At 33.8% G+C, this 144,179-nt stretch overlaps 2 pseudogenes; both read right to left on the bottom strand.

The window, feature by feature from the left end:
* Window positions 1–25,991: 25,991 nt before the first annotated feature.
* Window positions 25,992–87,232, bottom strand: LOC149564025 (potassium transporter 26-like; annotated as a pseudogene).
* Window positions 87,233–99,036: 11,804 nt separating this feature from the next.
* Window positions 99,037–143,965, bottom strand: LOC149564024 (potassium transporter 26-like; annotated as a pseudogene).
* Between the last annotated feature and the right edge of the window lie 214 nt (window positions 143,966–144,179).

Genomic DNA, 144,179 nt, shown 5'->3' with positions numbered 1-144,179 from the left:
ATGAAGAAGTTTGGACTGTGCAAGATAGTGAAAAGGCATGATTCTAGAAATTCTTATGAAGTGGAGTTTACTGCTAAATTGAATATTTCACCATTATTTAATACTTTAGATTTGATAAAGTATTGTGAAGGAGGTAATGGATATGAAGTTATAGAAGTGTAGTAGAGTGTTCCAACAACTAGTTCGGCTGCAAAGGAGATTGAGAAGATATTGGATAATCTTGTTGGAAAAAGTACAAGAAATTTTTATATGAGGAATATCTGGTCAAATGGAAAGGGAGGCTAGTAGATGATTCATCATGGCTAGCAAGGGAGGAGACTAGCTATCTTGATTTTCCTCTTAACACCTGAGACGTGACAGAGTCACTTCTCAAATTACCTCAAGTGTGTGATGCAAGAGCATCCTGGGTGTAAGAGCAATCTTGCATCACCCAAAAATTTTATTTTTTAGCCTTTTCTATTTTAATAAGGAATAGTAGATAGGGGGGTTGCTATTTCTGAGAGCTTACTATTTTTAGCAATTTTGTCATACGAGCTAAGAATGTTCTCATTTTCTACATGAAGGTTCATTTTAGAGTTATAAGCCTATCATAAAATCTCATTTCCCCAACTAAGTATTGGAGAAGTTATTGTAGATTTTCAGTGGAAAATTTAGGAGAAAAATATTTAGGCTTACCGTAGGAGGCCTTAAAGTGCCTAGATGAGGTCCAAAAACTCGAGGGAAGGGTGCTTGTGCCATTTTGAGCCTATAGATCAAGAACTGGTGTTTCCAAAATGGGGTTATAACAACCAATCAGAGAAAAAGTTTGAGAGTTATGGCCTTCCAAATTTGGGCTACCTAAAATATCTAAAATAATTGTCAAAGATGTATTTGGCCGACTCTATATCTATTGTTAGGGTCTGTTGGCCCTAGATAATAAGGTTTAATGTCTAGAACCTTCCTGAGTGACTCAAAATTACCTATTTAAGAAAGACTTGAACATTGTCTAGAATAGCTCTGGGTGGTAGCTTGCAGCTTAGTCTTGCAAATTACTATAATGAAGGTGCCCATGTGGGCTAGCATATATACTTGTGAATTCTGTAATTTTGCATTTGCGGTAATAATAAGAAGTCCATATTTTGTTCTCACATTTGTTGTTGTTTCTTTGTTTTTTATAATGGGTTTATGGTATTAAAGAGAACACCCTTCATCAGATATGTCCCTAAGGGTCCTAGGATACCTAAGCACCTAGTTCAATTGTTCATATGGGTGAAAAGGGATCATAGAAAATCCTATGACCCTTTTCAACATATTTTATGATGACATATGTCATTAGGGGTCCTACAATCCCTACCAACCTATTTAAATTGTTCATATGGGTCAAAAAGGTTCATAGGATAACTTATAAGACCCTTTCAACATATTTGATGATGACATATGTCACTAGGGGTCCTAGCACCCCTTGACACCTAATTCAATTATTCATATGAATTGAAAGGGATCATAGGAAAAACCTATGACCCATTTGAAAAAATTGAATAACAACATATGTCCCTAGGACTCTTAGGAACTCCAGGGACCTAGTTTAATTTTTCATATGGGTTGAACATGGTGACCACTTTTGACACATTTAATGACATCATATGTCCCAAGGTGTCCTTGGACCCCTAGGGACCTACTTCAATTGTTCATATGGGTTGAAAAGGGCCATTATCAAAAATATAAGAGGAGTAACTGAGAGGGGAGGGGTGAACCAATTACTACTAAAATAAATCTCAGATCCCTTAGATATCATTACAAATTACAATCTAAAAACTAAAAACTGCAGATGCTAGGTAAACACATATAAATGTTGAATGCTTGGTAAATGTTGAATGTACTTTGTAACTAATTAACTTTGTAGATCTCAAGATGTTGTCAGTGATTACTTAATCTTAATTGCAAGCATGAAAGGAATAACATGAACACATATGACACTAAGATTTAACATGGAAACCCAATTTGGGAAAAACCACTAATTGTAACTAGTTACTATTTTTCACTCTTTTGAAGTGAGCCCTCTTAGGAGCCAACCTTGTTAAAGGTTACAAAACACAGTATTAGGTGTGACCCTATTAAAGGATTTAATCACCCTATTAGGAGTGGCCTTGTTAGAGGTCTTGAAACAATTCAATAGAATTGCTACCTTGTTAGAGGATTTACAAATGGCTGTTAAACCAACTCTGTTAAGATATTTAGATCACTGCTATAATGGTTAGAGAGTAACAATGAAATGACTTGATTGATATGCAACTGAATTATTGATGTCAAATCTCTGTTCTGGCTTGTACTTAATCCTTCTTGATCAAATATAGCTTTTCTGCTCCACAAGGATATTCTGCTTATCCTTCAAATTTGCTTCCTTTCTTCATTTCTTGCAATTCATTCATTACAACTTGTACACACTTTGAAACCACACCTTGACCTTTTACTTATACCTTTCATATTGAGAAATCAACTCAAATACAATTTAGAATAACTAATATTCTTCACCATAGTCGGCTAGAACCAATAGACAAAACAATTGAGCTTCATATGCCAAAATAAGAAAATTCTTCGTTAGCTGACCCAGCTCGGTAGAAACTAACTCAAAAGTGATTTCTTGTGTTAACCAATAGAAGCTCAGTTAACACTGTGGGCTTGCAAAAGTCTTTTGGTAACTGAGTGAGCTTAGTCAACACTAATTACATGCTTCATTAACTGAGTGAGCTTGGTTAACATTATTTTTCTACATGAATTCCTTTGATGCTCGAGTGAAATTGGTAAACACTATCTTCTACATAGGAATGCTTGGTAGACATGGAAAACTATCTTCACTACTCGAGTGAGCTTAGCATCCACTAACTAAAAATGATATGGCATTTGTGCAACATCAAAGACAACACACAATTGATTGATTGTATCCAATAATCTCCCTCTTTGGCATTGATGGCAACACAACATGTCATAGCACAATGAAATTTTGAGAAGAAGACTCCCTCTGTTAGTAAACTTCTATTTGCAACAATCTTCTACCAAGTTCATTCTCTTTTGATGTTTCTTTATAGAACTTTTCCCTCTTTTTCAAAATTATCCCTCTTTGAATTTTCTTCATAGAGCTTCTTTCTCTATGAAATAACAAAAATTTCAAAGAGATATGAAAGTAAACTTCTCCCTTGTTGAGAACGCATGCCAAAGACCACAATCTTGTTTAGTATCAATGTACCTTAAGTACTGATTCATTTGCAATATGCCCTTGTCAATATTTCATCAACTGATTGATCTTCAACTTAGTTCTTGTTGATGCATCAGTAAACTTTATTTAGTGAGCTTCAAATAGGGGAGTGACCCCTAGCTTACCTCTTAGATACAAGAATGCATCCTTAGATAATGGCTTGGTGAGTATGTTTGCAATCTATTTTTTTGTATTCACATATTCTAATCTGTCTTCTTTATCCTACACTAATTATCTTAAGAAGTGATATTTTATAGCAATGTGCTTTGTTTTGGAATGCATCATTGGATTTTTTGATATGTTGATTGCACTAGTTTTATCACAATATATGACTACTGGATCTTTGATTTCTACCTTCATTCCTTCCAACAATTATTTGAACCAAACAATGTTAGAAAATTCACTGCTACTGCCACATATTCTACTTCTGTTGTGGATTGAGATATGCAATTTTGCTTCTTACTTGTCCAAGATATACACCAATCTTTTACCAAGAAAGAATGTTCCACCCTTAGTACTTTTTCTGTCATCAAGACTTCCTTACTAATCAACATCAGTGAACACCTTTAAGTCTATATTGCCTCCAAGTTTGTACCATAAGTCATAATCTTCAGTACCTTTCAGATATCTCATGATTTTTTTTATCACCATCATGTGGTTTTCTCTAGGATTTGTTGAGAATCTTGTCACTATTCCAACTATTAGGGCAATGTCAGACCTTGTATATACTACATACTATAATTTCCCAATCATTGATCTATATAAGGTCTGATCTACTTCTTTGGAGTCATCATTTTTGGTAAGCTTATGTCTAGTAGACATGGGAGTTCCAACTGGTCTTGAATCTTCCATTTCAAAATTATTTAGTATCTCCTTGATATACTTAGATTGAGTGATGTAGATATCATTTTTTTTTTGGTTGAATCTACAATCCAACAAAGAATTTTATCTCACCAAACATGGACATCTCAAATTCTTTACTCATTTCTTCTAAAAATGCTTTGCATAAGTCATCATTTCCTGTAAATAGGTTATCATCAACAAATATTTCTGCTAACACAATCTTCTTACCTGGTCATTCCTTGATATACAAAATACTGTTATCATTTGTTCTTTGAAAACCAATTTGTATTAAATAGTTATGTAGTCTTTAATACTAGGCTCTAGGAGCTTGTTTGAGACCATATAGTGCTTTGTGCTTTGTGTAACTTGTAGACCATGTCCCTTTTGTTAGGATCTACAAAACCTTCTAGCTATTCAATGTAGACTTCCTCATCAAGAATTCCATTCAAAAATGCAAATTTAACATCCATTTGATATACTTTGAATTCTCTATGAGCTGCATATGCAAGTAGAGTCCTAACACCTTCTAATCTTGCAATAGGGGTAAAGGTTTCACCATAATCAATACCTTCTTCTTAAGAATAGCCTTTACATACCAGTCTTGCTTTGTTTCTATATACTTTTCCATCTTCGTTCAACTTATTTTTGAATACCGATTTTGTGCCAATTACATTTTTATTCTTAGGCATAGGAACAAGAGTCTAAGTATTATTCTTCTCTATCTATTCTATCTCTTCATTCATAACCTCAATCCAAATTTCATTTTCCAAAGCATCTTTGACATTTCTAGGTTCAAATTCAGCAAGTAAACATATACCTTTTAATTTGATTCTTGTCATTGTTCCATATAATTTGTCTCCAATGATCTAATCTAGTGCATGATGCCTTCTAACATATTTTTCCAATACAAGGTATTTGGGCTTTGAATGAATTCCACTTTCTTTATTCTAAACTTCAACTTCAAGCTCAGGTCCTTCTATCTATGGCTCGGGTCCATCAGACTTGGTTTGAACTAGATCAGTAGCCTTTGAATGTGACTTGGGTCCCTGTGATTCCATTTGCACTTCCTGCAACTCGATAACCATTGGAGATTTGGGGAGCTCAGGAGATGAAGTCTCCTTTCTCTCAAATAGATTTGGAAAGGTATTAGGTTCATAGTAGATGATCTTCTATAATCCTCTGGTTCCTTTTTGCTTTCTTCTTCACTCCTTTTTGCAAACTCATCAATTCTTACACGTGCAATTTCTTTTATCTTATGCATGGTCAAATTCAAACATTTGTATGCTTTAATTCTATAGGAGTATCCTATAAATATGCCTTCATCACCTTTTACATCAAATTTTCCTTTCCTAGATTCTTTGAAGATATAACACTTGCTTCCAAATACTTTTAGGTAACTTACATTGGGTTTATAACCATACCATAGTTCATAGGGAGTTTGGTTAGAGTCTTTCTTCAACTGAACTTTGTTCAAGGTATAAACTGTAGTGTTGATCACTTCCTTTTAGTATTTGATAGCAACATTATTTTCAATCATTAGTGTTCTTGCATAATCCATGATGGATCTATTTCTTCTTTTAGCAATTCCATTCTACTGAGGTGTACCAGGGGCTGATACTTGTCTTTTGATTCCTCTTTCAATGCAAAAGTTAATGAATTCATTGGAGATGAATTCATCACCTTTGTCTAATCTTAAAAACTTCAATCTCTTTCCAGTTTCTTTTTCCACTCTTTTTAGATACCATTTGAATTTCTCAAAGGCTTCTAATTTTTCTTTTAGATACATCACAGTCATCATTCTAGAATGGTCATCACCAAAAATAATGAATAATTTTTCTCCACTATAACTTTCTATTCCAATGGGTCCACATAAGTTAGTATGCACAATTTCCAAAACTTTTTCTGACTAATAGTTTTTGCTCTTAAAATTAGTCTTTCCCATTTTACCAATTTGGCAACTTTTGCACAATCCAACATTAGGTTTCTTTAAACTAGAAATACCTCTTACTCTTTTATGTTTTCTTATCTTGACCATATTATCAAAGTTTACATGACATAGTCTTCTATTTCATAACCAACTTTCTTCTACTTGAGCAATAAAACACGAGCATTCACCAAGTTCAAGATAAAATAGATTACCTTTTGTTTGCTTGCCTGATCCAACTAGATTTCCTTTATCATCTAGTAGTTTTGCCTTTCCATTCATGAATTCTACCTTGAATCCAATGTTGTTCAACTATGCCACACTTAGTAGATTATGCTTTAGTCCTTCAACCCAATAGGCATTATCACATACAAGTTCATTGGTTAATGAAATACAACATTTTCCTTTTATGCGACAAGGTTCATTGTTTGCAAACCTTACACTACCTCCATCATAGTATTCAAAATGTTCAAATTTTGTTTTATCATTACTCATATGGTGTCAACATCCACTATCAATAATCCATGTATTATTTATGCTAACATTAGAAATAAGTGTCTATTGGAATTTGGTAACCCAGAAACCCTCCAGAAATAAGAAGGTAAAACTGGGGTGGGGATGATGCCCACAAAAATTACTGCAGCAATATTGTTTAACCACTTCTGATGGTCTGCCCTGTTAAAGGCCTGCCCTGTTAAAGGCTTTACACTATATCAATAGTGACCTGGTTAGAGGATTTACAAACACTTAACATGAAGTGTCACCCTGTTAAAGAATTTAATCACCTATTTAAAGGATCTACGAAATAGTTGTTAAGCTAACCTATCACCATAGGATTTTCATTCTAATACAATGGCTAGAAAGTATTAGGTATAATGAACCTAATAGTTTACAATCCTTGATTGCTGAATGCAGGGACCTGTTCCACTTTGTTTGATCTTGATCCTTTGTGATCTGATAACCTTCACTTCTGAAAAATAGATTTTCTCTTATACCCTCATCCATCCACTCATATATTTACAATGAAATTTCATCTTCCTTATAAAGACATTTGAGGATTTAGGGTTAGGTATGGATCTATGATCCATATTCAATCTCCATTTTTTGCTTATTTTTTGCACTTCTTCTATTGGTTGCATGCCTTTATCAATTTTATTATTGGCTGCATGTAGATTGCATAGGAAAGATAAAAGATTTGATCTTATCATTAAATCCTTTGAGATTTACCTTATGTCGGTTGTAAAAATGGTTTGCATCATAATATGTGCAAGTACAAATTCTTATGCTGATATCCTGAGTTACTCGGCTCCTAAAGCATTCTTGATGCTTGACACATGCTATTTCCTGGATAACTCGGCACCTAGATAAAACTGTATCACTCGGTACTTTATGCTACTCGATACTTATTAACACTCAATATTTGTTCTTAACTCGGCACCTGAAAGTTTCTCGGCACTTGAAGGTTGCTTGGCACCTGAATATCTTCCTGACTCGGCTCATGTTGTGGCTTGGCTTACATGGTGTACTCGGCTTCAATGTGGAATGTGATTAAGTGTGTTGGCACTCAAGTGTCAAGAACCATTATGAGGGTAACAATCTCCCCCTTTGACATGAGTGACAAAAACACTTAACTAACCTTATGAGTACATTAACTAATCTATTTGGCATACACAGAGTTTTAAAGAAAACTTGATCAAAATTTGTAACTTACAATATATACCTCAAAAATTTTGTAACTCCCCCTGAGTTGATTGTGTCTTATCTGTATATCATGCTCCTTGTAACTCCCCCTGAGTTGATTGTGCCTTATCTGTATATCATGCTCCTCCTCTTATCTTTTCTCCCCCATTCCATATTTGTATCTCCCCCTGTTATATCTCTTTTCTCCCCCTTTTTGACACTTATGTCAAAGAATGTTTTAAGGTTTAAGACCATATTTAGCCAAAAATGTGTTGTTTACTTCCATAATCATTCTTAGAGCTACATCCCAATTGTTCAAAGCAATTTCAAGTGACTTATGTTGGATGGCAGTCTCGATAGCAAGATGAATAAGTCCATCTGATGTAGAAAGATTTGGGTCTTTCTTGAGAATAGTTTCAGCATATACTTGCTCTTTATGGAGTATTTCTAAATGTGGGGTAATGGAGGATTGGAGCTGTATTAATTTGGATTTGATATTAGCCTCATCTACTATTAGTACAGCTATTTCTTTGTGAGTGTGAAGCGATTGAGCAAAATGCTTCTCACTTTGAGTTGGATCATTAGGTAGTTGCATGCTTGAAATGTTTAAATTTATTTCCAAGCTTAGTATCTTTTGGCTTGTTTCTTGTGTGAAGTATGAAAAATCACACAACTTTTTGTACAATGAGAATATATTTGCAAGTACCTTTTTCACTTTGTCAATGAGCTTTGCCAATTCAACCTGTGAAAGTGCAATTTGACCTAATATTTTCTCATTCACTTTCCCTTGAAATTTTCTTTCTGACCATTCCATAAGTTTTGCATTTGTTTCTAGGTCTTCATTTGTCACTTGGTCAACAATATCTGTTAATTGCTCTGTGATAAGCTTTGATTCATCTGGTGATTGCAAACTGAAGGCATCCATAAAGATGTCCTTAATCTCATATAGTGTTTGCTTTTGTTTATACTCCTTCCTGAGTATCTCCTGCCTTTTCCTCCTATTCAGTGCTTCCTACAACTCATTGATTTGATCAATGGTTATAGTTTTCGAGTCATAGCCTGGTATGACTATCTCCTCATCTAATTCAGGGCCTCCATAGTGAAGTACCCTTGCAACTCTGGTAGTACTTGATGTTGGTACAGATATCTGCAATGGCTGGTGCGAAGGAGTTCTCGAGGTAGGCAAATTTATTAAGGTTTGTATTGCCTCTTGTTCTTTAGGGGTTTCCACTATTTCCTCCTCCTGATGTCTACCATGATCAATTATTGTAATTTGTGGAGGTGCACCTTGTGTTTGTGATGTAGGATCAGATGTAATAGTCTATCCTATTTTTTTCTGTTTGTTCTTTTTGTCCTGTTCCTTTTTCTACAATTGCACTTGGCTTCTATTTTGCAACATCAACTATGCTTGTTGGCATTTGAAGTTGACTACTAGTAGTTGTAGAGATGATAGAAGGTAGTTCTTGTGGATTCACCTTATCTCTGACTGTACTTTCTACTAGTTTTTGCAATTCATCCATACTGACCAATACTGGATCTGCACATAATATAGCTTGTTGTGTAGATTGGTCAAGAATTCTTTTAAGATCTTCTGTAGTTAATGGATTGATATTCTGACTAGAAGTATCAGAAACATCATCAATAGTTACAATGTCTGCAGGTGAGATGAATGCTTGAGGAGGGCTAGGGGGTGGAAATTGTGTGTCTTGCACACTCTGATCTGGTTGCATGTAGATTGCATAGGAAAGATAAAAGATTTGATCTTATCATTAAATCCTTCAAGATTTACCTTATGTCAGCTGTAAAAATGGTTTGCATCATAATATGTGCAAGTACAAATTCTTATGCTGATATCCTGAGTTACTCAGCTCTTGAAGCATTCCTGATGCTCGACACATGCTGTTTCCTAGATAACTTGACACTTAGATAAAATTGTATCACTCGACACTTTATGCTACTCAGCACTTATTAACACTCAACATCTATTCTTCACTTGGCACCTAAAATTTTCTCGGCACTTGAAGGTTGCTTGACACCTAAATATCTTCCTGACTTGGCTCATATTGTGGCTCGGCTTACATGGTGTACTTAGCTTCAATGTGGAATGTGATTAAGTGTGTTGGCACTCAAGTGTTAAGAACCATTATGAGGGTAATAGTGTCATCTTATGTTCTTCATCATTAAATTCATCTTTCACAAAATTGTATACCATTTCATCTTCACTATTATCAGAATCTTTAGCCATAACACAATTTTTCATACCTTTTTCCTTGTAGGATTTGTGACTTTTGAATTCCTTCTTTCCTTTTTATTTGTGGGATTTCTTCTCATCCTTGCTTTCTCTATTTGGACACCTGGCAACAATATGACCAATTTATTCACATGAAAAATAGATTAGAGGGATTTTACCTTTGTACTTTCCTCTGCCTTTGGATTATTTCTTTGCAAGTAGGGCTTCAACAATTTCAAGATCAAGTGTCAGAACTTTCTTCAATTTCTTCCTCACTTCTTGATTGATTTTCCTTTGATTTCTTGCTCTTTTCTTTGAGTGAGAGTTTGGCTTCAAATGCAAACTCAATATTCTTGGAAATAGGAACATAGTTATCATAGTTATCTAGTTCAAAAGCTGTCAATCTTCCAACTAGAGCATCCAAGTTCAATTTTTTATTTGGATCACATCTCATTTCTTGAATAGCAGATACTCTACTTGCATAGATAGGAAGAAGAGTTTTGACTACCTTACTCACAATAGTTTCATCTTTAATGTCTCTTCCAGATGCTTTGATTGCACTTACACTGGCTTTGATTCTTTTCACATGTTTTGCTATGTTTTCATCTTCTCTCATTCTCATTTGGTCAAATTTTCCTCTGAGACTTTTTGCCTTGGCTCTTCTTACATTTTCATCTCCTCCATATATATATTTTAGTTTGTTCTACATTTCATAAGTAGTTTTACAGTCTTTTACATCATCAAATTTATCATAACTGAGAGTAGATGCAATATCAATCATCACGATGTTATGATTCATTTTCTTAGTAATATCTTCAATTGATAGTGTTCTAGTGGGAGTTTGTATTCAACATCAAGATACTTACAACCTAAATCATTGATTATAGCTAGATGTAACCTCATGAGTCCTTTCCATGCTGAAAAATTGGCTTTGTTGAGCTTTGGAATCTCTCTTTTATAAGACATCTTGATCTTTAGCTTAGGTCCTTGAAACCTTCTCTACAAGCACCAAAAGCTCTGATACCAATTGTTGGAAATATAAGAGGAATAACTGAGAGGGGAGGGGTGAATCAGTTACCACTAAAATAAATCCTAGATCCCTTAGATGTCATTATAAATTACTATCTGAAAACTAAATACTATAGATGCTTGGTAAACACATATAAATGTTGAATGCTTGGTAAATGTTGAATGTATTTTGTAACTAATTAACTTTTCATATCTCAAGATATTGCCAGTGATTACTTAATCTTAATTGCAAGCATGAAAGAAATAACATGGACACATATGACACCAAGATTTAACATGGAAACCTAATTTGGGAAAAACCACCAATTGTAACTAGTTACTATTTTTCACTCTTTTGAAGTGAGCCCTATTAGGAGCCAACCCTGTTAAAGGTTACAAGACACATTGTTAGGTGTGACCCTATTAAAAGATTTAATCACCTTGTTAGGAGTGGCCTTGTTAGAGGTCTTGAAATACTTCAATAGAATTGCCACCTTGTTAGAAGATTTTGAAATGGCTATTAAACCAACTCTGTTAAGAGATTTAGATCACTGCTATAATGGTTAGAGAGTAACAATGAAATGACTTGATTGATATGAAACTAAATTATTGATTTTAGATCTCTATTCTAGCTTGTACTTAATCCTTCCTGATCAAATATAGCTTTTTGGCTCCACAAGGATATTCTGCTTATCCTTCAAATTTGCTTCCTTTCTTCATTTCTTGCAATTCATTCATTACAACTTGCACACACACTTTGAAACCACAACTTGACCTTTTACTTATACCTTTCATATTGTTAAGTTGGCTCAAATACTATTTATAATAACTAATATTCATCACTATAGTTGGCTAGAACCAATAAACAAAACAATTGAGCTTCATATGCCAAAATAAGAAAATTCTTCGTTAGCCAACCCAATTTGGTAGAAACCAACTCAAAAGCGATTTCCTATGTTAACCAACAAAATTTTGATTAACACTGCGAAATTGAAAAGATCCTTTGGTAATCGAATGATCTTGGTCAACACTGATTCCATCCTTCATTAATCGAGTGAGCTTGGCTAACACTCTTTTTCTGCATGAATTCCTTTGCTACCCGAGTGAACTTGATAGACACTGTGTTCTGCATAGGAATGCTCGGTAGACATGGAAAACTATCTTTACTACCCAAGTGAGCTCAACATTCACTAACTAACAATGATATGGCATTTGTGTAACATCAAAGGCAACACACAAATGATTAATTGTATCCAAAAAAATATGATAATGTATAACTCCTATCAACATATTTAATGATGACATATGCCCCTAGGACCCCTATGGACCTACTTCACTTGTTCATATGGGTGGAAAGGGGTCATGGGATAACCTATGACCATTTTTGATACATTAAATGATGTCATATGTCCTAGGGGTCCTATGACCATTAAGGACTTATTTTAGTTGTTCATATGGGTCAAAAGGAGTCATAGTAGAACCTATGACCCTTTTAACACATTTCATGATGACATATGTCCCTAGGGATACTAAGACCTTTATGGACCTAATTCAATTTTTCATGTGTCAAAAGGGGTCACAGGACAACCTATAACCCCTTTCAACACATTTCATGATGACATATGTCTCCATTGGTCCTAGGACCCCTACATACCTACTTCAATTGTTCATATGGGTTGAAAGATGTTGTAGGACAACTTATGACCCCTTTCTATACATTACATGACAAAGTATGTCACAAGGGGTCCTAGGACCTCTAGGGACCTAGTCCAATTGTTCATATAGATCAAAAGGGGTCATAGGATAACCTATGACCCCTTTTGGGACATTTCAAGATGAAATATGTCTATAGGGATCCTAGGACCCCTAAAGGCCTAGATAAATTGTTCATATAAGTCAAAAGGGGTCATAGCATAACCTATGACCCCTTTCGACATATTTTATGATGATATATGTCTCTACAGGTCCTATGACTCCTATAGACCTATTTCACTAGTTCATATGGGTCAAAAGAGGTCATAGGGAAACCTTTGACCCCTTTTAGCATATTTCATGATGACATGTCTTTAGGGATCCTAGGACCCTTGTAGAGATACTTTAATTGCACATATGGGTTGAAAGGGTTTATAGGACAATCTATGATCCTTTTAGACACATTTGATGATGACATATGTCCCTAGGGGTCCTACAAACCCTAAGGACCTAGTTGAATTGTTCACATGGTCTGAAAGGGGTCATAGGACAATATATGACCCCGTTTAACACATTTTATGATGAAATATGTTCCTAGGGGTCCTGAGACCCCTATAGACCTAGTTTAATCACATGAGTAGAAAGGGGTTACAAGACAACCTATAATCCCTTTTGACACATTGCATGGAAATATTTATCCCTATGAGTCCTAAGACCCCTAGAGACATGGTCCAATGTTCATGTGGGTTCAAAGGGGTCATATGACAACCAATGTTCTCCTCTAATACATTTCATGATGATATATGTCCATAGAGATCCAAGGATCACTAGGAACCTTTTTTAAGTCTTCTTTATAAAGTCTTAAATCCCACATCCAAATGATTCTATTTGATCATTTCCCTTTGAAATCACTCACAATGGTTTTGTCAATTTTAGTAACCATTTGGTGTTCTAGAATGTCTTGAATTTGAATATTTCCCCCCTTCAATGTAAGGGACTCCATTTTGATTATAACTAGGAGATTTGTAACATTTTTATAAAACATTATCATTTTTAATTTATTTGTATTCATTCCTCAATTCTACATATTTCCAAGTGAATATTTTCATATTCAATCCATGCAATGTGATCCTCAATTGCTACATTTTCAACTTATAACCCTATATTTTCATTTTTCAACCATACATCTTCATTTTGAATCGATATATTGCCAGCCTCAACATTTTCAAATTCAACACTGTCTTAATTAGAAACTATTGTTATAGGGGCAACTTCAATCACATTTAACATACCTCATGTCTTCTTCCAATGATTATCTTTATCCTCTTCCCTATAAGCCTTGATTCATTCACTTGTCTTCATGTATTCTTTCAAAGAAAACTATGTTTCATGGTGACATCAATTTTAAGTCAACAAAAAAACTATTATAACTATTTTTCAAAAAAATGGGAATCCAAAGTTGTCTTTTTTCTACGAAATAGTAAAAAATTCACATAAAATTATAGGAAAAAGTTGTGGTTATTGGGTTTTGGGGCCCACACAATCATTTTTTGTATGTTATCAGTAAACATAATTGGCTGCTCAATTTAATATTGGTTAAACGATATATTGGGTAAGCAATATCTTCCACCAAATTTTAAAAACAAGTCAATTGTAAAAGTTTGACATGTATTAATGTAAATGTTTCATAGGTATATTTATTGTCTAATTTTATATACATTTTTACATATATTATTGTGATTTATATGCTTCAATTATATTTTATATATGTTTAATATCAAATGTTCATTTTGTTGGACTAACCTCCAACATTTCCCTTTGAGATTCATGACATGGTTTAACCACATCCTATGTTCTATAAGTCTAGTAGTTGTATCAGGCATTAACAGGTCAATCTTTTGGTGCAATGACAACTCTAGCTTGTAGCAAGTGGTATCAGAGCTTGGTCATAGGTTTGAATCTCATCGAGTAACACTAAGGGGGGGGGGGGGGGGGGGGGGTTTGTTGGACTAACCACCAATGTTCCCTTTTGAGATTCGTGACATGGTTTAACCACCTCTTATGTTCTATAAGTCTAGTAGTTGTATTGGGAATTAATAGGTCAATCTTTTGGTGCAATGACAACTCTATCTTGTAACAGATTTAACATGTGTTTAATCACATATATTTAATAACATATTTCATTAAACATATGAATGTTATTATTTTCACATATGCTATTAAAAACATATGTATAATAATTTAACATTTTCTATGAACATAGATGTTTAATAAAATAATATAAAGTATATTAAATATGTTATATATGTTTAATATCTTCCGGTGACAAATTATATTAATGATTCAATAGGGGTCATAGGACAACCTATGAACCCTTTAGACAAATTTCACGATGACATATGTACTGAGCAGTCCTATGACCCCTGGGGACCTAGTTCAATTGTTCATATGGGTTAAAAGGGGTTATAGGACAACCTATCACTCCTTTCAACAAATTTCATGATGACATATATCCCTAGGGGTCCTAGTACCCACAGGGACCTATTTCAATTATTCATAAGGGTTGAAAGGGGTCATGGGACAACCAATGACCCCTTTCAGCATATATCATAATGACATATGTCCCAAGGGTCCTAGGACCCCTAGGGACCTAGTTAAATTGTTCATATAAGTTGAAAAGGGTCATAAGAAAACTTATAGCCCGTTTTGATATATTTCATGAAAACATATGTCCCTAGGGGTTCTAAAACCCTAAGGACTTATTACAATTGTTTATATAGGTCAAAAGGCATCATAGGATAACCTATGACCCCGTTTAACATATTCAATGGTGACTTATATCCATAGGGGTCTAGAGATCTAGTTCAATTATTCATATTGGTTGAAAGATAACATAGGATAAATGACAACCACTTCCATGATGGCATATGTCCCTAGAGATCACCTAGGGACATATGTCATCATCAAATGTGTCAAAACAATTCATAAATTATCCTATGACCCTTTCAACTAATTTTATGATAATATGTGTTTGTAGGGGTCCTAGGACTCTTAGGTACCTAGTATAATTGTCCACATGAGTTAAGAGGTGTCATAGGGAAACCTATCACCCCTTTCAACACATTTCATGATGACATATGTCCCAAGGAGTCCTACAAACCCTTGGTACCTAGCTCAATTATTCATATGGGTTGAAAGGGGTCATATGGCACCTTATGACCCCTTTCGATACATTTAATAATGACATATGTCCCTAGTAGTCCTAGGACTCCTAGGGATTTAATTTAGTTGTTCATATGAGTAAAAAAAGGTCATTAGACAACCTATGACCCTTTTTGACACATTTAATGATAACATATATCTCTATGGGTCTTGGGATCCCTAGGGACCTAGTTCAATTATTGATATCGGTTGAAAGGGGTCATAAGAAAACCTATGACTGCCATCAACATATTTAATGACAACATATGTTCAGAGGGGACCTATAAAAAATATTTATATGGATCAAAAGGGGACATATCATAACCAATTATTGCTTCTAACATATTTAATGATGACATATGTCCCTAGGGGTTTTAGGACCGCTAGGGACCTATTTCAATTGTTCATATGAGTTAAAATGGGTCATAGGATAATTTATGACCCTTTAAATACATTTTATGATGGTATATGTCCTAGGGGTCCTATGATACCTTGTGACCTATCTTAATTGTTTTATATGGGTTAGAAGGGGTCATAGGACAACCTATCACCCCATTTGACACATTTCATGATGGCATAAGTCCCTAGATATTTTACGAGCCCTAGTGACCTACTTTAATTGTTCATAGGGGTAAAAAGTTGCCATATGATGATAGATTGCCCGTTCCAACTCATTTCATGATGACGTATGTTCTTAGGGTTCAAAGATCCCTAGGGACCTAGTTAACTTGTTGATATGGGTTGAAAATAGTCATAGAACAACCTTTGACCCCTTTTGACACATTTAATGACAATATATCTCCCTATGGTTCCTGAGACTCCTATGGACCCACTTCAAATGTTCATATGGGTAAAAAGAGGTCATAAGATAACCTATCCCCTATTCACATTATTTGATGAATACATATGTTCCTAGGTGTCATAGGTCCCTTAGGACCCTATATCAATTAATCATATGTGTTGAAAGCGGTCATAGGAAAATTAATGACCCCTTTCAATGCATTTAATGATGACATATGTCCCTAGCAGCCCTAGGACCATTAACAACTTATTTCAATTATTCATATGAATCAAAATGAGGTCATAAGATAACCTATGACTCCTTTCAACACATTTTATGATGATATATGTCCATAGGGGTCCTACAATTTATACTGACCTATTTAAATTATTCATATGGGTCAAAAGGGGTCATTGAATAACCCATGAATCCTTTGAACACATTTCATGATGACAAATGTCCCTAGGGATCCTATGACCCCTATGGATCTACTTCAATTGTTCATATTATATGAAAGGTATCATAGGACAACCAATGACCTATTTTGACACATTACATGATGATATATGTCCCTACGGACCTAATTTACTTGTTCATATGGATTGAAAGGGTTCATAGGATAATCTATGACTGCTTCCAAAATATTTCATGAAGAAACCTATCCCTAGGGGTCCTTGAACCTCTAGGGACCTTGCTTAATTATTCATAATTGTCAAAAGGGGCCATCAAATAGCCTATGACCTCTTTTAACATATTTCATGATGACATATATCCCTAGGGGTCCTAGGACCTCTAAGGACTTATTTTAATTGTTCATATGAGTCAAAATTGGTCATAGGATAACCTTTGAAAACTTTTGACACACTTCATGATGACATATGTCCCTAGGGGTCCTAAGACACCTAGGGACCTAGTTCAATTGTTCATATAGGTCAGAAGGGGTCATAGGTCGTCCTATGACCCATTTCAACATATTTTGTGATGACATATGTCCATATGAGTTGTAAGATCCCAACAAACCAATTTCAATTATTCATATGGGTTGAAAGGCTTTATAGGATGCCCTATGATCCCTTTCAACACATTTGGTGGTGACATATGTCCCTATGGGTCCTATGACCCCTAGAGACCTAGTTCAATTATTTATATGGGTTGAAAGGGATCATAAAACAACCTATGACCTCTTTTGACACATTTCATGATGATATATTTTCCTAGGGGTTCTAGGACCCCTAAGGACCTAGTTCAATTGTTCAAATGAGTCGAAAGAAGTCATAGGAGAACCTATGACATCTTTCAACATATTTCATGATGATATATGTCCCTAAGGTTCCTAAGACCCCTATCATCCTAGTTAAATTGTTCATATGGGTCAAAATGAGTAATAGGACAACCTATTACCCTTTTTGACACATTTGATTATGACATATATCCCTATGGGTTGTAGGATCCATAAGGATAGTTCAATTATTTATATGGGTCAAAAGGGGTCATAGGACAACCTATGACCCCTTTTGACACATTTTATGATGACATATTTCCCTTGGGGTCTTAGGACCTGTAGAGACCTATTTCAATTATTTGTATGGGTCAAAAGGGGTTATACAATAACATATGATCCCTTTCAACACATTTCATGATGATATGTTAATAGGAGTCCTAAGACCCCTAGGGACCTAGTTAAATTATTCATATGAGTTGAATAGGGTCATCAGACAACCTGTGACCCCTTTCAAATCATTTTACAATGACATGTGTCCTTATGGTCTTAGAACCCCTAGGGGCCTAGTTTATTTAATCATATGTCTTGAAAGGGGTCATAGGACAACATATAACCTCTTTTTTCATATTGTATGGTGACATATGTTCCTAGGGGTTCTATATTCCTTGGACACCTCATTTAGTTGTTGATATGGGTCAAAATGGAACATAGACTAGCCTATGAACTCTTTTGATACATTTTACAATGACATGTTCTTAGGGTTCCTAGTACCACTACAGACCTAGTTTAATTGTAATGCAGTGCAAGATAGGAGAATCCCCAAAGGAGATGTCTTAGACCCCAACAAATAACCACACAACAAAAGACAAACAATAATGCAAGATCTTATATGAAATAACAACTCTTTATTCATAAAATAACTGATTACATGCAATGTGGCAAGTTGTAAGGCCTTCCTGATTATGACCAAATACAAAGAAAGTAATAGTTCTACAAGATCCCTCAAGATCCCATCCAAACCCTAGCTAGTCTAGATCCACATTGTGGTAGAAACCTCCAAGGAAGATCCAATTAGTACTTGCAAGCCCACCAAGCAACCTCTTTGTTTCCCAAGCCTTAGCTACTAGCCCTTCACAAAATTTTCTCCTCTACCACCTCCTCTTCTCCAAGATGGATGAATAATCACAATCCTACTATAAAATGCCTCACATTTGATGCTCTGTCTATAAAGTCAAGAAAAACTCGCCCTTCATCCACTCTCTAGACTCTCTCTACTCCTCTGAATGAATAATGACTAAAGACTTCACCACAACCCTTACTTATACCCAACTAACCCACAACTCATCCCAGTAAGCTACAAATTAAATATCCCTTACATTAACTACTTGAAGAGACACAAGTCAACCTCCAATAGAAATTAAATACCAAATACCTTTAAAAGCTTACAATACTTATTAAATATATCAAAATTAATTAGCCAAGACCCAAATAGGTCAGCTCAACTCCACTAAAATCCCTTAATCATGCAAGATAGCCAACTACCACAGGATGCTCCTGCAACAGACTCCCCAATTGCAAAAAGAAAAGTGTGTCCCACACTTTGATGCCCAATGAAAAAATCCACAACCATCTTCATCTTCACCAAAGGCTTCCACTCCAATAGGGACAAGAAAAATAACATGAAAATCATCCACATCTGTATCACTCTGTCAAACACCGGAATCTCAACCATCCAATCTGCATGCTCACTCCTAGGAACAAACTGAACATAATGTTTCATCAGAAAACCCTCCTCCACATCAACAAATAGTGAATCCACACCAATAAAAAAAAACTCCATATCAACAACAATATGAAGATCTCCATAAATGCATGTCAAACTCACAACACTAGCAATATCATTGCTCACAACAAAATGCTCTAGAACACACAATTCACCAACAAAAATCGGCTCATCCACAACCAAGTTGTCTACAATCTGAATGTTAGACACAACCAACTGATCATTAAAACCAATCTCCATCCCAACATCAACAAGGTTAGGAATATACTCAGCCACAACCTCTAGTTTCTCTATAGGTTTTGTATTAGACTCCACAAACTGATCAACAAAACTAGCCTCTTCCACCTTGACCTTGCTATGCCATCTTATCGAGCTCAAAAAAATCTTCTAATTGGCTAGAGGACTCTCTTCTAGATTAGTAGACTCTAGCTCTGCAAATCTCTATGAAACTCAACCATCCCTTCCTAACTTGATCCACCAAACTAGCTTCAAATCAAGCAGGTATATCTAAAAACCTCTTCTGCACCACATCACGAAGATTCAAAATCACCTAAGGGTCCAATCCTCTTAGATCAATCTTCCAAGATCTTCACAATCCCTCTACAAAAAATCACTAATAGATCAATCTTACTGAACAAGATCAACCTTCCAACTTCACGACCATAGATCCATTTCCATGTCCTCCCAAGGTCCTGGTGCAAACTACCTCAACTTCTATGATCTGTCTACACGCTTAGCAACAACCTAGCTTTGATACCACTTGATGCAGTGAAAGGTAGGAGAATCCACAAAGGAGATGTCCTAGCCTCGAAAAAATAACCACACAATGGAAGATAAAAAAATGCACGATCTAATACCAAATCACAACTCTTTATTCATAAAATAACTAATTATATGTGATGTGCTAGATTGTAAGGCCTTCTTGGTTATGGCCAAATACAAAGCAAGTAATAGTTGTGCAAGATCCCATCCAAACCCTATCTAGTCCAGATCCACACTTTGGTAGAAACCTCCAAGGAAGATCCAATTGGTACTCCCAAGCCCACCAAAAAATGTCCTTGTTCCCAAGCCTCGGCTACTAGCCCTTCTCAAAATTCATTCCTCTATCACCTCCTCTTGTCCAAGATGGATGAATAATCACAATCCTACTATAAATTACCTCACATTTGATGCTCTATCCATAGAATCAAGAAATTTTTTCCCTTTAGCCACTCTCCAGACTCACTCCTCCTTTGAATGAATAATGACTAAAAACTTCAACACAACTGCTACTTATACCAAAATAAGCAACAAGTCAGCCCAATAAGCTACAAATTAAATACCCCTTGCATTGACTACTTGAAGAGGCACAAGTCAGCCTTCAACATAAATTAAATACCAAATACCTTTAAAGAATTACAATACTTATTGAATACATCAAAATTAATTACCTAAGACCCAAATAGATCCACTCAACTATGCTAAAATACCTTAATCATGCTGGATAGCCAACTACCCCAGGATGCTCCTACATCAACTGGAAGAGGTCATAGGTTATCCTATATTCTCTTTCCACACATTGCATGATAATATATGTCTCTAGGGGTTCTAGGACCCCTAGGGACCTACTTCAATTGTTCATATGGGTTGAAATGGGTTAGAGGATATCCTCTAACCAATATTGACACACTAAAGATGACATATGTTCATATGGGTCTTAAGATCCCTAGGGATTTGGTTCAAATGTTCATATGGGTTCAAAGGGGTCATATGACAACCCATGACCAATTTCAACACATTTCACGAGGACCTTTAATGTTAGGGGTCTTAGGACCTTTAAGGACCTTGTTCAATTATTTATATGGGTTGAAAGGGGTGATAGGATACCCTATGAAACCTTTTGACACATTTCATGATGACATATGTTCCTATGGGTCCTATAGCGACCTAGTTCAATTATTGATATGGATGGAAAGAAGTTTTCAACACATTTTGTGATGACATATGTCCCTAGGGCTCTAGGACCTCTATGGATCTAGTTCAATTTTTTTTATGTGAGTCAAAAGGGGTTATAAGACAAGCTATGACCTGGTTCAACACATTTTATGATGAAATGTCTGTTGGAAATACAATAGCGAAAGTAAACTCTAAGAGTTGGGGGGAGGTAAATCAATGCTTCAAAAGTTTAACCGTAAATTCATTCACCACACATCCATCTCATAATTTTCATGTAAACTGAAATAACTAGCTTGACATATTCATCCATAGAATGAAAGATAATAACATTCAACACATATATGAAACGAGATATTTGGTTACCCAGAAACTCTCCAATGAGAAAATAAAATTGGGGTAGGGATGTTGTAGTAATAAAGTGTATCTAATGAAGGCTACAGTGTTTGATCATAAACCATGATCCACCCTATGAAAGGTCTATCCTATTAGACATTTACAAGATTGTTAGATCTTACCCTGTTAAAGGATTTCAACACCCTATTAGAATTGTGCCTAATTAAAGGACTTAAAACTTACAACGAAGTAAGAACCAAGATTTACAATAGCTTGTTAGGACTACTCTGTTAAGAGATTTAATTGATTCACCTACTAGAATGTCTCAACATTGATCCTGTAGTTAGCACTTTGATGCTAGATAACAAATCACCTCTTTCCTGATCTGTACTTGATGCTTTCTGATTAGATGTATCACTTCTGTCCTCTAACTCCTTTCCCTATTCTCCTCTAACTAATTCTAAAATGTATTTCAATTTACAACTCATTAGCCACCATGAATGCTCTGCTTGTGCATGCAAACTTCTCTCTTCACACATTCCAAACTTACATCCTTTTAGGGTTTGTCCTCCTTATGAAGACTTAGGTGACTTAGGGTTAGCTATGAATCAACAATCATGATTCACCCATTTTTCCACTTAAAACATCCATTCAACTAATTGGCTGCATGTACTGTATAGGGATCCTCAATATAGATTCATCCTTATCATCTAGAATTGTAAAATAATCCTTAAGTTAGTTCAAAAATGGTTTACATAGAAGTTTGTGCCATTACAAATAATTATTTCCAAATTTGTTTACTCAACACATGAAGTGTTTGATGCTCGACATCCACTATATCTTCAATGTTGTAACTCAACCTCTAAGTGAGTTGACATCCATTGATCACTCAGCATCTTAATTAGTAGGCATATACTATCTTCTCGACACTTGAGTGACTTGAAACTTACTAGTTACTCAGCACATACTATATATGTGACAACTTACACTCAATATACATTACTTGTTCGGCATGAACTAAGAAAATGACTTAAGTGTATTGTCACTCACATGTCAAAACCAATCTGAGATTAACAATGTTGCCCTAGTGGTCTTAGGACTTGTAAAGACATATGTCATCGTGAAATGTTCTGAAAGGAGTCATAGATTGTCTTGTGACCCTTGTCGATCCATTTGAACAATTAAAGTAGGTCCCTAGGGGTCATAGGACCCATAGGAACCTAATTAAATTGTTCATATAGGTCGAAAGGGGTCATAGGATAACCTAGGACCCCTTTTGACACATTTCATGATGACATATATTTGTAGGGGTCCTAGGTCTCCTACAGACATATTTTAATTGTTCATATGGGTCAAAAGGAGTCATAGGATACCCTATGATACCTTTGAACACATTTGACAATGACATATGTCTCTAGGGGTCTTAATATCCCTAGTAACCTATTTTAATATTTCATAAGGGTTGAAATGGGTTATAGGATAACCTAAGGCCCCTTTCAACACATTGAATGATGACTTATGTTTCTAGGGGACCTAGGACCCCTAGGGACCTATTTCAATTATTTATATGGGTTGAAAGGTTTCATAAGATAACCTATGACTATTTTTGACACATTTCATGATGACATATGTACCTAGGAGTCTTATAACCCCTAGGAACTAAAATACATAAAATAAAATAACATATAATATAATATAATATAATATAATATAAAATATTATATTATATTATAATATACTATATTATATTACAATATACTATATTATTGTATAATAATATCACACATATTATTTATATATCTATATAAAATTTACCTATTATTACCCTAAAGAGATACCACTTCCTCATGATATTATATTATAGTATATAATAAAATATATCATATTATTATATATTATAGTATATTTTAATATATTATAAATTATAACATATGATATTATATTGTAATATATAATAATATACTATATTGTAATATGTCATATATAGTATATAGAAATATAATATCTTATAATATGTAGTATTTAAGTATACTTTGCATAAGTTATGAAATGTTTTACAAGTCATTTAGTTTGAAACATTTAATATATTCCAAATTTCAAATGAGATTTGGTTTGGCGTGCATTTCTTGGTACCCGAAATATCTTGTATCTAAATAGACTTGGTAAAAACCAAGCCTAAATGGTCAACACCCAAAAAACAACAAAAAGGTGTCTTTGCCCTCTTTCTCTAATTCTCACACCATTAGCCTGGTGTACCCAATGACTTTTTTCTACCTGATTGTGGTGAATCGAAAAGGGTTTCTTAAGAATGTTATCATATTTCCATCGATATAATTGTTGTGAAAATACAAATTCACTAAGTAATTATTAATTATCTTATAATGGAGTTATCTATAAATTGTTGAGTGATATAATCACTAAAAAACATATACAAGTATCAAATGCTACAATTTTTTTTATTATATGAAATATGCATTTCATTCTATATTTTGCCTACTAGAGGAAAATAAACAATTTTAACTTTTTTAGGTTTTGAATGAGTTAAGGCAGGCATACACATAAGTTTTTTTATTTTGTAAATATTGTGGTAGAAAATTCATAATTAATTATTTATTTGGAAAAAAATTACTCAAAAAAATGTATTGCACCCAGGCATGCATCTACTTGTTATATGTAGAGTCTTACAATAAATTATTATTATTTGATTTTGATTAAGGTGGTCAGACATACACCTACTCCTTACTTTTCTCCTAAAAAAATCGTACCACTGCATTGAAATTTAAAAACTTGACAAAATATTTTTTTTCTTCAGAAAAGGGCTAGTAGTTTAAAAAATACATTCAGTTTCCTATATATTGTATTCTTACAACTTTTTGATATATGATTCATAACTACTTCCAAATTTCACATCAAATTGACTAACTGTGATCTTGCACATACCCATCTCACCTACCATACTTACAAGTACACATGATTGATACACATGTCTCATTTAGTGACCTCCATTCATTCTTGCCTTACCTATAAATGCTCCTAAACATTGTGCTATCATTAATAAAAATAAGTGATATTAATTGTATTGTACAAGTCAAACCCAATGTTTGTGTTCCTACTTCCACAATATTGATCATGATGAAATAAAGATGATTTCTACAAAGATAAATATTTAAAATGACAAGATCATCTTAGATATGAAACTCTTATAAGGATTTTCACATTAAACTCCAAATTAATGCTCTTTGAAAGTCTTGTAAATGTTAATACAATAACATGATAATCATAAATCCATACGTATGTGCAAAATGGTTGTTATCGATTATTCCTTGTATGATGTCTTTGGAATGGATTGGGTTATGATTCTCTTTCTAGATAGTCCACTAGGCCTTATGAATGATAGATAATGTTTTTGATATAAGGTCAACAAATTATTATTTTTTGAAATGCAAGTCATTAAATAATGATTGAAAATGTGAAGATTGAGACTAGATCATGAATACTGAGGTATCACAATATTTAAACATTAGATGTCTTTTGGAAGAACTAAGGTACTCAATGACCATGTCTACTTAAAAAGAAGCTCTAAAAGGAGGAGACGTGTTAGAGCCCTAAAAATTAAATCTATTGTTAACTATTTTTATTAAAGTAAATTAAACTATAAGAATAAATCGGTAATATTATAGTATAGATAAAAAATAGACTTATTATAAATAAAAAACAAATAAGAATAAGGAATGAAATTTCAATCGGGAACAAGAATAAAAGGAAAAATTGCATGTAGCAATAGCGAATAGCTTATAATTTTTTCTCTCCTTATAAAGTAGGGAATAACAATTACTTCCATAAAATTTGATAAATGTAGATAAAACATAGCAGGGCCTACTAATTAGGTGTTTCTCCCTAGGCTTATTATTATTGGATGCAACTAGCTTCCATCTAAACTGTATAGTTGACCAATTTTCAAAAGATGGAAAACATCATAGATTTTTCTGAAAATTTCAACATTTGATCTTCATGATCTGCATAGTTGAATTGGAAAAATAAAAGTTTGACTTTATTTTATCTTTAGTATATTTGAAATGGAGATTAGCTTGTCCCTATTATTGGTGGGGTGCTCCTGCCCATGAACGTTATATTTCATAGACCATTCCAACTTGAAGGAGCCGTGCAGGCGGTACATGCAAGGTAGACATGGAGGATCTGCAATTCTTTTGAAGACGATTATAAAAATTGTCAATCACGAGTCTCTCAAAAGCATTGGTCTTCATGCTGGTTTTCAGTGTAGTTTTCCCTACTACAAAAATTGCCCCCACATTCTTTGCCGATTCAAGCTGTTGCACTTCCTCACATGGAGAGAGATTAGTTTCTGCTATTAAAGTTCTTCCTTCATTTTGAGTAACACTTGAACCATTCATGCCCTGGTCCCCTAAGCTGTGTTGGCCTTCTCTGGCAGTGTTTTTGATATATTCTTTTATGTTTTCAAAAACCTGTTTTATAAATTCATGGACTTCCAAACTCGGGTCATCCATATAACCATATTGAGCTATGCATCTGTATAAACCCTTTGGTCCAAGTCGATGAACTTGGTATCTCTCTCCTAACATCACACTCTTGACTGGAAGCACTCTTATTGTAAGAAAAATAAGTATTTCATGAAGAGAACCGACAGTATTCACATAGTGCCTAAGGATTGGTGGCAAACTGTAAAGGAGGTCACTACACATGAAAGAGACTCCTGGGACTCTACAGCCCACATTGGCAACCATTTCATTCACATCTTGCAGACTTAACTTTTTCTCCATTGCATATTCATACTTTTTATTCTGCCCATAACTCCAAGAGAACATTATAGTCAGAAAGAATATGGAAATTAGAAAGGGAACCCAGCCACCTTGGGGTACCTTATTCAATAGAGATGTCAGGTAAATACTTTCTATGAGGAAAAATGATGTAAAGAAGAAAAGTGTAAGTGATATATGCAAGTTCCAAATAACAAGCATGACCACAGCCACCAAGCATGTTGTAATAAGCATCACCATAATCACAGCAACTCCTGCATCACAAAATTCAAAGATTAAAATTACAAAAATTTAATAACATGTAATATATATCCATGCAAAGGAGATAATCAGCTTGGGAAGCATGAATTTGGGAAAATTTTCTAAGAATAAATGTTTTTATGCAAGAATAAATTAAGATCTTGAAAATGCTGATTACAGTTCTTTTGGCTGTTTGACATTAGCAAATGCTACATTTGTCTTATATCTGAAATTTGTCAAATACTGAAATTGTTAATTTGGAATTTAGATTCAAATGAAAATGAAAATCTGATTTAATTACAATTCCAATTTCAATAGGCAATCCCAATTCTACCTCTTGAAGTGGAATTAACAAATTCTCATTTCAAAACAAAATAAAAATTCCAAACTCATATTTCAATCCACTGAACAAAATTTTCTACCCATTCCAGTTTAATCCCAACAAACAAACGGTTGTTAAAAATATTGTAACACTACGATCAAATGTATAACTTTATATCGAAAATAAGGATCTTTGATATAAGTCTTTGATCTTCTTACCATAGGCATTTGCAATTGAAGCACTATCTTGGAAACCTAAGAGTATAGCAAGGCAGATAGCCATAACTATGTAGTTAATCTCTGGAATGTAGATCCGACCCGCCTTGTCCTTTTGATGTTTAAATAATCTTCACCCGAGGGAAACAACCTAGTGCCATAGATTGCTTTATGATTGAGAAGGTTGCCGAAATCAATGATTGACTGGCAACAATGGCCGCTAATGTGGCAACAATAAACATTGCCCAATACACTCCATTGTTTTTTGGTAATGAGCTGTAGAATGTATCTCCTATGTCCTCTTTATGCTTCATTAAGTAACCTGCTTGCCCAGAATATGTCAGAATCAAGGAAAGGTAGACCAGAATGGAGAAAGCAATTTGCAATGTAAAATACCAATTCTGTCATCAAAATGCAAACTGAATAAGAAAATGAAACCGTAATAGTTTAGGTCCCATTTGGTTGGGGAAGATGAATTTTTGTCATAACTAGGTTATCTCATAACCAGGTTTTCGAAAATTCGGTTATGCATTTTAGGAAGATAGTTGGACCGTTTGGTTGACATGGAAGATGAATATACAAATTCATATTCTGTGTTTGGTTGCCAATTTAGAAATTGGAATTGGAACGGAATATGATTGGGAATATCTTTTTCTTGCGTTTGGTTGTTCATTTTCGAATTGGAATTGGAATTTGAAGTAAATTTTTGTAATCTTATTTTATTAGTGAAACACAAGTATTATAATGAGTAAAGTATTAATATTTAATTTAATATTTATGATTACAAATTTATTTATAATTAGACTACATTATTATTATTTTTAATTCTTGAATATTCATAGTTTTATTTTGTTAGTAAATAATAAATAAAATGATTATTATTTTTTATTTTAATTCCATTTATTAACAAAGAAAAGTAAAAAAAATCATACTTGCAATCATTTGTAAAAAATTATTTTTTGTCCCATAGTTGGAAATTGTGATCATATATATTATATATTTTTAAAAAATTATATAAGACAAATTTATTGTCGAATTCATCCAAAATTCAAAATTGTCGAACTTGAACTTGAACTTTGTGACTTAGCCGTTAAATATGAGAACACTAGGAAATCCACGCTCTATACCATTATGCCCCACATTTGACGAGAAACCCTCTCATGCTACTCATTCTTCCCATTATTGTTAGTATTGTTAGATGGTCAATCTTGCATATATAAACTAGCAATCTCACCTTGGTGTGCAATGGATATGCCAAATTTATTTTGGAGATAAATTATAGAAAAAACATGTATTTATGTATACATTTGTGTTGCATGTGATAGTCTAAAATAAACTATGCATCTACCTAAAAGGATCCAAAAATGTCTTAAACCAAACCTCAAAATAACTTGAAGATAATTAGGCTCCTTACTCCATTAGAAATAGCTTCATGTTTGAGATCTCCATCTTTCTATGTCCTTCTGCCTCTCTTGCTTCCTTTATCCCTCTCTCCCCCCCTTCCTTTGTATATGTGTGTGTTTGTGTCCTCCCTCTGTCTCTCTCTCAACCTAGCCCACTCTTCTCTCCTCCCTCTACGTATATATCTCTTGAGGACATCTTTCCATAGATGTAGGAACACAGAAGCTCCTCTCTCTCTCTCTCTCTCTCTCTCTCTCTCTCTCTCTCTCTCTCCCCTTCCTATCCCGCACTCTTTGCCCCTCTATGGATCTCTCCCTTTCATTAAATTTATTAAATTAGTTAATTATTCAACAAAATATGCAACTAAATTTTTACATGAAATATTCTATTAGAAAAAATATACTATTTTACATTCACACACATTAAACATTTGATGATAACTTTAACAAGAAAAATGATGCTTTGTTAATAATTGTTCTTAAAAAATGTGGAAATTTGGCTACATAGATTTTACATGCAATTTAAGAAAAAAGAAAATTGTCTATATAAATGTCTACCCAAATCTTCAGCCATATCTGTTCACTCAAATCACACTTTAGCATGTCTAATGTTCAATCCACTTTGGTACATGTGCAAATAGACTTTACATCATTTCCCATCAAAAGAAGTTCCAACCTAGATAAAAACCAATTGACCAGGTTATTTTTGTACAACCATTACATCTATAACAATAATTAAACATAAAAAAGCCATAGTTTTATTTCTTAAATACTTAAATATCAAAATCTCATTGACTATTTTTTTTAATGTTATTTTATTGTTAAAGGGAACTCTATAAAATAAACTTCCCTCTATGATCATATAAATCATATTTTAACATCATGAAATTTTGATAATGAATTTCACATAATTGCTACAATATGAAAACTTGCTAACTAGGTCACATTATACAACCATTAGAAAATTTTACCCATCATTTAAACAAGATTAACAAATTTGAAAATAATTAATAAATAATCCTTTTCAATAATGGTCGTCCAAGCCCTTCCAGACATTCTAAATCATTGATCATCATAATCAACACTCACACTTCATATAGGAAATGCCTTTGGCATAACTATGTATAGATCAAACAGATACCAACATTCAAATAACAATGTCATCAAAATATGTTCAAATTATGAATGTGATCCAAATATGTTTAAATTAGGTATGTGATCAATAATTCAATGTTACATATGTAGCATAAGATAGAAGATAGAAAAACAATATCCATGAACTGATGAGAAAGAACAATATCCATAATTTGAATGGTGGTGTGAAAACACACCATTAAATACGAAAACACTAGAAAATCCATGATGTATGCCCTTATGCCCCATATTTGGTGAGAAACCCTCTCATGCTGCTCAATCTTCCCATTACTGTCTATATTGTTAGATGGTCAATCCTACATAAATGAACTAAACATGCTTGAAAATTAAAACCTGATTATTTTTTAATGGAATACACCAAGGAGTGGCATCAGAAATATTGACCCTTTACAAACATGCACAGTAAAAAAACATTAGATAGCTCATTTTTTATCAGCATGTGTGGTCTTGCAATATCAGAAAATTAGGAGCAATAAAAAAATACAAAAGAAAGACACTTTGTCAATATCGTTGACAATCTTGTCAGGAAGCACATACATAGGAAACCAAATTGTGGAAAAAAGATAAGAAATTTAAAAAATATCCAAGAAAATTAGGAATATACATATAACATGGGACATAATCATGAACTGTACAATCATCTACCAGAAATCCTCAATACTTTTGATAATCTTGTTAGCGAGAACATACATAGGAAATCAAATAGGGACAAAAAGACAAGAAATAAAAACATATGCAAGAAAATTAGGACTATAGATATAACATAGGAAAAAATCATGAACTATACAATCATCTACCAAATCACATTTCGATCAGCATATGCTCTAAAGTTCTACAATTGAGCATTCATCATTTACCACTCCTCGTGTATTCCATGTATGTATGGTTCAAATATAGCTCTAATTAACAATGCAATGAACAACTATGCCAAACGTTTACGAGATCATAAACTATGTATAGATCAGGTATGTATACATCAAGTATGCTTAGCAAAATAGTAAAAATGTGCTCAGTAATGAGTTCTAGTATAGTGTTGTGAGAGATCAATGCAATACCATTAAAAAAAGCCAACTAACCATCTGGAATTACTTCACATGCCAATCGTGTGAACGCCAATGAAATGAACAACTAAATTGTGTATTGACCAATGCCAATCATGCCAATGAAATGGATGACTAAACTATGCATAGATCAAGAATGTATACATACGTACATACATGTGTACAACTTACATACATACATACATATGTACATACATGTGTGTACATACATACGCACATACATACATACGTACGTACATATATGTGTGTACATACATACACACATACATACATACATACATACAGTTTGTTTCAAATCTGTTTAGCAAAATAGTCAATATGTGCTCACTAATGAATTCTGGTATAGTGCTATGAGAGATCAATACCAGTGAAATGAACAACTAAACTTTGTAACAGTTTTTTGCCAGTAATGAGTTCTAGTATAGTGCTGTGAGAGATGAATGCAATACCATTGAATAGAGCCAAATCATAAACTATGTATGGATCAACTATGTATAGATCAATGGCAATCACGACTTTTATCTATACATAATCAATATGTGCTCAATAATGAATTCTAGTATGTGCTCATGTGATTACCTATATATATCATAGTGCCAATCATAATAGCCATATCATGGTTCTATTTCTATCTACTATCTGCTTAGCAAAATAGTCAATATATGCTATAACTATTTGTTTCGAATCTATTTAGCAAAATAGTCAATATATGCTGTAATAGTTTGTTTAGAATCTATTTAGCAAAATAGTCAATATGTGCTCACTAATAAGTTCCAATATAGTGTTGTGAAAGATCAATGCAATACCATTAATCAAAATGAATCATGCCAATGAAATGAACAACTAAACTATGGATATATCAAGTATGTATTGATCCATGCGAAATCATTCAACATACTTATGAGGTCATAAACTATGTAGAGATCAATGCAATACCATTAAATGCAGCCAACTCATAAACTGTGTATGGATGTCCATCCTATATTTATATAGTATACATGGAAGATCAATGACAATCATGGCTTTTATCTATACATAGTTGACCTATACATAGTTTATCATGGTTCAAATCTGTTTAGCAAAATAGTCCAATATAGAGATCAATGCAATACCATTAAATGCATCCAACTCATAAACTATGTATGGATGTCTGTCCTATATTTATGTAGTATACATGAAAGATCAATGGAAATCATGGCTTTTATCTATACATATTCTATCATGGTTCAAATCTATTTAGCAAAACAATCCAATATAGAGATCAATGCAATACCATTAAACACAACCAACTCGTAAACTATGTATGGATGTCCGTCCTATATTTATGTAGTATACATGGAAGATCAATGGAAATCATGGCTTTTATCTATACATAGTTGACCTATACATAGTTTAGCAAGGTTCAAATCTGTTTAGCAAAACAATCCAATATAGAGATCAATGCAATACCATTAAACACAACCAACTCATAAACTATGTATGGATGTTCATCCTATATCTATGTAGTATACATGGAAGATCAATGGAAATCATGGCTTTTATCTATACATAGTTGACCTATACATTGTTTATCATGGTTCAAATCTATTTAGCAAAACAGTCCAATATATGTTGTAACAGTTTGTTTAGAATCTATTTAACAAAATAGTCAATATATGCTCACTAATGAGTTCCAATATAGTGTTGTGAGAGATCAAAGCAATACCATTAATCAAAGTGAATCATGCCAATAAAATGAACAACTAAACTATGGATATATCAAGTATGTATAGATCCATGCAAAATCATTCAACATACTTATGAGGTCATAAACTATTTAGAGATCAATGCAATACCATTAAATGTAGCCAACTCATAAACTATGTATGGATGTCCATCCTATATTTATGTAGTATACATGGCAGATCAATGGCAATCATGGCTTTTATCTATAAATAGTTGACCTATACATAGTTGATCATGGTTGTATTTCTATATACTATCTACTTAGCAAAACAGTCAATATATGTTGTAACTATTTGTTTCAAATCTATTTAGCAAAATAGTCCAATATATGTTGTAATAGTTTGTTTAGAATCTGTTTAGCAAAATAGTCAATATGTGCTCACTAATGAGTTCCAGTATTGTGCTATGAGAGATCAATGCAATACCATTAATCAAAGCTAATCATGCCAATGAAATGAACAAAAAAATGATGTAGTGATCAATGCCAATCATGCTAATTAAATGAACAACTAAACTATGTATTGATCAATGCCAAACATTAAATAGAGGCAACTCATAAACTGATCCATGCAAAACAATTAAATAGAGGTAGCTCATAAACAGGAATTACTTTAGATGCCAATTAAATAGTCAAAATGTGCTCAATAATGAGTTCCAATATAGTGATGTGAGATCAATATAGTTTCAGTTTAGTGCTACTAGAGATTAATGCAAAACCATTGAACAGAGTAATCATGCAGCATATGTCATTGCAATCCAGTCAATAGTTGAAATAGCTAAATCATACCAAATGTCATTGCAATCTAGTCCACTCTCTCCGCCTCATCCATCATCAAGAACCCTTTGGCTCTTTCACATTGAATCACGAAGGTATCATGTGCTTTCATGAAAAATGCTCGACTCAGTTTAGAGATAGCTTTGAGAGCAGTATATGCGGTACTGAAAACATTATCCTCTTCAAATTTATCCACTTTTACAATCTGAGGCTTATTGAGGCCATCTTTAAGTTCCTTCATAGTTTCGCATATCACATCCAATGATGTAGACAAAGATGTCTGCTTCCTCTTTCCCCTCCTTGATGATGATGGTGGAGGAATCCCTCTAGCACTTGCACTCGACTGATTGGAATGATATAACTCTTTATCAAAATATGGTTGGCTGTCAAGAGGTGCACCACAATTGGTATCATCCTCATCAAGCATGTGAAATGCATCCTTCATAGGGTGCCCTTCTTCAGCATCAAGGGGCATTGTAGTTGTGAACCCTTCAACAATGTCATTGCTGACAATTACAGCCAACTCATTGAAATATTGGAAAGATGACCTCTTATACATTTTTGCATTTTTGAATTCTCTCCTCTACATGTAAGCATTAATAGATGGATTAGGTTGTAAGTTTTTCATTATTAAAATAAGAAGGGAAAATTTCTTCAATGAAAAGAGTATAAAGATCATCCTACCTTCAAAAGCTCATCCCACACTGAATCGTTAGCATCCACAGTTTGAGTTTCTTCATTCCAAGCTAAACCACTTGTATTTTTCAAGTCCTTCATTACTCTATATCCTACTTTCCATGTTTTCAACTTATTCTTAAAATGATCTCGTGATAGATTCAAGTTCATCCCTACATTGAATGTCCTCTCTATCATAGTCCATGCTTCTTTTTTAAAACCACCTTCACCTTTTTGTTTGAGGAGCAAGTCTAGAAACTTGCGTTCCATCGGTTTTGTCCATATTTTCTTCTTTGAAGAAGATTTGTTGCTCGTAGTGAGGGATCCATCTATATCACTCAAAGGAATGGGAGAACACATCTTGTTCACATGATCAGATCCGTCCATGCTCATAATGAGCTCGGTATATGCCATTGTGTACTCCTTCCTGTATTTCATTTAAATTTGAAGGTGATAAACTTTAAATATTAATTTGTAATACATCATAATGGAACGAGGCTTACATATTGAATAGGTAAACGTATTACGATTTAAAGTAATCATACGATTGAAATTGAAAGTTATTGCTCTTTAAATTTAAATGGAATGCAACAAGGAGTAACATCATAAAAATAGGATTTTCAGCGAATTCATTGTTCTCTTGTTACTAGTGGGTATGTGCAAGATCATGGTGTGCCAAAAAGTGGCGATGTGAAAATAATAGAGTTTGAAGACGTCTAAAAGTGCTTCAAAATCCGCTCTTACGTTTTTCCACCTATCCAGGTACCAAACCTGGTAGGAAAGGCGGAGCCTTATCGGATATTCGATTTGATATCGGATATCTGATAATCAATGGCTTATAACATTATTATTATTATATTATAATAATATAAAAATATTATATTATAATAGTATAATATATTATTTAATATTATATAATATAATATTATAATAATAATAATTATTATAATATAATATAATAATAATATTATTATATTATAATCCTATAATATTATACTATAATAATAATATAATATTTAATATTATAATATATAGTAATGTAATATTATATATATAATATACTATAATAATATTATTATATTATAATAATATAATAATATAATATTATAATATTATAATAATAAAATATAATATTTTATATTATAATATATATTAATGTAATATAATAAAAAAAAATAAAAAATAAAAATATATAAAATATAATATAATATAATAAAATATAATAATAAAAAAGTAATATATTATAATATAATATATAATAAAAAAGTATAATATATTATAAATTATAATAATATTATATTATATTATAATAATATAATATAATATAAAATATCATATAAAATATAAGATATATGTTATATGTTATATATGTTATATCTTATATAAAATATAATATGCCGTATCGGATATTCAATATTATATCGAATATCTAATATTGAATCAGATATTCGATATAATATCAGATATCTGATATCTGTGACATTACATATAAAAAAAATCAGACCCACGAGCCCTTATTTCGCATATTTGGGGGCCAGTATTGTGCACTGCGGTCGGATATCAGATCTACAATCGGATATTAGATATTAAAGTATTTTTTTTTTGTTTTTTTAACTCATTTTTAATCTAAATTCAATATATTTTAGCATGCTTTTATTTGTTTTAGTTGAATCTAGGGTTTTTTTGGAAAAAATGGTTAAAATTAAGGTTTTTTTTAATATATATTACATTTTGCAATTCAATAGGAATGGCTGATCAGAATGATGACACTAAGGCAGGGAATAATATTCCTCGTAACCCCCCACCAAATGATCTAGTACCCCCACAAAACTGTCCACCAAATGATCCTCTACCCCCTCAAAACCCTCCTCGAATCGAGGATTTGATAAATGAAAATCTCACTGAGTTGAGAGGTTTGCAAAGAACATATAATAATGTACCTGCATTGGCTCCTATGTTATCCATGTTAAACATCATAGTGGATAACATTGAAACCCTTATGAACCAACAAAATGCCGCTCTTCATTGGCGTGATGAAATGCACAAGATGTTTGATGATGGTTTGGACTATGATGAGGTTGCGGCCCTCAACATAACCAAAGACGATTTGGCTAGCCTTTTTGCGAACCCAAAAATGGGTTTACTAGTCGACCCAAAAAATCCAAACTATCAATTAAATGGTGCCCAAATGATGCCATATGTGCAAAATTTTGAGATCGTTGGTGGATGGTCTTTGATATCCCTCCACATGGCAATTTAGACATACCATTTTATTTCTTTAAAGAATTATATGCAGAATTTGTGTTGAAACTTATAGTGAACTATTGGAGCATGAAGCCCAACATGGGCTGAGGACTAGGAGCTCCTCAGGATAGACCCTCTTCCCAGCAGAAGAAAGCTGACACTTCCCCCCCCCCACTGATATCTCCCCTCCTCCTTGAGTGCAACATCCAGATATTATGACAGAGGCTAGCTCTCAGACCATCAGAGCCATTCATAGGCTGAGTAGCCTAATGATATCTCAGGGTAGGTTAGTCCTGCCTCCTCATGTTGATGATGCTAGTGCTAGTTCATCACACATTTGTGTGCCTCACAGTTGCATTACATGCAAGAATATTTTCCTAGGTCCCATAGGTGATCTTCTTGAGTATCATTTTGTATTAGACGAGGATACACCAGACACACACGCAGAGGCTACAAACCCTAATGCACGAGAGGAGGGGAATGCAGAGGCATGGACTCCTTCAGTGTTGATAAGTGTATACATTTTTTTGTTATGACATATGTGATTTAAAGTTAATTTTTATAATAGAGTAATTTTAATTTTTAAGCCATATTGACTTTTATATGTATGTGATCTTCATTCATATTTAGTTGATGACTGAGGAGGAGCTCAGACAAATTGATGATGCCATGCTCTCAGCCATTTCATTTGGCCTTGAGACATCTATGATACATTATGTTGTGTTCGCATTTATTTTTTCTATTTGATATTGTAGCATGTATGGTTGCTAATATTTCTTTTATCTTGCAGGTAGCACCTGTCCCAGGGGGGCAAAGTGTGGGGGGGTGAGCCAGCACACATTGACAAAGGAAAGGTAATTAGGCATTTTCTATTTGATTAAATATCAATGCATACTCGTAAAATGTTTGTGGTAATCCCATTTAATTACATTCTTTATTGTATATAGGGTGTGGCTACTGGTAATGAGCCTGTGCAGATTCCACATCGTAGACCATCAGGGATTTCCATTCGCACTGAGAGCCCCATTGTATGTATAATTTTCATTTTTTTTTAATCCTTATCTTCATAAATAAATTCAAAACTAATTTCCGTGATATTAACAACTACTATTTTGTATCTCATAGGAGACTCCTAGTGCACATGAGGTCTGACAGGAGAGTTATGTAGATTTGATGACGCAGCCACTCACTCCTGAGGAGGAGCCTACAATAGTAAGTTGTAGTTTGAATTCATGATTAAATATGTTATAAAATTAGCATGCTATGAATTATAATGTTATAGCTTAAATTGTAGATTCATCTGACAAAGGTATTTGAACATATACAACCCACAATTAGAGATGTACCAACATTGCCGAGGGCATACGAGAGGACTCCTGACCAATGCAGGAGGTCGACGAGAGAGGTATTTATTATGAAAATTTGATAGTATAAATCTCCATTACAAAAAAGATCATTATGCATTTGAGTAATTCAATGTTAGATACGTAGAATCATATAAATTTAGTAGTCTAACTTTGGGTTTTCCTTTTTTTTTATGTAGGAGGCATCCGATCCACCTAGTGCAACGCAGAGGCTGCATTTTGATCATCCACCAGCACCCTAGGATAGTATAGTTGTCGTAGGATGCATCATGAGACATTTTGAGATGGCATATGCCACATTGTATAAACAAACATTGATATTATACACATTTTGATGGCATGATTAGCCACATTTTGTATATGGATCTATGTATTTTGATATATATTTAAGTACTTTGTCTATGGATACATGATATTTGATATACATTTGTATAAAATTTTGTCTATGGATACATGTATTTTGATATATATTTTTGTCATTTATGTGCACAATGATATACATATTAATTTAGTATCTAGTATTGTTTAATTTATCATGGATCAGGTGTATTGTTCATGTTTATGGAATATCATCAATTTTGATTATGTTTGTTATATTCAATTCAAATGAAATAATTTTTAAATAAAATTTTAACAACCTTTATTATCAAATTTGGATGCAATGTATAATTTGAAGTGCTATCATGACATAAACACACTTGTTAATCTCCTACACAAGGTTTAGATTACCCCAAATCTAATTTTAAACTCCACCTTCAACCTTGAAACTAACTCTTGGCTTCAAATCTAATCTCAATACAGTTAAGGACTCCACTCCTCAACCATGGATTCTATTCCCAACCACCAAGTCATTCGTAGATTCATAATCTTTGATAACTAGCACTTCACTTTGTTACTATCCTCATACTACAACTTTTCAATTTCAACATAACTTCAAAATATTTCAACTTAAGAGACTTGTTTGGACAGTTCATCGATAGCCCTCATTAGCTCCGAGTTATTTTAGGCCTTAGCATCACTATCCTGTAGCATTCAACGGTTCATTGATAGCCCTCATGAGCTCTGAGTTATGACCCTCGAAATATCGACCTCAAAATGCACTTAGAACACCTTTGGTCTTAGCATTAGCATCAGCATTAGCAATAGTAAAAAGTTCTTTTACTTTTGGTCTTCCTTGATGCTTTAACAACTTTACATTTGTTGCTATAATAAGATGCGAATATATGAGAATTATTTTGTGCTTCTGATAGTCTTCGAATGTAGGAATTCCGTTCCTTATAAGCATGTATGTCTGCAGCCATGTTCTAGCGACAACCATTGAACTAGTAGGATATGTGAATCCATCATCATCTGTGATAGATTGTGCAAATTTTTGTTTACCTCTTACACAACCTGCTAACCAATAATCAAATTTCTCATCATTCCCCTATGGTACAACCAATGCAAAGACATGTCTTGGCTGAAGTAGATCTCATAGATGGTTATGCTCAAGTGAACTTTCCATGTCATCATTTCTGATAGAGGGTATGATAGACAATGGAGTAAGATAATGTGGAGCCCATGTGTTTACCCACTCACTTGACTCACAGTGATCCCAATCACACTGAAAAAAATTAGGACAAAAGCAAGCTAGCTGTCGTGTCCAAATGGTCCATGTACTAGAATTAGAGCTCCAGAATGAATGCATTTTTGATGAGTCTCTCATTGTAGCACAATCTGATCTATCAGCTACGGACCCTTCCTTAACAAACCAAAAGAACCTGCATACCACTAAATCAAGAGTCCCCCCTGTGATAATGCTAAACTATACCAATCAACAATGCTACAAGCATCAAGAAGCTCTGCTGCTGAAATCTTCAGTTGCTCCTTAACTAGAGCTCTCTTCACACATGCCTCTGCTCCATCATGTTCCCCTTTTCCATGGCCAGGCTCAAAAAAACTCCAAATATGAGGCACCCCTCTCTCTACGTGTATCCTACACAACCAATAAAACATGCAAGCATTCTTGAATTGACCTGTATAGTTATTTGACCAAATGATATGCCTATCCATAGCAATTGCATGCTCATGTAAGAAATTAAAATAATTCTCGAAAAAATGTTGCACAAAATCGTGAGAGTGAGATCTATCATCACTCATATAAAAATGATACTCTCTAATAATCTTCCAATTATCTTCCACACTATTAGGGGCATGTCTATATGTTATGTGAACAAAAATAGCAATCTAAATAGAGTTGTAATACTAAGATTGTGTCTCATTTTGAGGTTGCAATGTGTATTTCTCAGCAAAATCAACAACTGATATAATAGTGCCAATGGGAAAAGTCTCCTTGCACATTCTAAATTGTTCATCCAACCATTGAGACCTGTGACTATGTCTTGCATAATTGTAAAATAGATTTGCCTTGAAATCTGAAATAAAACTAGCCACACTGATATCTTTTCCAACCAATTCACATCTAGAGCTCTCACCTCCACTCTTCAATGTGTATTTCACCGTTTCGTATACCTTTTTTTTCACTATTTTCTTTCCAAGATCTTGTTCACACCCCTCATGGAAACATGTGTCAAACTTGGATAAGCCACCACATTCTGAACACTTCTCATTTAAGCAAGCATTTCTATAAAAGAAACAACCATCAACTCTATGACATAAAAGTTGATCTAGCAAGTCTCTTGATGATTTTGGAAGCCCACTAGCATTTCATCTTCAAAATTTGTATTCTCTAATTTTTCAATTTTGGCATTATCGTTTTCAATAGGTACATTTTCATTTCCCAACTGTACATATTCATTATCTGACTCTATGATTTCACCTTCGACTAATTCATCATCAACTTGACTGATATTTAGCATACCTTGTATTTTTTTTCGGTGTTCCATTTTGTCCCTTTCCCTATATGCCACAATGTCTTCATTGGATATCTTCCTTTTGAATTTAGCCTTTCGACGACTACTGCTCCCCATTCAGATGACAATATCAGACACCTAGGGTTATATTATCAAACTGCTTTTGATTGGTTGGGCCCCAAAACACAACCTTTTGTAAAACCCGAAAAAAAACTAAAAAAATGATGTTATCAAGTCTGGAGGGACAAGGAATATGTTGAAAATTGATGCCAGTAATATTCGATATTTGATTTCAAATCGGATATCCAATATGCCCCCAGGGACATCTTGGAGGGAAAACCAAGTTTGTGAGCTAATAGTTTATAATTTATCAATTATTCCACTTATATATATATATATATAATACAGTAACGTAAAGATACGACATATAATCTATTAATATATTATGTTATTCTTATTATAATCTAAAAATATAATATATATTATTAAATTAAATTATTAATATTTTTCTTATATTTTTATTAAATATAATACGTAATATATATATATATATACATATATAATTATAATCTATAATATATTATTATTATTATGAGCTATGTTATTAATATATAATAATATATATATATATATATATGTCCCTAGGGGTCCTAGGACCCCTAGGGACATATTAGAATTGTTCTTATGGGTCAAAGGGGGTCATAGGTTGACCAATGACCCCCTTCGACCCATTAAATGATGACATATGTCCCTAGGGGTCCAAGGACCAGACCCCTAGGGACATATTAGAATCGTTCTTGTGGATCAAAGGGGGTCATAAGGTGACCTATGAACCCTTCGACCCATTAGAATGATTCTAATATGTCCCTATTCTAATATGTCATCATTTAATGGGTCAAAGGGGGTCATAGCATGACCTATGACCCCCTTCGACCCATTACATGATGACATATGTCCCCAGGGGTCCTAGGACCCCTCGAGACATATTAGAATTGTTCTTATTGGTAAAAGGGGGTCATAGGTTGACCTATGACCCCCTTCAACCCATTACATGACGACATATATCCCTAGGGGTCCTAGGACCCCTAGGGACATATTAGAATCATTCTTGTGGGTCAAAGTGGGTCATAGGTTGATCTATGACTCCCTTCGACACATTACATGACGACATATGTCCCTAGGGGTCCTAGGACCCCTAGGGACATATTATAATCATTCTTGTGGGTCAAAGGGGGTCATAGGTTGACCTATGACCCCCTTTGACCCATTAAATGATGACATATGTCCCTAGGGGTCCTAGGACCCCTAGGGACATATTAGAATCATTGTTATGGGTCAAAGGGGGTCATAGGTTGACCTATGACCCCCTTCGACCTATCACATGACGACATATGTCCCTAGGGGTTCTAGGACACCTAAGGACATATTAGAATGGTTCAGATGGGTCAAAGGGATTCATAGGTTGACCTATGACCCTCTTCGATCCATTAAATGATGACATATGTCCCTAGGGGTCCTAGGACTCGTAGGGACATATTAGAATCATTCTTATGGGTCAAAGGGGTGATAGGGTGACCTATGACCCCTTTTGACCCATTAGATGATGACATGTGTCCTTAGGGGTCCTAGGACCCCTAGGGACATATTATAATCGTTCTTATGGGTCAAAGGGAGGTCCCTTTGACCCATTACATAATGCCATATGTCTGTAGGGGTCCTAGGAAACCTAGGGACATATTAGAATTGTTCTTATGGGTAAAATGGGGTCATAGGTTGACCTATGACCCCCTTCGACCCATTACATGATGACATATGTCCCTAGGGGTCCTTGGACCCCTAGGGACATATTAGAATGCTTCATATGGGTAAAAGGGGGTCACAGGTTGACCTATGACCTCCTTCGACCCATTACATGATGACATATGTCCCTAGGGGTCCTAGGACCCCTAGACACATATTAGAATGCTTCATATGGGTCAAAGGGGGTCATAGGTTTCGACCAATTAAATGATGACATATGTCCCTAGGGGTCTTAGGACCCCTAGGGACATATTAGAATCATTTTTGTGGGTCAAAGGGGGTCATAGGTTGACATATGACCCCTTTCGACCCATTAAATAATGACATATGTCCCTAGGGGTCCTAGGACCCCTAGGGACATATTAGAATCGATCTAATGGGTCAAAGGGGGTTATAGGGTGATCTATGACCCCCTTCGACCCATTACATGACGACATAAGTCCCCAGGGGTCCTAGGACCCCTTGGAACATATTAGAATCATTCTTATTGGTGAAGGGAGGTCATAGGTTGACCTATGACCCCCTTCGACCCATTACATGATGACATATGTCCCTAGGGGTCCTAGGACCCTTAGGGACATTCTTGTGGCTCAAAGGCTTCGACCTATTACATGATGACATATGACCCCTACAGACATATTAGACTCGTTCTTGTGGGTCAAAGGGGGTCATAGGTTGACCTATGACCCCTTTTGACCCATTAAATGATGACATATGTCCCTAGGGGTTGTAAGACCCCTAGGGACATATTAGAATTGTTGTAATGGGTCACAGTGGGTCATAGGTTGACCTATGAGCCCCTTCAACCCATTACATGATGACATATGTCCCTAGGGATCCTAAGACCCCTAGGGACATATTAGAATGCTTCATATGGTTCAAAGAAGGTCATAGGTTGACCTATGACCCCCTTTGACCCATTAAATGATGACATATGTCCCTAGGGGTCCTAGGATCCCTACAAACATATTAGAATCGTTCTTATGGGTCAAAGGGGTCATAAGGTTATCTATGACCCCTTTCAACACATTACATGACGACATATGTCCCTAGGGGTCCTAGGACCCTTAGGGATATTTTATAATCGTTCTTATGGGTCAAAGGGGGTCATAGGTCCCTTCGACCCATTACATGATGACATATGTCCGTAGGGGTCCTAGGACCCCTAAGGACATATTAGAATCATTGTTATGGGTCAAAGGGGGCATAGGTTGACCTATGACCCCCTTCGACCCATTACATGATGACATATGTCCCTAGGGGTTCTAGGACCCATAGGGACATATTAGAATTGTTCTTGTGGGTCAAAGGGGGTCATATGTTGACCTATGACCTCCTTCAACCTATTAAATGATGACATATGTCCCTAAGGGTCCTAGGACCCCTAGGGACATATTAGAATCATTCTAATGGGTAAAAGGGGGTCATAGGGTGACCTATGAACCCCTTCAACCCATTACATGACAACATATGTCCCTAGGGGTCCTAGGACCCCTAAGGACATATTAGAATCTTTCTTATAGGTCAAAGGGGGTCATAGGTTGACCTATGACCCCGTTCAACCCATTACATGACAACATATGTCCCTAGGGGTCCTAGGACCCCTAAGGAAATATGAGAATTGTTCTTGTGGGTCAAAGGGACCTATGACCCCTTCCGGCCCATTAAATGATGACATATGTCCCTAGGAGTCCTAGGACCCCTAGGGACATATTAGAATCGTTCTTGTGGGTCAAAGGGGGTCATAGGTTGACCTATGACCCCCTTTGACCCATTAAATGATGACATATGTCCTTAGAGGTCCTAGGACCACTAGGGACATATTAGAATTGTTCTAATGGGTCAAAGGGGGTCATAGGGTGACCTATGACCCCCTTTGACCCATTACATGAGGACATATGTCCCCAGGGGTTCAACCCCTCAGGACATATTGAAATTGTTCTTATTGGTCAAAGGGGGTCATAGGTTGACCTATGACACCCTTCAACCCATTACATGATGACATATGTGCCTATGGGTCCTAGAATCTCTTTCTTGTGGGTCAAAGAAGGTCATAGGTTGACCTATGATCCCTTTCGACCCATTAAATGACGGCATATGTCTCTAGGGGTCCTAGGACCCCTAGGGACATATTAGAATTGTTCTAATGGGTCAAAGGGGATCATAGGGTGACCTATGACCCCTTTCGACCCATTACATGACGACATATGTCCCCAAGGGTCCTAGGACCCCTAGTGGCATATTAGAATCATTCTTATGGGTCAAAGGGGGTCATAGGTTAACCTATGATCCCGTTTTACCCATTACATGACAACATATGTCCATAGGGGTCCTAGGACCCCTAGGGACATATTAGAATTGTTCTTGTGGGTCAAAGGGGCTCATAGGTTGACTTATTACCCGCTTCAACCCATTAAATGATAACATATATCCCTAGGGGTCCTAGGACCCCTAGGGACGTATTAGAATCATTCTAATGGATCAAAGGGGGTCATAGGTCCCTTTGACCCATTACATGACGACATATGTCCCTAGGGGTGCTAGGACCCCTAGGGACATATTAGAATCGTTCTTATGGGTCAAAGGGCATTATAGGTTGACCTATGACCCCCTTCGACCCATTACATGACGACATATGTCCCTAGGGGCACTAGTAAATTTGATGTGAGAAGACCCTAAAACTAGGAGTATTTTTCGACCAAAATTTTTGACCATCTAATAAAATGTTTTAGATTGGTCAAAATATGGGAGGAAAAACATCTTTTTTAAAAAAATCTGTTCCCGTGTTGGTCAAAATTTTGACCAACACGGGCTTCATAATGTTAAACTGAGAAAAGGATTTCGCTATTTCATTGTTATGCATTTTCCCGCGTGTAGGAGCTGCATGCAAAAATGATTTTCCGCTCTTCTGAACGCCTCATAAAGATCTATCCTCGCTGCAAAATGCCAGTAGATGCTCTTTTTAAGTTTCTCTTGTCTTCATTCATCCATTTTCGTTTTGATCTGAGATCGATTGGTGGAGTATTGAGGAAGAATGACTTGCTGTAACAGTGGAAGTCATGGGCGTGCCCTAGTTTGTCATTTTTTAAGCTTCAAACTTCTGTTTCTTCCAATGAACCGATAGATGCCTTTAAATTTCGGGGAGGAAGAATGTAACATTATATTTTTCAAAGTTTTTTTTCTTTTTGTTAACTCTTGTTTGAATATTGGTGCTCGAAGACCACAATTTGGGTTCAAAAGATTTACCTCGAATCAAATCCATCATGGCCATGTAGGAGCCAAGTCTAAGACACCTTACTGCACACCCTTGGATATTAAAATCCCACTAAATGTAAGAGACCATGGACAAGAGAGTCTGCAAGTCCGATCGGGTATATACTTCCAGAATTACCTGTATATATTTATATTTATCAAAGAAATACAAAATATATAGTAAATAAAATTTGGGTAAATTAAATACACTGCATTGCAAATGATAACAGAGCACATTTATTTTTCCATTAGTAATGGATACTATGTGTTTACTTGCAAAATGACAACTAAGAAACTCAACAAAAGAAGGAAAATATTGGATGCAAAAGATGAATAATTGTAGAAGTAATATATCCTATGAAGTGCACTATGATGAGACATGTCTATTCAGACACCCCACCCTTTTTGAAACTGTTGCAGTTGCACCTCTCTGTTCTTATTGAAAACCATAACATCATTAAAATATGAACCAAGGTAAGGACCAAAAATATCATTTATGTAGTTCATTTATATTCTTAAATTTAAAATGATACCATAACACATATAATTAATATCAGCCATATTGTGTGGTCAATTTGCTTCCTTCACATTCTGTTCATGAATTGTGTGTTTGCAAACATTCTCTTCTAAGACTCTGTTGAAGAAAATATTAACCATTTTGATGGAATGCAAAACAACCTTATTTCTCAGAAGATGGCACTTAACCTCAATGGTTAGCTTAGCAAGTGTTGACAAATCCATTAAGAATAATCATAAGCAATACTCATATATTGACAACATCCCACACTCAAAGTCAAGTTCAATTTCTTAAAAAAATGAAAACAACTTCAATTCTTAGAAGATGCCTTTTAACCTTTATGTTTAGCTTATCAAGTGTTAGCGAATCCATTAAGAATAACTATAAGCAATGGTTATATATTCGCAACATTTTACACACAAAGGCTATCACATTTTCTTTAAAAAAATCAAATCTTCTTATTTTATTATATCTGAAGAAAGATTATACACACTCAGGTGCAATAGGAACTCTTCGGGAGAAATACATTACCTGTGATAGTAATCAATCACTCAGATTTACACATGATCATGTATAAATAAGCCTATATGCAGTTATCTTGTAGTTAGAACAACAATAACTACATCCAACTGTCTTTATGAGCATCATCATTTGTAACATTTTATCATTTGAACACTCATTTTACTGCTTAGTCATTTGAAAATTTTGTCTGTGGATCAGTTTCAATACATTAGACAGAACGAGTGCATTAATTGATTTAGTAAAGAAGCTGGTCCTAAGCAATTGGAAGTGAAATTATTCACTAGTACATTTGAGGCCATTTTTCGACCAAAATTTTTGACCACTAACTAAATAAGTTTAAGTTGGTCAGAATATTAAGGCAAAAAAATTCTTTTTTTTACATGTAAGGCCCGTGTTGGTCAAAATTTCGACCAACACCCCCATGTTGGTCAAAATTTTGACCAATACGGGGCTTATACATCAAAAAAACAAAAAAACATTTCTCACTTTCACTTTCACTTTGTCTTTCGCGGGCGCGGGTTTTCTGTGTTGCAACAGATCGATTCACATTGCTGGATGCTAGGAGATAAAAAGAAAGCCTATCGAGATAGGCATTTCGCTTGATAAAATGCTCTTTAAACTTTCCACAGCACTAGGCTTGAGCTCTTGAATCCATCTGGTTCACACCCATTTCATTTTTCACTTTTTTCCAAGCTCTTGAATCGCTTTGGAGTAACCCATTTTCAAATTGCTTAAGCTTTTGAATCCGTTTGCTGCAAACCCATTTCATATCTTCAAGATTCTAAATCCTTTGGGATCATACTGTTATCATAATATTCAAATTTCTAAATCCTTTGTGATTTTGAGTGATACCCATTTCAATTTTAAGCCTTTCGAATTCTGTTGGCACAATTTCCTCCAGCTTTGTAGTCGATCTCGGGAAAGCCCATTTTGTTTTTCGAGAATCGATTTGAAAAATTGATCAATTGAAATTAAAGGATCAAGTATTCATGGTGTGAGCAATTAGGGTTTGAATTAGACGCTATGATTTGGGGGTTCTATTTTGGTAGCATGTGAATTCTTTTGAGGCCCAAAACATGACATTTGGAGGGTTTAATATCAGTTGTGTTGTGTTTTTAGTATACTTTCTAGTCTGGGTTGATGCAATAGGAAGTGTTTCTAGAGTTATAGTGAAGGATAGGTGCAATGGAATTTATTTGAATTACCAGGGGCAGACTCCAAGGATAACTTATCCCCTTACAAAAAATGCAAAAGATTAGCCTTATGTCTTTAATTCCATGGAAACTATGCTTAACACTGGAAAAGAAGAAGTTAAAGGGTGGCAGATTTATGTTGGGTTTCAGCAAGGGGAGATGTTGGTGGGCGTGAGCAATGTTGTGCTTGAAGATGGCTCCAGTTTTCCTGCCAATGTTAGCAATGGCACCATTTTGTCAGGATTCCCATAGATAGATCTCAAGACTGCTATTGAGACTGTTGGGGATTTGAACCAGATTCAGGTGTAGATTCAAATGAGTGGTGTTGAGTTTGGGGTTGATGAAATGGAAATCCCTATGCCCTCACACTTCAACTTGACTAATGAAGGCTACAAATGCAATACCCCCAATGTTATTGGTAAGTAATTGTTTTGGTCCTCTCATAGTTCTTTCGTGGCAAATGGGGAAATTATTAAGGCATGGACTTTTATGTGTACTATTGTAGAATACATTTTCCCTAGCTTTCCATTTTGAAAATCTATAACTAAGGCATATGATATGATTAGATGTTTGATGACATTTGCTTAAGTAGTCGTTAATTGTTGTGTACATTTTATATAAAAATTGAGAAAGCATTTGCTAATTTACCACTCTATATTTGTGAAACTTTATTTTGATTTTGATCTGGCTATTTGTTATATAATTTATGTAGAAAATGAACCCAATTAGTAGTCTTAAAGGTTCATAGGATGTAATAGCAGTGTTAGTAAGAGTGAAAATTCTAGATATTAAATGCATTATTTTGAAGTGGTATTCTTTTTCGAATTATATTCGACATTGATTCAACAGCTGAGGGGCATCTCTTCTTTAAATTGATCCACGAGTTTTGTGACTGATCTTGTCTAGTGGGTCACACGTCACATCCAGCAAGTTGAATGTTATATTTTAATAGTTTATCTCAATTTTAACACTTTATCACTTCTCATGGGGATTTGAACTTGAGGTTCCTCTTCGAAAGTCCAACAATTTAATCATTTGAGTGCATCTCGTCGGAAACCAAAATTGTACTACACTTTTCTACTATATTATGTTAAGAGGAGATTTCTGGTGTTAATTGGGCATGCCATAGTAAACATGATGCTGAAAACAAAAAAAATTCTCCATTTTATTCAATCATTAGTTCAACAGGTTCATGGTTAATACTTGTACTACAAGCAAGAGAGAGATTTTTAAATTTGACTCCTCTTCTTAATTAACAAGATCATATTTCCACAATCCATGATAGTTATGGTTATTAGCTTCTGGATTAGTTTGTGTAGAGGATTTTACCATCAACATTTCGAATCACACTATGTGATCCATCATTAGGATAGAATCACACTACTTTTACTATTACATCTCTTGCTCTCTCATCTTGATGATGGATCACGTAGTGTTATTTGAAATGTTGACAATAAAAATCTCTACACAATATAATCTAGAATCTAAGCACCATAAACCTCTTTTTAATACTCGTGTTATAGTGTATCAGTAAATGTTGATTGTCTTTGGCAGTGTTGCCTACGGAAAACAAACCCAATTCTTTTTTGTTTTTATTAATTGCCATCGCAGGGTCATGGTTAATAATAATACTAAAAATAAGAGCAAGGAATTAAAAACTAGCTGCTCATTTTTATTGTTGTGGAGGAGAATTTTTGTCCCTAGTCGAGGCTGCTAAGTTAATGATATGTTGATAGTAAATTACTTCAATAGTATCATCATAAGTGGTAGCATTGCTAACAAGAAAGGGTAAGAGATTTTAATCTTGATTGTCGGGCTTTACATTTATGCTGGAAGAGATTTAAAACTCTAACTTAGGTCCTTTTAGAAACTTGAGTTTAAAATTAAAATTGTCTAGTAAGTGATAGCATGCAACAAAAAATGAGGAGTTTGGAAGGTTGCCTTTTCCTTTTGCACACTTATGTTGTGACAGGATTTTTTATCTTGATCTGGTAGTTCGTAGCAAACAATAGGTGGAAAAAATAGTTACCACTAAATGTGATTATTTATTCAATAGTGTCTAATGATTTTAACTAGCGCTGCTTGGGCCCTTTCACACTTTCTACATTTATTTAGAGGCTATATTTTTCCTAATTTAGTCTCTTTAATTAGTTAACTTTAGTAGGGTCATAATAAGCACCAACTCTACAAATAACAGCAAGGAGTACAAAAACTGATTGCACTTTTTAGTATGTATGTTTTGGGACATATTTTATCCTGATATGGTCCCATGTAGTAAGCAATTTTTTAACTAATCCTAATTCATTATTAGTTAGTTCTTAGTTTAACAGTATTGCATTGGATTCCCAGCAGGCAAATCAGAATAATGAATTTGATGATCAAATTCTCTTTTGGACATTTATGCTAGAGAAGAAGTTTTCTATTGGAAACACTTAAATGAGCTTTATATTTGAAGCATTATATAAAAAAATGTACACAAAACAAGTAATAGAATAAAAAGTGACTGTTTGGCATTCACAACCCATATATCCAAGTGAGAAACTAGAAATGATAAACACATAAAACAAAATCACCAAGAACACACAGCCACACCAAGAGGAGGGGGAACAGTCATCTCATTGGGGAATCAACCAAGGGGAAGGCTTTAGGAGGGAGGATCAGGGAACCCTTAGCCATCTTGAATCTTGGATTTCAGGCTGGATTGACACTCCCTAGCAATGCATGTTGGTCAACATAGTTGCAAAACTTAAATCAAGATTTATGTTGATAACTATGTTACATTCCTTATTTCAATCATATTTTTGGTTAAAAGGAAATTAAAAAGGGGACATTTTAGTTGGTAGGAGAACATTGTTCTTGTTAGCTTGAGGGATGAATGATTGTGGATGCAACCTAGCCAAAGAGTTCAAAGGGCCTTGGGAGAGAAAAGAAGAAACTTGTATCCATTCATAACACCATTCAAAACAATACATGCCTTGGAAAGAGAAAGAAGAAAATTGTATTTTTCCATAACACCATTTAAAATAATACAATGGGCAGACAAATGACAAACAAATTGAGGGTTCTCGTGGAGTGCCATGAAAAAAAACTCAAGCTCTCATGAATCAAAATAAAAGAATGACAACTACTTCTCCAAGCCATCCAAAATACGGACAACAATAATCCTAGATCCAACCAAACCAATCGGAGGGTTTCCAGCTCTAATTATTTTGAAAACAATAGGTCGTCACTGAGGTCAACTCAAGGATGTGTAGACCCTCCTTTATAACATTAAATGGGCTAGATAGAGAAGAAGAAGAAAATAATGAATGAAATCATTAATTAGAAGAACTCTTTGAATTGTATTCAAGATTTGACCTTGAAATGAGGAGAAACATTCCATTTAGAGAGTTTTGTTAGGCCAGATCAAGAATTAACCATTGAAGGGAATAGGTCAACTTAATAAAATCCTAGATCATAAAGTAAGAAAAATAACTCTTCCTGATTTTGATGGGCTAGGGAATGTCACTACTCATTCATGGGTCCAAAAATTGGATACTACCCCACAATGGAAGAAGATGCATACATTTGGAGGGGGTTACTCGCAACTGGTGGCACCATGGTTTTCTTATGCAAGGGCATTAAAACATAGCATTGTCTGATGACTTTACCTACAAAATCATTGACATATTTCATCAAAAGCATTTGGAGAGTCATTCCAAAAATTAACCTAATTAAGGCAAGAACGGACCACAGAGGACTGTGTGATAGAATCACAAAGGCTTTTTGTCTTGGTTACCAGAATAAGTGAAAAAGAGACTCACATACCTACTGTAGAGGGACTATTGGAATTGATCAAGGGCCTTGTATTTGCCTTTGATCTTACCACTCTCCAAGGTGCAATCCTAAGAGCCCTACAACTTGATACTGCTAAAACAAGGGCTAAAGGTTACTCTAAAAATACATCATCAAGAGATAAACCCTTCTATAAGGAAGACAAGCACCTAAAGACAACCATGAAAGTTTTTGGACAAAAAATTTATGTTACAAGTGCAAGGAAAATTGGGAGAATGGATATGCTTTCAAGTGATAAGAACCTAAAAAGAAAGGCTTTTGCTTCAAGAAAAAACACAAATTGAAGTTGGAACATATATGAGAAAAAAGAAGACAAGTACACAAGCTAGAGATGAAGAAAAAGGAAAAAAAGAGAAAATCCAAGAAAAAGAAAAATGTGTGATGAAGAAGATCTTGAAAGCATCCCGTCAAAGAAACAAGGATAGTAAACAAATGGTGACAATCATTTGGAAATCCAAATTGCGGTGGGTTAATAAGGAGCTTTGGTGTGGAGAAAATCTAGGTGGCGATGCCCTTAATCCTCAAGATCTAGAAGCAAATTCCAACCATTCTCAACAAGTAATTTTTTTTTCAATATCTCAACAATCATATGTGGGTGAGAATGGAGATGCATTTGGGAGAACCAATATAGGTCTCTCCTCTAAGCACACTTCTGAGTTGGATGGAATTGTCTTGGCTGGATGTTCCTACCACTTGTGGCCCAAAGGTTCAAGTTGTCTTTGTTGGATGTTTTACATCCTTTGGCTTAGTGGTGTACAGCCTTTGGCACCCCTGTGTTATCCTCTCCAATCTCCATGATGGTTGGTTTTGGGAAGTGAACAAACAATCAAAGGAATGGAAAGAAATCTATTAGTGAGAGGTGGTAGACATAAGTTCCTTGGAATTATTTAGGCTATCCTAAGGGATGAAATCATCATGGTTGATGTTCTTGTCACTTGTGGGCTAAGAGGTGAGTTGTCTTGGTCAAGTGCGGGCTAAATATAATTTCTGTATGACTTGGGTTGCCTTGAATTAAGTAGACCACCCTAAGGGATGGAATCATCATGGAATGTTCCTAGTGCTTGTGGGCCAAGGGACAAGTTGTCTTGGTTAGGCACTGCATGCTTTTCAGCTTAATTAGGGTGAATAATAACTTATCACACTTTGTGGATTTCCTCTACAAATCCAAAATATGATTAATTGTGGGAATTGAAATGATTGGTTATTGCATAACTTATCTAGAATAAGATGATTATTGTTAGGTATGTATAGGTTAAGATAATTATGGACATATATGTATACATATCTATATTTGTTGATTAGATCCTAACCCTAAATAGAAATAATTTGTCTTATGAAATATACTTCAAATATAATCTAACATCATTGCTAGACCTAAACTAGGATTTATCTTTATAAATATATTACATTCCTCATTTCAATTAAATTTGTGGTTTTAGGGCAATTTCAAAAAGGGGATATTAAAATTACTATTTTAGTAGATGCTTTCTAACTTTACCCATTTAGAGGCTTGTTTAGTACAATTCCTTCCTAGGGTATGTGCTATATCTGCTTTGAATTATGGCCTAAGGAAGTTTTGCAAGTTATTGCAAAGTCTCTTCAAGATATCATATTTGTTGATTTAAGTGTATCTTTTTGTACGAGACTTTTTGTTCGTAGCTTAAACTTTGAGGAAAAATGTTCAGTAATAGGTATCTGAAATTTAGGAAAAGACAGGAAAATATTTTTTAGAAGTGTCGGCCTTTAATCAAAATGAAGATAATGTCACCAATTCGTTCCTTTGGAAGCATAAGTTTGCGAGGGTCGTTTAGTATTGTGAACTTGACTAAGCAATTTGGCAACTTTTCTAAAATATCTACAGATAGGGGTTATGCAAAGAGATGAATATGAGATATATGTGTCCATAGTAAAAGTATGTGCACTATCTTTGCTTATAAATGTGGTCAAAATAACAAGTTTCATTCATTATATCTACAAGCCTCTCTCAAAGCTAGTGTAATATTATGTCAGGATTTTGCATGTGTATATCAAAGTGTGTTACAACTGACATTTTTGTAAATTTTAGGGGATGTAGGCATTTTAGAAAGAAAAAAATAAATTATATTAACATCTGCAGATGACCAAGAATAGGTCAATGAGAATCATGAGACGAAAGGATACTATAGCGAGTTCTTGGAAGAGAAGAAAGGTACCACCAGGGGGAAGAACACAGGTAGGGAAGCAAAAAACTTCAAAATATAAAACAACAGGGAACTCCTAAAGCAAGTGAGGTCAAGACCGAGGAACAAAAATCTGAAGATCATTGATTATCACTATCTGGACTAGAAATGGCAAAGTTGTCTGTGCCACTATTGATCAGTGTGAAGGGACTAGTACAAGATCTGATAATTTTTTGAGGACTGAAATAGGCACCCTGTAGTGAAAGCTCATAGTGTACATTTGGCCATGAATTGAGAGGTGGCCAAAGGGGAGATGATCTAAGGAAACAAGAGGAAGCAGCGCTCTGCTGTTGAGAAGAAATAGGAGCAATATGCTCTTGAGAAGTCTTATAGTTTATTATAAGTTAATACTAGTGTTTATGACTGTTAATAGGAGGGAGTTAATAGTTATGATTTTATTTTCTCAAAGTATTTTAAAAAGTTAAATGTAGCTTTCTAAAAAAAATGTTAAGAAAGAGTAATGAATAAATTAACAATGTTAGCTATTTACCATGCAGTTATAATATGATTTTTGATTGGAATTATTTTTCCACTGTAGGTGAAAACTTCCATGGACATCACAACAATCCTATTTATGTGGTTTGTAATAGATTGAACATATCACATGGCACACTAATTAATATAAGCAATTTTATCAGTGATAATCATCTGGATAATTTTTAGTTAAACACTGAAAAAAGTTCAAATTGTTTCATTTAATTGCACCTTTTAATAGATTGAATTAAATACATATTAAACATCTGCATGTGTTTAAGAATGAAGTCTTTAGGTGTTTTGATATTTGTAGATGAGTTTTGAGATATCGTAACTATATTTTCCCTCTTCTCTCTGATGATTGGTGATGGAGCTTATCTAAAGTATGATTCAAAAATTGTAATTAGTGCTTTCAAAATATCAGCTACAAAATTTTCAATACGTTTGCAAGGATAACGAGTTCATGTTTGTAGCTTATGCATGAACATGATAATTATTCTACCCAAAGTTTTAGGGACCAAAGACTTTTTTAATCTCTTCTATTGTCATTGTTTTTGTAACAGATTCACTCTTGTTTGCAGGCAACTGTAGGACCTTGTAATATTTCTAAACCTCGTAGCTAGAATCCAATTGAGCATAGCAAATGGACAAGGTGAATACTTTTCTTTCTTATTTGATTTCAAATTTTAGTAAATTTGCAAATTGCAATTACTATGTACGTTGTCAAGTTATGAACACATTGCATCCTAGTTATCAAGATGTAATGCTTTTGAATTTCCCCTTGTGAGATAAATATATTAAATTGATATTATTGATATGGTATTGGCTAATAAGTTTCATTTGGAAAGATTCGGTTTACTACCAAACTTTTTACAAGGGTATTTTCAAGAATAAAAGTTTTGAATGGTAAATAAGTTGAATGACAAGAAGTCACTTCATTTGAATATGCTTTTGTAAGATGAATATATTAAAATGATATTATTGATATGACTTTGGTTAATAAGTTTCATCTGCAAAGATTTGGTTTACTTCCAAACTTTTCATAGAGTTTGGAATCAAGATTAGAAGTTTTGAATAATGTATAAGTTAAATGGGAAGAATTGGCTTTGCAAGCTTCCAAAGGGGAATTTCATGCCAAATTGATGTGATGTGGCTGTGAATCTTGTCAACTAATTGACCTTTTTATAAGCAACTGAACTAATGAATAGTTCATTTATGTAGATACACTCCTGTTCTACCAGAATCACACCATTTTGTCATGTAAAGAATATAATCGTCTCTTGGTTTATTATTGTGTGGGAAAAAGTAAAGTCTTACCAAATAATATAGTGCTAATTGTAACTGAAAGGTATATTAATAAGAATGATTTTGTTTTAGCATACGCTTGCTTTTTACATTCAAGTTGGAATTTTGACTTCAAGTTTTTTCTGTCCACCAAAAAAGCTCTCCGTGCTTATATCCTCTCAGAATTCCAAGAATGACTTCTGGAATGACTTTCCTTAGTATCACATTGATATGAGCATGACACAGTTTAAAGTTTGGGTAAAATGGGTGCTTCTCTTATTCTTATTTTCATGACAAATATTTGACCATGGAACATTTATAAATATATAAAAAATGGAGCAATGACTTTAATTGTGTTGTATTTAAATATCTCCCTTTTGTCATGTTAAGAATCTAGTTGTCTCTACGTCAATCATGGTATATTTATTGAATATAGTCCCTCTTTGGCTTTTTAAAATCTTGCGACTTCTTTTGTAGTGTGTTGGGGAGGAAATTGAAGACTTGGAATACACCAAAGCCAAAATTCGAAGGGATTTTCAAAGTGACAAATGTACCAAATGAGGTAGTTTAGGCTATTTCCTTTTCTATCATAAACTCTATGCCTCTGAAACTTATTCTGATTCCTTTGAAATTTGATATATATGCAGAGAGAGCTTATTAAGCGGTGGTTTGATCATATGCATGAAGTCAAACTTGGGATTTATGTGACATACAATGGTGATTTTTTTGATTGGCCTTTCTTGGAGCAATGGGCTAATCATTATGGAATGAGAATGAGTGATGTAAGTGATTTTCTGTATCAAGTATGAAAATTGCTTAAATTAGCAAACTATTGGGGATTTTGAATTACTTTCTATTCAGGAGAAATTTCACAATTCATGATGGTTCAATGAATCTGCATTGCCATTTAAAGTCTTAATGTGCAGAGTACTTGCTCCAGATGCCTAAGTAATTTATTCTGATCTTGTCTTAGTTATATTGAATCAAACCATTATTTTATTTTGTCTTTTCTAATAAGTAATACATTTTGATTGTGTTCTCTGGGCATTATATCTAGCATGGAAGACTAATTTTTACCCTAACATAAGTGTGTATTTCACAGATAGAAAGTATATGACTAGAATGTTTCATTCGTGATGCTGTGAATTTAAAGTGTTCTGTACTCTCGCTTTATATATTAGTTTTGTCTTTTTATTGATGAAAGCCCTTGCTAGGTTATGTTTAATTTAGATTGGATGGTGATGGATATTTTACATTAAAGTCACTTGGGATTTGTACATGGGTGTGCCCAATTGGATATGCTGCACCAGGGACCAAAGTTGGTTGCAATATGTTTTTGATTTTAGCACTTTAACATGTCTCTTGGTGATTTGAACTGATGGCTCTATCATGTGTCCGAGATCATTTATGACTCATACTTATCCCATTTGACCTTAGGACAAGCATGTGACAAAATATTATTCATACTTTTTTTTATAAAAAACCCTTTGTTGCTGACATACTGAAATATAAAATATGAAATGCACAGCCAAGATAACTTAAATTAATAAATGAAGTAAAATATGAAAGATTAATTACACTAAGTTGCCAATTGTGTTTGGAAATGAAGTGAAAAATAGTGTTTTTCTTAAAAACTATAGGAAGAAAAAGGTTTTAATGTGGATTTGGACAAGTATTAGCACAAAAATTGTGTTTTTCCCTACTGCCAAATCAGTTTTATAGGGAAGAATCACCATGAATTTAATAACAACTCACGTAGCAATCTCGCTTGTGAGTACTAAACAAGTTTTGCAATTATGGTTAGAATGTTTTACTCTTTTCTTACCTCATTTTTCCAGGTCTGAATGCATTGATGCTTCTTAGGCTTCAGTCTCACGACCCCATTAATTAAGTCTATTTTACAAAAAATATTTTTAGTTGGGACTTGTGCGAGCTTTAGAATTAACTTTTCCTATGTTTGGATAGAATTAAAATTAAAATTAAAATTAAAATTAAAACTTAAATTTTTGTATGTATATTTCTCTCTTTTGATTTATTTTATTCTCTTGCTCTAGGAACAACTCTTCCTATATCATTTCTAGTTGATTGCTATTTGAGATTGGCACTCTAATGCTGTTTACCTAGACCCCTTATTCATGAAAACTAATATAGTTTAAAATTCAAGTTTAACTTATGTTTTCAAATAGGAGAAGGTTTTGCAATTTCTCACCTAGACCCTATCAAAGTGATTTGTTAATTTGTGTTTGGCTGCTTATAAGTTTTCATCTCCAATAAATCGTTATCCTAAAGTTGTTTGCATTATGTGAAGATACTGTATAATTCTAATATTAGTGTTGGTTGACTGCAGGAACTTGGCTTCCATTGTGATAAAATTCAAGGTGAATGCTGTGCTAAATTTTCATGCCACCTAGATTGTTTTGCTTGGGTCAAGCATGATAGTTATCTACCACAAGGTAGCCAGGGCCTGAAGGTGCTAGTTCTGTCTATCAAAACACTGTAACTTCTAATAGTTAAATAGCTTTTTGTTAGAGTTTCTATATTATGTTTAGAAGGAGCTTAACTTTAGAGAAATAGATCAAGACTTTCTCCAAATATTATTTAATCATTTGTACTTGGTGAATGCATTTTATGCCCAGCCTGAAATTAAAATGGAATTTATCCTTGGCTTAGACTATGCAAGTTTTCCTTTTTCACATATATACCAAAATGATTTTTTTCGTTAATTGTAATTTTAATTCTATGAACCTCCTCTTCTTTTCCCTTCAAGATCTCGTGTCTTACTATCTTGATGCTTCTAAATAGTGGGCATATTCTTATGTATCTTTCCTATGTTTGTGGCAGCAGTAACACTATAAACAGAAAAATTGTCATTGATTTTGGAGCTGTAGTTTTATTTTAGACTTGCAAAACCTCTTCATCTAGAAGTAGAACATCCATGATCCAAACTTGGCAGAAAGTGTACATTTCATTTTACACGTGTTCTGGAAGGTTACTTTTCAAACAATTCTATATCAAGTTGCACTTTGCTTAATGGATAGAATGCACTATGAACCTTTTAAATTGGTAGTTTCATGAATCTTGATTTTGTTTTAAGATAGGATAACAATTCAGTGGATGTCTTTTTTGAGATTAAAATGGTGGATATATGTTTAATCTAGTCCTGTACCGTATTGCCTACCAACTTTCTTCAGCACACTGAAAAAGTTCTTTAAATTGCATTTCTACTTTTTGTTTTCTACATGTTTTTTGTTTTTTGTTTTTGGTGAATTGCTGTGAAAGGAGATTCCTCCCATTATATTGAAAGAAATTAATTTGATTACAATGAATTCCTGTAATTTGGCTAAGATCATGATGCGAATGCCTTGAGTGATGTCTTGCAGTCTTTTGATCTGATCAGGAGAAAATAGATTTCATTGAAGTTTATAAAATAAGCATATGTTTGCATGTTATTCATTTCCAGTCTTTTCATTAGAGTGATGCATGCATCATGTCTTTGCTCTTGCTTGCTGTTGAAATGCATCCTCAACCAGGCCTCCTTTTGAATCTCTTCTCAAACCAACAAGTGCCATCAATGCCACAAACCTATAGACTCGATTCACTATGTTGTTGATCACTCTTCTACCATATTCAAATTTTTTGAGTGATTTGTATTTTTTTTAGTAGATGTATTCTTGTTTTAAGCTGTAGACAATGAATCAGAAATATGCAAGTATTATGTCAGTGCTTAACAATTCAGTTAATTGTCCTAGGACAAGTTTTCCTAGTTCGCTTGTATTATATCTTATGTACGTTCCAGCCTGTTGACTTATTCGTGGTCATTCATGGTTATGATCCATTGGAAGTAAATCTTGAGGATATGGTCTACTTTGCAATGGAAGAGCTAGATGTCAGTCATAATGATACACTTGAATATTGATGCTGATTTCTTGATTCACTCATTTTGTATTTCACTAGTAGGAGTAAAAGATAATATTGCATTGCTATTTACATTGCTTGTTTAAATTATTTGTTAGTGTACTGGTTTCACTGTTCTCCATTTTTGAGTGCCATGATATGTTCTTTTGATACTTATTTTGTGCAGACAATGGCTTCCTATTTAGTATTTGATGCAGTTGCAACATATTACCATTACATGACATATGTACACCCTTTTATCTTTTCTTTAGCAACAATAATCCCTATGCCCCCTTATGAAGTTTTATGCAAAGGTAGTGGAACTCTTTGTGAAATGTTGCTAATAGTTCAAGTGACTAATCTTTCAATGGCTTGAAATCTTTTATAAATTGTTCCAATCTAATTTAGGGTCACTTAAATCTATCAAGGTTTTGGAATATTCACACATTTAGAAAACTGAAATTCAATAATGTATACTTTTAAAGATTTTTTGTAAATGAAATGGCTATTGAAATAATTACATTCCTGGTTGTTCCCTACTATTTTGGTACAACATTGGTTAAATCCAAGCTAGATATTATTAAGTGCTATAATGCTTAAATGCTTTCTTAAAGTCCCGAATTTTCATTCTAGAAAAATCTGTTTATTTTCTTTAGCGATTTCATCCTTTTTGTTCATAGGTTTTTTGAAAGGTGCTTTGAGGCTTAAACATGATTATTAGTGCTTTGGTGATTATAATATAGGGTTTTGATGATATTATTGTTGGAATTTTATTAATGTATGAACCTTTGCAGGCATTCAAGGCAAACATCATTTGTTCCAACAAGCATCAATCTGAACTAGAAATTTTTTACAATGGGCATCTACTTTAGAGTGAAACATATATTGGAGGCCATGTTGAATGTCTTGAAAGTGGTGTCTTCTGCTCTGATCTTCCTACAAAATTTTGTCTTGAACCTTCAGCTTATCAGGTGCCTTTCTGGTCAAAATTTCTTTTGAAAGAATATATTTTGTAGGAATTTTTCGTTGAGTACTATGTTATCAAATTCTTCATTGGCAAGCCCAAAGTCTGGTCCCATTCTTGCAAAAGTCTAGTCCTTATCATATTCTTGCTAAAGTCTTTCCAAATTCTATTAAACGAACCCAACACAAATTTTGTAGATAATGCTTTGTCATATAAGACTTAGCTCTGTAATGTGTTTGTAACATCTGGCTCTGAATTTGCTGGTTCTTTGGTGTCTGTTGATTGGTGTAGGTATTGTTAAATGAGCATTTTGGAAGCAAGTACAGTATTTTAGGGAATATACATCTCGAGTAACAACTGTTGTTGGGGAAAAGTGTGCTTCAAGTATTGTAAGCAATGCGCTTTACTACTTGGTTGCAGGGAATGTTGATTGGGGTGTTAGTTATTTCTTCAATATAGGAAATGTTAATAGTAACTGTGCTAGGATCTGTACAATGCTGGAGCCAGAAAGTTCATAGTAGCAGGGCTGTCGATCTTGGGATGTTCACCTTAAAATAGAACATTTCTTGCTATGGTAGGGAGGCCATGCAATGTAAGAATAAATGATGCATCACCCTACTTCAACAGAAACTGGGCACTTGCTCTCTCCAACTTGGTGAGCTCACTGCTAGGATCAGTTATTGTTTACTCAGACATCTATGACATTGCAGTGGATGTTGTTGCTTATCTATGACATCTATACAAGTTTTTCACCATATGGCTTGGATGGACCAAAAGATTCATCACTAGAACCTTGTAATTCTGATTTTGTTTGTGGATGTTCTCAAGAAAATCAAAATTCTACTTCTTACCAGAGTAATTCATTCCAGACTTTGAAATTTCATATCAAACCAAACATTGAATTGATTAAAAATCCAACCTTGCTGATTGTGTGAATGTGTTCCATAAAGATAGAGGTTTCACACATCACATATCCTTTTGTTATTCATTGATTACATGATCAATAAACAAGTTAACTAAAATCTCTACATTTCATGTTATATCCATTTGCAGCATGTGCCTCATGGCTATGTTTTTGTGATGGGCGATAACCGGAACAACAACTATGACTCTCATGTTTGGTAAGTAGAGTGCAAGCTTAAGTTTCTAATAGACTGTGTGCCACCTATATTTGTATATCTGACTTTTAAATGGACTGACTCTGATTTGTCTTATTTTAAAATAGGGGATCTCTTCCTGTCAAGAACATTCTAGGAAGATATGTAATGTGTTATTTGTGACCGTCACAATTGGGATCCAACAAATACAGACATCATTAGAAATTTAGAGGCACGAGATTTGCCAGGATGTTACTAGACAATAGCTTTTATGACAACATGAATTTCTTTTTGTGGAGAAAATCCTAGTAGTAGTCATGCATCATATGCAACCTTTGAATATTGGCAGGGACCCTGGTGGACAGAAAACTAGTGGTTGTGAGTATGTGTCATTGGAGTATCAATTCCTGACTAGGGTAAAGCTTCTTAGGAAAATGTTGTCTATAGTAAAATGAGCAATTGCAGACTCTGCAGACTCACTTCTTAGTCACATAATTTGGTGGTTGTAATTTCCTTATGTCTCTGATTATGAGATACTACTTGAATTCTTCACAATTCAATGAATATAGAAATAGTTTCTTGTATTAAAGTAATATTTGAATGATTCTTAATTCCAAACGCATATATAGTATGGTTCAGATCAAAATAATTAAGATTGCATAACAATCAAGATGATATATATTTGCTATTTCTGATATACAGGAAATTACATGCAATGACTGAGGAAATTCTCAGTACCTTGTACTATTCATTGTGTCTGATATACAAGTAAGAATTTGCAAATATGCAGGCCGTCTCTGATATAACTTTATATTTATGCTCTAAATATTGTGATAAGTTGTCTGATATGAAAATATAAATATACTCAAAGATGATGCTATTTCTGATGGTAGACTTTATATGCCTACACTGAATGGGTGCCAAAGGCAATATGCTCTCTTACAGAGTGATCATTGTGAGATACAAAATATAATAAGTTCTTCCAATCATCCTGAGTTGAATGATAGAACTACCTTTTTATAGCTTTCATTAGAAATGATTAGTCATGTTGTAAATGACGTGAGTTATATCTCTTTTCAGTCACACCCTTTCATTATAATCTCTAATCACTTCTCTTATGATCCAGATTGGTTTGTTCACAATAAGCACTAGGTGGCGGTGAATTGGTGAGCTGACCTATGGGGTGGACTTGGTGAGCAAACATAAAGAGTCCACTTGGTGAGCGTACTTGAATTGTTGGCTTGGCGAGCTGACTTGGGGACTTGGTGGGACATGTGGGCGAGCCGACTTGGTGAGGCAACTTGGTGAGGCAACTTGGTGACATGAATTGGTGGGCTAGCTTAGCGAGCCGACCTTAAAGAGTCAACTTTTTGAGTGTACTCGAACAATCGACTTGGTGACATGACTTGGTGGGCTTGGCGAACTGACCTAGCATGCGTACTTGAATAGTAGACTTGGTGAGCTGACTTAAAGAGTCAACTCGTTGAGGTGACTTGGTGGGCTAACTTGGAGAGTTGACTTAGGGGGCGAACTTGGTGAGCGAACTTAAAGAGTTGACTTGGTGAGCATACTTGAATTGTCAGCTTGGCGAGCTGACTATGGGAGTCGGCCTGGCAAGCTGATATGGCAAGTCGACTTAAAGTGGCGACTTGGTGGTGCAAGTTGGTGAGCTAACTTATCGAGGCCACTTGGTGAGGCGACTTCGCGAAGCGACTTGGTGAGATGACCTACTAAGTGTACTTAAAGACTGACCTTGATGAGGTGCTTTGGTTGGGTGACTCGAAGAGAAAACTTAAAGTGTCAACTTGGCGTGCCAACCAAGTGAGTTTACATGGTGAGCGAGCTTAGAGAAGCAACTCTATGGGGCAACTTCGTAAGCACACTGAGTGAGCCCACTTGCTAGGGAAAGGTGGTAAAACCACTAGGTGAGTCGACTTTTTGAGCTGACTTAATGAGTTAACTTGTTGAGGTGACTGGGTGGGGGTGACTTGGTGAGCTGACCTGGAGAGTTGACCTAGGGGGCAGACTTGGTGAGTGAACTTAGAGAGTCGACTTGGTGAGCGTACTTCAATTGTTAGCTTGGCTAACTAAATTGGGGAGTCGGCCTGGCGATCTAACATGGTGAGTGGGCTTAAAGTGGTAACTTGGTGGGGCAAGTTGGCGAGCCGACTTAGCAAGGCCACTTAGAGACATGACATGGCGAGCTGACTTGGTGAGCAAGCTTGATGAGCGGACCTAAAGAATGACCTTGATGAGGCACTTTGGTGGGGTGACTTGATGACCAAACTCAAAGAGTCAACTTGGCGAGCATACTTGCACTAATGCATTTAGGTTCATTTTTTGACCTTCATTGATCAAATTTTCAACCAAATTTGACCAACCCATTAGTCAAAATTTATCTAGTCAAAAATTTGACCAACTCACTGGTACATGATTTGTCTCAATCATATAACTAATTATATATTTTTCATATTAGTTACTCTCAGTGTTTTTCAGGCATTCTATAAAACAATTCACATGCCTTGTGTATGATATGACATTTTGCATGCATCCTGCACTCTCTCTCATTCGACTAATGATGGATTACGTAGAGTGATCTGAAACCATGATGCTAAAAAACACACAATCAAATCCAAAATGAACTTGCACTACAAATGGATTGTGGAAATATGATATTGGTAAAATTGCATGCATGTCTACCAGGACAATCACAACTTAAACATATATTTGTCCTAGTAGACATGCATGCAAAATTAACAATATCAGATTTCCACAATCCATTTGTAATGCAAGTTCATTTTGGATTTGATTGTGTGTATTTTTTAGCATCATGGTTTCAGATCACTCTCTGTAATCCATCATCAGCCGAATGAGAGAGTCCAAGATGCATGCAAAATGTCATATCATATGCAAGGCATGTGACTGTTTTATAGAATGCCTGAAAAAAAATTTTCACCTACTTGTTGGTAGAAATTTCTACCTTCATTGGTCAAAATTTTTGACCTTCATTGGTCGAAATTTCTACCTTCATTGGTCGAAATTTTTGACCTTCATTGGTCAAAATTTCTACCTTTATTGGTCAAAATTTTGGACCTTCATTGGTCGAAATTTCTACCTTTATTGGTCAAATTTTTTTCCTTCATTGGTCGAAATTTCTACCTTTATTGGTCGAAATTTTCTACCTTCATTGGTCGAAATTTTGACCAATTCCTGGCAGAACTTGCACCATGGCTATGGAGGTTTTTCGACCAACGTATTGGTCAAAATTTTGACCAACCAAAAGGTTGGTCAAAATTTTGACCGAAATTTTTTTGACCAATGGGTTGGTCAAAGTTGGTTGAAGTTTGGTCAAAAATTGGGTCAAAATTTTGACCAATAATGGTCAAAAAATGGTCTCAAATGTACTAGTGGGGTCCTTGAACCCCTAGGGACATATTAGAATCGTTCTTATTTGTCAAAGGGGGTCATAGGTTGACGTATGACCCCCTTCGACACTTTAAATGATGACATATGTCCCTAGGGGTCCTAAGACCCCTAGGGACATATTAGAATTGTTCTTGTGGGTCAAAGGGGGTCATAGGTTGACCTATGAGCCCCTTTGACCCATTACATGATGACATATGTTGCTAGGGGTCCTAGGACCCCTAGGGACATATTAGAATCATTCTTGTGGGTCAAAGGGGGTCATAGGTTGACCTATGACTCCCTTCGACTCATTAAATGATGATATATGTCCCTAGGGGTCCTACGACCCCTAGGGACATATTAGAATCGTTCTTGTGGGTCAAAGGGGGTCATAGGTTGACCTATGACCCCCTTCGACCCATTAAATGATGAAATATGTCCCTAGGGATCCTAGGACCCCTAGGGACATATTAGAATCATTATAATGGGTCAAAGGGGGTCATAGGGTGATCTATGACCCCCTTCGATCCATTACATGATGACATATGTCCATATGGGTCCTAAGACCCTTAGGGACATATTATAATCGTTCTTATGGGTCAAAGGGGGTCAAAGGGTGACCTATGACCCCTTTTGACCCATTAAATGATGACATATGTCCGTAGAGGTCCTAGGACCCCTAGGGACATATTATAATCATTCTTATGGGTCAAAGGGGGTCATAGGTTGACCTATGACCCCCTTCGACCCATTACATGATGACATATGTCCGTAGGGGTCCTAGGACCCCTAGGGACATATTAGAATTGTTCTTATGGGTCAAAGGAGGTCATAGGTTGACCTATGACCCCGTTCGACCCTTTACATGATGACATATGTCCCCAGGGGTTCTAGGACCTCTAGGGACATATTAGAATCATTCTTGAGGGTCAAAAGGGGTCATAGGTTGACCTATGACCCCCTTTGACCCATTAAATGACAACATATGTCCCTAGGGGTCCTAGGACCCCTAGGGACATATTAGAATCATTCTAATGGGTCAAAGGGCATCATAGGATGACCTATGACCCCCTCGTCGATCCATTACATATGACATATGTTAGAATCATTCTTATGGGTCAAAGGTCACCCTATGACCCCCTTTGACCTATTACATGATGACATATGTCCCTAGGGGTCCTAGGACCCCTAGGGACATATTACAATCGTTCTTATGGGTCAAAAGTGGTAATAGGTTGACCTATGACCCCCTTTGACGCATTACATGACGACATATGTCCCTATGGGTCGTAGGACCCCTAGGGACATATTAGAATGCTTCATATGGGTCAAAGGCGGTCATAGGTTGATGTATGATGCCCTTCAACCCATTACATGATGACATATGTCCCTAGGAGTCCTAGGACCCCTATGAACATATTAGAATGCTTCATATGGGTCAAAGGACCTATGACCCCCTTCGACCCATTACATGATGACATATGTCCCTAGGGGTTGTAGGACTAGTAGGGACATGTTAGAATCATTCTTATGGGTCAAAGAGGGTCAAAGGGTGACCTATGACCCCCTTCAACCCATTACATATCAATATTATATTTAATAATTATATTATATTGTATATTTTAATATAATAATAATATATTATTAGATTATATAACAATAATAATCATATATGTTACTAGATTATAGATTTACTAATAATAATATATATTATATATATCACTATATTATTTTTAAAACTATATTATTTTTAATAATAATAATTATATATTAGTATAATGTAATAATAATTATAATATTAATGTTCACACAGTCACGAAATATATAATTTATTCTAAAATTGTCTAAAGTTATTGTTTTATGTTCATTTCCATTTAAATTTGTTTTCCTCCATATTTAAAATTGAAAAAAATTACCTTTTGAAATTTCCCACCAAATAGGCATTGGAAGTCACCGAGCCTAATCGGATATCCGATTTGAGATCGGATATCTAATTAGGCCTGGTATTTACCAACCCTGCGCGGTCAGCCCAAAAAATGTGTTTGAGAAGGGTTTTAGTGACACTCAGACTTCGGGTAGCCATCTGACAATGTTATTTTGATGGAAATTGAATGAAACGAAAAGGGTTTTTTAATATCACTCTCAAGATTCAATTGATATTATTTCTTTCAAATTCTAAGTTCGATAAGTATTTATCAATTAATTATCAATGAAGATTATTGTAAAGTGTTGATTGACATACTGATTGAAAAATAGCTATAACTTTCAAACGATATAACATTTTTTAAATCTAAAAGTTGCCTCACATTCTATGCTTCGCCTAGTATAAGAAAAATTTTTAAAAATAAAATTGGTAAAATTTTCTATTAGTTAAGGTGGTCAGACATGGGAGTTTGTTTTTTCTGAAAATGTTGTGGTAGAAAATTCATATTTAATTATTTATTTGGAATAAAAATACCAAAAAATATGCGTCACATCTAGGCATGAGTCTACTTTTTATATCTATAATTATATTAAAAAAATATTATCATTTGATTTTGATTAAGGTGGTCAAACATACACCTACTTTTTATTTTCGCCCTAAAATTTTTGTAGTACTGCATTAAATCCAAACTTTTGACCAATCAATTATTTTTTTCTCCTGATAAGGCCTAGTAGTTTAGAAAATAAATTCAATTTTCTACAGATTATTTTCTTACAACTTTTTGATATAAAGTCCATAACCACTTTAAAATTATGTGTCAAGTTGACATAACCCTGATTTGCTGATTTTTCACTACCACTTAAGGCCATAGTTTGGTACACCATGATCCTGCACATAACCTAGTGGACTTATGATCTTCATCATTTGGTACTCCTTGCTGTATTTCATTTAAAATTGAAGATAATAAACTTTAAATATCATTTTTTAATACATCCTAATGCAACGAGGCTAACATTTAATAAGCTTGAAAGCATTTAACTGAAGATGATAAACATTATTCAACTACAACATGTGACAGTTTGAGTGGTTTTGAGGTAGCAGATAGGAGGAATAGTTGGGAGACATTTAAGCTACACCTATCAAATGATACACATATAAGCAATAATTGATGATAACACATCAACATAAAAAAAACTACCAGCAAGACAAAATGGTGATAGCAATGGCAAGTAAATAGTCATGAGCCCCATTATGAAGCATGTTATTGTACTTTCTCAATGCAAAGATGTATAACAATTGTGCTTTCTTACATTTAAAACAATGTAATCTACATTTCATGTTGGATTGTGTATTGCAGATATGATCAACAATTTTTGTACATAAAGTAGGTGTGAAATTGAAAGTTAATGCTCTTTTTATTTAATTAGAATGTAGCAAGGACTGATATCAGAATAACAAAATCACACACCATCATTGTATATGCGGGTATGTGCAAGATCATGGTCAACCAAACTATGCTCTTAAGTGGCAATAAAAAACTTAGAAAATCAGGGTTAAGTCAACTTGACGCACAATTTTTTACTTGTTATTAGCTTTATATTAAAAACTTGAGAGAAAAGAATCTCAAGGAAATTGAATCTAGTTTCTAAACTACTAGGACTTATCTCAAAAAAATAAAAATTGATTGGTCAAAATTTTGAATTTTAATGCAATATTAGAAAAATTTTAGAACAAAAGTAAGAAGTAGATGTATGTTTGACCACCTTAATCAAAATCAAAAGATAACATTTTTTAATAATATTCTAGATATAAGTGGTGGACTCATGCCTAGATGTGACACATATTTTTGGATATTTTCATTCTAAATAAATAATAATTAATTAATTTTTGACTTTATTATTTTTGGAATAAAAAAACTCTCGTGTCTAACCACCTTAACTAATTCAAAACTTTACAAAACTTAATTTTTCATTTTTTTCCCCTTATAGTGGAAGAAACATAGAATGTGATGCATCTTTTGGATTTAAAAAATGTTTTACCATTTGAAAGTTATAGATGTTTTTCAAGTAGTGTGTCAGTCAACACTTTATATGTAAGTTCATTAGAAAATAAGTAATAATTACTTACTAAACTCATAATTTGACAAACCTTACATTTATGGAAAGATAAGAACATTCTTAAGAAACCCTTTTCATTTAATCAAATTTAGGCAAAAAAAAGTCGTCAGCTACATGTTTGAACTAAAAATCACATAAAAACAGGCCAAAAACACATTTTTAGGTTGTTTTTAAAGTTTATCACATAGGTTTGGTATCAAAAGATATAGTAGACCTTATAAAGATATTAATTGTTTTCATTTAGTATCAAGGTGGGTGGGAAAAAAGTTGGAATAGATTTTGAAATGGTTTGAGGCATTTCAGAACTACATATTTTTTAGATCACCACTTTTTGGCACACCATGATCCTACACATAACCATGCATACATCAATTTAATCATATAAAGCACATTGCCTTTTAATAAATCATTTATTCTCAGGATCTATAATCTTCCCACATCCTACTTGCTATATCTTCTCAAAATTAAGCCCACTCATTTCTATCCTCCTAAGACAACCCATATGTCTCAAGCAGTGGTACCTCTATCCCATTACGATCATCTTCCTCTTCAATAACTACTTCCAATGGAAGGCCATCCTCTATTGTAATGAAATTGTGAAGTATGCAACATGCTAAAACAATATAGGATTGTGTCATGATATCATAAGATGTTGGATGTCTTAAGATTGGAAAACACTACTTCAGAATACCAAACGTACCTTCTATTGCATTTCTAAGAGAGGAGTGTCGATGGTTGAACAACTCATGTGTAGAGTTTATTGGATTCTCTGTTGACCACTCTTTCAAGTGGTAGCATGTAAACTAATAAGGAGAGAGAAATCTAGGTGCATTTGGATATCCAACATCCATTAGATAATATTTTCCTACATAAAGAAAGTATATTGTCAATACTTGAACCATTTAGCATAACCTTAAGTATATTAAAATGTGATTTGGCTTACCAGGGGGAACTACAAGTGGATCTGATCTAGATAGAGCCGAGGCTAGAACACGACTATTTGCAGCAGAGCCTTCCCAACCAGCAAGGAAGTACTGAAACTTACAATCAAAGGAGCAGACACCTATAACATTTTGCGATAGGTTCCCTTTTCTATCACGATATTTACCCTGTATGTCGACATCGACTCGCACTAGAATATGGGTTTTGTCAATGGCTCCAATGCGGTCCTATGGGATATGATACATTGATCAAATATAAGCTCAAGTAATAATAAGATAAGGACAAAAATCTAGACAATAAACTTGTAACAATGTGTGATTTACCTTGAAGAATGGTTCAAAATGATCCTTCCCACTAATTTTAGGAGGAGTGCCTGGACCAGGTGGTATGAAGTAATCTCTGTGAAGGGCTAAGACAATCGTCAAAACCTTGTGGAAGTACCGACTAACTCTCTCTCTCGAGTGCGCAAAGTTATGGGCAATCTTGCGGTTCCTTAGATTGTGCCCAAGGGTGTGGAGGAACATCACTAGTTGTTCCTCTAACTTCAAGTGGATCGTATCTCTCAAGCTTCCTTTCAGATTGAGAATACGAGCTAGAGAAAAGAAAGTTTCCCTACTCATCTGAATCTGATCATGACAATCCACCTCATTTGAATGAATAATGTCTCTACAAAAGGAATTTACTTTTCTTATTCATTTACCCATTTGACTACCTTCTTGGGCTACCAGTACTTTGACTATGCCAACAAAAGAAAAAAGAATTGTGAGAATGCAGGTGTATGTGGTCTTCCTACCTATGCTTCCTTGAACCTCTATAGTCTCCATAGGATCCATCAATGGCTTGAAACATGAACAATTTAAACACTATCAGTTATGAGATATCAACTATCACCTATCGAGATACAACATGATTATTTGATAGCCTCATTGCATTAAGAAGTCAATTATTTATTCAAATACAACAAGGAGTACCAACTACTAAGGATCATAAGCCCATAATGAAAAAATTACAATAATGTGTCATTCTACTCCATGCAATCTATCTATACCAATGAAAGCATAATACTGATTCCATTTGTCTATATGTATATACACATGTATGTGTATATGTATGTGCACACACATGTATGTATGCATGTACGCACACACACACACACATGTATGCATGTATGTACATACACACATGTATGTATGTATGTACGTACACTCATTTATGTATGTATGTATGTATGTATGTATGCATGTACACACATGTATAAATGCATAGACACATATGTATGTATGTACAAATACACATGTACAAACTATAAACTGAATTTGGGTTTTTATGAATGTATTTTAATAAACTATTGGGTCCGTTGAAACTAAGGCTCATCTTTTAGAAGATGAAAAAGAGCATTGTTGGTAGTGGGAATAGGGTTTCTTTCTGCATTGATCTATACATAGTTTATGACCTCATTAACTATGTATAGTTGATGTATACATAGTTTAGTTACTCATTTCATTGGAATGATTTGCATTGATCTCATTACTGAGCACATATTTACTATTTTCCTAAGTAGATTCAAAACAAACTGTTACAATATATATTGATTATTTTGCTAAGTAGATAGCAGATACAAACAAAAACTATGTATAGGTCAACTATGTATAGATAAAAGCTATGATTGTCATTGATCTACCATGTATACAATATACTACATAAATATAGGATGGATTTAGTATCCACCCTTTCCCAATGCAAAGCTGAAACATGTGAATAAGGTCATAGGCATAAACACTTATAGTTAAGTACATCCATACATAGTTTATGACTGGGCTGTGTTTAAAGGATTTGCAATGATCTATACATAGTTTATGATTTGGCTATTTTTAATGGAATTGCAATGATCTATACATAGTTTATGACCTCATAAATTGTCTATGCATGAACTATGTATAGATCAGAGCCAAGATTGGCATTGATCTATACATAGTTTATGATGTCATAAATGATGTATAGATAAAGGCCCTGATTGCCATTGATCTATACATAGTTGATCCATACATAGTTTATGACTTGGCTCTATTTAATGGTATTGCATTCATCTCTCACAACACTATACTAGAACTCATTACTGGCAAGAAATTGTTACAAAGTTTAGTTTTTCATATCACTGGTATTGATCTCTCACAACACTATACTAGAATTCATTAGTGAGCACATATTGACTATTTTGCTAAATAGATTTGAAACAAATAGTTACAACATATATTGACTAAATTGCTAAGCAAATAGCAGATAGAAATAGAACCATTATAAACTATGTATAGGTCAACTATGTATAGATAAAATCTATTGATATGCTTGTAAATTTCATTGCTATGGGTATAGAAAATTAGAGCTTTAACTATGATATATACAGGTAATCAAAGGTAATGGCGTGAGCACATACTAGAACTCATTCCTGAGCATATATTAACTATTTTTCTAAGTAGACCTACAACAAACTATTACCGTTTGAATGAACAAAAAAAAAACCCAAAAAAAAACCCAATATGCAAATGTGGGTGGGAGAAGAGAACCATGCGTGCGAGAAGAGAGCTGTGTTCAAAGCCATCGCCGTCGTTCAAAGCGGAGAAACCCTAGCCACAACCACAACCAAGACAAATGAGCTGTGTTCAAAGCCACCACTATTGTCATCCAAAGCAGAGAAACCCTAGCCCCAACCATAACCATGAAAAACACCACAACCCAGTAAATGCCACGACCACAACAAATGCCACAACAAACACCACAATAGTCATAGAAACCCTCATCTTCCACATCACAACAACGAGTAAACAACAATGCACTTTTGCTCTTCCAAAAACCTAAGGCGGATTCTACGGACCCGATGGTTTATTCAAACCCATTCATAAAAACCCAAATTTGGGTTTTCATTTCAACTTCCACCTATTTGTTGGAAGATATTTCTTCCATTTTTGGAGAAAAATTGGCAAAAGAAAGTAGAAACTGAGTTCTGCGTTTGATGATCCAAATGCCCCTTTTGTCCTCCATAACCAGATTTTGGCCCACAAAACCCTATTTTACCCCACTTCTTCCTGTAATCAAATGGGGCCTTAGTCTTTAAGAATCAGTTGAACCTGGATGAAACCCTTGTTGAAGTGGCCCAAGTCTTCAAACATGGCCTTAGAACCTGGTTTAAATATAGATACAAGAAGCTTCCTTTAGTTTCTCTTTGTAATTCTATGAAACATATAAGACATACGGAGTATTAAGGAATCTTCTTATTTTCAAAAAAAATTGTTCCAAAGTCTGGCTTTCCACCCCCTCTAATATCTATTCAATATTTCTTATAATTATTTTTCCTATATAAATTTTCATCATAGAAAAACACCTTCTCATATTTAGGTAATATATATTACCTCTCTTTTTTCTTATTTTAAATTTCTCAACATAATTGTACAAGTGAGTATTTATTGCCTCTTTAGTAAAGACTTATTGATTAGACACTTATATCTTATTGCTTGAGCCAAAATGTTTTATACAATATTTATGAGTAAATGGATGTCTTTTACAAACCTATTAGAGCTAAGACGGCTCCTCCAAGTAATACCCATCCATGTTTCCCATTATTTTGAAAGAACCAGAATATGTAGTAAGGGCTCACTACCTTAAATACCCTCGGATAGTATTTAATAACATTATATAAGCCAATAATGGCATTGGAAACAAACCACACAACTGCTACACAAGAGAACAGAAAACTCACTTTACCTGTACCAAATCTTTGAACAAGAAAGAGTAGAACAAATATCACAGCTGAAATGCCCACAACACCTGCATAAGATATAGTACTCAGTAATCTGTCTTAGTTCATGTCATACAACCTAATGTTGGTGAATCGAAAAGGGTTTCTTAAGAGTGTTGTCATATTTCCATTGATATAATTGTTGTGAAAATACGAATTCATTAAGTAATTATTAATTATCTTATAATGGAGTTACCTATAAACTGTTGAGTGATATAATCACTTAACAACATATACAACTGTCAAATGCTACAATTTTTTTTTATTATATGAAAGATGCATTTCATTCTATATTTTGCCTACTAGAGGAAAATAAGCAATTTTAACTTTTGCAGGTTTTGAATGAGTTAAGGCGGGCATACACAGAAGTTTTTTTATTTTGTAAATATTGTGGTAGAAAATTCATAATTAATTATTTATTTAGAAAAAAATTACTCAAAAATATGTGTTGCACCTAGGAATGAGTCTACTTGTTATATGTAGAGTCTTACAAAAAATATATTATTTGATTTTGATTGAGGTGGTTAGACATATACCTACTCCTTACTTTTCTCCTAAAAAATTTATACCATTGTATTGAAATTTAAAAACTTGATAAACTATTTTTTTTCTTCAGAAAAGGGCTAGTAGTTTAAAAGCTACATTCAATTTCCTATATATTATATTCTTACAACTTTTTGATATAAGATTCATAACTACTTCCAAATTTCACATCAAATTGACTAACTGTGATCTTGCACATACACATTTCACCTACCATGCGTACAAGTACACATGATTGAGACACATGTCTCATTTAGTGAACTCCATTAATTCTTGCCTTACCTATAAGAGAATGCTCCTAAACATTGTGCTATCATTAATAAAAATAAGTGATATTGATTGTATTGCACAAGTCAAACCCAATGTTTGTGTTCCTACTTTCACAATATTGATCATGATGAAATAAAGATGATTTTTGCAAAGAAAAAGATTTAAAATGACAAGATCATCTTAGATATGAAACTCTTATGAGGATTTTCACATTAAACTACCCAATTAATGCTCTGTGAAAGTCTTGTAAATGTTAATACAATAACATGATAGTCATAAATGAAAAAGATAAATCCATACTTATGTGCGAAATGGTTGTTATTGATTATTCTTTGTATGATGTCTTTGGAATAGATTGGGTTGTGATTTTCTTTCTAGATAGTCCAGTAGGCCTTATGAATGATAGATAATGCTTTTTATATAAGGTCAACAAATTACTATTTTTTGAAATGCAAGTCATTAAATTATGATTGAAAATGTGAAGACTGAGACTAGATCATGAATACTGAGGTATCACAATATTTAAACATTAGACCTCTTTTGGAAGGACTAGGGTACTCAATGACCATGTCTACTTAAAAAGAAGCTCTAAAAGGAGGAGACAAGTGTTAGAGCCCTAAAAATTAGATCTATTGTTACCTATTTTTATTAAAGTAAAGTACACTATAAGAATAAATCGGTAATATTATAGTATAGAAATAAAATAGACTTATTATAAATAAAAAATAAATAAGAATAAGGAATAAAATTTCAATCGGGAACAAAATTGCATGTAGTAATAGCGAATACATTATAATTTATTCTCTCCTTATAAAGCAGGGAATAAAAATTAGTCCTATAAAATTTAATAAATGTAGATAAAAGATAGCAGGGCCTACTAATTAGGTGTTTCTCCCTAGGCTTATTATTATTAGACGCAACTATCCTCCATCCAAATTGTATAGTTGACCAATTCTCAAAAGATGGAAAGCATCATGAATTTTTTTGGAAATTTCAACATTTGATCTTCATGATCTGCATAGTTGAATTTGGAAAATAAAAGTTTGACTTTATTTTTTCTTTAAGACATTTTAGATGGAGATTAGCTTGTCCCCCTTATTATTATTGGGGTGCTCCTGCCCATCAACATTATATTTAATATACCATTCCAACTTGAAGGAGCCATGCAGGTGGTACATGCAAGGTAGACATGGAGGATCTGCAATTCTTTTGAAGATGATTATAAAGACTGTCAATCACGAATCTCTCAAAAGCATTAGTCTTGTTGTTGGTTTTCAGTGTAGTTTTCCCTACTACAAAAATTGCCCCCAAATTCTCTGCCGATTCAAGCTGTTGCACTTCCTCACATGGAGAGAGATTAGTTTCTGCTATTAAAGTTCTTTCCCCTTTTTTAATAACAACTGAACCATTCATGTTCTGATCCCCTAAGCTATGTTGGCCTTCTCTGGCAGTGTTTCTAATGTATTCTTTTATGTTTCCAAAAACTTGGTTCATAAATTCATGTCCTTCCAAACTCGAGTCATCCATATAACCATATTGAGCTATGCATCTGTATATCCCCTTTGGTCCAAGTCGATGAACTTGGTATCTCTCTCCTAACATCACACTCTTAACTGGAAGCACTCTTATTGTAAGAAAAATAAGTATTTCATGAAGAGAACCCACAGTATTCACATAGTGCCTAAGGATTGGTGGCAAACTATAAAGGAGGTCACTACACAAAAAGGAGACTCCTGGGACTCTACAGCCCACATTGCATATTCATACTTTTTATTCTGCCCATAACTCCAAGAGAACATTATTGTTAGAAAGAATATGGAAATTAGAAAGGGAACCCAACCACCTTGGGGTACCTTATTCAATAGAGATGTAATGTCCCCATTTTAGTAGTTGACCAAGTGTGTGTGCGTTAGCCTTGTTCTACATGGTCCTGAGGGCTAACGAAGGGTTTAATGGGATCCTGGAGTGTTTTGACCTAGTCATTTCCAGTTTGGGCCAAAACAAAGTTGATTTACTCAGTTTCAGGCATACTTACTATTTTTAGTAAGTCGGCAGGACACAGTGCAGGTCAATTTTGGCGATTGGATTCAATACTCCTTGGTGAGAGCTTTTCGATGAGCTATCACTCGCATTATTCAGAGTCCGATTGCTAATACATTTTAATGCTTGAAGTTTTATTAAAGTAACGTCTAATTTAATTGTAAAATATTAAAGTGTTACTTTAATATTTATTTTTTGGTGATGTGTACCCAAGGGAGACATAAGGGGTGTTTTAATATATGTTTTATATATTACACATCTTTTATCCCACATTGCCCATATGAGTTGAGCGGACCCTTGGAAATAGAATAAAAGGAAGCATTTGTGGCTTCATTAGGCAGGTTGAATATGAGAAGAAATTGGTGTGTGAGTTGCAGCTCCATTCTTGGCATTTGAGGACGTTTATCCTCTCTTGTAACATTCTAGATGTCATTCCCTTGGGGTTTGGCCTTTGGAATTATTTGTTATTGGCTTCATTATCAGGCAGTTTAGTTGCATTTCCGGCTACAGGCGGATTTGGTATTTTGCTCATATCTTCTTCATTACTTGCCCGACGTTTATGCCGCTTTGAGGGAATGATATTACGAAGGTAGTGGGCTGATTGAAGGAAAAAGTACTATAGCAACAAGTTCAAAAGCATGGGCTGGAGTATTATGTCAATAATTCTGAAATAATTAGTGAGTTGATAAATCTACCATGTATTTGGTTTTATGAATTCTGAAAATAACATTTTATTGGCAACAGTTCATTTCCACTTTGCATATTATTGTAGTTTCTTTCTTGTTTATGTTGTATGATACCAATTCCATGCACAAAACACAACAAACAAATAAACGTTTGATTTCTGGAGTTATAAGGTGTTTAAAACATTAAACGGAGAAATTAGAGGTTGAATGCAAACTGTTTGACATAATTCCTTTCAGCAATTTGGTTTAGTTTTTGGGACATTTAGGGGTGCCCATTGTTGGAAATGAGAATGAAGTAACTGAGAGGGGGAGGGGGTGAATCAATTACTACAAAAACATTTCACAGTCCCTTAGATGTCTAAAAGTTTGATCTATTTTACAGATTTCTGAAACTTGATATTGCAACAAATAATAACAATCATTAAGAACTGATATCAAAACAATTCAGCAAACTCAAACACTAGAGACACCAGATTTAACGTGGAAACCCAATATGAGAAAAACCACCAATGTAACTAATTATTGTTTTTCACTCTTCTGAAGTGAGCCCTGTTAGGAGCCAACCCTGTCAAAGGTTACAAAAACACACTGTTAGGTGTGACCCTGTTAGAGGATTTAAGCACTCTGTTAGAAGTGGCCTTGCTAGAGGTCTTTAGAACAATTCAACTGAATTGTCAACTTGTTAGAGGATTTACAAAATGGATGTTAAACCAACTCTGTTAAGAGATTTGGATTCACTGCTGCAAAGGTTATAACGCAACAATGAAGTGACCTGAATAATATGCAACTTATCTTTTTCTGATTATAGATCTCTGTTCGGCTTGATTGGATCCTTACTGATCAAATACAACTTTACAGCTCCTTTATTCCTTCATTAGGATTTTCTCAGTCTCCTCTTATCCAAGTATTTGCTTTTGCATCCTTGCTTCTCTTGTTCTTCACTTGTTTTTCCACCTTTTTTCTCACACACTTTTACAACTTGAATAACTCTATATATATATATATATATATATATATATATATATATATATATATATATATATATATATATTAGATTATCAAGTCGGCTCAAATAACTTGGAAAACAATTATTCCAATAGTCGGCTGAATTGCAAGATTTAACAAATCCCTTTACTGGCTGACCCAGCACGGTAAACTCTGTTCAAAAATAATTCTTGTGTTAACTGACTGAGCCCAGTTAATACAGAGAATTCCGTGAAATCCTGCAGTCACCGAGTGAACTCAGTAAGCACTGAGTTCCCTGTGATGACTGAGTGAGCTCGGTGAAACCGACTCCACTTTGATGACCGAGTGAGCTCGGTGAAAATTGACTTCTCCATCTTTTCTTCGATGATCGAGTGAGCTCGGTGAAAACTGACTTCTCCATCTTTCCTTCGATGACCAAGTGAGCTCGATGAAAATTGACTTCTCCATCTTTCCTTCGATGACCGAGTGAGCTCGGTGAAAACTGGCTTCTCCATCTTTCCTTCGATGACCGAGTGAGCTCGATTATCATTGTCTGAACTTGGTTAACTGAGATTAAAGACTGATATGACATTTTGTGTGACATCAAGGACAACACTATCCAACACCCATTACAGTGGTATTAGAGCTATAAGTCCTGCCATCCTGTGGAGGTCTTATAGGGAATTTGGAACAACCGGATAGAGGAAAAGTGTTTAACAAAATGTCAAAACACTAAAATCAGAAATAAGAAAAAAAATACAGGCTAAGCATTGAGCATGCGATTAGGGCCTTATAATTTTCGCGATCCCAGAGCAAGACAAAATAGGATTTCAGACTTGCAAGGAAAATAGTCTAGTACATCTGTGCAGGGGGACATTGAATCTAACCATACAGACACAGAGGAGATATTCTTTGATCTGGGCAACAATATGGGTGATCAAGATGACAAGAATACAGGATTAGGCGGAGGCGGGAATGCCGGTCCAAATCAGGGGGATGTAATGTTCAGACAATTGCTGGATACATTAGAGCAGGGGCAGCGTATGCAGCAGGAGCAGAATAGGTGAATGGACATGATGTTGCAGCTCATGGCTAGACAGATGGGTGTCTATATTAATCCAGGTGATGCCAACAACAGAAACAATAATAATGGGGGAAACAATAACCATGGAGGCCAAGGCAACAACAATGGTCCTGAGAATAACATTAATGGTAATAATGGACATGGCAACAATGGGAATGAGGCTGATAACTTTAGACACGTTGCACGCCCAGCGCGGACTGCGAGTTCGAGACCTCTTCTACCCACTTTCCCACCCAGAGATCCGGTTCAACCAGTAAATGAACCACAGATTACCGAGTTACAGGATCAGTTCAGGAGGGACTGGGAGGCTAGTGGATCGGAGTTTCAGGTGGATATTTCTCGTAGAGATTATATGGACTTGAGGATGAGACACATGCCTAAAGCAGGATGGAGGAATCAAAACTTTGAGTTGAGGAAGAAAGTTGGAAAATTTTCTTTACCTTATTATGATGCTTTAGGGAAGATGACTACACGAGCTTGGGTGTAGAAGGTAGATACATACTTGCAGCTAAATCGTATGCCTGAGGAGGAGGCTATCAAGTATGCGGCTATGCACTTGGATGGCGTTGCACATGAATGGTGGCATCATGGCATGGTGACTTTGGGGCATAATCAGATTACATCCTATGAGGAATTCACCAAAACATTGATTGAGAGATTTGACACTAAGGATCCCGAGTTACATTTCAAGGAGCTAGCACAGTTAAAATAGTCAGGTTCTGTGGATGCTTACATTGCCGAGTTTTAGCGCTTGTCTGTACTTGTTACTAATATCTCTCCTAGGAGATTGGTGGTGTTATTTTGTGATGGTCTTGCTGATCCATTACGAGGTTGGGTGAAGGGACATGATCAACTCACCTTAGCTGAAGCAACTAAAAATGCTTGAGATTTAGCCCCTTCGGTGTACAAAGGAAAAAACCATTCAACAGATTCTTCCTACCGCAAGGACAAAGACAAAAAACTGTTTCAGAAAGAGTATAGCAAACCCAAAGAAGGATCAAAAGGACTAGACAATGAAACCTTGAATGAACTTCGAAAGAAGAAGCTGTGCTTCCATTGTAGAGAGCCTTGGGACTTATCTCATAAATGTTCTCTCAAGGCTAAGGCAAATCAAATGGAGTATTTTTCAGCAGAAGAGTCAGAGTCAGAAGGGCAGGATTAGCACTCCGATTCAGATGAGGGTAACACTATAGAGGAGAGCAACATTCCTAAGGATGATAGATCGTTGGCACGCTTGACAGGGGCCCAAAAGGCAATCACATTTAAGGTCAGGGGTACTATCGAGGGGCAGAAAGTGATATCTCTTATTGACACTGGGGCTACACATAACTTCATAGATGCACAGTTGGTAGCCAGGAGAGGGTTATAGACAGAGGAGCATGATGGGTTTAGAGTCATGGTGGCTAACGGTGATAAGCTATTATGCACTCGGAAGATATCTATCTTCGCATCAGGTTTGGAGATGGCTACGAGTTGGAGGATGAGTTCTATGTTGTGGACATGGGAGATTATGATATCATCCTCGACATGACATGGATGGCTTCACTAGTTGAGTTCACACTCAATCTAGCAAAATTGGAGATGAGATTCCAGCATGAGGGCAACAATTTGGTACTTAGAGGACTTTCAGATGGAGGTTGCAGAGTAGTGTCCTTGAGGAGAATGCAGAGACTTTTTCGTCATGATGACATAGAGTGGGTGGAAGAGTGCTACATTATGCCAACTTCACCAGAGCCACAAGAAAAGAGTCATCCACCAGATATCCAGAAGATACTTGATAGACACGCTAAAGTATTTAGCAATATTCCTCATGGGGTTCCTCCTGACAGAGGGATGGAACATGTTATTGAGCTCGAGGAGGGAGCCAAACCAGTTATGATTACTCCCTATCGTCATCCTAAGAAACACAAGGATGAGATAGAGAAGGCAATTAAGGATTTGTTGGAGATGGGGCATATCAGGCCCAGTAAGAGCCCCTTTGCTTCAGCAGTAGTATTGGTAAAGAAGAAGGATGGGACGATGCACATGTGCATTGATTACAGGGAACTGAATAAGAAAACAATTAAAAACAGGTATCCCATTCCTAGGATTGATGAGCTGATTGATGAGTTGCATGGGGCATGCTTCTTCACCAAAATTGATTTGCGATTCGGATACCATCAGATCAGGATGAGAGAAAAGGACATTGAGAAAACAACCTTCCGATGTCACTATGGCTACTTTGAGTTCATGGTTATGCCATTTGGTCTAACCAATGCACCTGCTACATTACAAAGTTGTATGAACCAGGTATTTAGGAAGCAGCTGAGGAGATTTGTCTTGATCTTCTTTGATGACATCTTGGTCTTCAGTAAGACTTGGGAGGAGCACTTACATCATCTGGAGGAGGTGTTATCTATTCTAGAGAGAGAGTCATTGTATTCCAAGGAATCTAAATGTGAGTTTGGCATGACTGAGCTCCTTTACCTTGGGCATATCATTAGTGCAGATGGCGTTCGGGTTGATCCTGAAAAGATTAGAGCTATTGTAGAGTGGCTTACTCCCACAAACCTTACACAGATTAAGGGATTCTTTGGTTTATGTAGTTTTTATAGGAGGTTTGTTAAGGGATTCTCACAGATTGCTACACCCTTGACAGATCTTACCAGGAAAGGAGCCTTCGTGTGGACAGGGGCAGCACAGAGGTGTTTTGAGCATTTCAAGCAAGTAATGTCTTCATGTCCAGTTCTAGCTCTATCGGATTTCACGAAGCCTTTTGAGCTTCATTTTGATGCATCAAGTGATGGGATTGGAGTAGTATTGATGCAGGAGAAGCATCCCATTGCATTCGAGAGTAGGAAGCTTCGAGGAGTTGAGAAAAGTTATTCTGTCTATGACCAGGAGATGTTGGCCATAATGCATGCATTGGCCAAATTTTGATCATATTTGGTAGGTGGACGTTTTGTGATCAAGAATGATCACAACAGTATTAAATACTTCATGAGCCAGCGTGATCTTAATGACCGGCAACAAAAATGGGTGACTAAATTGCAGGCTTATGACTTTGACATAGAGTTTGTCAAAGGTAAGAAAAATTTGGTGGCTGATGCCTTATCTCGGAGACCTCACTTATGTGCTCTGGTAGAGATTTTAGGAGATTGGAGAGATCGGATTATAGCAGAGTATGTCGGAGATAATTGGGCTTCTAGATTGATTTCAGGTACCATACAGGATGATCATTATGAGGTGATAGATGGATTGATTAGAGTTCAGGATAGGGTTTATTTGATTTCGTCATCACATTTGAGAGAGGCGATACTGAAGGCATTTCATGATGCACCCACAGCTAGACATCCGGGGGTCTTCAAGACCTACAGGCAGATTTGAGAGAAGTTTTCATGGAAAGGGCTCAAGGATGATGTTCAGAGGTATGTCAGGGAGTGTGTGGTTTTTCAATAGAATAAGGGAGAGCACACATTTCCTGCAGGTTTATTACAGCCCTTGCCCATTCCTGATAGGAAATGGGAAAGTATTTCGATGGACTTCATCACTGGTTTACCATGAGTGTAGGGAAGGGATTGCATCTATGTGGTGGTGGACCTCTTGAGGAAGTTTGCTCACTTCTTTGCTATTCCATCCACTTACACAGCAACACAGGTGGTAGATCTTTTCTTTAGAGAGATATTTAGGTTACATAGGCTGCCCAGATTCATTGTCAGCGACTGGGATAGTAAGTTTATGAGTGTTTTTTGGCAAGAGTTGTTTAGGTTGTGTGGTACAGATCTTACACCTAGCACTAGTTATCATCCACAAATAGATGGGCAAACAAAGATTGTGAATAAATGGGTGAAAGGATATTTGAGGAACTAAAACTGCACAACAAAAGGCTTGGATCAGATGGTTGCATATGGGAGAGTATTGTTATAACACCACTTATCATATGTCTATCAAGATGACTCCTTTCATGGAACTCTATGGTTATGAAGCACCTAGCTTCATGGATTTAGTTTTGGGGGACAGTAGAGTGCCCAAAGCCAAAAACTTATTGCAGGATAGTCAGGACATCCTGAAAGTGCATGTAGCAGTAGCGAATACATTATAATTTATTCTCTCCTTATAAAGCAGGGAATAAAAATTAGTCCTATAAAATTTAATAAATGTAGATAAAAGATAGTAGGGCCTACTAATTAGGTGGTTCTCCCTAGGATTATTATTATTGGACGCAGCTATCCTCCATCCAAATTGTATAGTTGACCAATTCTCAAAAGATGGAAAGCATCATGAATTTTTTTGGAAATTTCAACATTTGATCTTCATGATCTGCATAGTTGAATTTGGAAAATAAAAGTTTGACTTTATTTTTTCTTTAAGACATTTTAGATGGAGATTAGCCTTTCCCCCTTATTATTATTGGGGTGCTCCTGCCCATCAACATTATATTTAATATACCATTCCAACTTGAAGGAGCCATGCAGGTGGTACATGCAAGGTAGACATGGAGGATCTGCAATTCTTTTGAAGATGATTATAAAGACTGTCAATCATGAATCTCTCAAAAGCATTAGTCTTGTTGTTGGTTTTCAGTGTAGTTTTCCCTACTACGAAAATTGCCCCCAAATTCTCTGCCGATTCAAGCTATTGCACTTCCTCACATAGAGAGAGATTAGTTTCTGCTATTAAAGTTCTTTCCCCTTTTTGAATAACAACTGAACCATTCATGTTCTGATCCCCTAAGCTATGTTGGCCTTCTCTGGCAGTGTTTCTAATGTATTCTTTTATGTTTCCAAAAACTTGGTTCATAAATTCATGTCCTTCCAAACTCGAGTCATCCATATAACCATATTGAGCTATGCATCTGTATATCCCCTTTGGTCCAAGTCGATGAACTTGGTATCTCTCTCCTAACATCACACTCTTAACTGGAAGCACTCTTATTGTAAGAAAAATAAGTATTTCATGAAGAGAACCCACAATATTCACATAGTGCCTAAGGATTGGTGGCAAACCGTAAAGGAGGTCACTACACAAAAAGGAGACTCCTGGGACTCTACAGCCCACATTGCATATTCATACTTTTTATTCTGCCCATAACTCCAAGAGAACATTATTGTTAGAAAGAATATGGAAATTAGAAAGGGAACCCAGCCACCTTGGGGTACCTTATTCAATAGAGATGTAATGTCCCCATTTTAGCAGTTGACCAAGTGTGTGTGCGTTAGCCTTGTTCTACATGGTCCCGAGGGCTAACGAATGGTTTAATGGGATCCTGGAGTGTTTTGACCTAGTCATTTCTAGTTTGGGCCAAAATGAAGTTGATTTACTCAGTTTCAGGCATACTTACTCTTTTTAGTAAGTTGACAAGACACAGTGCAGGTCAATTTTGGTGATTGGATTCGATACTCCTTGGTGAGAGCTTTCTGATGAGCTATCACTCGCATTATTCGGAGTCCGATTGCTAATACATTTTAATGCTTGAAGTTTTATTAAAGTAACGTCTAATTTAATTGTAAAATATTAAAGTGTTACTTTAATATTTATTTTTTGGTGATGTGTACCCAAGGGAGACATAAGGGGTGTTTTAATATATGTTTTATATATTACACATCTTTTATCCCACATTGCCCATATGAGTTGAGCGGACCCTTGGAAATAGAATAAAAGGAAGCATTTGTGGCTTCATTAGGCAGGTTGAATATGAGAAAAAATTGGTGTGTGAGTTGCAGCTCCGTTCTTGGCATTTGAGGACGTTTATCCTCTCTTGTAACATTCTAGACGTCATTCCCTTGGGGTTTGGCCTTTGGAATTCTTTGTTATCGGCTTCATTATCAGGCAGTTTAGTTGCATTTTCGGCTACAGGCAGATTTGGTATTTTGCTCATATCTTCTTCACTACTTGCCCGACGCTTATGCCGCTTTGAGGGAATGATATTACGAAGGTAGTGGGCTGATTGAAGGAAAAAGTACTATAGCAGCAAGTTCGAAAGCATGGGCTGGAGTATTATGTCAATAATGCTGAAATAATTAGTGAGTTGATAAATCTGTCATGTATTTGGTTTTATGAATTCTGAAAATAACATTTTATTGGCAGCAGTTCATTTCCACTTTGCATATTATTGTAGTTTCTTTCTTGTTTATGTTGTATGATACCAATTCCATGCACAAAACACAACAAACAAATAAACATTTGATTTCTGGAATTATAAGGGGTTTAAAACATTAAATGGAGAAATAAGAGGTTGAATGCAAACTGTTTGACATAATTCCTTTCAGCAATTTGATTTAGTTTTTGGGACATTCAGGGGTGCCTATTACAAAGATGTCAGGTAAATACTTTCTATCAGGAAAAATGATGTAAAGAAGAAATGTATGTGTGATATATGCAATTTCCAAATCACAAGCATGACCACAGCCACCAAGCATGTTGTAATAAGCATCACCATAATCACATCAACTCCGGCATCACAAAATTCAAAGATTAAAATTACAAAAAATTAATACTGTGCAATATATATCCATGCAAACGAGATAATCAGTTTGGGAAGCATGAATTTGGGAAAGTTCTCTAGGAATAAATGTTTTTATATCTTGAAATAGGAATAAATGTTTTTATATCTTGAAAATGCTGACTACAGTTCTTTTGGCTGTTTGACATTAGGAAATGCTACATTTGTCTTATATCTAAAATTTATCAAATACTGAACTTGTTAATTTGGAATTTAGATTCAAATGAAAATGAAAATAAAAATTTGATTTAATTCCAATTCCAATTTCAATAGGCAATCCCAATTCCACCTCTTGAAGTAGAATTAAAAAATTCTCATTTCAAACCAAAATAAGAATTCAAAACTCATATTTCAATCCACTAAACAAAATTTTCTACCCATTCCAGTTTAATCCCAACAAAGAAACGGTTGTTAAAAATACTGTAACACTACGATCAACATGTTCAACAATATATTGCTTACCTTCTCCATGATCATCTGCTCTGATAACAATGAAGACATACTTCATGAGGATGAGTGTTAATGACCAGTATATGATGCTCAGATATCCCAAAATATCGACTTCCCCTGGACTTACTATATGAAGAGCACTGAAGGTATAAAGGGGTGAAGTCCCAACATCTCCATAAATAACTCCGAGCGTTTCATAGGCTAGCCACGAGGTCCCCCACTTTCCAACATCCTGTATTCACTCGAAACAAAATAAAACAAAAACATCATCTGTATAAGAGAAGTTTGTGATCATTTTGCAGTGTTTTTATAGAATTATTTCCCAATATAAAAAATTGGAAAGAAAAAAGAAAAAGTTTCGAGGTTGGCAACATAGATGATCTCACCTTTTTCATAGATTGACTATTTGAAAAGGATTGTGTCATCTGTACGAGAAAAGCTTATAGTCAGTTTGTAATATTTTTTCCGAAATCATTTTCTATTATAAAGTATGGGAAAGAAAAGAAAAGGAAAAAGATGGAGGTTAACATCATATCATATGATCTCACCTTTTTCATGGAACAATTAATAGAAAAGGACTGCATCATCTATATAAGAAAAGTTAAAAAAAGTTTGTAGTCAGTTTAAATCATCTTCCCATATAAGAAATCAAAATAAAAGAAAACAGTTAAAAATTAACACAATCATATGACCTCACCTTTTTCATGCAACGGCTAACTGAAAATGGCTGTAAATTTGTTCTCTCTGGAACAAGTGACCTCGTTGGCGTTTCACCAATATGATTTCTATCCATTTTGATCTTCCTAAGTAGAAATGATACCCAGATTCCTAATCTTTCGTTCTTTGCATCCACGCCAATAATATTAGATAATTACCGATCTACTAAAGACGAGCAACTCCCACATTACAACAAATGCTTTAAACTACTTTTCTGGATTGCAAAAATAATAAAAGAAGATTACGAACAGGGCAATGCTACAAACTACAAATAACAAGAAGTAGGCAATGAGGAAGACATTGCCAAAGAGGGTTTATAAGCATCAGGGGCGAGAAGAGCAAGGCCATGTAAATACTTTTTGTAGATAAATCCTATGCCTGCCGAGCTTTCTTTTAACGCGCATGGGACAGCAAAACAAAACTTGAGATGGAAACAATACGTACCTTAGACTATGTTCCCAAAGATGAACCAGTATCCAAGGCAAACAATAATTTTTTAATTGAGAATTGAATTCATAAATCTTAAACATGAATTAAACTTTTAAATATAAGCAATCTGACATGAATGGGTGATATTGTTAATGTACATGTTATTCTGTTTTCTAGCATTTTAAATTCATAAATTTTAACATCAATTAAATGTTTAAATATAAGCAAGATGACATGAATAGGTGATATGTTTAATGTTTTACCTTAGAGTATGTTCTAAAAGATGGACCAGTATCCAAGGAAATCAATAATTTTTTAATTTCAGAATTGAATTCATCAGTTTTAATATGAAATATATTTTTAAAATTTAAAGAATCTGAGGAATCTGACATGAATGGGTGATATTGTTAATGTTGCATAATGATTATATGTAATTTTGTCTTTTAACATTTTAAGTTCATGAATTTAACATGAATTAAATTGTTAAATATAAGCAAGATGATATGAGTAGGTGATATGTTTAATGTTGTACAGTGAATACATGTTATTCTCTTTCTTTACATTTTTTTTTACAAATCTAAATGTACTTGATTAGGAAGATAATACTATTATTGTTTTTAACAATGCTATGGGGATAAATAGAACCTGATGTTTACGTCATATGACATTTTTAATAAATAGCGAAATTATATGATTAAGAACATATTGTTATTATTGTTTTGTATTATAAGTTTTCTTCTTCTTGTTTAGCATTTATATTTAACATTTTAATTTATTTGACACATTTGTGTTCTTTTCTTAAAGATTTTTATTTTCCTTAATCTACATCACTTATTGTAACTACCCTCTTTGATACTTCAACTTTTCTATCGTCAACCCATTTTCAATATCCTAGTTTCCTCCCTATTTGCAATCTTATGCTTAGGACAAAGTCACACCTAGTTGCATATTTAGCATTAAAAAATATATTTCAAATCTCAAATTCTACTTTACTATCTCACTTAAGTTAAAATCTAATCTTGTGATGAAATGGTTATTATCAATGAAATTATGCTTAGTAGATTAAGGATTAACAAAATTGAAACAAGAGATACGTAAGTAGAAACACACATGAAAAAACATAGGATCCTTCTTAATAGAAAATCTTCTCAAAAGGTAAGAAAATGATAGTTGTGATTTACGTTGATGGTTACAGATTTTTTATGGTATTAAAACTACCAAGTTAACACAATTAATAGTTTAAATATGTTGAATAAACAAATAATTTTATTATTTGATAAGTTGGGAAAAACATTGGTTCTTGTTTCGAAAAACTATTAGGATCCTTACATATCACTTTATCGTGACTAGGAAACCCTCCCTCATTCTTGAATAATGCAAGACAATTTAGTTAAAGAGAAATATTTTAACAATGCTAGTAGTAGGATTGCTCATCATCTAAACACCATTTTGTTCATCTCAGATTGGTTTTGACAAGTGAGTGTCTATACACTTAAGTCATTTACTTAGTTTATGCTAAACAAGTAGTATATGCTGAGCACAACATGTTTAAGATGGAGTATGCTGAGTCCATAGTGAGTGCCAAGTCACTCATGTGTTGAGCAGAAAGTATATGCTGATCGATTGAGGAGCCAAGTAAGCAGTGCATTTTGAGTCATTCAAATGCTAAGTCATACTATAAAAGTTAGTATATGCCGAGCATCAAAGACTTCAGATGCCGAGTAACACAGTTTTGTCATAATTGTTTGTATTGGCACAAACTACTATGTAAACCATTTCTGAGATGACTTACAGATTAAATTATAATATTTTGGTGATAAGGACGAATCTTAAGTTGGAATCCCTATGAAGTACATGCATCCAATTACGTAAAGGGAAGGTTTAAGTGGAAAAATGGATGAATCATAGCCATTGATTCATACCTAACCCTAAGTCACCTAGGTCTTCTTAAGGAGGACAAACCCCAAATTTTATGTGAGTATGGAAGGAGTGAAGAGAGAAGTTTACATGCACAAACAGAGTATTCATGGTGGCTAAGGAGTTGTGAATTGAAATTGCATTGCAAAATCAGTTAAAGGAGAACAGAGGAAGGAAATAGTAAACAATAGAGAGACATCTGATCAAGAAGGATCAAGTATACATTAGTTTAAAGGTGATCTATCATCAAGCAACAAAGTGCTAACGATAGAATCAATGCTGAGTCATTCTCATAGGTGAATCAGTTAAATCTCTTGACAGAGTAGTCCTTATAGGATATATTGAAATCCTCTAATAAGGTGATTACTTTATTGTGAGTTAAAGTCCTTTAACAAGGAACACTTCTAATAGGGTGTTGAAATCCTTTAATAGGGTAAGACCTAATAGTCTTTGTAAGCCTTTAACAGGGCAGGCCCTTCATACAGTAGATTGTGTCTCATGATCAAACATTGTAACTTTCATTGGATACACTTTATTATTACAGTATTGAAGATTTGTGGGTGTCATCCCCACCCCAGTCTTACCTTCTCATTAGAGGGTTTTTGGGTAATCATATCTAGTGTCATATATGTGTGAATGCTTGCTTGTTTACATGATTTAAATGTACATGCTTTACATGGTATTTCAGTTTACTTATTGAATGTATGAGGTGGATGTGTGGTGAATGCTTTATGGGTCAAATTTTAAACTACTAATTCACCCCCCGCTCAGAAGTCTACCTTTTCTATTGTAATTTCAACAATTGGTATCAGAGCCTTGTTCTCTGAAAGAGAAGCTTTGCAGCTTTGAGTAAAGATTGAAAAAATGGAAGTCTACAAGTTGGGAAAGATCATTGAGAATTACGGAATTGAGATAAAACTCATTCTACATCAACTTAATGAAGCAAGAGAAGACTTAAAAAAATCTTTAAAGAGAAGGAAGGAAATTGCTATTGAGGAGAATGACACAAAATACAAAGAGATGGACACTACTAAGCTATTTTCTAATGGAGACTTAAATGAATTTGATGCAAAAATTATAGATCTAATGAAAAAGAATAGAGCCCAAGCTGTAGAAATCAAAAATATCAAGTTAGAGCAAGAATTAAGGGCCTTACTACTATGTGAGATGATTGAATAGAAAAAGAAAGCTATGGAAGACAAAGCCATGATTGAAGATGACAAAACAATTTTGACCAAGAGACTAGAAGAGAAATCATTAGAGCTAACTAAGATTGCTAACATGCAATTGGATACTCTGATTCAAATGATGAATGCAAACTATGAATTGAATGTCAAGGACATTGAGATACTAGCATTGAATTTGTAGAATGAACAATTGAATAATGACCTAAAAAGAGAAAAGGAATTTGCTAAAAGTTTTAATATACCAAGTGAAGCCATCAAATACTTTGAGAAATTATTGAGATCCCCTAGATCCAACAATGATACATCTAGACTAGGATACACAAGTAACGAAGAATGAGAGTCATCCAAAAGTGCTAAAGAAAGGAGCAACAAAAGTAAGAATTCCAAACCTACTTGTCATAATTATGGTCATAAAGGACATACTGCTCATATGTGTAGGAGAAAGACTACAAATTAGAATGTTAAGCATAATAGCATGGTTCACTACCATAGGTGCAATAAACAAGGTTATCAAACACATGAATTCAAAACTAAGACCATGCACACACAAAAATTTGAAGGATATTGTTACAACTGTTAGAAGTATGGACATAAAGCTTTTGAGTGCATATCGAAACCCATGTGGTCATCAGATAGGAAAACAAAGGTAAAGAACAATGGCAACTCTTACAACTGGGATTATAATACAAGATATAGTTGTCATTATAATCAAGAGTATGGACATGTTCCTAAGAATTATATTAGGACCCGCTTCATAAGTGACTATAAAAGGTGGTTGACTCAAACCACATGTTTTAGTTGTTTGAAGATTGGTCACATCATTCAATATTGTCCAAGAAGGTGAAAGGCACCAAGTTTTGAGTTCAATAAAGGTAAAGGAAAAGGTAAGGCAGATATTGAAAATGTCAGAAATGAAATGAACAAGACATGGAAGAAAAATGAGGATTGTAGCACATCAAGTGGAGAAGGGATTACTTCACCCAATGGGTCAGCTGATCACAACTCATCAAACTAAGCAATCAAGAGGTATGTGTGACTAATATTCAAAAGTTATATCATACATCAATTTGAAAGGATTTAGTACTGAAAAGTCTACATAAGCATGAATAAATATGGAAGATGTTATTAACAATCAAAGAAAAAGTCTTTAAGTTTTTCATGTTATTGCCGAGCATGAAAAGTTTTCTATGATTGCTAAGTGAAATGCTAGAGGATGCTGAGCTAACAAACTAGCTAGTTTTTGCCAAGCTCATAATGGTTTTTGAATGAAAGAAAAGACTAGTGGATGTCGAGTGAGCCAAAAGTTAGTTGATGCCGGGCTTACAACTATGCAAGCACTCAACATTAATTGTAGTATTTCAAAGGGGTATTTCATCAATTTATGCTCATTTAACATCATTCAAAATTGAGAAACAAGAAGAAGAGCTAGAGGCGATCTAAAAATTCATCCAAAATTTGAACAACAATTTCACACCATTTCATCAGATTTTGCAAGGTATTTATCGTATGCTAAGCTACGCTATTTCCTATTTTGTAAACCCTAGTTTTGTAAAATGACATCTATTTCAAAGGGTGCAGAGGGTAAAGGGGTTTTGAATATTCAATTGATTAGTAATGAAGTAAAACAACCAATTTTGAAAACCATACAAGACATTTCATACAAACAAGATAGCTCTGGCACCTTATCCATGATACCACCAAAATTTTTAATGATTAAGGATGTTACACAGTATTGCAATTGTAAAAGTGGGAGTATTGTTGGCATGAAAATAATAGAGCATATGCAAAACTTTGTGAAAATGGTGTGTTAAGGGAAATTCAAGATTGTAGAAAAGAAAGGGTTAACTTGTGCCCTAGATTTCCCTAATGCTTTCAAAACTAAATGGATCAGGATTGTATTGAGTAGGATTCATGATAGTTCACAATGGTTATATAATGGGCCAATCAAAATTACCAAAATAATAATTCATAGGGTAATAGGGTATCCAACCATAGATTAGTCAAAGACTAAAGGAGTGAGTCAAAAGAGGTTATTGAAAAGAACATAGGGGTTGTGTGGAATAAGAGGGGAATGACAATTCACACCATCACAGATCCTCTGATAGACCTTGCAGTAAGGGTAATTGCACATAAGTTTTACCAATCAAGAAGATTGAATAGTGTACCCTATATTACAGTGGATGTGGATTACAAGATTGTGAAGAAGGATCATACATATGATCCTGCCGAGGTACAACTATAACAATTGATTGACAACCTAGGAGCAATAAGGAAAACAAAGAGTGCTTAGTGCAAATTTGGATCAACTGTGTTATGCATCTTCTTTTATGTTCAGAACACATTTCCTACTGCATGGAAGACAAATAGGTCCATGATAGTTCAAATAGGAGAGTTCATTAAACAATTAGATGAAAATTTTGAGTTAGTAATGCCTAGTTCATTTGAGGACTTCAAGAAATCTATCAAGAAAAGATTGAGGAATCTAGTATCATTAGTTGAAAAAAGTTATGATGATCTTTGTTTCCTAGTTGATGCTATTTTTACATTTGTTCAAGAAACAACTCCAAAAGTAAGATGGATAAGGCCATTAGGCTATGAAATTAATGTAGATGAGGCCTCTATAGCAATAACATCATTAGTTGTAGAAGATATAGATAAAGATACAAAAGAATTTAGTAATTATGAGATAGCCAAGTCTAAGATTACCATGGAATTAAAGACTGGCTTTGTCATCAAGAAGAAGGAGAAGCTGGTAAACAAATTGAAAGCTAAATTTAGTGAAGGTGCTAGTAGGAAGAGGATGAAGAGAAAGAAGAAACTCAGAACCAAGCACCACTTGTATTAACACAACGAAAGGGTGAAGATCAATACAAGAGGAAAAAATATAAATTGCAGAAGGTGCCAAGGAAGAACCTACTCCTACTGATAAGAATAAGAGAAATGCTAAGACACAAGCAATGAAAAGACTCAAGAAGGTTGCTAAACCAAGACAGCCCAAAACTACACCACCTACCACAAGGGCTAGTGCACCTGTCGTGCTACAAAAAAGGCTAATGAGAAAGCCAAACCTATAGAGAAACAAGGAGGAGCATAGAAAAGACCAAGGAGAAAGTACATTGCTCAAGCTGAATCTGATGAGGAAATAATATAATCTGATGACAATAGCCAATTCCAAGTGGTGAGTAATAATCCATCTTTAGATCCAAACAACCTATGTGAGAATGTTAGAAATAATGCAAATTTATCAGGATTTTCCCACATTGATTTTGATAATCTTGGAAAAGTTGAAAAGAATCAAGTGGAGGAGGTAATATATGCCATGATGGCAAATTTTAAGAAAGAACCTCTAGAGATTTCCAACTCTATGCCTAAAAGCCTACATGAAAGAGTTGAGCAAAAATAACATTATTGTTTGAACCTAGAAAGGAAAATTAGCAAGATGTCACTTGCTCAAGTTATGCCTGAACTCAGTAAGGCACAAATCGCTAAAGCCATAAAGAAATATGCTATTAGATTTGTTTCTAGATATAGAGCCTTCACCATATTGTAGAATAACAAAGAATATATTGTAAAGAAGACCACACAGATGTGGAAAATTACATATGGACTAGCTACAATAAAACAAGGAGAACAGGAGCCTATTGAGGTTAAAGATGATGAATAAAATGACAACAAAGTTGAGGGAGGTACTGAAATGAATGTAGATGATTAGGCAACAAATGAGGTAGAGCAACAACAAGAAATGAGTGTACAAAATACATAATTGCCAAATGTCAACCCTCAAATTAAAAAATTTAATACTAAAATAGCTACAGTAAAGGATGTTTCTAATCTCACTACTCAGAACAACAACCCCTTTACAGAGGAAGATTTGAAAAAGATACTTGATCAAACTAGACTACATGCTAAATTATGTGACAACCCTGTATTAGTGAGTGTAGATGAAATTTAAAAATTAGTGACTGAGACTACAAGGGAATAGGTGAAAACACAAGAACCACCTACCATCACCCCTCAAGTCACTACTACACAATATTTAGATAAAATACCAGAAGTTACATGAGAAAGGTCGATATAGTTGGAGAGGATAAAATGGAAAGTCAAGGCACTACTAAAACATAGAGTCAAATAGGTCAGATAGATTTATCTGCACCTCGAACACAAGTTCAAGGTACAATTCAAGGCACTCCTTCTAATCACACTTTTCAAAGGCCAAGCATAGATGCAACACCTTTGTGATTCTTAGTGCTGAGTCAAAGTTCATCAAAGGAAGAAGAGGTAATAACATATGGAAATGTAAGCCTAGATGAGGAAATTATTTTTCCAAAAAATGATTATGCCACAATAACAATAGAGCAAATGGGTATACTACATGAAGCCCTAGCCAAAAAGAAACATTAAGAACTGCTCGGAAGGGAGCATAGGAAGAAGCAAGCTTTTATTGATATTAAAGACATCTTATTAGATGCATTCAACCTGCCTACTCCATATGAAACCAAGCCACTTATTGAAAAATTGACAAATATAGTGGAAAAAGTAAGTGATGCTGACCTTGATACTAATGAAAAATTATTAGAATGGTCCTAAAAGAAATTTCAAAGTAAAGTGAATGAGAAAATATCTAGTGATATAGCACTTACACAAGTTGCATTGGCAACTAAGGTAGAAAGTGTGAAGACAGTACTTGAGAACATTATATCATTGTACACCAAACTGCGCAATCCCTATTAAACACTTACAAGATTGTTAGATCTTACCATGTTAAAGGATTTCAACACCCTATTATAAGTGTGCCTAATTAAAGGACTTAAAACTTACAATGAAGTAAGAACCCTATTACAGGATTTACAACAGCCTGTTATGACTACTCTATTAAGAGATTTAATTGATTCACCTACTAGAATGTCTCAACATTGATCCTGTAGTTAGAACTCTGTTGCTAGATAATAGATCCACTGTATCTTCAATGTTGTAACTTGACCTCTAAATGACTCAACATCCAATGCTCACTCGGCATCTGAATCACTAGGCATATACTATCTTATCGACACTTGAGCGACTTGACAGTTACTAATTACTTGGCACATACTGTATATTTGACAACTTACGCTGAACATACATTACTTGTTTAGCATGAACTAAGCAAATGACTTAAGTGTATTGTCGCTTACATGTCAAAACCAATCTGAGATTAAAAATGTCTCCCTAGTGATTCTAGGACCCGTAAGGACATATGTCATCATGAAATATTTTGAAAGGGGTCATAAATTGTCCTATGAAGGTTGTTGATCCATATGAACAATTAAAGTAGATCTCTAGGGGTCCTAGGACCCATAGGGACCTAATTAAATTGTTCATATGGGTTGAAAGGGGTCATAGGATAACCTATGACCCCTTTTGACACACTTCATGATGACATATATTTGTAGGGGTCCTAAGTCCCCTATGGACCTATTTTAATTATTCATATGGGTCGAAAGGAGTCATAGGATGCCCTATGATACCTTTTAATTTGAAAATGACATATGTCTCCAGGGGTCCTAATACCCCTAGTAACCTATTTTAATATTTCATAAGGGTTGAAATGGGTTATAGGATAACCTACGACCCCTTTCAACACATTGAATGATGACATATGTTTCTAGGGGACCTAGGACCCCTAGGGACCTATTTCAATTATTTATATGGGTCGAAAGGTTTCATAAGACAACCTATAACTATTTTTGACACATTTCATGATGACATATGTATCTAGGAGTCTTAGGACTCCTAGGAACTAAACTACATAAAATAAAACAACATATTAAATTATATTATAATATAATACATTATATTATATTATATTATGTTATATTATATTATGTTATGTTATATTATATTATATTATAATATACTATATTATATTACAATATACTATATTTTTATATAATAATATCAGTCATATTATATTAAAACATATAATATTAACATATGTATGTATCATATATTATAATGCATAGTAATATATTATTTACCTATTACTACCCTAAAGAGATACCACTTCATCATGATATTATATTATAGTACATATAATAAAATATATCATATTATTATATATTATAGTATATTTTAATATATTATAAATTATAACATATGATGTTATATTGTAATATATAATAATATACTATATTGTAATATGTCATATAGTATATTGAAATATAATATCTTATAATATGTAGTATTTAAATATACTTTGCATAAGCTATGAAATGTTTTACAAGTCATTTAGTTTGAAACATTTAATATATTCCTAATTTCAAATGAGATTTGGTTTGGCATGCATTTTTTCGTACTCGAAATATCTTGTATCCGATTAGACTTGGTTAAAACCAAGCCTAAATGGTCAACATCCAAAAAAGAACAAAAAGGTGTCTTTGCCCTCTTTCTCTAATTCTCACACCTTTAGCCCAGTGTACTCTGATGACGTTTTTCTACCTGATTGTAGTGAATCAAAAAGGGTTTCCTAAGAATGTTGTCATATTTTTGTCGATATAATTATTGTGAAAATACGAATTCATTAAGTAATTATTAATTATCTTATAATGGAGTTACTTATAAACTATTGAGTGATATAATCACTAAAAGGCATATACAACAGTGAAATGCTACAGTTTTTTATTATATGAAAGATGCATTTCATTCTATATTTTGCATACTAGAGGAAAATAAACAATTTTAACTTTTGTAGGTTTTGAATGAGTCAAGGCGGGCATACACGGAAGTTTTTTTATTTTGTAAATATTGTGGTAGAAAATTCATAATTAATTATTTATTTGGAAAAAAATTACTCAAAAATATGTGTTGCACCCAGGCATGAGTCTACTTGTTATATGTAGAGTCTTACAAAAAAAAATTATTATTTGATTTTGATTAAGGTGGTCAGACATACACCTACTCCTTACTTTTCTCCTAAAAAAATTGTACCACTATATTGAAATTTAAAAACTTGATAAACTATTTTTTTCTTCAGAAAAGGGCTAGTAGTTTAAAAACTACATTCACTTTCCTATATATTGTATTCTTACAACTTTTTGATATAAGATTCATAACTTCTTGCAAATTTCACATCAAATTGACTAACCGTGATCTTGCACATACCCATCTCACCTATCATGCCTACAAGTACACATGATTGAGACACATCTCATTTAGTGACCTCCATTCATTCTTGCCTTACCTATAAGAGAATGCTCATAAACATTGTGCTATCATTAATAAAAATAAGTGATATTGATTGTATTGCACAAGTCAAACCCAATGTTTGTGTTCCTACTTTCACAATATTGATCATGATGAAATAAAGATGATTTTTGCAAAGATGAAGATTTAAAATAACAAGATCATCTTAGATATGAAACTCTTATGAGGACTTTCACATTAAACTACCAAATTAATGCTCTTTGAAAGTCTTGTAAATGATAATACAATAACATGATAATCATAAATGAAAAAGATAAATCCATACTTATGTGCAAAATGGTTGTAATCGTTTATTCCTTGTATGATATCTTTGGAATGGACTGGGTTATGATTTTCATTCTAGATAGTCCACTAGGCCTTATGAATGATAGATAATGCTTTTTATATAAGGTCAACAAATTATTATTTTTTGAAATGCAAGTCATTAAATAATGATTGAAAATTTGAGGATTGAGACTAGATCATGAATTCCGAGGTATCACAATATTTCAACATTAGACTTCTATTGGAAGGACTGATGTACTCAATGACCATGTCTGCTTAAAAAGAAGCTCTAAAAGGAGGAGACAAGTGTTAGAGACTTAAAAATTAGATCTATTGTTACCTATTTTTATTAAAGTAAATTAAACTATAGGAATAAATCGGTAATATTATAGTATAGATAAAAAAATAGACTTATTATAAATAAAAAACAAAAAAAAATCAGGAATGAAATTTCAATATGAAATTTCAATCTGGAACAAGAATACAAGGAAAATTGCATGTAGCAATAGCGAATACATTATAATCTATTCTCTGCTTTATGGAGGGAATAACAACTAATCCTATAAAATTTAATAAATGTAGATAAAGATAGAAGGGCCTACTAATTAGGTGTTTCTCCCTAGGCTTATTAATATTGGACACAGCTATCCTCCGTCCAAACTGTATAGTTGACCAATTTTCAAAAGTTGGAAAACATCATGGATTTTTTTGAAAATTTCAGCATTTGATCTTCATGATCTGCATCGTTGAATCTGGAAAAATAAAAGTTTGACTTCATTTTGTTTTGAGTGCATTTTAAATAGAGATTAGCCTGTCCCTTATTGGGTGCTCCTGCCCATCAACGTTATATTTCATACAACATTCCAACTTGAAGGAGCCGTGCAGGTGGTACATGCAAGGTAGACATGGAGGATCTGCAATTCTTTTGAAGACGATTATAAAGATTGTCAATCACGAATCTCTCAAAAGCATTAGTCTTCTCGCTGGTTTTCAGTGTAGTTTTCCCTACTACAAAAATTGCCCCCACATTCTTTGCCGATTCAAGCTGTTGCACTTCCTCACATGGAGAGAGATTAGTTTCTGCTATTAAAGTTCTTTCCCCTCTTTGATTAACACCTGAACCATTCATGCTCTGATCCCCTAAGCTGTGTTGGCCTTCTCTGGCAGTGTTTCTGATGTATTCGTTTATGTTTTCAAAAACCTGGTTCATAAATTCACGTCCTTCCAAACTCGGGTCATCCATATAACCATATTGAGCTATGCATCTGTATATACCCTTTGGTCCAAGTCGATGAACTTGGTATCTCTCTCCTAACATCACACTCTTGACTGGAAGCACTCTTATTGTAAGAAAAATAAGTATTTCACGAAGAGAACCCACAGTATTCACATAGTGCCTAAGGATTGGTGGCAAACCGTAAAGGAGGTCACTACACAAAAAAGAGACTCCTGGGACTCTACAGCCCACATTTGAAACCATTTCATTCACATCTTGCAGACTTAACTTTTTCTCCATTGCATATTCATACTTTTTATTTTGCCCGTAACTCCAAGAGAACATTATTGTCAGAAAGAATATTGAAATTAGAAAGGGAACCCAGCCACCTTGGGGTACCTTATTCAATAGAGATGTCAGGTAAATACTTTCTACCAGGAAAAATGATATAAAGAAGATTGATATAAGTGATATATGTAAGTTCCAAATCACAAGCATGACCACAGCCACCAAGCATGTTGTAATAAGCATCACCATAATCACAGCAACTCCTGCATCACAAAATTCAAAGATTAAAATTTCAAAATTTAATACTGTGTAATATATATCCATGCAAACGAGATAATCAGCTTGGGAAGCATGAACTTGGGAAAATTCTCTACCTGAATAAAAGTTTTTATATCTTGAAAATGCTGACTACAGTTCTTTTGGCTGTTTGACGTTAGCAAAATAAGAATTCAAAACTCATATTTCAATCCACTAAACAAAATTTTCAATCTACAGTTTTTATATCTTGAATATTTCAATCCACTAAACAATATTTTCAATCTACAGTTTTTAATATCTTCAATATTTCAATCCACTAAAGAATTTTTCATTTTGAACCAAAATAAGAATTCAAAACTCATATTTCAATCCACTAAACAAAATTTTCAATTAACAGTTTTTATATTTTGCCAACATCCTGTATTCACTCGAAACAAAATAAAACAAAAACATCATCTGTATAAGAGAAGTTTGTGATCATTTTGCAGTGTTTTTCTAGAATTATTTTCCAATATAAGAAATTGGAAAGAAAAAAGAAAAAGATTCGAGGTTGGCAGCATAGATGATCTCACGTTTTTCATAGATTGACTATTTGAAAAGGATTGTGTCATCTGTACGAGAAAAGCTTATAGTCAGTTTGTAATATTTTTTCCGAAATCATTTTCTATTATAAAGTATGAGAAAGAAAAAAAAAGGAAAAAGATGGAGGTTAACATCATATCATATGATCTCACCTTTTTCATGGAACGATTAATAGAAAAAGACTGCATCATCCATATAAGAAAAGTTAAGAAAAGTTTGTAGTCAGTTTAAATCATCTTCCCATACAAGGAATCAAAATAAAAGAAAAAACTGAAAAATTAACACCATCATATGACCTCACCATTTTCATGCAACGGCTAACTGAAAATGGCTGTAAATTTGTTCTCTCCGGAACAAGTGACCTCGTTGGCATTTCACCAATATCATTTCTATCCATTTTGATCTTCCTAAGTAGAAATAATACCCAGATTCCTAATCTTTCGTTCTTTGCATCCACGCCAATAATATTAGATAATTACCGGTCTACTAAAGACGAGCAACTCCCACATTACAACAAATGCTTTAAACTACTTTTCTGGATTGCAAAAATAATAAAAGAAGATTACGAACAGGGCAATGCTACAAACTACAAATAACAAGAAGTAGGCAATGAGGAAGACATTGCCAAAGAGGGCTTATAAGCATCAGGGGCGAGAAGAGCAAGGCCATGTAAATACTTTTGTAGATAAATCCTATGCCTGCCCAGCTTTCTTTGAACGCGCATGGGACGGCAAAACAAAACTTGAGATGGAAACAATACGTACCTTAGACTATGTTCCCAAAGATGAACCAGTATACAAGGCAAACAATAATTTTTTAATTGAGAATTGAATTCATAAATCTTAAACATGAATTAAACTTTTAAATATAAGCAATCTGACATGAATGGGTGATATTGTTAATGTACACGTTATTCTGCTTTCTAGCATTTTAAATTCATAAAGTTTAACATCAATTAAATGTTTAAATATAAGCAAGATGATATGAATAGGTGATATGTTTAATGTTGTACGTTAGAGTATGTTCCAAAAGATGGATCAGTATCCGAGGAAATCAATAATTTTTTTATTTCAGAATTGAATTCGTCAGTTTTAATATGAAATATATTTTTAAAATTTAAGGAATCTGAGGAATCTGACATGAATGGGTGATATTGTTAATGTTGCATAATGATTATATGTAATTTTGTCTTTTGACATTTTAAGTTCATGAATTTAACATGAATTAAATTGTTAAATATAAGCAAGATGATATGAGTAGGTGATATGTTTAATGTTGTACAATGAATACATGTTATTCTCTTTCTTTACATTTTTTTTACGAATCTAAATGTACTTGATTAGGAAGATAATACTATTATTGTTTTTAACAATGCTATGGTGATAAATAGAACTTGATGTTTACGTCATATGGCATTTTTAATAAATAGTGAAATTATATGTTTAAGAACATATTGTTATTATTGTTTTGTATTATAAGTTTTCTTCTTCTTGTTTAGCATTTATATTTAACATTTTAATTTATTTGACATATTTGTGTTCTTTTCTTAAAGATTTTTATTTTCCTTAATCTACAACACTTATTGTAACTACCCTCTTTGATACTTCAACTTTTCTATCGTCAACCCATTTTCAATATCCTAGTTTCCTCCCTACTTGCAATCTTATCCTTAGGACAAAGTCACACCTAGTTGCATATTTAGCATTAAAAAATATATTTCAAATCTCTAATTCTACTTTACTATCTCACTTAAGTTAAAATCTAATCTTGTGATGAAATGGTTATTGTACTTGCCGTAGGCAATGTACTATTGCATTTAGTTCTCGTCAATTAATGAATAGTTGTTCACTCTGTAACCAATTAGATGCTTGCATTTTTTTGGGGTTTGATTATTACTAAAGTTTTATTAAATATTCCTTAATTTAAAATTTGATATAATTGATTTAATTCACTTCCCATTGGCTCAATCAATTCTCTCTTATAAGACCCCTTTTTTTGGACCAGTGCTCCATATTCATAATTTTCGGCATGGTTTTAGGATTTGTTAAATTTTATTATGCCCACACAACCACAACAAATATAAATGACATCTTAATAAAAAGTTTACGATAGAAACATCATAGTCAATATATGTATGAAGCTAAACCATGTAAACTATTTGATCCAGATAAATCCTCCATTTTAGCATTATACATATTTATTATTTAACATTTATGATAGAAACATCATAGTCAATATATGTATGAAGCTAAACCTTGCAAACTATTTGATCTAGATAAATCCTCCATTTTAGCATTATACATATTTATTATTTAACAAAATTTTGTTAGAAGATAGTTTTATGTTAAGAGTTAGAATTAGGTTTAATGATATGATCATACTGATGGATAGATAAGAACCAATTCAAGAGATGGGTTGCAATAGAATCAACAAATGACATCTCTTTCCTGTCACTTAACCTTGAACACTACTCTACAAAAGGAATAGATGGCCAACTGTAGTGTTCATGGCAGCATCTGCAACTGGACTAACCAAATGGTTATGCTCTCTTTCATATGTCGCACTCAAAATGTTGGGATTTTCATTGAATCTCTGTTCCTTTTTTCTAAGCAAACAAGAGGTAAGAATTATAAATATAATAACCACCCCAATAAATATAATGACCTACAATAAAAAAGTAAGTATAAGATTACATTGATTAAAGAGATAATTTAATAGAATCTAAATTTTTATAATCTCTAATTAAATTTAATTCAATAATTCATTCAATTAGTGACAACGATCAAAATACATGCAAATTGACACATTACTACCTTATAAACACAGATTCCACAACACATACTAGGGATAGATTATTTTATTTTACAATTGTGACAACCAAAACCATCACTCTACCTCTGGATTCATTACTTTATGAATCAAATGCAAATAGTAACTTTTATTTAAAGCCAATTGTTGTTGGTGAGGAATCTTATCTCTAAATGTAGCAGCTATATCAATGTAAGTAGCACTTTAGTTGGTAAACAGTATTTTGAATTCCCAAGTCTTGTAAATTAATTTGATCTTATGAAATATAAGTTTAAACAAGTACAAAAAAGACCACCAGTACACATAAAATTCTAATACCCTTAATTTGCATCTTACGTTGTAGAAAATAAGTGATGTCCATAGATAGTATGGATATGCATAAGAATGGAAAAACAATGATGCCGTGCTCAAAATGCAACTCGCTACCAAATGAAAACAAAGGAAATGAGGAACATTTTTTCCCCTAAAAATGTAGTCTACTAAATGTTTCATCCATAGTTGTTGTAATGTTTCAAACCCTTACTCTAATTCTACCTTTGACATTTGACCAGCAAAAATAACAGTTTCTACTTTTAAATCATAATAATATTGGATTTTCTTTTTCCTATATATATCTTTAATATTTAATTAATAGAAAATTTCTATTCATCAAAGTTTTTATTTTTTTGGAAAAAAATTAAATATTAACTATTTAATATTCTTAATCTAAAAATCATTTGGTAGTGTATGATATTTATCAGTGTATTCTACAATGCCTTGATTTTTTTTTACATTTTTATTTGCACAAAACACTGAAATAATGTTTCCTTCGACGACAGACTATTGTTTAAGATGTCCTCTTATTTGTACTCAATAGGGAACCTTGTAAAACCCTCTATGAGATTGCAGAGAAAGAGCTGCTCCATTGCCAAAAGAGAATGAAGATGGATTCACTACACAACAATAATGGGATAGTAAGAAAGAATTTTAGGAATTTTGGGTATTCAGAAGAAATAAATATTCCAAAAAAATGATATTTTAAAAAAATGCATCTGAATAAACTGGTATCTTCAATTTCAATTCCTACTTCAATTTTAATATATATAAAAATCTATGTCATTTCCATTTTTTTAGTAACAAATATTGACTTAACAAAATTCTGATATAATTTTCCAAAACAAAGAATTATCATAAGGATCTTTTTGGTTGCTGGATTTGGCATTTGCATATACTGAAATCAGTAAATTAGATGTTTGTTTAAAAATTCAAAGAATTCTAATTTACCTCGAAATCACAATATTAATATTTCACCTAAAAATTAAAATGTCAAAATAAATTCTAATTCCAAAAACCTATTTTCCAACAGTAATTTATATTCTTCAAGGTACTCAAATGAAATAGTAATTCATATATATTTCAAACTTCTTCATAAATCAATTCTAGCACACCGGGAATAAGAAGATAACCTAGGCAAGCAGGTAGCTGCAGTTTTATTTTCTAATGATGCAACTCTGCAATAAAAATGAATGTAATGAAACGTTTGAGTACGTAAAAGGGAAGATATAAAATCATGAAGACTAGATTTTATTTGTGTGGCATGACCATGTATAAGCTGAGAGTTATAGGGATTGGAAGAGAAGAAATAGAAGACAACATTAAGTGGCTGATCAGTTCTCATGTTCTGAGAAGACATAATTGTTTGCATCTGGTGGTGGGCAGCGATGGTCTGGAGAAGCACCCACACAGTTTGGATCTTTTGCCAACTTCTCCATACTTGTAAAAGTTGAGAATAACAAATTGAAAAATGAAATTCTAAATCTACAATTAAATATTAGTAGCATCTACATGATACCCACGTCATGTTAACTTTACTACAAATAACAAATTGAAAAATGAAATTCTAAATCTACAATTAAATATTAGTAGCATCTACATGATACCCACGTCATGTTAACTTTACTACAAATAATTTCTATATGGTTATGATTTGCCCACATCATCTTAACTTTACCATTACAATAACAAAAATTGGTTAGAAGATAGTTTTATGTTTTCCACAATTTTTAGGGTTCATGGTATAGTTCGCTTTTTAATAACTGATGTAAGAAAGGATAACCTTATAGTTAGTTAATAAAATTTACACTAAAAAAAGCTCATTTCATTTTCATCAAAGAATTAGTTTCAATGGATAAAGATTGGGTTAGCTATACATCCAAGAAGAAGGATAAAACATACGGTTATGCCTCGGCAAGTAAAGGATAGCTTGAGATCAAACAAGTTTTCAAGAAGTGAACTGAAGAGGACATTGAGTTCTTCGAAAACAATTTGGAAAGGCAAGCATCAACAGATTTGGACCAAGTTCTTATTTTTAAAGTCTCCTCTTGCATTCCCTATTTGCATGTCTGTATCATTTCTCCATTTCAAGTGTTTGAAACTATTAAAAAAATCAAACTAGTTACAACTTCTACTATGATTTTAGTTTTAAGGTTAATATGATTGTCACTTCTTTTACTTAAAAGAGCCATTAAAATTCCACCAGCCTCGGTACCCATTTTTTTGCTTCACTATTTGATCGACGATATCCATGATATCCACAACAAAGCCCAAGAATACATATATAACAGCAATAGAATCAGAACTGTGCATATAATAATATTTGTCAACTCTAAGCTTTCCAACTAATTCTGAACATGCACATTACTAGGCAATCATAGGGTTATAGGCACTTAGATTGCTATCAAGAGTTGTGTTTCTCTAGATTTCAAAACTTCAAAAATTTCATTAAAAGACTTTGTTTTTAACTTTGATTATATCTTTGCAAAACACATTGAATGTGTAAGTATTTAGCTATATGAGATCTTTTATCTAATGTATAAAAATAACATAGAAGAAATCATCTAAGAAGAAAAGACTAGACCCTTTTGCCTCCAATTTTTCCTCTCAAGTTTAATAAATAGGGTTCTAGTCTTTTATCAATGTTTTGTTTTGCCACGATATTTACCAATCCTTGGGTGCTACTAAGCTCCTCAAGGATTTGGATTTTCTTTATATTTTTCTTGTTGAATCTTGTGGAGTTTTATGTGTTTTACTTTGGAGACATTTCTTTCACTTTGCAATAATCAGGATATTAGTACATCATTTACCTACAATCACTTTTAGAACTAAGTATTATTTTAAATTTCTTTAATTTCTATAATTAGTTTTGATTATTACAATCATCTGTCCTCCAGTTGATTGCAAATGATTGACACATTTGTATAATTTCCACCTACTTTAACTATGATATTTAATTTAAAGAATGGCTCATGATATAGATGTACAGGCTTGAAGAAATTATAAAACTAACAGAGGTTATATCATATAATTCTATCAAAATAAATAAATAATTTTTTTTTTACAGAGAAAATGGAAAAATCTAAGGGATGGATATTTTCCCATCCTTTACCCAAATAATTGATAAAAATATTCAAATTTTGTGAAATTGGCAAGGTTGTCATTAGAATTTATGGCAAGGTTGTCATTAGAATTTATATACAAAATAGAAGAGTTCAAAATGACTCACAATTTTATTGATCTATTGATTAGATTCCATAGAGGAAACCTACTAGTTTTCTATAATTTTTAAAACTTAAGCTGTTCTAGTTTGGCGAGGTAGGAAAATTAAGAGAGGCGACTGATGTAGGGAGATGCTCACCTATAAATTTTATGATTGGTCCTGATGGGGGACCAATCAAGCCTTTTATCAAAACTTTCTCCTCCTTCCAACTTCTGATATTTTCTCCTATTTCCATAATCATCTGTCACTATCTTCTTCAGAGTACTAGATTCAGGAGACCTAATCTTGCTAGTGTCTTCCCTATATAGTTGATGCTGAGAAATGTTTGACCTACTCATTGAAGCTCTTTCTTCTTTCCACAGACAAGAATCATAAAGATTATCTTATGATTTTCTCTTCTTTTGGATATGGTTGAAAGAGTCAGTATGTTTCATTCCTAGATGATTCTCCTCTTTTGGAGGGAGAAACATACTGAGATGATCCTGAGAAAAGCTTGTGCTACAGCTGATGGGCTGTTCCAATTTTAGTTCACCTGAAGAAAAGTTCTTGCTACACAATGACAAGTCCACTTCCTTGTAAGGGTTTGAGTTAGAAAGATGATACTCTACTACAAAATCCCTACAAGTGCTTATACTTCCACAACATTCCATGTCTATCTGACACTCAGTAGACTCTGAGCAGCCCCATGAAACTTTATCTTCATAAAGATGTTTGCCTTCATATACACACCCACTTGTCTATGAATAACCACATGTCTCTAAATTCTCAACTGTAGAGTTTATAATAAAGCTAATAATCTAATATTGTGATGAAATGGTTATTGTACTTGCCGTAGGTAATGTACTATTGCATTCAGTTCTCCTCAATTAATGAATAGTTGTTCACTCTGTAACCAATTAGATGGTTGCATTTTTTTGGGGTTTGATTATTACTAAAGTTTTATTAAATATTCCTTAATTTAAAATTTGATATAATTGATTTAATTCACTTCCCATTGGCTCAATCAATTCTCTCTTATAAAACCCCTTTTTTCGGACCAATGCTCCATATTCATAATTTTCGGCATGGTTTTAGGATTTGTTAAATTTTATTACACCCACACAACCAAAAAAAATATAAATGACATCTTAATAAAAATTTTACGATAGAAACATCATAGTCAGTATATGTATGAAGCTAAACCTTGTAAACTATTTGATCTAGATAAATCCTCCATTTTAGCATTATACATATTTATTATTTAACATTTATGATAGAAACATCATAGTCAATAAATGTATGAAGCCAAACCTTGCAAACTATTTGATCTAGATAAATCCTCCATTTTAGCATTATACGTATTTATTATTTAACAAAATTTTGTTAGAAGCTAGTTTTATGTTAAGAGTTAGAATTAGGTTTAATGATATGATCATACTGATGGATAGATAAGAACCAATTCAAGAGATGGGTTGCAATAGAATCAACAAATGACATCTCTTTCCTGTCACTTAACCTTGAACACTACTCTACAAAAGGAACAGATGGCCAACTGTAGTGTTCATGGCGGCATCTGCAACTGGACTGACCAAATGGTTATGCTCTCTTTCATATGTCGCACTCAAAATGTTGGGATTTTCATTGCATCTCTGTTCCTTTTTTCTAAGCAGACAAGAGATAAGAATTATAAATATAATAACCACCCCAATAAATATAATTACCTACAATAAAAAAGTAAGTATAAGATTACATTGATTAAAGAGATAATTTAATAGAATCTAAATTTTTATAATCTCTAATTAAATTTAACTCAATAATTCATTCGATTAGTGACAACGATCAAAATACATGAAAATTGAAACATAACTACCCTATAAACACAGATTCCACAGCACATACCAAGGATAGATTATTTTATTTTACAATTGTGACAACCAAAACCATCACTCTACCTCTGGATTCATTACTTTATGAATCAAATGCAAATAGTAACTTTTATTTAAAGCCAATTGTTGTTGGTGAGGAATCTTAACTCTAAATGTAGCAGCTATATCAATGTAAGTAGCACTTTAGTTGGTAAACAATATTTTGAATTCCCAAGTCTTGTAAATTAATTTTATCTTATGAAATATAAGTTTAAACAAGTACAAAAAAGACCACCAGTACACATAAAATTCTAATACCCTTAATTTGCATCTTACGATGTAGAAAATAAGTGATGTCCATAGATAGTATGGATATGCATAAGAATGGAAAAACAATGATGCCGCACTCAAAATGCAACTCGCTACCAAATGAAAACAAAGGAAATGAGGAACATTTTTTTCCCTAAAAATGTAGTCTACTAAATGTTTCATCAATAGTTGTTGTAATGTTTCAAACCCTTACTGTAATTCTACCTATGACATTTGACCAACAAAAATAATAGTTTCTACTTTTAAATCATAATAATGTTGGATTTTCTTTTTCCTATATATATCTTTAATATTTAATTAATAGAAAATGTCTATTCATCAAAGATTTTATTTTTTTGGAAAAAAATTAAATATTAACTATTTAATATTCTTAATCTAAAAATCATTTGGTAGTGTATGATATTTATCAGTGTATTCTACAATGCCTTGAATTTTTTTTACATTTTTATTTGCACAAAAAGCTGAAATAATGTTTCCTTCGACAACAGACTATTGTTTAAGATGTCCTCTTATTTGTACTCAATAGGGAACCTTGTAAAACCCTCTATGAGATTGCAGAGAAAGAGCTGCTCTATTGCCAAAAGAGAATGAAGATGGATTCACTACACTACAATAATGGGATAGTAAGAAAGAATTTTAGGAATTTTGGGTATTCAGAAGAGAAAAATATTCCAGAAAAATGATGTTTTAAAAAAATGCATCTGAATAAACTAGTATCTTCAATTTCAATTCCTACTTCAATTTTAATATATATAAAAATCTATATCATTTCCATTTTTTAAGTAACAAATATTGACTTACAAAATTTTGATACAAGTTTCCAAAACAAACAAGTCTCATAAGGATCTTTTTGGCTGCTGGATTTGGCATTTGCATATACTGAAATCAGTAAATTAGATTTTTGTTTAAAAATTCAAAGAATTCTAATTTACCTCGAAATCACAATATTAATATTTCACCTAAAAATTAAAATGTGAAAAAGAATTCTAATTCCAAAAACCTATTTTCCAATAGTAATTTATATTCTTCAAGGTACTCAAATGAAATAGTAATTCATATATATTTCAAACTTCTTCATAAATCAATTCTAGCACACCGGGAATCAGAAGATAACCCAGGCAAACAGGTAGCTGTAGTTTTATTTTCTAATGATGCAACTCTGCAATAAAAATGAATGTAATGAAACGTTTGAGTATGTAAAAGGGAAGATATAAAGTCATGAAGACTAAATTTCATTTGTGTGGCGTGACCATGTATAAGCTGAGAGTTATAGGGATTGGAAGAGAAGAAATAGAAGACAACATTAACTGGCTGATCAGTTCTCATGTCCTGAGAAGACAACATTGTTTGGATCTGGTGGTGGCCAGCGATGGTCTGGAGAAGCGCCCACACAGTTTGGATCTTTTTCCAGCTTCTCCATACTTGTAAAAGTTGCGAATAACAAATTGAAAAATGAAATTCTATATCTACAATTAAATATTAGTAGCATCTACATGATACCCACGTCATGTTAACTTTACTACAAATAATTTCTATATGGTTATGATTTGGCCACATCATCTTAACTTTACCATTACAATAACAAAAATTGGTTAGAAGATAGTTTTATGTTTTCCACAATTTTTAGGGTTCATGGTATAGTTCGCTTTTTAATAACTGATGTAAGAAAGGATAACCTTATAGTTAGTTAATAAAATTTATACTAAAAAAAGCTCATTTCATTTTCATCAAAGAATTAGTTTCAATGGATAAATATTGGGTTAGTTATACATCCAAGAAGAAGGATAAAACATATGGTTATGCCTCGGCAAGTAAAGGAAAGCTTGAGATCAAACAAGTTTTCGAGAAGTGAACTGAAGAGGACATTGAGTTCTTTGAAAATAATTTGGAAAGGCAAGCATCAACAGATTTGGACTAGGTTCTTATTTTTAAAGTCTCCTCTTGCATTCCCTATTTACATGTTTGTATCATTTCTCCATTTCTAGTGTTTGAAACTATTAAAAAAATCAAACTAGTTACAACTTCTACTATGATTTCAGTTTTAAGGTTAATATGATTGTCACTTCTTTTACTTAAAAGAGCCATTAAAATTCCACCAGCCTCGGTACCCATTTTGTTCCTTCACTATTTGATCCACGATATCCACCATATCCACAACAAAGCCCAAGAATACATATATAACAACAATAAATGTCACTTGCTCAAGTTATGCCTGAACTTAGTAAGGCACAAATCACTAAAGCCATAAAGAAATATGCTATTAGATTTGTTTCTAGCTATAGAGCCTTCACCATATTGTAGAATAACAAAGAAGGTATTGTAAAGAAGACCACACAAATGTGGAAAATTACATATGGACTAGCTACAATAGAAGGAGAATAGGAGCCTATTGAGGTTAAAGATGATGAAGAAGATGAAAACAAAGTTGAGGGAGGTACTGAAATGAATGTAGATGATCAGGAAACAAATGAGGTAGAGCAGAAAAAAGAATTGAGTGTACAAAATAGATAATTGCCAAATGTCAGCACTCAAATAACAAATGTTAATACTAAAATAGTTACAGTAAAGGATGTTTCTAATCTCACTACTCAGAACAACAACCCCTTTACAGAGGAAGACTTGAAAAAGATACTTGATCAAACTACACTACATGCTAAATTCTGTGACAACCCTATATTAGTGAGTGTAGATGAAATTCAAAAATTAGTGACTGAGAGTACAAGGGAATAGGTGAAAACACAAGAACCCCCTACCATCACCCCTCAAGTCACTAGTACACAATCTTTAGATAAAATACTAGAAGTTACATCAGAAAGGTCGATATAGTTGGAGAGGATAAAATGGAAAGTCAAGGCATTACTAAAACATAGAGTCAAATAGGTCAGATACATTTATCTGCACCTCCAACACAAGTTCAAGGTATAATTCAAGGCATTTTGGTAGAAACAAACAAGCCTAAAGAGACTGAGTTGACACCCAAGCTAAAGGAGCAAGAAACAATTGAAGCCTTGGTAACTTTACTAGAATTTCACACTCCTTCTAATCACACTTTTCATAGACCGAGCAAGGATTTTTTTAGTGGCAATTAGTTTCCAAATGGCGAATATGTCGCGATCGGGCTATAGAAATTGGCAAAAAAAAACACCGTATACTAGTTGACCGGTTCGCTCAGATTTTATAAAATACTCATATAGTGGTCAAAACATTCGCCACTATTATTACGTAATTTCAGTTTGGTAGTTGGGTTCTTCGCCCATATTTCTCTTTAATGTTTACTCTTATTTGCCACGAAATTAATTGAGTGTCTCTTTCGACGATCATCATTCGCCAAATTCCCATTTTCCTATGTGAAATTTTTATTTATCCTAGGACCCAATTCGCCATGCATCACACAAAATGGGGTCCCAAATTCTTGCCCTATTCGCCCACTCGATTACTTGAAATTACGCGGGCTTCACCAAATATTAGTTCTTATCATATGTAACGGTTGGCCCATTTGCCAAAATGAAAATGGTTTATTTGTAGTTGTCTCTTTAAGACACATGAGTTTCATTATTGAAACATGCCAAAAGAAGGAGCCTTCTTCATAGTATTGCGATCAGTAGAGAATCAGAACGACTACGACTATGAGTCCATAGTATTTTATTGCAACCTTAATTTGATGAAGATGTCACAATCAAATTTAAACAGGAAGAGGAGTAGGACTAATGAAGGTGGAGATGTCCAAGAGAGGCCAATGAAATGCAAAAATATATCTTCATACTTTGGCAGGGGTAGACGCAACAGTGTTGATCAAAGTAAGGAAGGTACATCTTCAGAGGAGCCTGTACAATCTTAACCTACACAAGAGTCCATTCAACAAATTGGGGAGCCTAATAAATCTGGTGACGGAGTTGCAGAACCTAATATCTCTAATGAAGATGACCTTGAAGAAGAATATCCAGTAAATAACCAGTACCAAGATGAATCAATCGACTTCGGTTATGATGATGGTGCAATTAACAGTAATAGTGACAGTAAAGGGAGAGGAAAATCAAAAGAAAATATTGATCATCACTGGGAGATTGCCAGGAGATTTAAATTTGATTGGGTAGCAAAACTTATCCATTCATTGAGCCCGTGGACAATCCAATTATAGGTGAGCCACCTATAGAATGTAGATGTGCAATTCGGATTTGGAAGTATAAAAAGGAAAAGTGGTTGTAGCTTAAACTAGACACCATAGAGAAACATGGTAAGATTTACGAAACCTTAACTGTAGATGGTAAGGAAATAAAAGTGGTAAGATATAAAACAAAGGAGCAATGTCAACATAAAAGGAATGCTGAAGAATATTATATGTTTCAGAAATTTTAGATGAAGCCTAGTGAAGTTCAAGGTTCTATTAATGCTATTTTTGCAAAAGAAAGTGAAGTAAAAGAACATGGAAAAGCTATTCAATTAAGTAATGTTTTCTATATTTTGAGCAGAGGGCATCCAATGACAGACTATCCAGAAATGAGTGATTTTTTACACTTTCTGAATGTTCCTAACTATCTTGTCAGTCATTGGTCGACAAACAATGGATGGGAATGGACAAGTTGTATTGCGTAGGTTGAAATAGAGGATGCACAAAGAAAAATAAAAGTGTCAACCTTTATTGCATTGTCCTTAGATGAAGTTACGGGAATAGATAATATGTCATGGGTATGCATGCATGTTTATACTGTATAGAATAATGTCCCCCAACCACATCTACTATTTGTTACTAAATTGAGAGACAATGCAATAGTAGAAACTTCATTTCAGTTAGTAAAGAGCAATTTAATTGAATATGGAGCTATGGATGAATTGACAATAGTGAAGAAGTTGGTCTGTGTTGGAGCGGATGGAGCTTCAATATGCAAGATCAAAGGAATGGTCTTTGCACAAAGATGCAGGTTTCTTGTTCACCATATGTTTTTGCCATTCACTGTATGGCCCATAGGATGAATCTTGCTTTTAGAGTTGTGAAGAAGTTTCCTTTAGTAAACAAGGTTGAAGATTTAGTAAGAGAGTTGTATGCATATTTTTGTCGAAGTCCCAAGCATTTTAAGGAATTTCAATACTTTGCTAATGGAATTACCGATGGAAACAAGCTTCTAAAAGATGTTGATACCAGATGGATATCTTTGGATGGACCAGTGCATCGAGTATTTTTTGAATATCAATCTTTGATTGGACTGATGTACAAAAATCGGGGCAATGCAAAAAATCAGAGATGTGGTGACCTGCTTCAAAGGTTAAGCAATATAGAGACACTTTTGACTTTGGCATCTCTTCTTCCCATGCTAGAAGAAATGAGGTTAATTATTAAAAAAGCCCAACAAAGAGCCATGTATATTACATAATATGCTCAGTTGTGTAAAATGTCATGCCAAGCCCTTGATAGTCTCTATCGTACTGACCTAAATTTATTCGATGATAGATTTAATCACTGGTAGAAACTAATAGATTTGGACGATCTTGATAATTATTTAAAGATCCTTGAAAATGGAGATTTATGTGTTTGTGTAAGGGGATTTCAGATACCAATGTACTACAGTGCCCCAAAGATGCAAGCTACAAGAGTTACAAGGGAAGAGTTTACCAAGATCGTCGAGTCTATAGCATCTACTACAAGGGATATAGCCTATAGAGTTTCCTCTAAAATAATATCACGATTCCCATATGATCAACTGCTTGAGGCCATGGCAATTGTGTTTCCTCAATATTGGTCCTTCAACAATAAGGAAGATTATCGTAGAAGGCTGTTGATTTTGATAAAGGAATTTTGCAAATCTATAAAATTCAATGGAGTGACTATCAATGTAATATTAGATGAGGGTCTTCTTAGACAACAATTAGGCACTTTTGCAAGGACCATGAAGCATCGAAATCAATTAATGCATAACCCACATGAAGAGGGCTCGACAACAAAGCTTTGGACAAAACTAAAACAGAGCACATTGTTGCATGAAGAAATTTCAAAGTACTTCAAGCTTGTTGATCTATGTCAAACCATGATATTAGGTTCAGTGGAGGATGAGGGAGTTTTTGGTGCTTTGGGCTTCCTAAAATCAAAGCTAATAAAAAAACTAGACAAGAATTTGGAATCATGCTTGAGGGTATACACATCTAGGTATAATTTCAATACTTTTCTTTTTCAAAAAGCAATGGAAATCTGGAAGAAAAGATGCAAAAGAAGAGGGGTGGGACTTGGCAACACCATTAACCAATCTTCTACAGCGACTCCAAGTGGGACAAGTACAGTTGGCAGTGGCATTGACCATGGGATTGGGAGTCATAGAAGCAGAGGTCAGAGTGAAATTGAAGTTGAAGAAGACACAAACGAAAATGAAGAGAACAATGAAGCAATTGGACTACCAAAATTGGATGATGATGATGACATAGACATGAATTGGAAAACTTAGAAATTTTTTGCTAAATTAGCAATGGAAACCAATAGGTATTTTTAAAACTTATTAACTACTATATGATATCCTATCATTCAATGTTCATTTTAGAAAAGCAAGAAATTAGAATGTATTATATTTCATCATTAAAATTTGAGAACAAAGAGTATTATTACTATAGAGTGTAGTTTATATCATGTCATCAATGATCATTCATATTTGAATTTGAAATTCCTGAATGAATTTTTTTTTCTATTTCATTCATTTATTCAACATACATTGAATTGGAAAACATGAAAATTAGATAGAATCATAGATTCAATTCCACAATTATTAATGGTTTTCATTTGCAATATTCAGCTAATATGGTACAATTCTTGTAAGTCAATGACCCTGAATTCCCTTTTATAGAAACAAGAGAGCAACAACAGCTTTAGGTCGATTTGCCTAATGTGAAGTCTCAAAATCTAAATCAGTAAGACATCTACAAGTCTACAACATCTCTACAACTTTAGTTGTACATTTCTGCATTTGATAGGCTGATTTAGTAAATTAGCAATTTTAGCATAGGCAATAGCATCTGCAAGACTACAACATTGATCCTATTCAAAAAACAAAGTTGAAACTTGTTACTTTAGACTCAATTCTAGAGTCTAGACTGTAGTATGTAGGATAATATGAAAGATATTCATATATAGTAAAGATATAGAGATGATTGAAACTGAAAGTACTTTCACATACAGACTATAAGTTTCTATAGTATGCTCCATTCTTCTTCAGTTGGAAGGGCAATTTTTTTGATGTTATGGTAAATGACCTGCATTCTCGTCAGCATTCCATACTTGGAAGAGCGAGTTTCAAGCAATGTTCCTTCCACTAGTGCATTCAAATTTGTGAATGTTATGATGTACTTTGCAATGCCTTCATGAGTTCTATCCTGAGGAAGGTTACCTAAATCAGAGGTTATTTGGTCGTCCAACTTTTGTTTGTAAACTTCTCTTCCAATGAAACTTGTTGTTGAGAAATCAGGTCCAAGACTCAGTAAACCAAGAGATATCAATTTTGATGTTTTATTGTTCATCTTGGCGAGCTTTGGCCCAAATAAAGCAAGAACTTCTTCTACTTTTGTTAGTTTTTGACATTTATGAAATATATTGGTCGACTTTATTATTGAATTAATGCGGTCTTGAATTCCCTTGCTTGCCAAATGCTTGTCAGCAGTACTGTTGATTTCTTCCATAATCTGCTTTGCAGTTTTCTATCTCTGACCAAAACTTTTGTTCTCCTCAAGTTGCTCTTTCAGCTTCCCAAAAACATCTGTAAGAGCTTCGCAGAGTTCGAACCAATCACACAACCTATTAACAGATTTCTTTATTTTCCTCTAGAAGTAATTTTTTATTTTCTTTACTGTATTATTTACATGGTCATTCAAGCTGTTATCATATTTTTTAATTGTATCATTTTCCTTATTTAGGTCTTCTTTCATTTCTGAGTACTGGTGTTCACTATGTTTTCTTATTTGCTCTACTTTATTTTCCCACCCTTTTGCTTTCTCTTCCCACTCTTTTGTTTTTACCCTCTCATTTTCCAATTCTTTATTTAACTTATTGTTTACATTTGCAGCATTCTCCAAGTTTCTATATAACTTTGTTGAAGAGACTTTTTCATCCTGAAGTTTTTTTTCCATTTTATCCAAATTTTCCCTCAGAATTTTCAGTTCTGCATCCATTTGTTCTTGCTATTGAATTGCTTCTTTAGAGCTAGAGGATGAATTTTTTTATCCCTTTCTCTAATTCTTTGCACCTGTTTACTGCTGCTTTCTCACTTGCCTTTACATTTGTCAAGTCTGCATTTAACTTATCTATTGTGCCCTAAAGCTTTCCTTTCTCTCTCTCCAACTTCATCGCTGAACTGTAGACCACTTGGTTGGTCATTTTGGACACATTTATCTTGTCCACATTTTTAATTTTGGATAAATCCATTTGGAGGGTGCTAACTTGAAATTCAAATGGATCTAACTGACTCTCTGGTGGATTTTTATCTTTAGCTGGGGGCATAACAATCATGAATTCCATCATATCTTTATCTGGGTCATATGTGGGAAATAACCTATTGGTTGCAGGTTCTGCATCACGAGCTGCAACAATTGCTTCCATCTTCATTGTCTTACTATTTTTTCTATTCTTGTTTTTTGATTTTTCATAGTTAGTTACAAATTCATTGTAATGAAAATAAGGATTTTGTGAGACAATTGAGTGTTTGAATGGTGAAATAGCAGTAGAACTTGCTCTGATGTATGAGCTTCCACCAATACCATGATGATAACCAACACCTAGACCCATTAGTGGAGTTTTTGAACTATTCTGAGGGTTTTTCCCTGAAGGATGGGCAATTGTTGGACTCACAGTCACCATTGGCATTGTTGTACTAGTAGTACTACTAATACTTGTCATAACCTTCTGCTTATTTACACTTTTTTGATCTCTGGGACCAATTTTTTTTGCATCTATATAAAATGTCCTTTTTGGACCACTAGTTGTAGTTGTACCCATGATATCTACAGTTGTGGGAGTGACAGTTGATTCAGATTGAATCTGAGTGCTTGGAAGTGGAATTGTAAATGAAGTTGGAACAAATTTAATTAACTAAGATGAATCCAATGTGGATGGAATTGACTGAGTTGATGATTGATCTCCATGCCCAAGGCTTGGTTTTTGACCATGTTTCAGTGCTACAACTGGTTGTTGAGGTGGTAACCAAACCCCTTCTCCATTGGGACCCAAACCACCAGAACCTTGGTAGCCCATTTTTTCTACAATTTTTGCCCCTTTTCTATATAGAAGTTTGGTGGATGCATCAAATCCTCTCTGAAGTTGTATACTAGATGAGGGATTCAAAGAACCCTGGTCATCGTAATCATCATCAGTATCACTGTGATGTGCTTCAGGTGGATGCTCCTTATTCCACAATTCGTCAAATATTGTATCCTCTTCAACCTCATCACAATCTAAAGAGGTCAAATATTGTATCCTCTTCAACCTCATCACAATCTAATTGAGAAATTTTGCTTCAACTCCATCTAGCATCTATACATTCATTCATTAGCTCTTGGAATAGGTTTTGTAGATGGTTTATCAGCTTTGTTGTAGAAATTGGACGATGTCATGCCCTGTACTTTTCCTTTCTGTTTGTGCAATGCCATTATTTGTGATGAAAATTCTTGTATTGACATATTATTTTCAGCAGCATATTTCTCCATCTGTTTTTTGACCTCCTCCCAGGAGTCCATGTTTTTAAATTTTTCAATCAAAGGCATACTTTCATGTTGATATTTGCTTGCAGAAGTCCCAATGCCCTTAAGCCTTGCTCCAATTATGTTCAGTGGATCATACTGCAAGTGACTGTCAACATCAAATCAAAAAATTGAAAAAAAGGCTTCTGCCACTTTGAATCCTCTTCTCTCAAATGCGAACCCTCCAAAGGAGAATGACAAGGAGGGAAATATCATTTTCTTTTGCTGACCATGAAAGAGTACATCTGTGCTCTCCATTTGTCATACATATTCCAATGCAAATACCCTCTCTGTTACATGTATTGGAAGTTTGTAGGGTTCTACCCATGAACCGTAAAACCTTAATATAGTGTACTCTTCCATTAAGTACCAGTCAGCCAATTGTAGTTCACTTCCGAGTTGAATGCAATTTCTACAAGTAATAGGCAATCTACGCATTGGAGTGCCTGTAATTTTATGGTACATTGGTGCCAAAAAGAAGTCTACAAAATTGTTGTAGTTCCTTCTGTTATCAATCATCCTTATCTGAGGTGTCCACTCATATATTGGATTTTGGCCTTGAGTCTGACTGCAAAGCTTGTTTGCCTCAAATAATGCACGATGCTTTGCTAGGAGCATATAGCACAAGTAGGTTGTGAATCTAAATGTCTTCTCTGAACCTCTTTGAATCATTAGTAATTGATCTTGCATGCAACGAACAATGTGCTCAATAAAATGATATCTTACTGGTTCTTTTAAAAAATGAATATGATAAAGCATTTCAAGAATGCTGGGATCCACTTGTTTGTTACTATCCAATCCCAAACAAAATGCTGGCAGGAAATATTGTCCTGTGCCCATGGCACAAAATATTCAAAATCATAAGGAGGCATGTGATTTGGACTCGGCCTACAACTGCTTGTTATTCCTCTAATATAAGAATCTCTTTGTTCTGCATCTAATTTTTCATAATCATCTGCCAGCTTTCCCAGGTCAATATGTATGTTTGACTGTTGTTGAAACCCTAGTTTCAATAGACTAGCAAATTCACTCTCAGTTATGGACAAAATTTACTCCTGAGTAATTTTATTCACAATTTCTTTGCTATTTTCATCATAATTTTTGATGCAGAGCATAACAATTTTTGGGAAAGGGAATACTTGAGGTAATGCCATGTGTGCCGGCCCAGCTACACACGGTGCAATTTTATTTGCAGTTGCATTTACACTAGGGTTAAATGAAATTATTTTTGAAGCCTTATTTAGATCGTTCCACTTGTTTTCAAGTGCAAATCTTATCTCCATTATACCCTTATTTGCATGAATAACAGGATCATGTATATCATGGAATAAATCACTGAAACCTGGTGTTTTAAGCATATTGTGGAATTCTTTTATTTTGCCCATGTTATTCTTGGTTTTTGTTTTTCCCATTGTGGTAAATATTTAAACATAGCTACAAGCCTACAGGGGTGATTCAAAATTAAAACCCTACATACTAAATTTTTTAATATAATATAAACAGTAAAGTTGTAAAATTTAAAATGCGGGACATAAATTTTCAAGATTTTAGTAGTTACACTTACCCGTTCACATTCATGTTGCCCTTAGTTTCGATTTTTACAGAGAGCTCAGAGACTGTAGTTTGTTGCTTTCCTCAGACCACAATCCTCAACCTAGAAATTAAAATTTAAGAATCTGTAACTTTGTTGCACTATAACTTTGTAAATTGTAATTTGTAACCCCTTTCTAATTTCTAAATCAGTAGACAATGTATAACTGCAAAATTAATGAAACTTAATGAGGCAAAATTGTACAATCTATACTCTATAGTCTATAGTCGTCACACTTGTCACACAGTACACTTTCAGTTTAAATGTGAGTGGAATCGTGGACCACTGGCACTAGTTAGTAGTTACTAGACATGCGTTAAGTGTTAACTAACCTGTCATAATGTATTAATGTCATTCATAACATCACTGTTAACTGCAAGTGGAATGTGATTATGTGAATGTGTTAACTGAGCAGTGACACGTGTCATGATTACGAGACGTGTTTGAAATGACAGGGTTTCTTTTTCCTTTCATCCTAAAACTCAACTTCGGTCATTGATCTATAAACATCCAATGGCACCGGTGAATGGTGTGGTGGCCCCGTGGGTCGTGGGTCCCACTCCCATTAACTAAGCTAGTCAGGTATCAGGATGACTCACATCATGAGTCAGACGTGTCAGTGTCACGTCATCACCAAATTGAAAGGACATTGTTATTTGTTGGTCGACTGAGGAGTTTAGTAACACGTGTCGTGATTCTAGGATGTGTTTGAAATGATAGGGTTTCTTTTTCCTTTCATCTCGAAACTCAACTTCGGTCGTTGATCTATAAACATCCAATGGCACTGGTGAATGGTGTGGTGGTCCTGTGGGTCGTGGGTCCCACTCCAGTCTCCCATTAACTAAGCTAGTCAGGTATCAGGATGAATCACATCACGAGTTAGATGTATCAGTGTCACGTCATCACCAAATTGAAAGGACATTGTTATTTGTTGGTCGATCGAGGAGTTTAGTGACACGTGTCATGATTCCGGGACGCATTTGAAATGACAGGGTTTCTTTTTCCTTTCATCCCGAAACTCAACTTCGGTCATTGATCTATAAACATCCAATGGCACTGGTGAATGGTGTGGTGGCCCCGTGGGTCGTGGGTCCCACTCCTATTAAATTACGAGTATAGTTAGTATATTATTAAATTATATAACTGCAATGATGTATATTAATTAAAATAGTAAAAGAATATATAAATAAACATTATAGTATCATGCTAAATTAAAATTAGATGACATCCTAAAGAAAATTTATCATACCAAAGATATTTATCAACTAATTATACATGAGATATAAATAAAATTGTATAATTTTAAAAAAAAAGAGTTAAATTGATTAATTTCAATTATTAAATTGTTTGATATATCTTGTTCAAGTGATAAATTCATCCAATTGCAGAAGCTAGACAATATTCTTAAGGTTAAATATAATGCATTAAAAAAAATATAAATTAATTTAAAAATAACATTTATGCTTTAAAAAAAAAAAACACACTTATAATAAATAAAGTTGATAATATACCAAGCTAAATAATTTGAACTTTATTAAAATTGATACAAAATTAATATTATGTATTTTAAAGTATAAATTACAAATATCAATATAGTAAAAATTATATATGTTCATTGTTAAATAAATGTATAATCTAATAAAATTATATATATAAATAAAAAATAAAAGAAAATGTATTAAAAGCATTGGTTTAGATATGTAAAAATAAAAATAATCAAATTCTAATTTAAACTTATATACAAATTAAAATTAAAATAAATATGAAATTAAACTATATAAAAAATAATTTTTGAAAATTGACAATTTAAAAGAGTTAAAATGTCTATATTTGATTAAAATATCTATATTTGAATAACATTTTACAAATTACAAAGATAAACATCAATTAAAACTAATTGTCTTTTTTTAAAAAAAGTTTATCCACTTGTCACAAATGTGGAAAAGATAAAATTGAAATTAATGCATTCATTAAGAGAGGTGTTAGAATTAGAAAAATGATTATTAAAAAAAAAAAGTTTATCCACTTGTCACAAGAAAATATAAGGTTGCAATTAATGCTTGCATTAATAGAGCTGTTGAAAAAAATAGTTGTATTTTTTATGAAGAAAATTGAATTTTTCATTGCCTTTTTCATCATGAACCAATAAAGTTTTAAAAAAATAGTATTTTTCAATTTTAAAAAAAATGCAAATTAATAAACCTTTTGCAAACATTTGTATATCAATGAAATTTTTAGATTATGGAACTAATATGGAATTAGGTGATTCCATTAGTTTTCTGCCAAAGGCAGGAACTAATAATATTTTATATTCACATGGGCTTTTATAAACAATTCAATAGAAAATTCAAAAATGCAAAATATTGCAATGTTGCATAAGTAAGCATAAGAAGTTAAAACAATGAAATACAATTTTATATGGAACTGAAACTCCAAAAATTTCATTGATATTTCTTGAAAATTTGAAATTTACAAATTTACAAAATCAGGGGAAAACCCTAGACTCTAGAACTAATGTACTATTCATCGTAGAAACCACCATAATTGACCATGGTTGCAAATTCTTGTAGCCATTGGTTGCCATCTTCCACTTCATCTAGGGAAAACCATTTCTGAAGAAAATTCAACCCAATTCTTGCACATTTCCTATGGTGCTGCAACTGCCCAACAGTCAAGCCCAGTAAAAATAGTTGCAGGACCACATTCTGGCTAGGTTCCAGAAGCTTGTGGACTTCACCCGCCCAAGGGATCCCCACTCCTAAAACTGCATAAGTGACAATTTCAATGTCATCGCCAAAATATCCTACTTTAAAAATCTTCCTTAGGAGCAGCACAATTTCGGCCCTTGCTTCTTCGAGGTCAAGCAGGGAGGCTAGAAATTGTGATGTAATGTCATTGTTGACATGATACCAATTCTCATTCTTCAAAAACTCACGCCCCAAAACCATTTTGACGGTAGCAATAACAAACTTCACACCAGAGCATGGAACAACCTCATTGCAAATTGACAAGAGGTTTTCCTCAGGAACGTGACCTAGAAAGGCCTTCTGCTCCTCTTCCAAAGTGCATCTCAGGGGAATAGGGTTGTCCATCTTTACTGCAAAGTTCAAACTCTAAGTTCTAGTAGACTAACACCAAACAAACCAGACCTATCGACTACCAAAAATGAGATGAGTAATTATGAAAGAAGTAGCTCAATCGCCTATAAATAAGCTTGGTGCCAAGTTGGTGGGCAGGGTGCTAGGGATTATTTATTTGTTTTCATCCGAATGCCAATTCAATTACATTAAATTATCAAATATTCTCAAATCTTGAACATAATTGCAAGTACGTGCCGAAAAGGCCAATTGTAATTAAACACTAATACCGTCCATTGTCCTGTAATGCGTGCGAAGCCACTTAACTGATGGAAAAGGCCAATTGTAATTAAGACTAATAGTACTACTGCTAGTGGACTGTGGCATGTCTTGTAATGCGTGCGAAGTCGCTTAGCCAATGGAAAAGGCCAATTGTAAATTGTAATTAACAGTGACAAGACATCAATATACTATCTCCTACAACTTAAGTGATACATGTTTGACAAAAACGTGTCACCATTCCGGACACTTGAACAAGGTTGAGGCTTCATTCTAGATGTTTGGTAGCGTACTAGCAAGAGAATGTCGCTATCACTAACATGGCATTTAATTCTTTTCGGGTGCACTGTACTCCGCATACAACTTACCTTGATACATTTCAACATTCTGGTGACTACCTTGACAATCCTTCTTCCTTCAAGAAATGTTGGCTGAAATTAAACCTCAGCCATTGATCTTGGATCATCAGGCGGTTTGAGCTCTCAAATAATACATTTAACATAATTACAGTGGTAGTGGCAAAGATTATGCTTCCATAATGTACGGTCAAACAACCACGTCTTTAAACCGTCACTTGCCAGTTGCCAATAATTTATGTAAGTTGGTATGTTAGGTTAGGCTACTTATTTCCCATCTTTTGAAAATAGCCATACCAACTATAACTTTTTGAAAACCATTCGCCATAACAAATAAATTAATTCAATTATTTGGAAAATAATTTTGCCACCTTTTTATAAAAAAGGTATCGATTATTAAAATATTCACCAACCAATATCCATATTTCAAAACATAATTCGCCATCAATATTAATAATTTTATTAAAAATAAAAATTATAATTGCCATTATTTTATAAAAAATGTCTACACTATTAAAAAATTTGCCACCAAATATCCATCCATTGACACATAATTCGCCAACACTATTAATTTTTTTCACCAAAATGACATGTGATTCGCCACAATTTTATAAATTTTTTTTTTTTTGGGGGGGGGGGGTTCCTTAAAGTTATCCATGAGGCCGAGCATAGATGCAACACCTTTGTGATTCTCAGTGCTGAGTCCAAGTTCATCAAAGAAAGAAGAGGTAATAACATATGGAAATGTAAGCCTAGATGAGGAAATTATTTTTCCAAAAAATGATTATGCCACAATGACAATAGAGCAGATGGGTATACTACAAGAAGCCCTAGCCAAAAAGAAACATTAAGAACTGCTCGGAAGGGAGCATAGGAAGAAGAAAGCTTTTATTGATATTAAAGACATCTTCTTAGATGCATTCAACTTGCCTACTCCAGATGAAACAAAGCCACTTATTGAAAAATTGACAAATATAATGGAAATAGTAAGTGATGCCGAGCTTGATACTAATGAAAAAATATTAGAATGGTCCTAAAAGAAATTTCAAAGTAAAGTGAATGAGAAAATATCTAGTGATATAGCACTTACAAAAGTTGCATTTGCAACTAAGGTAGAAAGTGTGAAGAAAATACTTGAGAACATTATATCACTGTACACCAAACTATGCAATCCCTATTAAACACTTACAAGATTGTTAGATCTTACCCTGTTAAAGGATTTCAACACCCTATTATAACTGTGCCTAATTAAAGGACTTAAAACTTACAATGAAGTAAGAACCCTATTAAAGGACTTACAACCGCCTGTTATGACTACTCTGTAAAGAGATTTAATTGATTCACCTACTAGAATGTCTCAACATTGATCTTGTAGTTAGCACTCTGTTGTTAGATAATAGATCACCTCTTTCCTAATGTATAATTGATACTCTCTGATAAGATGTATCACTTCTATCCTCTAACTTCTTTCCTCTGTTCTCCTCTAATTGATTCTACAATGTATTTAAATTTAGAACTCCTTAGCCACCATGAAAGCTCTTTTTGTGCATGCAAACATATCTCTTCACACATTCCACACTTACATCCTTTTAGGGTTTGTCCTCCTTATGAAGACTTAGGTGATTTAGAGTTAGGCATGAATCAACGATTACGATTCACCCATTTGTTTTCTTAAAGCATCCCTTCAACTGATTGGTTGCACATACTATATAGGGATCCTCAATATAGATTCATCCTTATCATCTAGAATCGTAAAATAATCCTTAAGCCAGTTCAAAAATGGTTTACAAGAAGTTTGTGCCATTGCAAATAATTAGGTCCAAAACTGTTTACTCGACACATGAAGTGTTTGATGCTCAACATCCACTGTATCTTCAATGTTGTAACTTGGCCTCTAAATGACTCAACATCCATTGATCACTCGGCATCTAAATCACTAGGCATATACTATCTTCTCGACACTTGAGTGACTTGACAGTGACTAGTTACTTAGCACATACTGTATATTTGACAACTTATGCTCAACATATATTACTTGTTTAGCATGAACTAAGAAAATGACTTAAGTGTATTGTCACTCACATGTCAAAACTAATCTGAGATTAAAAATGTCTCCCTAGTGGTTCTAGGACCTGTAAGGACATATGTCATCATAAAATTTTCTGAAAGGGGTCATAGATTGTCCTATGACCCTTGTCGATCCATATGAACAATTAAGGTAGGTCCCTAGGGGTCCTAGGACCCATAGGGACCTAATTAAATTATTCATATGGGTTGAAAGGGGACATAGGATAACCTATGACCCCTTTTGACACACTTCATGATGACATATATTTGTAGGGGTCCTGGGTCCCCTATGGACTTGTTTTAATTGTTCATATGGGTCGAAAGGAGTCATAGGATGCCCTATGATACCTTTCAACACATTTGAAAATGACATATGTCTCTAGGGCTCCTAATAGCCCTAGTAACATATTTTAATATTTCATAAGGGTTGAAATGGGTTTAGGATACCCTATGACCCCTTTCAACACATTGAATGATGACATATGTTTCTAGGGGACCTAGGACCCCTAGGGACCTATTTCATTTATTTATTTGGGTTGAAAGGTTTCATAAGAAAACCTATAACTATTTTTGACACATTTCATGATGACATGTGTACCTAGGAGTCTTAGGACTCCTAGGAACTAAAATACATAAAATAAAATAACATATTAAATTATATTATAATACAATACATTATATTATGTTATATTATGTTATATTATGTTATATTATATTATATTATAATATACTATATTATATTAGAATATACTATATTATTATATAATAATATTAGACATATTATATTAAAACATATAATATTAACATATATATGTATCATATATTATAATACATAGTAATATATTATTTACCCATTACTACCCTAAAGAGATACCACTTCATCATGATATTATATTATAGTACATATAATAAAATATATCATATTATTATGTATTATAGTCTATTTTAATATATTATAAATTATAACATATGATATTATATTGTAATATATAATAATATACTATATTGTAATATGTCATATAGTATATTGAAACATAATATCTTATAATATGTAGTATTTAAATATACTTTGCATAAGCTATGAAATGTTTTACAAGTCATTTAGTTTGAAACATTTAATATATTCCTAATTTCAAATGAGATTTGGTTTGTTATGCATTTTTTCGTACTCGAAATATCTTGTATTCGATTAGACTTGGTAGAAACCAAGCCTAAATGGTCAAGATCCAAAAAAGAACAAAAAGGTGTCTTTGCCCTCTTTCTCTAATTACTCAAAAATATGTGTTGCACCCAGGCATGAGTCTACTTGTTATATGTAGAGTCTTACAAAAAAAAAAAATTATTATTTGAGTTTGATTAAGGTGGTCAGACATACACCTACTCCTTACTTTTCTCCTAAAAAAATTGTACCACTATATTGAATTTTAAAAACTTGATAAACTATTTTTTTCTTCAGAAAAGGGCTAGTAGTTTAAAAACTACATTCACTTTCCTATATATTGTATTCTTACAATTTTTTGATATGAGATTCATAACTACTTCCAAATTTCACATCAAATTGACTAACCGTGATCTTGCACATACCCATCTACCTAACATGCCTACAAGTACACATGATTGAGACACATCTCATTTAGTGACCTCCATTCATTATTGCCTTACTTATAAGAGAATGCTCCTAAACATTGTGCTATCATTAATAAAAATAAGTAATATTGATTGTATTGCACAAGTCAAACCCAATGTTTGTGTTCCTACTTTCACAATATTGATCATGACGAAATAAAGATGATTTTTGCAAAGATAAAGATTTAAAATGACAAGATCATCTTAGATATGAAACTCTTATGAGGATTTTCACATTAAACTACCAAATTAATGCTCTTTGAAAGTCTTGTAAATCTTAATACAATAACATGATAATCATAAATGAAAAAGATAAATCCATACTTATGTGCAAAATGGTTGTTATCAATTATTCCTCGTATGATGTCTTTGGAATGGATTGGGTTATGATTTTCATTCTAGATAGTCCACTAGGCCTTATGAATGATAGATAATGCTTTTTATATAAGGTCAACAACTTATTATTTTTTGAAATGCAAGTCATTAAATAATGATTGAAAATGTGAAGATTGAGACTAGATCATGAATACCGAGGTATCACAAAATTCTAAACATTAGCCCTCTTTTGGAAGGACTAAGGTACTCAATGACCATGTCTACTTAAAAAGAAGCTCTAAAAGGAATAGACAAATGTTAGAGCCTTAAAAATTAGATCTATTGTTACCTATTTTTATTAAATTAAATTAAACTATAGGAATAAATCGGTAATATTATATTAAACTACTTAAATAGAACTGATTGCAATAGTATATTGCCTTCAGCAAATACAATAAGGAATGAAATTTCAATCGGGAACAAGAATACAAGGAAAAATTGCATGTAGCAATAGCGAATACATTATAATTTATTCTCTACTTTACGGAGGGAATAACAACTAGTCCTATAAAATTTAATAAATGTAGATAAAGATTTCAATCCACTAAACAAAATTTTCAATCTACAGTTTTTATATCTTGAATATTTCAATCCACTAAACAAAATTTTCACTCTACAGTTTTTATATCTTCAATATTTCAATCCACTAAAGAATTTTTCATTTTGAATCAAATATAGGAATTCAAAACTCATATTTCAATCCACTAAACAAAATTTTCAATCAACAGTTTTTATATTTCAATCCACTAAACAAAATTCTCTAGGAATAAATGTTTTTATATCTTGAAAATGCTGACTACAGTTCTTTTGGCTGTTTGACATTAGGAAATGCTACATTTGTCTTATATCTAAAATTTATCAGATACTGAACTTGTTAATTTGGAATTTAGATTCAAATGAAAATGAAAATGAAAATTTGATTTAATTCCAATTCCAATTTCAATAGGCAATCCCAATTCCACCTCTTCAAGTAGAATTAACAAATTCTCATTTCGAGCCAACATAAGAATTCAAAATTCATATTTCAATCCACTAAATAAAATGCTGACTACAGTTCTTTTGGCTGTTTGACATTAGCAAATGCTACATTTGTCTTATATCTAAAATTTATCAGATACTGAACTTGTTAATTTGGAATTTAGATTCAAATGAAAATGAAAATGAAAATTTGATTTAATTCCAATTCCAATTTCAATAGGCAATCCCAATTCCACCTCTTCAAGTAGAATTAACAAATTCTCATTTTGAGCCAAAATAAGAATTCAAAACTCATATTTCAATCCACTAAATAAAATGCTGACTACAGTTCTTTTGGCTGTTTGACATTAGCAAATGCTACATTTGTCTTATATCTAAAATTTATCAGATACTGAACTTGTTAATTTGGAATTTAGATTCAAATGAAAATGAACATAAAAATTTGATTTAATTGCAATTCCAATTTCAATAGGCAATCCCAATTCCACCTCTTGAAATAGAATTAACAAATTCTCACTTCAAACCAAAATAAGAATTCAAAACTCATATTTCAATCCACTAAACAAAATTTTCTACCCATTCCAGTTTAATCCCAACAAAGAAACGGTTGTTAAAAATACTGTAACACTACGATCAAATGTATGACTTCATATCGAAAATAAGGATCATTGATATAAGTCTTTGATCTTCTTACCATAGGCATTTGCAATTGAAGCACTATCTTGGAAACCTAAGAGTACAGCAAGGCAGAGAGCCATAATTATGTGGTTAATCTCTGGAATGTAGATCCGACCCACCTTGTCCTTTGATGTTTGAATTATCTTCACCCGAGGGAAACAACCTAGTGCCATAGATTGCTTTATAATTTAGAAGGTTGCCAAAATCAATGACTGACTGGCAACAATGGCCGCTAATGTGGCAACAACAAACATTTCCCAATACACTCCATTGTTTTTTGGTAATGAGCTGTAGAATGTATCTCCTATGTCCTCTTTATGCTTGATTAAGTAAGCTGCTTGCCCAGAGTATGTCAGAATCAAGGAAGGGTAGACCAGAATGGAGAAAGCAATCTGCAATGTAAAATACCAATTCTGTTATCAAAATGCAAATCCAATAAGAAAATGAAACCGTAATAGTTTAGTCTTTAAAAATCAGTTGAACCTGGATGGAACCCTTGTTGAAGTAGCCCAAGTCTACAAACATAGCCTCAGAACCTGGTTTAAATATAGATACAAGAAGCTTCCTTTAGTTCCTCTTTGTAATTCTATGAAACATATAAGACATACGGAGTATTAAGGAATCTTCTTATTTTCGAAAAAAATTGCTCCAAAAACTCTGGCTTTCCACCCCCTCTAATATCTATTCAATATTTCTTATAATTATTTTTCCTATATAAATTTTCATCACAGAAAAACACCTTCCCATATTTAGGTAATATATATTACCTCTCTTTTTGCTTATTTTAAATTTCTCAACATAATTGTACATGTGGGTATTTATTGCCTCTTCAGTAAAGACTTATTGATTAGACACTTATGTCTTATTGCTTGAGCCAAAATGTTTTATACAATATTTATGAGTAAATGGATATCTTTTACAAACCTGTTAGAGCTAAGACAGTTCCTCCAAGCAATACCCATCCATGTTTCCCATTATTTTGAAAGAAACGGACTATGTAGTAAGGGCTCACTGCCTTAAATACCCCCGGATAGTATTTAATAACGTTATATACGCCAATAATGGCATTGGCAACGAACCACACAACTGCTACAGGAGAAAACAGAAAACTCACTTTACCAGTACCAAATCTTTGAACAAGAAAGAGTACGACAAGTATCACAGCTGAAACACCCACGACAGCACCTGCATGAAATATAGTATTCAGTAATCTGTCTTAATTCACTCCATACAAGCTAATATTGAGATAAGTATATTTTGGGATTCTCAAATTATAATCAGCCGCATGAAACAATGTCTCACCATTAGTCAGTTCAGAGTTCTCTGACTGAATTCCTTCGATAGCAGACATTACTGCTCAATGTTTGAAAGAATAAACAAAATTAGCTAACAATGAGAACCCTACGAATCCTTTATTACCTCATCTCCAAAATTAAGAGGAGTCTTACAAAAACAAAAACAAAAAATGATTGAAATACAATGATTTCATTTCAGACCAGAAAGTGCAGGAGTGAGCGCTCCATCACCAATGACCATGCAGGTGCCCATCATCACAAAACTAAGCAAAATCCTCTTCACCACTACACTCTTCTCAAGCACTTCCTTTACCTTGTTGTTACCATTTCGTAGATTATTTTGTTTTCCAAAATATGTCAAATTAGGATCCAAAGAAAGCTGTTGAGATTGCGTGCCACCATTTTGTCCCATATTGACATGCCGACATAACAGTAAATATAGAGCAAATGTTCCTCCTAAACAAAGTACAGTAAATTACCACAACAATCATTCAATGGATACCAAGATATAGAAGATATCAATATGTTCAACAATATATTGCTTACCTTCTCCATGATCATCTGCTCTGATAACAATGAAGACATACTTCATGAGGATGAGTGTTAATGACCAGTATATGATGCTCAGATATCCCAAAATATCGACTTACAATATGAAGAGCACTGAAGGTATAAAGGGGTGAAGTCCCAACATCTCCATAAATAACTCCGAGCGTTTCATAGGCTAGCCACAAGGTTCCCCACTTTCCAACATCACATCATCTGTATAAGAGAAGTTTGTGATCATTTTGCAGTGTTTTTCTAGAATTATTTTCCAATATTAGAAATTGGAAAGAAAAAAGAAAAGATTTGAGGTTGGCAGCATAGATGACTTGTGAGAAAAAATAGATTAAAATCAACTCACAACTTAACCCTAAACTTAAAAAAACTTTGCCCGGCACTTAAAAGTTGCTCGGCACATGAAGGTGCCGAGTGCCAGATTTACTCGGCACTAGCTCGGCACATGAAGGTGCCGAGTGGCAGGCAACAGGTGCCGAGTGAACTCAGCACAAAGAGCAGCTCGACACTTGCACAGGAAATGCTCGGTACCAAATGGATGCCGAGTGAGCTCGGCTCCAACTGGGAAGGAAGATGCCGAGTGTTCTATTTCAAACTCAAGAAATATAACTTAGAAAATATTTCAACGTGAATGCTTTCACCATTAAAACCAGAAAGCCAAATGCTTTAAGCTTTCAACCAAACTTGTTAAATCCAATTAATAGAAGATGAAGAACAATAGAGTAAGTATGCTGGCTTGCTTTCTATTAAATATGAGATTTAAACTATTACAGAATCTAGGAGCATTCGGCTTCAACCAAAAAAACTCTAAATTTACCCTAAAACTTCAAATGACTTCAATACTTCAAACTTTAAACTTGCAGCTCTAATGACTGCATACAAAAACGCCTGGAGCAATCACTGCTTCACAGGTCGAATCCAATGAACAATAAACTTACAGAATGATTAGAGAGAAGACGTGCAACTGCAGGCATGAAATAAAAAAACTTCTTTCTCTGCAATCTAACGACAGGATCTGTTGATCTTCTTCCACTGCTCTTCTCTGCAACTTCTTTCTGATCTGCTTGATCTGCACTTAATGGAATGAATGTTGAAACATTCCTTTTATCATATTCTTCCTTTCTCTCTCAACGTTCAAATTTCAAATTCTCACCTACCAAAATGAATGCCTGCTTTCCATAAAAGCCTACGGTGACCTGACAGGGTAGATGGGCGTGGGGCTCGAGGACAACCTGCAGACATTGACATTAATTTCCAACACCCCCCCTTTGTCCTGAGACCAACAAACAAGGATCACTACTGATCCAAATAAACTACACCAAGACTTTGTTTTAGGTGCACAAAAGTTCCAATGCCTAATGGCTTGGTGAAAATATCTGCTAGCTGCTGCTCTGACTTGCAGAAATTCATCTTGATATTCCCATTCTCCACCAACTCTCTGATGAAGTGATATCTGATTTTTATGTGTTTGCTTCTCCCATGGAAGACAGGATTCTTGGACAATGCAATTGATGATATGTTGTCACAATAAATTGTGGTTCCATCCTCTTGCCTTTCATTCAAATCTGTCAAGATCCTCCTTAGCCAAATTGCTTGACATGCTGCTGCATTTGCTGCAATGTATTCAGCCTCTGCTGTAGATTGAGCAACAATAGGTTGCTTCTTGGATGCCCATGAAATTGCACCCGATCCCATATGAAACATGTATCCGAAAGTGCTCTTCCTATCATCTATACTTCCAACCCAATCACTATCAGTGTAACCAACCAACTTGAATTCATCATTTATAGTATACAAAATTCCAAATCCCTTGGTACCTTTCACATACCTTAGGATCATCTTTCCTGCTTGCCAATGGGAATCCTTTGATGTTTCCATAAATCTGGAAATCAGACTTACTGCATGCATTAGGTCTGGCCGAGTTGCAGTCAAATATATTAAACTTCCAACCATACTCTTGTATAATGTTGGATCTACTCTCTTGCTATAGTCTTCCTTGCTCAACTTCAGACCTACTACTGTTGGTGTGGGGGCTACCTTATTGTTCTGCATTTTGAATCTCTCCAAGATCTGCCCTGCATACTTTTCTTGAGAGATGAAGATGCCATTATACATTTGTTTTACTTCTATGCCTAGAAAGTATTTCAAGAGACCTAGGTCTGTCATTTCAAATTCACTTTTCATGGCCTCTTTGAAAATTTTAAAAGGGTTAGTAATTAGGTAGTAGGATTATTTGAGTAGCCTAGTATTGCAATGTTGTGGTAGATAAGTAATGTTAGTTTAATTAGAATAATAAAACTCACTTAGGAATGTCATTACCAATAAGGTATATGAATAAGAGGATAAGTAGTAATGCATATAATTAATCAAATAATAATAATAATATTAGAATTTAGATTTATAATGTATCTTTTTTTTGAATTATTGAATAAATTATTTTTAAAAATAAAAATAAGAACTTATAGGGTCGTAATTTAATAATGGAACAAACACCTTAGACATTCCACACATGGAATGGTAATTTAGTGCATTAAGATTTTAAATGTGAGTAAATCTAATATTTCCAAGGGGAGGTAAAAGTATGTTTGGAAATTAATATCATTAAATTACTGAGGTTAACAATGTTAGATCTTGTGACACGGCATATTAACTCAAACTTAATTAAATGCATTGACTTACTCCCTCATTTGGAAATATAGATACTCAAAATTGGATGGATAATGAGTAAATAATTTATTTGGAGTAAGATCATTGAACAGTCAATAGTAATTTTTATTTTTATTTTTCTGAAAAAAAAATTTGGTTGTATTTTAGCTAGTAAATGTTAGGGCATGGCATTTGGTATCAGAGCCCAGGTTATGAAACACTGGGCATTGATGGGTCCATGAACGAATGTACAATTCAAATGTTACCTTTAGAAGAATAGAAATGTAATGATTAATGCTAAAAAAAAATAATAATAAATAAAATAAGTTTGTAATGACAACACAAAGATATAATAATGCAGTAAAAATATATGTACTTTATTGCAAAGAGGTGATGCTCTCCTATGATAATCAAGCTATTGTCATCAATTTAATGTAAATAAGAACTTACATATTAATCTAAATATTTATATAGATAGCATCAATGAGCTAGCATCTTTCATTAGTGGTATTCTCAACTTCAGGATAAGACATAGATATTTTATTTTATTTTACCTCTTAATTGTATCAACACTTTAAATATATATATCTTAATTACAGAATAAAGGCCATTCAATTTTTTTATTATAATTATTGATAAATATATCATATTTAGTAAGATATTAATAGTAATTTTTATTTTTATTTTTCTAAAAAAAATTTACCTCTAACATTTCTAGATGAAGGATCTTTTCTAATGCACTGTGAATATAATTTAAAAAAAAAAAAAAAATTAAAAAAATAAAAAAATCAATAAACAAATATTGAATTTCCATTTAAAAGATCAATTTTTTTTTAAATATAATTTTTTAAAAATTATTTTTATTGATTTATTAATTAATTTTCATGAGTAGTTAAAGAAAATAAGAATAACCTATACATTTTTGCTTCTAATTAACATTAGCTAAACTTGTATTTCTTTATTCATTTCATTGATAAAGAAATACTAATTTAATAGTATGTGTCAAAATACACATTTCACATTGTCACTGCATGTAAGAGACTTTAGTGACCATTAATTGAACCAAAATGAAGGAATTGTAAAGAAAATAAATGCAAGATTTATCTAAGATTTTCTATGCAAGTAAATGAATCTAAAAAAAGATGAAATACAAATTTAGTCTAAGAGTTTAATAAGAAAACATTTAAGCTGGAGCATGTATGCAATTTAACAACTAAAATGAAAGTAATGAAAGAGAATGCAACAAAGCTTTTGAATGCACAAATGTGGAGTACTCAAACTGACAAAGTTTCTTTACTCACAAATTTCATCCTCTCAAATGAGAGACATAAGTTCCCAATTTATAGAGAAACCTAAAATAAATAAATGGTGTATATCAATTAGATGAATGGTGGAGATTGAATGAGTGTGCATTTGGAAATGGAAGTTTCCATTTGAGAGAGAGTTAAATGATTTGTTTCCTTGTTCTTCTCAAAATCACTCAATGTTTCCATTTTTCCTAACTCAAAAAGAGATTTTGGAGATTTTGTTAAAATTGTATATTTAAATAATAAAAATGTGTAGACTTTTGATTCAAATAATTAATAAATTCATTTGCCATGTAATTTTAGAAAATGTAAAAAATTTAAATCAAAGTATTAGGAGATTTTAATTAAATTAATTGATTTAGTGGGTTTAATAGCCAAGATGTAGATATTCATGATTTTATCATTTTTATTTTTTTGTGATCATTGTAAATTAATGATTTTCTACTGTTGATATTAGAGTCAATTAGGACCTTGTTGATCATTTGAAAGATGAGGGGCAAATTAGTATATACGGATACAAGGTATAATATCCTTTATATTTAATAGAATATAAATTTCATGATCCGATTTAACATTATTCCTATAACTAAAAAAAACATTAACTATTTATGAATTAATTGTATAGCTGTGACAATTGTAATTGATTATCATTAATAATAATAATGTTGAAGGGTTAGGGTGTCATAAATATATAACATCTAAATTAGTGTGGGAAACGATAATAGTTGAAGGGCATATAACAATATCAAAACATGATGAAGTGAACCATAGAATGGTATCTTGGATGTGAATACAAGTGTAATATTAAGATTTGTTACAATGAAGATGGAAGTGAAAATTGGCCTTTAAAAAAATAATTTAAAAAAAAATAAAAAATAAATAATGATTGATATTGAGGTGGTCATGGAATACCTGATATATATAATAGAGTAGAGGAATTATTATCTTCTTAAATGGGTCTATGATACTGAAGAATAATCCATTCGAAACACCATTGTGTGGTATAGTCAAATTTGTAAGTGTCAAGGTGTGATATTCCTGTATTAGATATAGGATGTAGTTGATAGTTGGATTCCTTAGTATGATTGCTACTTATCACACTATCGTATAGAACTCTTAACTTTAAGAAGATATTATTCATCTAGGAGTTGTGATCTTAATGTACATGTTGGATAATATGGATAATTACTTATTTAGGCACACCCATTTGGACACAATTCAAATTGGGAATCTAGGTTTCAAAAAGAATTTACATGATAGTTTATAGATACCATGCTTACCCTCAAAGATAGGATGCTAAATTGAATCATTGATAAAGGATATTTCTATGGCAAGGTTGCATAAGCATACGTCCCCTTCTTAGATCAACTATTAGTAGAGTCTAGTTTCAACACTAGGTGCCTAACCCATTATGTTTCAACATATGTAGTAAATGACAACCCAGTGTAAGATGTGTTAGTGCACCCAATTAAACCATGATCTATGAATGAAGCACTCAGAGACATAGTGGATATGAGACTTCTTACTAATCCATTAAACAACAATTTCTCCTCTTCTCCATCAGGGAACCTTGGTACGACCACATCATGCTTGTGAAATTGTTATTCAATGTAAAATTTTGTTAATCCTTTGTTCAAATTTTGCATTTATGAAATTTTTATTTTTCTTACCAACAATTTGACACACATTATTTCTCTAGCTTTCTTGATCTTGGTCCCATTTTGCCTTAGGGACATGTCTTATTTTAAATTTGATTTACCAATGTGGCCACATCTATGATGATTTCCTATAAAATTGATCCTTTTATTTTGAGTTACTTATGAGGCATTTTGTTATGGATTAGGTTGGCAAGAATATTGTATTGAAATGGCCATATCAAGGAGGATCCTTGACAAACCATCTAGAGAATTAATATACCAGTAAACGTTCTTTTTATCCATTGCAAAGCTACTAGACAAGATTTCTAAGACACCACCCCTTCGTATGCCATAAATATGAAATATGGTCCAACCTCTATTAGCACAAGTATATAATGTATATTAAACTAGATAAGACCATAGATGCATGCTATGTTAAGGACCTTAAGCAAGGACATAAACAATTTAGCAATTGGACCCTAGTAAGGTAAAGATTGGTCTATTGGCACCAATAACTAGGAGACTTAAGTTGAGACAAAATTCATAAATGCAACAAAGATAATATCATAGTACCTGCACCTTATTGATGAACTCCAGGAGGAGGTTCATGCCTAGGGGGGGAGGATGTGAGGCCTCACCCAATCCATCATAGTATAGACGACATAATTGCATTGTGGTACTTTTAATTTGATGTTTTGATATAATTTTGAGACTATAGGGTTATGTCATTTTAATATCAACATTTTGATGATTCACACTTATTAGAACCTAATTTAATTATTTCATTTCATGTTCTAGGCTATTTCAATTGCTTTAATGGAAACTAAATTACATAAATACTTGAATGTCAAATTGTAATGTTCAAATGAAAATTAGCACCAAAGGATAGATTTAGATATGAAAATGAACCCAACTCACATGCCTTGTAACTTAATAGTCACAAATTTAATATTTCATCACTATGATAGAGAATAGGTTATGAGGTTGTTCAGAATGTTAATTTGATCATGTTACATAAGAACCTTCTATTTTGTATGAAATGATTGAACACATATGGATACAGTTTTATGACCTGATACTATTAGATTTTGATGCGATGTGAAATGTTAATTATATTAAGATGATTTATGATTTTTAGATAAACGTTAATTCAATTATGATGCTTTATAAGATGAAGGATTATGGCATGCAGATAAATGTAATTTGATAATGAGGACAACAAGACATATGGTTACATTTGAAAATTGGTTTTATATTATGATGACATAATTATGGAAACATTCTAATAGTCTGCAGAATTAACCCTAGGAACTCACACACAAACCCCTCATTATGTGATGAAGGGATATTACTAGGAATGTCATTATCCTTAACCTAATTGAAAAGATACTAGTTAACAAGTCTACATATTAGTGATTTTCGTTTAAATACATATCCTAGGATCCAATTATTTGCTTAAATGATTTAATAGATATGACCTTAGTGTTCGTGGTTATGATAGACAAGTATTGTGATAGTGTATAGAATGGTAATTTCATTATGATAAGAAAGATAAATGTTGATACACATTTTTTTTTATTGAAATGTTTTGAATAGTTTATGGAAATAATTAGATGGAAGTTACCTGAATAAGTTAGTGGGGATTAAATGATATTGGAATATTCTGCACTTATCTACATGTATTTTTATATTATTTCATTGGACTACTGACATTGAGCTAAGTGTGCAGGAAAGTGGAACCATGGAAATTCTTGGGGAAACAAGTTCCAAACCTTGTGAACATAGTTTAACCAAGGTGAATCTTCGGAAGATTGAAAAGCCTCATTGTGAAAGTATTTTTCTTCATAATTGTATGGTTTCTTGCTTGTGAATATGTTTAATCATATATTAGATGCATTAAAGGCATGCCAAGGAAAATGTAATGTATTTTTATGTGTGTCACTTGACACTTGTATAGTCTATGTGTTGATGACATGTCACCTATAGTATTGGTCTCAAGGTTACTCAATCTTGGTCCTCTTCCTTCTTTTCAAATTAATGCTTGAGTACACCCATTTAGGAGAGAGTGTTTGGATGGGTCACATCATGTTGGAATTCGAATTCAAACTTGACAAGGAGTTTAGGGGGTCTAGATGGGATCCTAAGGTGTTATTTTATTGTTAAAAAAGCCACCCTAATGGTAGTATAGTAGGTTAGGGGCCTAAATTTAATTATTTTAATGTTTTCCTAGCTTTGGGAACCCCTTAAACAAAGCCAACTTGAACCAATTCGAAATTTGAGTTTTTCTATGATAGAACCCTCTCAACCCCACTTGGTCAACCTTCTTATTTTGGAGTAGCAACAATGTAAGATAGGGAGGCTTGATGTTTCTTACTAAAAAAAGGGTTAGTGGGGAGTCTTTTAAGGGGGGAGTGACAAGTTAGTGGGTTGTTCACCCACTCTCTAATTTTCGAGATAGCTAAGTTTTGGAGGGAGATTAAAGAGAGCTCTTCTACAACTATCCTTACCCTAGCTTGGACCAAGGTTGGTGACTTAAAACATGTTCTTTTATTCCTTTCCTTTCCTATGAAAAGAAAAGAAAAAAATAAAATTTGCAAGTGTGAAAAGTTATCAATGGAGTATGCATTGCATTGTCAATCTTGTGTTATGAGCTTGTCATTGTGTTGGGAAGAAGTGACTGTGTTTTGTGCTTTTGGAGATCCTTTCTTGGTTTTTTTTTTGTGGTTCTTCATTTGTTTTTTGGTTGTTTCTTGTTTGAATGTGAGAGTTGATTGTGATTATGGGTGTGAAGGCTTCACTCACCCTTGGGAGGGCAGAGAAGCCTTGGGTGAAGGGCACAAGTTGGGCTTGACATTGCAGGTGAGAAAATAAATCTTTTTTTCTACCTCATGATGAGGTTTGTTATTATCATGGAGCATGGGCTCCATCATGGCCATGAAATCTTGTTGTTTGGGAGTTATAAGGAGGTTTGGTGGATGAGGAGAAGATGGTTGTTTTTGAAGGCCTTGAGAGGCAATGCAGTGGCAATATGTTGTTTATGTTGTGGTGGCCTTGAGAGGCGAAATGCATTGGCAATATGATATTTATGTTGTTAGAATTTCTCCTCCTTGAAGAGCCCACCTTCACCCAATGTTTTATGATTCCAATGGTGAATCATTGTGCAAGCCATGTAAGGGTGTTGATTTGTGTTTGTATTGTGTATTCATGCAAAATTTTGTGATGTAGGTGTGTAACCTGTTTGGTTCTTGTTTCCCTTGCTTGGTGGGTGGCTTCAAAGAAGCCTAGGTTGGGAGGTGAGCCTCCATGGTTCCTATTTTATGTGTGTTATGTGCAGGTTTTGTGAAGATGTATGCCATGAAGTATTAGGGTTCCACCATTGTCAAAGTGGAGAAGATACCAATGTGTTAAAAAAAAAAAAGGCTCAATGTCCATGATTTTGAAAGTCTCTTGTCTTGTTTCAATGTGGTGTAAAAGAGATTGTGCTAGTGTTACCATGTGAGTAAGTAGAGAGAAGAAATTGAGAATGTTGTGCATATATGTCTCCTTATAAAGAAATGATCATTTCAGGTTTTATGTGTTATGAAGCACTAGTGTGAGTTGGAGAATACACTGATATCATTGTTACCAAATTAAATGTTATAGAAGGAAGGATGTAAGGCTGTATGTTTATATATTTTTATTTTATTTTATATGGAGTACTCCATGTTAGATTTCATGTGTTATGAGATAAGGTTGTATGTGATTCTTCTCTCTTGGATGTATTTGTAGATATTAATTTCCTAATTGCCATATAGAATAATGTGATGTGATGATAGAGTTGTTAAGATAGAAATATATCAGTTACATTGAAAGGATATATGTTGTGCATTTCATAACATGGAATAGAATTATTAAGTTTATACTTCATTATCTATGTATAAACATCCATACATTAGACTCTTTAAGTTCTATTAATTTGCTAAGAAGACAAAACCATACTACTAACAAATATGTTCACTTTAAAAAAGAGAGGAAGTTTTGATGGAAAGAAATGAAGTATTTACATAAGTAGAGGGAAAAAAGCATATTGCAACCTTCCTGTAGGACCCATTCTCCTCTCTGGAAAATGTATGGGATTTGGCAAAATGATCTTTCCTTATTACAGACCAAAAAAAAATAGTAATATCCATAAATATGCCCCAATAGATGTAATAATGTCACACTACATATATCAAATCACCAATTTTAAACACTTAAACTAAAACCCAAGTCATGAATTTAAATATTCATTTCATACAATGGATTGACCAACCCAGCGTTACCTTAAATGATGAACAAGCAAAATGTTTGCACAGAAAATAAAATGTGGTCCCCATTTAGGTGAGTTGTCTTGCTTCACCTTGGGGCCATACAAAAAGGTAGTCATGAGTGCTTTATTTGACTAGACATCCCTTTTTTTTAAAACCTCTACCTAAGTAGCCGACATGGAGATTTGGTGCAGGTTATGTTGGTTTGAAATGCACTCCACCACGCCTAGGGAATAGGGAGCCCATACGTATGGACAAGGTGAGGATAGATGGAAGTTATTGATAGGACTATGTCCTGTCACATTTGACTCCTAGGGACCAATCCTTGCATGCCTTGAGTTGGGAGAAACATAAGAGTCGATCATGCTCTTTAAAAGGGGAGAGTTGGGCACATGACCCTAGGATAGAAGGGGGTATGCCTAAAGGGAGATAGCCTCTTAAAAAATAAATAAATAAATAAAATTAAGTAGTAGTTGGGGTACGTGCAGCTCATGTAGAGGCTAGGTGGATTTAGATTTTTTTTAAAAAAGGAAAGAGTGTATATATATATATATATATATATATATAATGTAGTGGGGTATCAGGTGGGAATGAGGCATAGTTTAGTTTATTATTGTTGAAAATTTTAAAAGGGTTAGTAATTAGGTAGTAGGATTATTTGAGTAGCCTAGTATTGCAATGTTGTGGTAGATAAGTAATGTTAGTTTAATTAGAATAATAAAACTCACTTAGGAATGTCATTACCAATAAGGTATATGAATAAGAGGATAAGTAGTAATTTATACAATTAATCAAATAATAATAATAATATTAGAATTTAGATTTATAATGTATCTTTTTTTTGAATTATTGAATAATTTTTTTTTAAAAATAAAAATAAGAACTTATAGGGTCGTAATTTAATAATGGAACAAACACCTTAGACATTCCACACATGGAATGGTAATTTAGTGCATTAAGATTTTAAATGTGAGTAAATCTAATATTTCCAAGGGGAGGTAAAAGTATGTTTGGAAATTAATATCATTAAATTACTGAGGTTAACAATGTTAGATCTTGTGACACGACATATTAACTCAAACTTAATTAAATGCATTGACTTACTCCCTCATTTGGGATTATAGATACTCAAAATTGGATGGATAATGAGTAAATAATTTATTTGTAGTAAGATCATTGAACGGTCAATAGTAATTTTTATTTTTATTTTTCTGAAAAAAAAAAAAAAAAAAATTGGTTGTATTTTAGCTAGTAAATTTTAGGGCATGATAGTATAGCTGGCTGTGAGCTCTTTCTTAATGCCATATTTCCTGCAAAAGTTTACAAAAGAATTGGAGGTATACTCCTCTCCTTTATTTGATCTAAGGACCTTGATATAGTGTCCACATTCTCTTTCAGCCTGGGCTTTAAATTCTACAAATTTATCAAATGCTTCAGATTTATTTTTTAAGAAATACACCCATGTCCTACGACTAAAATCATCAATAAATGTCATAAAATATGTACTCTTCCCAATGGAAGTAACTTGCATAGGACCTACAAGGTCATTATGCACTAACTCTAATGGATATCTAGCCCTCCTAGAATTTTCTGAATTAAAGAGAAGCCTATGTTGCTTACCCAAAATACAAGCCTCACACTTGTCACAAGAATTTTCTACACGTGGCAAACCTTCTACCATTCTTTTATTTGACAACAAATTCAAACCAACATAGCCAAGATGACCATACCTGAGGTACCATAGCCATGAGGGGTCTTCAATCACACTCCTTAGAGCTGATTGTGTGGGAGGTGCAGCACTAACTTGAGATGAGAAACATGTCTCAATCCTCAAAGGAAACATTTTGTTCTTTGTCATTTGAACTACTGCAAGTAGGTTCTTGCTCCCATCTTTTTCTTGAATGACACACATGTCATTCTCCATCAGCACTTTGTATCCATTTTGAATGAGCTAACCAATGCTCATCAAATTGTGCTTCATACCAGGGGCAAAATACACATTTTGTATTTTCCTTTTTTCACCTTTCTTGGTGCAAACCATAATAGATCCTTTGCCCACAACTGGTAGGGTTCCATTGTTACCCATCTTAATTTTTGATTTGAAACTCTTGTCAATGAATGAAAATAAGGTTTCATTACCACTCATGTGGTTGCTACATCCACTGTCGAGGTACCAAACCTCAGGGCTTCCTTCTTCACCAACATTACACATGATGAAGGCAGTGTTTTCACTTCCCATATTCACATCAGCCACATTTTCTTGTTATAACTGATCTTTCTACTTCTTCCAACATTCATTTGCATAATGCCCAAATTTATGACAGTAGTAGCATTCTACATTACTCTTATTAGAGTTGTAGTTTTTCTTACCTCCTCTTGAAGTATTTTGTGAGCTACTTGCTCCATCTGCTCTTCCTGAGATTTCTGTTGCAGCATTCCTTTGTCCTCCATTACCCCAGCCTCTACCTCTAGAGTTCCTACCTGAGCCATTTCGTCCTCTCCCCCTTCCTCTTGGATTTGACTAAACCTTGAATGCTTGGTCTTGGGTAGAAGAAGATGTAGATCTATTGATCCTATAACCGTGGGTTTGAAGAGAACCCATCAACTCATCCATTGTCAAAGTAGTGAGGTCTTTTGCCTCTTCTATGGTCATTAACAAATGGTC

The sequence above is a fragment of the Cupressus sempervirens genome, chromosome 4 (assembly GCF_028749045.1).
Source record: "Cupressus sempervirens isolate cs-2001-9-10 chromosome 4, ASM2874904v1, whole genome shotgun sequence".
NCBI classification, from domain to species: Eukaryota; Viridiplantae; Streptophyta; class Pinopsida; order Cupressales; family Cupressaceae; genus Cupressus; species Cupressus sempervirens.
The sequence above is the reverse complement of the archived record's forward strand: the minus strand, read 5'-3'. Positions and strand labels throughout refer to the sequence as shown.